Genomic DNA, 117,698 nt, shown 5'->3' on the forward strand with positions numbered 1-117,698 from the left:
AAAAGTGGTGTCAAACTTTCAGAAGCAAAGACCCTAGTGATGGGTCACTAATTAACTTACAGCTTGATCCAGCGGAGCTCCTTTATTTGGTCAGTGCTTGCTGAAAAGCTACTAAATATTTCTGTTTATTTTTGGCAATTACATTTACTTTTGGCACCATCCCCACAAATAGCAATGCTCCATTTCAAGGTTGCAGTATCTACTTTTAGATCTCTTAGTATTTCAAAAGGATGAGAATATTTAAAATAAACTATGTCCTTAGTGCAGTCAATCAAATATTTCCCCATCAACTAGGACAGTTTCTACTTTCTGATTCTTCTCTCAGGTTTAATTCTGTTTTGGATTCTGCTACTGAGTGGCTCTGTAGGTCTTGAAGAAGTCGGTGTGCAAGTGGGACAGCTTAACAAATGCAGAAATCTGAGAAGCAGGAACTTGCTTCCTTCACAAGTACAATATGCAACTGAATAGCAGCTATTGTCTTTATTTTACAGTGGGCAAAATCATGTTCTATTTCTTAAGGAATGGTGAAATCAGGACAGAAATGAATAATTATACAAATCTGGCATCAGTGTTTACAGAAAAAAGTGTCCAGTGGTTGTCCCCTGAAGTTTTTCTTTGACTTTGCAAGACTTCCATACAGCTGAAATTTTCACTCTTGGCATCACTAAGAGTGTCCGTCATTAGAAAATGTTGACAAAAATAGTTGTCATTACTGAGTGTCGGAGGAAGGAGACCAGGACACCAGTTGGTTCATCATGGCCCTCAGGTCCGGTCTGGTCCCGGTCCCTCAGGTCCTTCAGGCCCAGTTTATTAAAGAAAGTATCAAACACTTATACAGCAAATAATAAGCTTATGAATATTCTGTAAGCCAAGCAATCTATTGGTTAAACTATACCATGAACTCTTCCTCATTCCTGAGGGGTTACATCTCTCTTTTCGCATGTCTCTTTCACTGTTTGTTATCACACTACAGCTAGGCCCAAGGACACGCTACCTTACAGGTGCAGGACTTGGAATTAGCCACGGTTTTGTACTTTTCCAGTCCTTAGCCAGCCAAACTCCCAACAAATGAGAACAAAAAAAGACATAAAATACACCTTCTTTATGGAGGAGTTCGATCACTGTTGAGAACATGACCAGGTGAGAAACATGCTGTTTCCTAGGCTGACAGGACTACAACTGGTCCCTTGGGAAGCTCTTTGGTAACTTTGAATTTGATGAAGAATTTCCCACTTGGAAAGGTGAGGGTTGCATGATATAAGAAAGTCCTCAAATTCCAAGGGCACAACAAATATGGGTTGGAAGTGCTGAGGGGGCCTTGCTCCTCCAGTCTGTGAAGGTTTGTGAACCAAGCAGGGACTGACAGATGTGCCATCCCCACACAGTAAGGCTGCAGCTGCTCGGCTGGGCCAGCCTTATGCTCTTGTGAAGGCTCCAAGGCAGGGATCAGCACACGGAGCCAAAGGATCAGCACAAGACACACACTTATCACAAATGATGAAAAGCAAGTACAAGACAGTTCTGTGCCCAGTTCATCTTGGCTTCTTCTGGAGTTGGGAATAAGCAAGTTTCATTTAACAGCATATAATGTGTTGAAGGCAATGAGAACACAGATGTCTTAGCATCCTTTTGGCACAGACTCCCTGGGAGGGGCAGCCTGGCTCTGAGTGCAGTTCAAAGGACAGAGGACATGATATGAATCAAAAGCATCCTATCTTGCTGAGTTAAATGACATAAATCACAACATGAATAGTGTATTCAACCATGTATAGAACCATGGCCAGAGGCTTCCACATACCACAGCCAAGCCTTTCCTTTGAGACACCCCTCAGAAATGCCTTTGCTGCTCAGAAAGCAAACTGGGCATGGGAGGGGTGGTGTATTCATAGGAGGCCTGCATGTTCACCTTCCCAATTTTGTGAAACTATGAGGGTATTCACACACACCACCCAAGCAAAAATGGCCCTGCACTGAAAGAAAATTGCTATTGCAAAGTCAATATCTTTAATATCATGAAATGCCAGAATTAAGCTTGCCTTTAATGTGGCATCCAATTGTGTACATTGATGATAACACTTTCTAAATTAGACAACTGCATTGTACTTCTTTCAAGAGATTCCTACTTCATTCCATACACGGGAACAGATTAGATTTCTTAATGAGATTCTAGGCAGGATTTTTATTAGCACTGATCTTCTACACCCTCTTTTGTTTACTGAACTGATTCCCAGTACAGCTCTGAATAGGAAATTAAAAATGTAATATTTTTTGTAATTATTCTCAAAGTTCAAGTCAACTGCAGCTGAGTTCTATGACTCAGTAATCCAAGATGGTTAACTAAAAAATGCAGACTAAGCAAGCTGTGAAAACCTAGTTTTCATGTCTTGTGTTGTCAGGCTGTGTGAGATAGCAATGCCCAGCTGCATTTACTGTGGCAGTATTCTTACCCTCATTGAAAGTTCTCCACTCAACCCTAAAAGCTGACGTTTCAGAGAGCAGCATATTTCAGCTCAACTCCAGAAAATACACATTTTTTACTCTCACTGGGCACAGTTACACCAATGTCCTCAGGCTGACTGTCGAATGTGTTTGCACAGTACAGACTACAAAGAATACCTAAAGGTATCATAGGGAAATATGAAGTTGAAAGCTTGAAATTCCCTCTGATCTATGCCAGGACAGACCACTGTATCCAATACCTATATGCACAGACAAAGAAGACTTCCTTTCTTCAAAGGAAATCTGTCCACCTGAAGGGCATAATTTTCCTTGAGTTTTGATTAATCTGTCCACTTGAAGGTGGACCATTCCTCCATTTTTCCAGGAGACAAAACATGAGGGATACATTTGTGCAACCAGAAGCCCTGGGCTGAGAGCTGCCTGTAAGGCAACTGCAACATGGGAACCTTGACCTTCAGACTGCCAAAATGTCCAATATGCTATACAAAAGGGAAAAACCAGCTCAAATTGTCCATTTGTTAAAAAAGAAGTGGAAACCATAATCCATTTAAAGGTTTCAGAGGAGAATACATTAAAGAAAACCAGCAAGTACCTTCTCTGTGTGGGTTAGCTCTTTCACCCATGACTTCTTAACATACCAGCTCTAGGGTGTGTTTCTTTCAAGAAAGATGCAGGTTTTTACATGTAGATGCCCTCTTGAGTGCCTGGCATACTGCACCCAGCCTCCAGCCACACGGCAGAAGGCACAGAGGTCCAGTAAGTCCTGTTTTGTGTCTTCAGCTCTGCGTGGATGTCCTGGCCACCCTCTGCAGTTTATGTCCAGGCAACTGCCTTGCTCCCCAGCACACATGGCTGCCTGTGTCATGGCATGAACTGCCCTTGTGCACGAATTGCCCGCACCACTGATGCTCCCATGTTCCTGCCACTGCACCTGCCCAGCCAAAGCAGGGTGCCACAGGCAACAGTGACTCATTGCTACGCTCACCCCAAGACATGTTGCGTGAGGAAGACGGGTTCTTGCTGTGTTTTGTTTATAATAGGGCTGAAGCTGTACTTCCCACAGAGCTTAAAAAGTGAACAAGAAAGCCTCAGGTGACATTTCAAGGGAGGACAGCTTGGGAGGTGCCTTTTCTTTTAAACTAACCTCAGTAGAAGAATGAGGATATAATCAGGTAAGTGTCAAAATGAATGATGAATCCACACATCAGATAACTGACCCAGTTTGAAAAGAATATTGTACTTTATTATTTTAGATTGAAAAACAGGATGGTTCAAAACTTAAAGGATTAAAACTGCCCCAACTGTTGCCAATGGAAATATTGTCTTTCACTTCAACAAAACCAGAAAATGTCTTCAGTTAATCTGGAAAAAAGTTTGAAATGCTGGAGAGATTACTGTTAGTAATTAGTAATTAGTTGCTGCCAACCATTAACTTTCCTCCTTTTCCTCCAACTGAATTATGCCAAATCTTTCATGGCCAGTATGTTTCATTGCCATTTACTTATTTACTGTCTTGCTTTTCTACAGATTTTTGAGAGGAAGATGGAAAGCTGATCTGTTTCTAGAATTTATGATAGGGGAGAAAAACAGCTAAAAAATGATGGGGGAAAAAAAAAGGAGAAAGAAAGCCTACCTTCAGCCCATTGGGCTGGCAAGACATTATCACCTGGAGAGAGCTGAGGGGCAAGCTTAAAATGTGCCACTACTATTGACCACCCTCTCTCAGAGCAAAACCTTGTTGCTGGTGTTTCATTGATCGGCCACACTGCAGTCCCAGCTTTATCCACTGAGATTCACACTGTGAAAGGCAAAACCATAAGGACAAGGATAACATATATATGCAGGATGATGCTGGACTGTGCATTAACAGAATTTGGCCATCTGTTATTCAGGAGTAATGGCACTTCACCACAAAGAACATTAACCACATTTCCATTGCTGTAAAGCTCTTGCTTCATTTTTCTCCACTTCCCTTCCCTAGACCCAGATCCAGTCACATCCTTTGCATTATCTCTGTGCTCATCAGTACATTCATGCTTTGAGTCAACTCCATATGCTATCACAAATGATTCACCTTTTTTCCAGTTTAATATTCTTCCTAATTCCAGTAATTAGAATTGGCTTGGTGCAGGGTCAGAAAACACAAGCCAGTGCATGTAAGGGGACGTAGGCCAAGGCAAAAGGAGGACAGGGAGAAGGGCACAGAACCTCTTTAAGTGGAAATGAGCTGTCAGAAAAGCTCAAGCCCAAACGTGTAACTTTACCTGTGGAGCTTTGCTGCAGACACTTTAATTCTTTGTTATGTGTCCTGCAGGCTTCTCCTAATAGCCATCTGCAGCCTGACAGTAATTACATAGCCTGGCTCAAAGGATTGAGCAATAATGTGATAAGGTGAACAAAAAGCACTCCAAGAGAAAGCTACCTTTTAAGTATGTTTAGAGGCCTAAAATGTCCAGTAGTATCTACTGAGTTGTTTCCAAAGCACTTAGCCATCCCTTGAGAGCTGCACATGCCTGTTTAGTTGTAGCATCTTTGTCTCTGAGAATCTATCCTTTATGTCTCAACAACCTCCTGGGTCATTTAGGACTGAATCTTTCAGCAACAAAGGCTGAGAAACAAGTGTGGTGAGACCACCAAAGACCCTGCAGCCCATGATCTATAGCTACTTCCAACAGTGCTGTTTATGCACCATGTGGAAGCAGCAGGGAGACAGCAGCCAGGAGCTGTTCCCTCACATAACTCAGTTTCTCACTGGGAAAATGCAGACCTATTCAGCTGATATTCCACCCATTTCTCAGTACCTGAAGCTCTCTCCAGAAATACAAGCTGCCAAAGAAAGATAAAAATGGAATGTAAAATTATTCAAATACCTGAACTATTAAATGGAAGGCCAATGTTATCTTTCTTGATATAGCCAGTCTATTTGCAAATTGGCAGTTCAGTCCCACTAATATTTGCTGAGCTAGCTAACAGCATTTTTCACTGAAGATGCCTGGAACATGTTTAGGCTTATTAATAAATTCAATCTTCTGTTACATGTAGTAATACACAGGTTTCTACTTGGGATTTTGAACAACTCTTTCATGACATAGTTAAAGCCTTTTCCTTGGTGGAGTGCCACAGAATTACACAGCTCTGATGAAAAAGAAGATTAAAGCACACTGGAGTCATGAGAAATTTGAGAAGAACAAAGGTTTCTCAGGGGGTAATCCACATGACTAAAACCTGCACATGTGCATACACTAAAAGGGAGGTTATAACCAGCATTAGACTGAATTATTTTAAGCATGGAATTTTTTGGCTGTATCTGCTGTTCTTCCTTCTTGCTCTGCTGCTGTATGCCCCCACAGCCTGCACTTGAGAGAACCTTGCAGCCTCCTCTGCCTCTTTGTCCCAAGCATGGATCTGTGCAGGGCACAAACCCAACAATGCTGCCTTGGTGCTGCTACCCAAGAGCCATGGCTTTGAAAAGAATCAGCAGGCAGCAGGAATCCCACAGGCAAAACCTGGGAATCCTGCTGTCAGCACCACAGAGCGTGGGAGAGCTGCAGGTTTGGCAAGCAGATGATTGCTCTTTTACACAACTGTGCAAAGTACAGTTCTTGTGATAAAACATTACAGTTCATGACAGGTTATTTGGGGCAAGGGTTACATTTCCCTGAGTCTTATCTTGCTGCCTGATGCATTCTGTGGCAGGAACTGGAATTTGGACAAAGATTAAAGAAGTTACAGATGTGAACAACTGGGTAACTACATGGAAGCTGTACTGCTGTTACTGGCAGAATTAGGAGAGGTTAGAAATGTGAGGCCTATAATCATTTACAGGCATGGAGAGAAACCAGGCAGTTATTTTCTATAACCCTCAAATACTAGAACAATGGAACCTTGGGAAATTTGGTAATGGGAAGCATGGTTTGGGTTCCAACTCTTACCTGGCAGTGCAGCTCACTGGCTCTGCTTTTATTTCCCAGCCTGTAAAAAAACTGGAGACTGAAAACTGATATTTAAAAAGATATAAAAACTAGTACTAACGCATCTTACTTAGGAATTCTACTATTTTTTCCACTAAGGATCAGGACTTTATTCTTAGCTGCTAAACTTTACATAAAAAATATGCTACAGCTTGAGTGTGGCAGGAAAGATGACACAGTTGCTAAAGAGAAAAATATTATTTATTTATTCTGCTTTTCAACTAACTTACTAACTTTTGAATGCTCCAATCCACATTTAACTAATATTTGTGGGTTTGTGCATTCTTTTCAGATGTTGATGATGGAATTAGGACTTTTAGGCGTGTTGTCCTTCAAGAGGATACATGTGTGCAAAAAAAGTGCAGACACCTACACTCCTGCCTGTGGTGGGAATTCAAGTAACCAAGGAGCTCAGTTGCTTTGTTAAGATGCACACTCACAATTCAGGCTTTTGTAAAGCTTAATTATCAACAGAGTCTTTGGAAGGACTTTGCACTCAGCCACTGTTTTTCTGATACTCACAGTGAATGAAGTGATGCATTAAAGACAACAACTCAACATGCAGAGAGGATGAGGAGGAAGTCATCAGCGTTGCCATCGAGCACCTGGCCTTCTTTTATTTTACACAGGTATCTACTAAGAAAAAAAAAACCCCAAAGGTCATCCTATGAAAAAGAATATAAAAATAATCCTATAATAAAGGGTCTTCATCTTAAAAGATGCTGGAAAGAAAATAAACTGGAAAGTAATTTGGAAGTTCTTGCTTTCTTTGAAATTCTTTCTATGTTGTGCATGTCATCAAAGAGCCTCTTTAGGACAGGTTTGGACACAGTGACAGCTGAATTGGTAGGAGAGTGCACTTCCAAGGGAACTGGTGGTGGCAGGACAAAAAGGTGAACAGGATGCAATGGGCATCAGTCACCATGCCAGAGCACTCTGAGAGGGAGCAGCTCAGCAATGTGCAGGGTAATTCACACACTACAACTGCTATTACTGCCAGCAGCATTCATGGCACGATTAGGTATGCCCAAGTCAGACAAGGCACCATAATTGTGTCCTGTCCACAGACACAGCAAAAGAGTATGTGGGCTACTCAGAAATGAGAAGTTCAAGTCCCTTGCAAAAGGAACATGCTAATAAAGACCAAAGTGGTGAAACAACGTGATTATATTCACTTTTTACATAAATGCATGAAACTTTATAGAATGAAATGCACAATTCATCCTTACTGAAGAAAAAAACTCCAACCCTCAAAACCAATGGTTATAAATAAAAATTCACAAAAAAATTCCTAGAAATAGGCCACTTAGACTCATGCTACTACAGTCATTTCTACATCAGGCAACAGCAAGAAAAAGAAATTTTAAAGCAATACTGACAAACCACACCCGTGTCTCTCATACACTACTTGAGAAGTTGGCTTGGAGAGGAATAAGTATTATTAGTTAGACCAGAATAAGTCCCCATTAGTCATATTCCTCAATGCATAGCAGCAAGACTTTAACTGGAAGACACATCAGATCCTTCACTTGAATATTTTCAGTGTCCTGACTTCCTTCACTCCCCAGAGAGATCATTTAATCCAAGTTGCTAGTCAGCAAGACTTTCTGCATCAAGAAATAATTGACTGAGCACAGGTCTCTCCAGTGCCTCAGGAAATGTCTGGAGGCCTCCTCACTCAAAAGGAAGCAGATACTGCATCTGCTGCTCACCTGAATCAATTATACTGGACACAAGTGCCTATCATAAATTATAGACCTGGAAGCATAAAAATATTTGGTAAAAAAAAAAATACAATTTCTACCAAACATACCATTTAAAAACTTTGGAAGATGACTGTTTCATTTGAAGTCTTTTCATTTTACTCAGAGAATAACCCAAATACAGCAATGCCAGCTCAAAAGTTACCTTGAACAAAGCTGCTTTAAAATTTTTTTGCAGATGATTCATGAAGTAAAACAAATCTTTCTTTCTTCCTTCTAATAACAGCCTCATCACAAGACGTCTCCTCTTTACTTATTACTTTTAATGACAGCCATCAAAAGAAAGGATTCTGTAGGAGTGGCCTCACCTATAAGTCTACATATCTTTCATCTCTCCCAGTGGGTATATTCTCAAAGAGCCAAGCTGCTCTATTTAGATTTAGTGGCAGCTGAATTGAATAGCTTTGCAGCTATACAAAACAAAAAGTGACTTATCCTCTGTGGAGAATGACAGGAACGTGTCAAACAGCTCCTTGCTGTGCAAGTTGCAAGTCAATCTCCTCCAATCAACCTACTAAATTACAGGTACACCAGCCTTTCCCCTCAACTATTTCCTCTGAACCATTCAGAAAAGGTAGTTAGCCTTGGGGCTGGGGATATGGGTACAGAGTAAAGCAGTAACATCATCCAAAGTACTGCCTGTATGTTCAGAGAAACTTTTTTTCTTCTTAAGTGTATTTGAAGTAATTATACATGATACTCAGTGTACTGGAAATAATTATACAACATTAAGCATGTGGGCAGATATTATACAATGGTGGTTTGTCTTGAAGTCATATTTTGGGTGATGTGCAAATGAACATTTCTGCATGTGATGCTGTCAACTTTAGAATAGCTTAGTCCTCCACTATGGATCACCCCACACTGTCAGAACACATACACTAGAACTGGAGGGAAAAGGTTTCAGCTGAAGGTAGTGAACATTCATAAACAGAGCTGACTTTGTCACGCTGTTATGCTAGAGATTGCAGTGTGAGAAAAGAGTTTACATCTTTATCAGTTTTAGATAAAGTTTTGGTGCAAAAGGAAAATACCTTGATTTCTGTTCCAAACAATGTATTAGCTCAATAGTTGATGAGACTAAGCACACAGGACTGGAAATAGAGCAGATATTGACACTAAAGGAACACAAAAATGAGCTGAGTTTAAATACTGAGAAAGACAGGACATTGAAAATGTGCTCTTGAATTGCAGGTCAAAGAGCAGCATTAGTGATCAGCTGAAGAGAACAGACTGTGCAATAGCAGCCTGCAATATAATAAAATTGATCTTATTTTCAAAATTTTTTGTATGTTGCTGGAAACATTTACAGTGCATTATACACCAGCACACTCAAAGCAGCTGGGATTATACCAAATACCCAATTCTTCCAGAAAAGTTTCTCAGTAACACAGGGCTCTTGCTGCCAGCCAAGTGAACTGAGAGCATGGACCCTAAACAATATGGACACCTTGGCTCAGATTTGTAAGATGACAACATTAACTTTGATTTGATACAACAAGGTTTGCTCCAGACCCAGGCTCACTGCCCCAAGAGCTAGAGGGGGCTGACACAGCTGTTGGCTATCAGGTGCTCCTTGTCACTAGCAGGACTCCTGAGGTGCTTCAGCTCTACCTCAAAGCTGTGGAAAAGCTGAGGCTGGATGGCAGCATGATGGCACAAATATGGTATCTTGATATTTTGGTGCAATTGCCCTCAAACATGCAAGGCTTTGTCCTCTTAGTTCTGAAATAAAGTGCAATTTGGCTTTCACATGAGGGATATGCCTCATCAGACTCTACCATTGACAAGTGTGAGACTTTTGGCCTCTTGATGTTTCAAAAACAAAAAAGGTTATGGGATTTTTTAGCTAGAAGAGAAGACTGTTTTCTTGTCCACCAAACTAAGTCAAACAGCCATCTCCAAATCTACTATAGTACCAACAACAGCACTGCTTTCAATCAGGCCAGCCTGTACAATTTCTGTCAAAACCATGAGGTTTTTTTTAAAAAAATCATGAGCTCCTAAAAAAAGGTCATTATAAATTGTTTTATTTTAACTATTACTGCTTGTTCTGTCAATGCTGCCTTTTGTGTAGAAACGTATGCCATTAAAACACTTTTGAGTCATTTTACTTTAGTAGTTGGTATCTTCCACTAATGTGTTTCAGTTTTGTTATTCTATTATCTTGGGAGCTTATTCTATCCTTTAGGCACCTCATATCCTGGAATAAGACAAACAGTTCTTGTAAGTATAGTCATTCAGTCAATGAAATATCTAATAATACAGTTCATCCATTAGTGGGCTATATCACAATTTAAATACCTTACTAATTCTCAAAGCATTGGATTATCACGTACCAGCCCTGCGGCCGACGATGAGCTTTGTGAATGTAACAATGAGGGTCCAGGAGTAATGAATTTCTGCTTCTCAGCAGTGAGAAACTTTCCCTTCATGTTAACGTTCAGCCTTTGGTCTGTTCATTTAGTAACAATTTAACACTAATAAGCCTTCCTTCTACTTTTTATGGACTGTAAAATACACGCTTTGACACGCCCCCGCATCCTCTTTTCTGACACAATGGTGTTGCAATTCCCTCCAGAACAACCCCCGGGTTACAAACTCATTTTCAGCATCTTCACGGGCTGGGCTTACTGCTCGGCACCACAGCACGAGGGTTCCGCAGCCGGAGAGAGGCAGAGCAGAATCCACGGGGGATGAGGGACGACCTCTGTGGACTGCACTCCACCCACTCCGAGCATCACTCCGAGTTTTCCCCGTGCTCTGATCTGTAAAATACACAGAAACGTTCGCACACTGTCCGCGCTTTGGGGCCTTTCAGTCAGAACCATTATTCTGGCACTCTCAGGCCCACAAGGGTCCCTTTGCCCCCGGAACACCAGCCCGGCCAGATGAGCTCCGTCCTGCCGGGGGACACCCTCCCGCCGCCATGTCGCCTGGTGCGGACAAGCGGCGCCTCCGCCCCTGTGTCCGGGGCGAGGGCCGGACGTTCGGAGCAGCGGCACTCAGGGTCGCTGCCGGTGACCGGGCCTGCCTCCCCGGAATCGCTCCCGCTGGTTGCCCGGCGGCTTCGCGCCGATAGCGCCCGGGGCCGCCAGGCCGCGCTCAGCCCCGCGCCCGGCACGGCGGGGGCGGCGCCTGCCGGCGGAAAGTGCTGAGTCACGGCCCTGACGCGCGGCCGCCGTCACGTGCGGCGCCGGGCTCGGTCCCGCCGCCGCGGCGCCGAGCGCACCCGCGGCACCGAGCGCACCGCGCACGGGCGCACCCGCTCCGCTCCGCTCGCGTCCTCGGCCTCTCTCCTTCCCTCCCTGCTAGCCGGCATGGGGCTGCTGTCGCAGGGCTCGCCGCTGAGCTGGGAGGAGACGCGGCGGTACGCGGAGCACGTGCGGCGGCACGGCATCCTCCAGTTCCTCCACATCTACCGCGCCCTGCGCGACCGCCACAAGGACGTGCTCAAGTGGGGCGACGAGGTGGGTGAGAGCCCTGCGAGCGCGGCCTCCGCCGCGGCCTCCGCCGCCCCCTGTGGCGGGCGCAGGTGCCGTTCCGGTGCGGCGCGGGTCGGGCCGTGCTGCCCGGAGCGGGCCCGGCCGCGGTGGCCCGGCGGGAGGGGACGTTGCGGCTGCCCGGTGGGGCTTTGTTTACCTCGCGCACACGCACCGCCCGCCGCAGTTCGTTGCGCAGCACGGCTGCCCCGCTGGTACCGCGGGTCTGAAACGCCAGAACAACTTTGAGCGTTTCCGCCTGGCACCGCTCGGTTGCCCGGGCAGCCCCTCGGGAGGCGTACTCCCGGGACGGCGATGCTCGGCAGCGCTCGCTCCTCCTCCGGAGTTTGTTTATGCTTTCTCGATGAGTCTGAGTAAAACATGTCTGTGCCTCCAGTCCAAGGCACTGCCTGCTCGGACTCAGACTCAGTTTTTGGGAGGAAAGTGAGGGAAGCAGGAGCGGGGGTGGGCGGGCGGCTCTGCAATGGCAGCACTGTCACCGCGTTCCTCCTGTATCCCTGCGAGAAAGGGACCTGCCAAGCCCTGCTTTATCCGAAGTTTCCTGGGCGCTTAGTACGAGTCCGCCTGCCTTCTGAACAAGGTTTAGGATGATCGCTCGGGTCATGACTTGAGCTTTGTTACAGGTGCTTTGTGCCCGAGGACCGTAACTTTAGTCACAGGTCTTGGGTGTGCTGCCTTGTAAACTTTCGCTCATCTGTGACACAGCCTGACAGCACTCTGCAAGGGGCAAAGGCTGCCTCCTCTGTTCATCAGTTCCCCAGGAGACAGAGAGCAGCTTCCCATGTGCTGTACTAGAAGCTGTCCTTGTCCGTGGTGTTGGTGAAGTCCAGCACTGGTCACTTGAAAGTGTTCTAGATGCAGCTGTAGGGAAGTTGGAAGAGCAGAGTAGGATTCAAGCAATGTGGGGACTTGGCCATTGACCTCTGTCTCATGTTTGCTTTTTGAACAGCAAAGGCATTTGTGAGAAAACTTCCTTCAGATAATAGCAGCTGTTCGTAGATGCTCTTTGCCAGAGGAGAATGCTGTTCACTCTTCTCAATGTGTGGGCTCTGAGAGAATTTCTGTCTTAAAGTCAGTTCTTCTTTAAGTGAACCCCTTTTATACTTCAGATAACAACAGGGCAAGCATCAGCGCCCAGAAGGTGCTTCCATGAGTGAGCAGGGGCTTGGCTTCTAAAATCTGTTTAATGAAAGTATGTGTAGTCTGAACCACAGAGTTCTGCACCTAGACTGGTGTGGACTCAGAAAGTTTAAATATACTTTTATCTGTCCTTGTCTGACGTTTGTGTTCCCGCATGTCTTGTATGGCTAAAGTTATGTTGACAAAAGAGCCTCACAGTCTTGAGTCCAGGAATATCGACAGTCTTCCTGTTGCTCTGAGACTTAGCTCAAGGGTTTCCTCATTAATCTTTAAGAGATGGTGCTCATTTTTCAATGGGTGTTAGATTTTAGTCGTCCTTGCTTTCTCAGGGTGAGATTTCACACGATAGTTAAGGCTGATCTACTAGCAAGCTGGTTCAGCTTCCTTCCCTGTATTCCAGGCTCCTATTTCTGCTGCCTGCCTTGTGTTGTTACTGGCCAGCTGAGTTCAAAACGTTTACCCCGGGGAAAACTCTTCTTCCATTCAGTTTTTGAGGGTGGTTGGTGTTCTCAGCAGAGCTTCAGCTCTCACAGTTTGGCCCAACAAGCTCTGCTTAATGTGAGGAAAGTACCAGGAGTGTGTGGAGGAAATGATCGAGTACAACCAGCCCCTTCAGCACCCACAGCTGATCACTTGGTAATCTCAGATATGTGGTGAGGCTGGACTGTGGGAGCCTCGTTCTTCCTTTGGCCTGGGGTCCCTACTGAACAAAGTGTTTATGGTCAATAAATAGTGGAGCATAATGTCAAAGGAGATTCACAGTTCTCTTCTGCCATGCCCAGTGTGGCAAGAGGCAGCATTTTAAGAGCAGTATCATTGCAGACATTATTTTAGTAAGGAGCTGAGAGCTGTATTAGAAATGTCTGTGGACATTCTGAGAAGGTCAGGTAATCTGGTTCACTGTCTACCTCTTCATTTTAGCAAATGCTAATAAACTCAGGTGTGGCAACTTTGTTCTGCTGTGTTATGGTTATATATTTTTATGTAACATAGCATTTAGGAGTGAATGGACCAGGTACTTGTAGCTAGTCTGCTCTTGTGCAAACACAAAACTGTACCTCCGTCTGTAGTTTCTTGAGCTGTGCTGTAGATAGGCTAGTGCAGAGGGCAGTGCAATTGTTTTCCATTTTTTCCCCTCAGGTACCTAGTTGTTAGAAAGTGGCGCCACATTTATATGCAGCTTAGATGAATCAACTGACTAATTGGACTGTTTTAATAAAAAGTCTTGTTTGCACTTTGACCTTCATGTATAAAGTTGTAGCCTAAGGGTGTTTAATTGTTTTAAAAACTTCTTGAAGATAGAAATCAAGAATAAAGATGACAGCCCTCATGTAGTGGTAGAGATAAAATCAGAATAAACAAAATTACTTTTGTGTTTCTGTGACCGTGTTTAGTGAAAACTGTATCTTGTAAATTTTTTTAAGGAATGTTTATGAGAAAAGATTCAACTGCTGTATCACATACTGAGTGCTTTCAGGGTGTATGTGTGAATACCTGAAAGGTTTTTCTCCATCTAGTGTGGAATGATGCCATTGTGAAAAGGACATACTGTGTTCGGTCACGAGTGTAGATACCAGCCTTTGCTTGGGTTTTGTTCTCATTAGGGCTCCCACTTCTCTGTATGTGTTGTAAGACTCATTACAGAGCTGTGGGAGTTCCTTGGCGTGCTTGTAACCTCCTAAGGACGCCATTCACTGGGGTGCCGAGGGAATTATCATGTACTGTTTCTTGGGTGTAAGACAGGAGTGTTAAGGCTAAGTGCTAGCAGAGCATGATGGTGGCATCTGTTTTGAAGGGAGCGAGACAGCATCAGAGCTTACACTGCAGGGTAGCATTCCCTGGCACTCCCATCCTCGCCTGAATAAAGAGCTGTAAAGGTCAAAACACTGGTTCTGCTACCTTTGGAAAAGTCAGCTCTTTTATTGCTTGTTGTGTTAATAGAACTAAGAGCTGTTGTCTGTTTTGGGGTAAGTTCTTTTTTACTCCATTTTCCACAACCATGAAGCCTTTGCAGTGGTAAAAAACAAAAGCCTAACAAATGTGTAACAGAGTAAGACTTGCTCTAAAAAAGCTTTCTAAAGGTCTCCTTAAATTTGCATTTGCAGGTAAGGTCTTCTGCCTCTTAATCATCCTTCTACCTCATTTTAAACTGACAGTTGACCTCCCTGTTTATGCTTGACTTCTCCTGATTGTGAAAATACAAAACAGTGAACTGTCTCATTATCCCTCATCAAACTCTGCCTTACTATCATTGCCTTAATGCTCAGAAAGTCTGGGCAACAATTACATCTGCTGGTGAGACCCTGTCATGCTAACAACAACTTCCATGTGTTCTCATCTTCCTCTTCCATCCAATAACGTGTGCTTGACCTCCGGGTTGCAGAGTTGTGATCATTGTTTATTTTTTTTATTTTTGTGCAGCAGAACCAAAAACCTTTTCAGTACTGTTTCAGAGCTCCAGTACAGTTAGCAGATACTATCTGAAACAATGAGTTTGTGCAGCTTGGCAGATGCTAGCCTATTCTGCTGCTTCCCAGCTTTTATCCCAAAAAGCTCCCTTCTGTGCCAGTGTATTATTAGTCTCTTGTGCTGTTCAGCACCTCTTGTCTGCTGATTGCATTCCTCTAACTGACGGATGTTGCTTAAATTTCCCTTTGGAGCTTAATGCGGACACTCGGATCAGGCGAGTGGAATGGCTGGCCCTTGGCAGGGCTCTCTGCTGCTGCTGCTGCTTTGTGCTGAGTGTGCACACAAGTGTAGAGTCACAGCATTGCACACCAACTACATATCCATGTGTACTCACGTGTGCATGTGGTACTTGGCTGCCACAGTCTGTAAAGACTGACGAGGAGCTGTTGAGCATAAGAAAATTCTGAGAAAGGTGTGCCAGAAGGAGATCTCAGAAGGAAGAGATTTAGAAAGCAAGCATGGGCAAAACGCGACAGTTTTATTTTAAAGTGCATGTGAATGAAGTAGGAATCTGACTTGCTCAGCCTTGTTTAGTGAAATTGGACATAATGACACTTTGTTCCCATCAATGTAGGGACCTAGACACAGTAAGCATCTTCAGCTTTTTAAAAGTTGTTTTCTTAACAGCAACTTGAAGTGAAAATTTGAGGCCTTTAAATAAAGACTTGATAATGCTGTGTATGAGGCAGCATGACAAATGTACCACTCCACTGCTTGCAAGTTGAAGTATTTCTGAATTAATTCTACTTTGGTTTTGGTTCTTTGTTTTCTTTCCTTCCTTCTACCTCTTTCTCAGTCCTCTTTAAGCTTCTTTTGATCTTTCTTCTGTACACTCAATTAATTCCTCTCCTTATCTTTTAGTTTTTGAATTATACCTTGTAAATATGTTAAATGAGAAATAAAATGAGCATGTGCTAATCAGCACTTCCTCATGCAAGAAGCAAAGCAGCCCTTCTCAGGAGCTAGGAGAGGCCAGAGGTTTCTTACCAGAATGCCCCAAAGGTGTTGCTTCTGATTAGAAGATGCATGACTCTCTTGAAAGCTTTCTCCTTTTTGTTAATGAAAGGCTAGGCTGTGAAAAGAGCTGTATTTCCTCTTGAGTGATTCTTTCCAGGGAAGTAGCTATGGCATTAGTGTCTTGTTACAGTTTCTAGCCTGTTACGATTTTGGGTGTTTCCAGGGCAGTAGCAGCCTGTAAATGGTATGATTTGAGATGTTACCTTACAGTCTGCAGAACTTCAGACTGGTAAAATTATTGCTGCATATTAAGGAAATGAATTTGGGTTCAGATGCACGTGGTTTGAGGCTCCAGTTTGTCTGTCAGCCTTTTAAAACCAGGAACAAAATCTAGGGCATTTTTTAGCAATGGTGAATCTAGCTCACCAGCTGCATAAAATAAGTACAGGTACTATCCCTAATGGACACAGAGGGAGTTTTCATCATCTCTTTGCTAAAAAGACAACTAGTGAGGCTTGGTGAGAGACAGATATACATGCCTAAAAATGTTCAAAAAGAGATAAGAAAGAACCAGAACTGATGAATATGATGAGAAAGTGTCATGGTGTACAGAAAGGTAGTGTTCTCATTTTACAAGAAACTTGGCTAACCTAATGGGCCAGAAGAGCAGATGGACTTTTAAGATAATTACTTATTTTACAAAGCCTAGATGCCTTGTGGAACAAGGTGCCACATGATAGCTTTGAAGCTGAGATAGACTTTGACTTACATGAACAACAAGAATAGACAGTTCACTACGCTTTCTTTAAACTTTACATGATGCAAGATGTTAGTCCATCTATCCAAACCATTTAGATAATTGTGTAGTCAGTTGTGAGGTTTCTTTAATGTTTATCTGAAACTTTCTAACTAACTTTTTGTTTTATATATTACAAATAAAACGGAATCACAGAAAATAACTGTTGCATTTTCCAGTATGTCAGTAATATATGGTCTTTTAAAAATATTCATCCAAGTCATTATACAGCTTCATCATCAGTACTATGATGATCTCACATTCTCACTTTGTACAAACTGCTGCAGTATACCAGTGTGCAGAAATTGCATTTTTAAAAGCTTTTCTTGGTAATCTTGTGCCTATATTAAAGCTAATGACAGCCTGAAGTCTTTTTTTGCATTCTTGTCATTTTAAGACAAATGCTTGTAGTCTCCCCATGCCCCAGTGAAATTCCTCAAACAGAATACATTTTTGATTTTTAATGCAGAATTTCCTTGTGATGGCCTCTGCCAAATGTGACATGTGCAGATGCATCTCAGTGGAGCTGTCTTAATCAATGTGCTCACCCACTGGCAGCTTGGGGGAAGCAGCACTCATGAGTGTTTTCGTTATTTGTCACATGTCTGCTTATTTACCCTTTCTCTCAGAGCTTTATTTGGCTAAATAAAGGGACACTGGAATTATTTATTTACAGATAAACTTAGTGCTTCCTTCATACATCTCTTGTATGGATACCTGCTGTTTCAAATAGTGGCGTTTTTTGGGGCTGGGTCTGAAGGTATGATGTTAGTGCATCAGCTTGTGCTGCCTGACAGCTGTGAGTTTGTGTGCATGCAACCTCTAAAAGGAGTTTACACCAATGCACAGAAATGTAACTCTTTAAATTTTGACTTGAGCAAGATAGGTGCCCTTGAAGAGTTTTCATGTTTATTCCTTCCCTGGATACTTCACCTGACTGCCATGAAAATACTTTTTCTGCTTGGTTTTAATCCTGGCATCAGGGAAAACCTAAACTAAACCCTCTAGCTCTCAAAACATGCACAGTGTGCTAACCCCATGATGGCTGATAATTTTGCTTCATCTCCTTCTGCTTAGCTTTTCCAGTGGCTGGGTGATGTGTGTGTATGATGTAAGGTTGTAGTACAGCACCCGTGAGCTGCCTGAGAGCTGTACTCCCAGATGCACTGTGTATGTGATAGAGCAAGACTCATTGCAGTTTATACTGACATGCTCTTTGAAAATTTAAATTTGTAATCAATGGAAACCAGTTTGGAAGTTTTGGGGCCTTGGTTGGTTGGTTGGGGATTTTTAGGGCTTTTTTTTAGGAGTTTTTTTTTGGTAGTGCTTTTCCCAAAGCAATCTGCAGTTGGTCATAAATTTTGACCTGCCCCCATAGTAAACATTGATTTCCTCCTTCCCAATCTCAGATTTTAATAAGAGAAGTTTAAATTACCTACTGTTTGTATATTTCTGATAAAAAATATTTTGTTCACAGTGTGTTTCCTGCTGTGGATATCAAGTGGATTGCTGTGATTTTATCATGGGACCTTTTTTATTTTAATTCCTATTTTCCCTCAGGACCTCTTCTTGCTGTGCAGTTGCCTTAATTTAGGTAATAGTATGAAAAAGGGTGAGTCAGAAGGATTAGTACAAGAAAGATTTTATTGTTGATGTTGCGTGTTCAGTTGTTCAGGTTTTTTATTTTTCTTTTGTATGCCAAAGGTGAATTATAAACTTGCAGCATTTTGTTTCACTGGTGAATAAATAATGTTGTCTTTGCTGCAGAAACCTAAAGTTAACATGATCCTAGTCTTTTTAATAATATTAGCCTGAGGTGTTACATAGTACAGAAGTCAAAGATGACACTTCTTTCTGAAATGCACATCTTATTTCTTTAAAATCATGCAAAAGGTCATAACTTCTCAGTTTTAATTTTCAATAACCCAGCTTCCTGGTTTGTGGTGTGTGCAGAAGGTCCTCTAGTCACGTTGTGTCATGCACAAAACAATCTGCAGCCCTGATGTTGTCACATGGAGGGGAAGAGGCAAGAGTGCTTAACTGTGGCTGGGGGTGTTGACTGAGATTGAGAGCTTCTGCATCCTCTTTGTTTTGTCTATGACAATGCATAATGTGGGATAGCAGTTCTTTTTCATTATTGTCAATGTAATGTAAAACATGAGTTGTGTTTTGTTTCTGGGACATGCTTTCTGTGAATTGGTTTTGTTTAGAGCTGGCCAAAAAAAAAAAAAAGTTGGTGCTTTTTAAATTGGATTGCCACTACCAATCTGCTTGATCAAAATTAAGCATTTTGGGAATTACATTTTAATCTTGGTTCTCCTCTTGCAGATTTTTGAAATTATTTCTGTGGCAGAGAACATCCATGGTAATCTCATGAGTGTGGAAATGCTTGCCTCATGCCACTGTGCAGTGTGGGGGCTTGATGGCTAGGAACAGGGTAATGAGCCTCTGTGGCACTTCCAAACTTGTTTTCCTCTGAAATTTGCTCCTGAGGGCATTAGATTTATTGTAACATAGAAAAGCTTTCATTAAGGGTACATTACCAGCTGTTTGTTTCTGTGGCTCCATGCTTTATCACATCAGTGATGAGAAGATGAGTGCATCAAAAAAAGCCCACCTTGGGTATTATGTTCTACATCCATCAGAAGTATTTGTACCTATGAAAAATAATCTGCTTTTTGCATCTAACACTGAAAACTTGTGCCAGAGGTTCTTTAATGAACAGTCAGATCATTAAAACTTTGTTCTTCTTTAGACTGTCATTTCATGATAATGGTATTTTAATGATGCGTTAACTGATGAATAAAGATATGGAAGAACTACTTTTTTTTTTTTCCATAAGTGAGCTTAATAACTAGTGAAAAGGGCATTTTCTATTGCATCTATAAGGAAATAGGCATAGGCATATATGAGGCAAACTGCACAAAAATACTTAAATGTTGGTAGTGGCTTTTGTTAACAGTAAACAATACCCGTGAGACCTCATTGGATGTTCAGGAAAAATTTTCAATTTCCCTTAAAGCTCCAGGCCTGAAAGAAGGTTCATATGAGAGGACTGCTAACAATTGTTCCAGTTATGTGTGGCGGTAGCTGCCCAGTGGAGGGAGAAAGAAGCTGACACTTAGATTGTCCTTGAGAAACAGAGTGGTCCGTGAGTCACCTATGATCAGGTTTATGTAGAATCACAGAGTGGTTTGCCTTGTAAGGGACCTTACAACGGTGATCATTGGTTGGAGATAATTTTATCAGACTCTATGCCCTGAGCAAGGACATCTTCCATTACACCAGGTTGCTCAAATCTCCACCCAAACTGGCCTTGGTCACTTCCGGGATGGGAAATCCACATCTGAGATGGATGGTCAGGAATGTGGCACAAGGCTAATGCATGTAGTTTTTTACACACAGAAAGCATGAAGCAATGCTTTTTTCATTGCTTTTCTTTTTTAAAAAAAGCTTCTCTTCAAATCATTCTTCTAGACTATTTTCTTCTATTATATAATCTTGGCACCTTGCTTCTGAGCTTACTAAGATCCAGACTCCGTGCTTACCAGTGTTTTCATAGGCAGAAGTTCCTCATGGCACATAGTTTGAAAGTTAAAAACTTTTGATTTTAACATTTAACACTACAGCAGAGACTTTGCTCCCATCTATTAGACAGGTTTTGTTCCCTGTGTGGTTAGCATGATGGTGTTAAATTGAGTGTGCAGGGGTGGGTTTTTATATTGGGAAGCAGACCACTGCCAAGGCAAGTGTTTGGACAATGATATGTTGCTGTCCCTGCCTTACAAAGATAGATTACTTGTCAGTAGAATTGCTGTGTTGAAATTTAGGGCTTGACGCGCTTCAGTGGTCTTAGGTCTAGGGAGAGAGGTTAGCAAAGCTTGGGGAGGTTGTGCTACTGATAGTGGGCACAAAGGACATAGAATTTACAGACCATAAGGACATTTGGCAAAACTCCCAAGATAAGTAATAAACTAACAAAGCCAACTCAGCAGCTGTGTGGAGATCAGTTCAAACTGGGTGGAAGGTAATTCCAACAGGAAGAGATTCTCACCTCTGGTCCGCTGACTTAAGAAACCTACCAACTCAGGAGAAGTACTGAGCATGCAGACTAATTAGCATGAGAAGCAAGAGAATAATTTTACCAACAGAAGGTAGAATTAATAAGTGTGTAACTTGTTGTCAGTGAACTGTGATTTCTTTGCTAAAATGTATAAATGAGATAAAGCTTTGATGATAGGAAAGCTAGTAAGCTTTTGTTGATTATCACCTAGCTCCTTGCTTTGCACAAGTTAGAACAAAGAAATATTCAGCCTTAAGTTGAAACATAGGTGTTTCAGATTAGACATTAGAAAAAAAATTTCACCATTAGGGTGGTCAGGCATTGGGATAGGTTACACAGGGAGGGGATAAAGTCACCATCCCTGGAGATATTAAAGAGACATCTAGGTCTTGTTTGGTAGCATGGTTTAGTGATGTAGGGCCTACAGTGGCAGTGTTGGGTTGACAGTTGGACTTGCTGATCCTTAAGGTCTCTTCTGATGTTGAAGATCCTGTGATTAAATAGAGGTACCTCATCTTGGTGTGTACATTGGCTGTGCACACAGGGCAACAAACCCACATTTAGGACAACACTGGCATAGGTGACGACTTCGATCCTCCTTGTGCCTTAGAATTACCCCCTAATGTGTTGGTTTTTGTACACCTTCACTTTTAAGAAACGTTGCTTATGCAGAAATAATATGTGTAATTATGGTCAAACAACTCAGGCATTCAAACAATTTCAGACATGCTTACCCATTTCCAGAGAGCTGTCATCTTTCATTTTGCCTCCAGACAAGTCCAGCACAATTGTTTGACTTAATGAATGGAGAGTGGTTGTGGTTCTCCGCAGTTGAAAGGCCTCAAGGTCTCACTGGTATTTACAGTGGGGATATCAAAGAATTTTCAAAAGCCTGAAATTTTCTTGGTAGCCAGTTGTGAGAAAAGGTCATAGTGAGTGAAGTAGCAGTATTCTGGGTGCTAGCAAGCTAATGGAGCGTAGTGTTTCTTGAGAGGATCCTGCAATGGAGGGGAGCAGAGCTGGCATGGAAGTACTCTGTAGATGCAGTTACATTGCAAGTAATTAAGAGGGAGGAAATCTCTAAAGAACAGTTTTTCCTTGTGTTGGCTCATAAGTAGTTCTGATACTCTCAAGTATTTGCTTTAGCTAGGATCGTATTTGCTTTTTTAATGCATGTAACTGTGAACAATAATTTGCTTTAAGCTTGCTCTGTGTCGGAACAGGGTGAGGGGCTGGACTTTTCAGCTTTTGCTTTGCAATCTTGCTGGCCATACTGTTGTTCCTTTGCCTGGTAAGGTACCACAGAACTTCTGTGAGCCTGGCAGAGCAGGGGTGGTCAGAGGGGTTCATCCACTGAGGTTGTGCAGAGCATTGTCTGTCTGCCTGCAGGGAGGAGCTGGGATGCCACATCTTGTCCTCAGCTGCCTTGCAGCATGTGCCAGCCAGAAGCCAGAGGTGTGTAGGGTTTGCTGCACAATGAGAGCACTGACTGGAAACTTGGGTCCAGAGTGGCCATGACAGGGTGCATTGTCCTCACTGGCTCTAAGCAAGGCTGCTGGTCAGCCATCTGCAGCAGTAGTTTGGTCTGATGTGTATTTTGATTCTTGCTAAGGAGCCTAGTTAAAATTATAGAGAAATTATAATTAAAATTAAAATTATAGAGTTAAAATTATAGAGAAAAGTGAACTCTAAAGAGCTCAGCAAAATGATGAATTATGGATGTTGGGTGAAGCCCCTCACATTTGGCCTTTGGTCTGAAATCTCTGCCAGGCATGCGGATTCTCTCAGCTTGGCTGCATTTCTCTGTACTTTGTTGTGGATAAAAAACATGTGAGAGTCTGTGAATGGTGACCTGAAGTTGAATGTAAGAATGTGTGAACTCTGAATTTGTTTCTTTCTTTGTAGCTGTAGGCTAAATCTTTTGATGAGCCTAAATTATATTCTTTAAGGATGCCCATTCAGTCAGTCCCTCTGTTGTCAAGATACTCTGTGGGTTACTTGGAACTGTTGGCAGCCATCTAAAGTTTTTTCTTTTCTTATTAAAATTAAGGGCAGATCATCTGTGTGTTAAGACAGCTTTGAAGATTTAGTCAGTGTTTCTGGAGGCAAAAGTAATAGTCATTTCTAAAACTAGATGCATAAATGCAATATACGCACTCCTGTACTTGAAATATGAAACACTTTGATTTTTGGAGGGTTTGTCTTCTTGACTTAGTGTTTCTTTACGCTTCTGTTTTTTTTTTTAAAAAAAACTTGCAATTTGGTTTATAGAGAAATACGGTGTTCTCCCCATCAGCTCATTACAGCTACATTTGGAGAGAGATTTCTAGAACAGGAGGCTAGTAACTGTAGCATACTCATGTATAGGTGGACAAATGTTCGACTTTGGGTGTCTCAACAGCAGCTGCAGTTCCTGTGCTCTCCCTTCTGCTACCCACTCCCACAAGCAATGTGGGGGAGGCCAGGGATGTGGCGAGCTCGATGCTCATTCGGTGTCCATCTGAATGACTCAGACCTGTGGACTCGCATTCCCCTCTAGATCAGGCCAGCTCCCAGTGAGAATGATAGTTTTACAAAGCAGGAGATGATGGTGAATGTGGTAGGAAACTGGAAGTCCCTATTTCTTTCCAATATTCAAGGTCAAGTGACACTGGAGAGACTGGTGTTGGGCAATAATTAAATCAGTGCTCAACTCTGTTCTGGTTGACTATAAACTGTAGTTATCTCAAGTAGATTATTGTGGCATAATACACACAATTGATAAAATATACCATGCAATAAAGTGCAATCTGCACAGAAGCCAGAAATAATTTTTTTTTTTTCTCTAGGAGATTAAGGTTTGATCTTACGAAACATACAGCAAATGTGTATGATTGATGGATGAGTCCCTTCAGATTTTGCCTCTGATCTGATTCTGTAGAATTACAAACACTCTTGGATAGTACTGCTTATGATTTAATCACAAATCCCAAACAAGGATTATATTTTTGTCACAGTAGTAAGCAATAACTCTTCCACGGACACTGAGGCAGCCAAAGAACAGGAAGACCACAAATCTACTTACAGTGTGCTGTAAAACATGGCACAAGTTTCCTGTCTTTTGGCAAGCTGCTCTCCTATTTCATCAGACTTCTGTACAAAATAGAAATTGCCATGAGTTGGTATGCTGCAACTTTAACATGAGCATCTTATGTGAGTCTGAGCTCCTGGGACTGGAGCAGTCACCTTTGTTAAATACAGAGGGATGTGGCTCTAGACAGTGTTGGAAAATGCAACTGAGGAGCACAGTGCACTTCTGACAATTCTAGCTGTGAAATTGCAATCTGAATTTCTAACTCTGACTTGATGTTTGAATTAGATGATTTTTGTAGATCTTGGAGGCAGTGGTTTGAGAGCCTCCAACAAAAGGCACTGCCTGTGACCACTGGTCCATCTGGGGTTTGAAAGCACTGAAAGCATTACCAGTACCCTGGTAATGCATTTCCGTATGTTAACTTCTGTTTTTACATGGTAGGCAACGCATCACAGCTGGGGGCTGGTTTGTCTTTTACCCTTCCAAAACATTGCCAAGGATCCTCTGACCTAGAGGTGCTAGCAAATGGAGTGTATCCATGGGTATTGAAGGGCTACAAGGTCCAAGCAGCTGTTGGGTTGCTGAGCTGGGTAGCATTCTAAAAGTCTTTATGGGAGCTTTGACAGCCAGGAGATCAGGAAGTTTGAGATGGGGGTGTTCCAGGTTTGGCTGCTTTCAGATGATGTCTATTAGAGGAGCATATTCTCTAGTGCTGGGATGCAGCAGTGCTGTCACAAGTGGCTTATTGCATCTCGTGTGGGTTGCAGCTTGGAGCAGGGACAACGTGCTCTGGAGGCAACGTGCACTGCTGGGCAGGAGGAGAAGAAAATGTGGCAGCAAAGCTGAATCAAGCAGGGGTGAAACCCACTGTGCTGTGCCAAGAGCCAGAGTGTCACAATGACAGGACTGATGCTGTCATCAACAGCTGTGAGCTTTCTGTGCTAGTCTTTAATAGCTCCAAGAAGTGATGGGTGTAAATGGATGTCTTGTAGAATAACTTTGGGGTTTTTTGCTTGTTTGGGGTTTTTTTGTCAGCAGCAGAGACTGTAACTGATGGGATGACGGTGAAATGTTTGTGGGTTGCATATAGCTTGCATGGAGTTTTAATTCCTTCTAGAAATAATTATGAATATTCTGAAATAATTCTGAATAATTCTAGAATTTAATTCTGTCTAGAAATAGTGTGGAGGCAAGTACAAATTTAGAATGTTTTTAGTGAAGTGTCTCTAGTTAGAAATGGAGGGAAATAAATTTTAAGGAATTTCAAGTCTTTATTCAAGATGAAATAAGCCTGCAGCCAACTTTGCCAGTACTGCTTACTGCATTTGTAGTTAGTAATGTTTTTGAACCTTTGTAAAGTTCAGTGTGACATATCTTTTTATTTCACTTGATGCTTAAAATTGCATGCCAATTTGTTTGTGCCTGAAAAAAACCCTTACTTATAATTGTTTATTTTGTTCTTATTATTTACAAGGTGGAATATATGTTGGTAAAATTTGACCATGAAAATAAGAAAGTGCGTTTGTTGCTCCGTGGTGAAGAAGTTCTTCAAACACTGCAAGACAAGGGGGAGAAGGTAAACCCCAAGTGAGTAGCTGTTTCCAGTTTCTTGGTTTTTTTAATCCTCCTGTTATGATGCTGTGCAAAATTTTGTTAACCTGGCTTCACATTCAAGTCTGCTATTGGTAAAACTGTAAACCACAGATACTGATATTTTCAGATAAATCTAGGGGTCAGGAAGTGAAAGTTTTTGAGCACACTTGCAGGCAGTCCATGCACTTTTTGCTTTGAAATTTCTACAGTTTGAGATAAAGGAGAATGCAATGGTGAGCCCACAGAAGTTGCAGTTTGGGTGCTTGTTTTGTCTTGCTCTGATTTTTTGTCTCTGTGCATGCAGTAATCCATGTCCCATAAAGTGCATGTGTACTTGCTCCTGTATCTCTTGGCTAGAAGTGTAGATGTAAGAATGGCAGGGAAGTTTTCCCCTGTCCTCTCCTGTGGAAAGCAGCAGTGATCTGTGTTTTCTGGGTCTGGTTAAAACCCCAAGAAACAAAGCTTGAGATAGATGCTAAGGGTGACTGCAATTTGGTGTAGGCAAATCCTGCTTACTGTACTACACAGCAGCACTGTTACTGCCAAAGTGCACTTTGCTTTCTTTTCACCACTTCCTGATGGTGAGGTGCATTGGAAGGTACATTGTGTTCTTCTGTCAAATATTTGGAGACTTTTCTTGCAAGTGGTATTAATTTCTGAAATTCTCACTAATAATTCATCGGTGGCTCTTCTTTCATTACAGTCACCCAACACTCTGGAGACCAGAATATGGAAGTTACATGATTGAAGGAACACCTGGACAGCCATATGGGGGAACCATGTCTGAATTCAACACTGTGCAAGACAACATGAGGAAAAGACGGCAAGAGGCTGCTTCTGTACTTAAAGAAAATGAGGCTGTTTGCACGGTGACATCATTTCCAAGGTGACATGGTCGTTGAAGTGTAATGCCATGTTTCCTGTTCTCCTTATACACTTTTTCTCCTTATTGCATACAGCTAAACTGTTCAATAAATAGGGGAAAATATTATTTGATTAAAGTACTTTGGCTTTTATGTTCCAGTCATGTTTGCTAAAATTTTTATTGCAATGAGACAAGGAAATAAGCATCTTTTAAATTTTTAGGTTGCTTCTAACCTGTGATGATTTTGTATTAGGAGAGAATGCTGAATATTTGTAACATAAAGTGTTAACTCTTAAGTAAAGAGTAGTCTACCACCTTAAGTTGATACAGAAAATGATATAGAAAAGGTTTCTCTTTACCTATTTTGCAAACTGTGTTCTTTATGAGTAGCAGTTTTGCAAAACATGGCCAACATGATCTTTTTTTAATACTTTTTCACTAAAGTACATGGAAGCTTCTGGCAGTTTAGGGCACCTGGACTTAGTACTTCTATTACACAATACTCTACTTACTGAATCTAGAAAGGAGAGCATCTCTCCTGGGTTAATAATACCCTTACAGAGGATAGATTTCATCCTTTTTATTGTTGTAAAGGAGTTCTTGAAGAAATTAAATTTAGCATGAACTTCATTATCTAGGAGAAATTGTATTTTGTGACATTCCTTTGAAATACAATTCTAGGCAGAGATTTATTACATTTGTTCTTAACTAGCCTGCTCAGTGAAGTGAATGAAGATAGTCATGCTTATGATGGTATAAAAGGTGCTCTGCAGTAGGACAGAAGCAGCTGGCCTTACTGACTAGTTTCATGTGTAATACAGAATGCAATAGCCCAAAATTCTTGCTGAGAGGAGGAACAATACAAAATATGCCTTTGCAGCAGTGGTGCCAAAATATCTGCATAATGCCCCACAAATGCTGTTTTAAGAATACTCTTTGACAAAATTTACTTTCCCTTTATTAGAGTTATACTAGATGTAATAAGAGTTTATTTAAAGTCCAGTGGTTAAGTAGTTATCAGTAGTTGCAGGTTCCCCTGCAACCTTACAGGTACATTATGTCATTTAATAAGTTTTTCACAGAAATGTTTTGGACCCAGTCATGCAGGGAATACAGGGAGAGGAGTTGTTAATCCCTTTGTAGATACAGATAAATACTTTCTACATCACTGTAGGAGCAGTACTTTGGACTTCAGTGAAAGCCAGTAAGTAATGAAATGTAGTTTGTTTATGTCTTATGGGTCATTCCAAACATACTTTCATCCCTCAGAGATTGCTCTCCCTAGGCTAGCCTAATTTAGTTTATTATTTCTGCCTTTTGCTGTCTTCCCATTCAAGTTCTTGTTGGTTTGACTGGAGTCTTGCTAACACGTATTTCTGAGGTTTCATAGGGTGGAAGGTTTTTGCCACATTGTGTGTACAATAGCATGTATGTATGCCTGTGTGCATCTGGGCATGTACACATGTATATTAAAATCTGTGAATTTGAAAAGACAAAAAAAACTTATTAGAGTGCTGACAGAAGAAAGGTAAAGAAGGAAGCTTATTCAAATCAAAATAATTGAGTTAAAAGTGAACTATTTGAAAATGCTTAAATATTAAAAAATTATAGCTTAGATACTAAATAGGTGTCCCTAGTTCCTAAATTTGTGAGCCGCTGCTGCTGGCCCAGAAAGTTGTTTTCTTTCTTGAGGACTGGAAGGATGCAGTTTACAGTGTAGCACTTAGGTAGGTGATGAAGCTGGCTTTACAAGTTGTAGGACACCTTACTGAAACCAGGAAGAAGAAACAATATTGAACATAAATAATATTCTCAGAAGTGTGTTTTGTGATATTTTGAGTAGTTTGTAATTTTATCAGCTAACTTTTTTTAACTATCCAAATACTAGAGCCTTTCAACATGATCTTTGCCCTTTTTACTGTTCAACATGGAGAAACTAATCTGCTACTTTACCTCAGCCTTGTCAAATGTTCCTTTGTCCCAGCTGTAGTGAGAGCTTATTCTTGTTTCAGGCGACTCTGAAACTTAAAATTGAGTTTCCCAAAGGGGAGGGGTGTATTGTGATTAGCTTGTGTATCTATCAGCATTTTACCCTTAATAGCTACAATTGTTCTTTGCTTATGACTTTCATTTCCTAGAAGTTTTCAGCATTCTAGAAGTGTTGTAAGACTTAGGACATGTGTACCACTTGAAACTACCTCTAATTCTTACAGAGTTGGTTTAGCATATCTTTTAGAAGGGGTAGATGGTTAAGAGTAAGGCTGGATAACTTTTTTTGGCAGTCAGCCTGTATCCTCAAGATAAACTTTGAAGCACAGAATGCAGCTGCATGTCAATATTAATAACAAGCATTAACACACTAAAATATACGTGTACCCCACATAGTACTGAAGTTTCCTGCTTCAGCCACTGGACACGTCCTTGTTTGCTGTCTAGTGATAGACTAGCGGGGTTTCTTTTAAACAAAAGGCTGTGTTAACTGCTGTGGAAGGTGGTTGTTGGCTGGCCCTCCACTAGAATCCTAATCTCTGATCATCTGACCGTTCTAAAATCACAGTCTGTTTTCATTACAGCTTGGATCTCATTGTTGTGTTACATAGGTTAGGCTGTCCTGGGTTTACACTGCCGGATTGTATGCCAACACCAGTAGAAGGAGGAGCTTCAAAATCGCTCTTTTTTCCAGATGAAGCCATCAATAAACATCCTAGATTTAGGTAAGAATATTTGGAAAATTTGAGAAATCAAATATTTTGTCTCTACCTAAATATCATAGACATATCTGCAAATTCTTTACATTACTGGAATAGAGAGCACTGTGGCTGGTTGCTGCAGATATCAGAAGGACTTGGACAGAAGTGGTTGTGATGACATGTATTTTCTTTTCAAAGTGTGTTAAGAAAATTAATTGTTAAGTTAAAGGAACTTTGTATAACAGTTCACACTGTTATGGGGCAAAAAGTGTTGATTTTGCTCCTGCAAAAGTGTTTCCAGTTTGAAGTCCTGTGCCTAAATACTTCCATCACGGTTAATCCAGCTCTCCCTAAGGTATGTCACACTGACATCTCTGAACCCAGTAGCTTGCCTTAGTTACTCTGAAATGTACTTCTCACTGTAAAGTGAGACTTCAGCCAATGAAAATCATTGTGTTTTAAAACTGACCATACCTTTTAACTTGGCCTTCAGGTCTGTAGCCTTTTACTGTTTGTTAGAATAGTACTGTGAAGTCCATCAAAATATGACTGACTTTACTGAAGAAAAATTCAGTGTTGTATCTTTTACAGTCTATCTTAAAACTAGGAGAAGAAGCATCCTGAAGGAGAGTGCTCAAAACAGAAATTTGACATTCCGAAACCCTAAAACTTGTTTAGAAAGTAGGTGCAAAAATATTTACATAAAGAGAAAATTTCATATCATTCAAAAAACTTTTTCTTTTGTTGTAGTACACTGACCAGAAACATTCGACACCGAAGGGGAGAGAAGGTTGTGATAAATGTACCAAGTGAGTAAATTGAGTCTTATCTTTGTTCTTTTTCAAAGTGATTGTTTAGTCTCATGCTCTGGGTTACTGAGTGCCTGTATTTTCCACACAGTATTTAAAGATAAGAACACACCGTCACCTTTCATTGAAACATTTCCTTATGATGATGGAGAAGCAGCAAAGGCAGCTAAGCCAGACTACATATATATGGATGCCATGGGTTTTGGAATGGGAAACTGCTGCCTCCAGGTAAAGTGCATTTGCTTTCAAGATGTTACTGCACATTGTCTTCTCTCAACACTTCCCTTTTTAAGATTTGTCTTATGTCTACTTTCACTTTCTTCAACTGATGCATTGTACATCAGTGTGGCAAAAAGGGAGATAAAAGAGCAAGTGGTATATCTAGTATTCTAGTCTTAAAATCCAAATATATTGGGGTTTTGTAGCCAGATTTTGCTAGCAGAGGGGCTGCAGGGGTGGCTACTCTGAGAAGATGCTTCTCCCATGAGAAGGAAGCTTCTCCCATGTCCAACAGAGCCAATGCCAGCTGGTCCAAGACTGGTCCACCATTGGCCAAGGCTGTGCCCACCAGTGACAGTGGTAGCACCTCTGAGGTATGTACAGCAAGAAGGAGGGGAAAAACTGTGCAATGACACTGCAGGTGAAGATAGGAATGACAGTATGTAAGAGGAACAACTCTGCAGGCACCAAGGTCAGTGAAGAAGCAGGGGGAGGAGGTGTTCAAGGTGACAGAGCTGAGATTCCCCTGGAGCCTGCAGTGAAGATCATGGTAATGCAGGAGGTTGGTGTTGGAGCAGAGATCCACCTGCAGCCCCTGGAGGACCCCACACCAAAACAGGTGGATGCATGAAGGAGGCAGGACCTGTCACCCCATGGAGTACCTGTGCTGGAGCACTCAGTTCCTGAAAGACTGGACCCTGTGGAAGGGACCCATGCTGGAGCAGTTAATTAAGTGTAGCCCATGAGAGAGGCTGCTGTGCTTTAACCCCAGACAGCAAATAAGTACCATGCCATTGCTCCCTCCATACACACATATACCCCCTTGGCCCTGGTGGGATGAGGGGCAAATCAGAACAAGACTTGTGGGTCGAGATAAAACCAGCATAATAATTGAAATAAAATAAAAAATAATGACAGTGGTAATGAAGAGGAGAGGGAATAAAACTTGAGAAGAAAGTGATGCTCAGCAGAACAGTTGCTCACAGCCTGCAGACAAATGCTCAGCCTGTCCCCAAATAGCAATTGGCCCCTCTCAGCCAACTCCCCAGTTTATGTATTGAGCATGATGCCATATGGTATGGGATGGGCTATCCCTTTGGCCAGTTCAGGTCCCAGCTGTGCTCCTTGGCTTCTTGTGCAGCTGCTCACTGGCAGAGCATGGGAAACTGAGAAGTCCTGAAGTTAGAATAAGCCCTACTCAGCAAGAACTAAAACATCAGAGTGTTATCAGCATTATTTCCATACTGAATCTAGAACACAGAACTGTACCCAGCCACTAGGAACAAAAGTAATTATCCCAGCTGATGCCAGGACAAAGACTCATGTTGGAGCAGTGAACATGTTCATTGGAGGACTGTCCCAGGGAAAGAACCCCACACTGAAGCAAGAGTGTGAGGGGAAAGGAGCAGGAGAGACAATGTGTGGCAAACTGACCACAGCCCTCATTCCTTGTTCTCTGCACTCCTGGGAGGGGAAGAAGTAGAGAATATGGGAGTGAAGTGAATTTTAAGATTTAGTTTATATTTCTGATTGCTCTACTCTGATTTGACTTGTTCTGAATTCAGTTAATTTCCCCAAGTTAAGCTGTTTTACTTGTGACAGTAACTGGTCAATGAGCTCCACCACACCAAGTTGTGTCAGTGTTGATCTGCTGGAGGGTAGGAAGACTCTGCAGAGGGACCTGGACAGACTGGATCAATGGGACGAGGCCAGTTGTAGGTGGTTCAGTAAGAGGAAGTGCTGGGTCCTGCACTTTGGCCACCACAAGTCCAGAGCTGCAAGCTGGGGACAGAGTGGCTGGAAGACTGCCTCATGGAAGAGGACCTGGGGGTGCTGGTTGACATCCAGCTGATCATGAGCCAGTGTGTGCCCAGGTGCCCAGGAAGGGCAGTGCCATCCTGGCCTGTTCCAGCAATAGTGTGGGCAGCAGGAGCAGGGCAGGGATTGTCCCCCTGTGCTCAGCACTGCTGGGGCCACACCTCCAGTGCTGGGTCCAGCTCTGGGCCCCTCACTGTGAGAAAGACACTGAGGGGCTGGAGTGAGTCCAGGGAAGGGCAGTGGGGCTGGGGCAGGGTCTGGAGCACAAGGGCTGTGAGGAGCAGCTGAGGGAGCTGGGGCTGTTTAGCCTGGAGAGGAGGAGGCTCAGGGGAGACCTTACCACTGTCTACAAGTGCCTGAAAGGAGGCTGTAGCAAGGTTGGGATCACCCTCTTCTCTCAGGCAACCAGTGCCAGAACAAGAGGAAATGGCTTCAGGCTGCACCTAACGAGGTTCAGGCTGGATATCAGGAAGAAATTCTTCACAGAAGGGGTGATTAGATATTGGAATGGGCTGCCCAGGGAGGTGGTGGAGTCACTGTACCTGGAGGTGTTTAAGGAAATACTGGATGTGCACTCAGTGCCATGGTCTAGTTGGCCAGGTGATGTTCAGTCATAGGCTGGACTCGGTGATCTCGGGGATCTTGGCCAATCCAACTGATTCTGTCTTCTCTCCCTGGCATTACCTTGATCCTTAAGCCTTCTGTTACTCTTTCTCTTCCCTGTCCAGCAAAAGAGGGGAGTGATTAAATGGCTTTAGTGGATATCTGGCATCCAGCCAGGGCCAGTCCAATACACCAGGTTTATTCACTTGCTCTATGGGGTTTTTTTCTGTTAATATTCAAACATAACTGGATGACTTGCTGAGAGAGTTTCTTGAACTGGTCAAGCCTCATTTGATCAAGCACCTGCTCCTGAAACTCCAGCACTTTGAGTGTGAAAGGTCATCCTCTACTCTGCTCATCTTTTAGGCATGACCAAAGGACACTGTGACGATGGAAACTGAGCTGTCTTGTACAAATGGGAGAGGTTCTTCAGTTACTCATTTGGGTGTTTTCCTTCTTCTGCACCCTTAGAACAGCAAAAGCAGGGAGTGGCAAGAGGTTGTAAGAATATTTTTAAAAATAAGTAGCTTTCTGCTTTTGTATAATTTTATTTCATTTACAAACATCATGCTATATAAAATTTCTCATTCTTAAATATTTTTAGCTATCTGCTAAGGAGTTGTCTTCTTACTGCTTGTACCACAAATCTACCAAATCCTGTTCTCTGACTGTGTACTGGAAGATGTTCTTGATTCTGTTTTCTCTCACTTGAACATGCCCACTTTCTATGTTTTTTAGTAATATGCCTGAGATATTCCTGGATTACAGTATCTTCCCTTTAAATCCAGGTGCTGAATATTAAGAGTGCTTTAATCCTTTTCCTTTTCTGTTTGCTTTAAATGTTTCTCTGATGCTGGGCACTACCACCTTAGGTAATCATGGTGTATTTGACTCTTGATAAAATGTGCCTGTTGCCAACACAGTCTTGGAGCAGAGCTAGGAAGAGGCTGGTGTTAATTCTCTACAGGATTAAAGGAAATCATCTAAGCTCTTCTTGTTTCATGGGAAGGACAGAAAACCTCATAAAAATCACTCCCTTTGAGAAACTACAAAAGCTGTACAAATAAAAGTTCTTGACAGGTGCTGCATATGGTTTCTTGCCACTAGGGCAAATTAGGGTGAGTCTGATGAGATAGTAAAGTGTACATAATACTGTGTGGTTTTGCAAGGTGTTAGTTTGCCATGGTTTGTTTCATACTATCTCTCTTATTTAAGACTAAGAAAAGAAATCCTTATTCAGTCATTGTATGAATTTTTAAAACATTATTAAAGGAGCACTATTTTACTGTTGCATACTGCTGCATTTTATTATTACTTTCTGGTAATAAGTGGCCAAATTCAAATTTGGTAGTCCTGCTATCATCAAAGGGAGAATGAAAAGGCTGGCAGCTGCTTCTCTATCATCTGATAATTCCTGATAACTGACTAGAAGAAAACCTGTATTGCCCACCTATTTTTGCAAGGTAGTTTGTAGTTTCCTTTCCTGTTTGGGGGGTGGTCTTGTTGGTTTGGTTTTTGTTCTATTCTTTTTGTACTGCACACCAAGCTGCAACTTGGTTTGATGCATTTCCAGAGGTAAAAATAATGTCCTGATGAGCTTGGGCTGGGATGGCCTGCACTGGCAGAGCATGAGCCCTTCTGGAGAAGACAGCCATGCCCTTTTCCTCCCTAGTGGGACATTTGCCTAGAAACCATGTTGAATCTCAGATTTCATGTGGTTTGGAATAAACATAAAAAGAAAAGGGAGGCAAGTATCATTGTCTGGGGAAGAGTGTAGGTGTCCTGTGCACCCACCCCCACTCCAAGGCTGGCTCCCTAGTGCTGAGTGTCCAAAATTAATGGTGAGAAATCATACTTAGCTGCTTTTCTGCAAGATAATACTTAATCTTGTCTTTTAACCACCTGGGTTTTTGTTTGTTTGCTTGGGTTTTTTTTCTGAAAAAACAAAACAAGCCACTTGGAGGATAGACACAGAAGGAATATTTTCTCCACAACACAGCTGTTTTCTAATTTGGGATATTTTAATGAATATTGGATGAAGATTTTAAAAGACAAACACAAACAAATCCCATATTTTCCCTATAGCACCATCATCAACACCCCCCAAAAAATCCATCCAGTGAACTCAGGGGTTTTGGAGGGATTTGTTGGTTGGGTTATTTTTTAGTCTTACTTGAGGTGCAGTTTGGTTTAGTGGCAAGCTGAGAAGAAAATTTGTGTTTTGTCATTCTAATTACTATACTTGGAAGAGGAAAGCCTGTGTGCAGCTGGAATTCTTCAGGACAGCAAGCAGAGCTGTTGGTTTAGAGCTGAAACCTCTTGTATAATGTTTTGATAGCACAGGTGTACATTCCCATCTGTTTTCTTCTGATGTGTGAATACATAAACTGCTAAGACAAAGGGAGTTTTGAGACTGATCACTCTGTGCATTTTTTAAATTCATAAAGTGTTGGTTTACAAAGTCTAGAGGGCAAGGTCTACTACTAGAACTGTCTTTTGTTTGATGTGCTCTGAGTAAATTTCACCAGAATATTACAAAGGAGTTACCTATTCCAGTGACCTATTTGTGGTGGGGCTTCCAAAGCATTAATGCCTTCTGCAAATAATATTTCTTTTCTATTTTTTTGCTGGGTTCTAGCCTGTAATACAGAAAAGGCTGGAGTTTTTTTTAAATTAAAGTTACAGTAGACACACAGATACTCTTTTTTTCTCCACAGTTTTTCAGGATCAAATGCATCTTGAAGTGTTCTTTAAAACAGGATTAGCGTCACATAAAACAAATGTTAAATCTACAATAGAGTCTGACTGTTGTTCTAAGTAGGTTCCTGGCTTACTTCCTGAAGGTGCATTACTCACCCGTGTGTATTCTAGATGTTAACTCAATTTTCTTTGATTCTGGCAAGTGTTTGTATATTCAGCCTCACCATAGAAGCATTATGGTCTGAATGAACATGGAAATGACATGGAAAGAAGCTTGTAATATAAACACTACTGATAGGTGGGGCAGAAATGTGTCCAAGACTTAGGGGGAAAACCCACACAAAACCAAACAAAAAAACCCTAAAAATTTTAGTATATTAATAATTTTATTATATAGTTGATTTTAAATCTAGGAAGACTGTGCTTGTTGTATGATGATAGAAATTTGATAGCAACTGTACATCTTCCAACAGGTAACATTTCAGGCTTGCAGCATTTCTGAAGCAAGGTATCTCTATGATCAGCTGGCTACGATTTGTCCCATTGTGGTGAGTAATGGACATCTTTCAGATGAACTCTTCCTTAATAGCAGAAATCACTATATATTTAAAAAATAATACCCAAATTGCAAGCTCACAAATTGACTATTCAGGGAGAAGACTAGGTTGCCTCGTGAGTCGTGTTAACTATTTAATGTGCAAATGACACCACAAAACAGATCATATCTGTTCCTTCTTGGCCCTTGTGTCTATTTCTTCCCCTCTGCTCTCACTCCCACTTGTGTGAGACTCTTGTTAAATAGTTTTAGAAATAGATTTGGGCAGATTTAATGAAAGCAAGGCAAGCTTGGTCTTAAAACAATTTTTAATTTTCCAACTGGTGTTGAAAACCCTCTGGTGCTACAGAGGATTTCAGCCTAAGTAATTTAAATTTGTCCCTTTTATAAGCATGTATTTGCTTATAAAGTATTTGTCTGGTCTGAATGATGAGAAGATCCTACTCTGAGTGAGGTATGTTCCAGCTGTGTTACTAAGGTGCCTGGCCAAACAAAAATAAACAAAATAAAATAATTGCCAGGTGAACTTCGGAAGTGAGCAAGCAGAATACTTGCTGATTTGTCTCAAAAGTGCTTCTGCCAGTGTCATTTTTGCATTCCTTAAATGCTGATCTGTAAGAGGTGAAACATTTGGAGAGCATCAGAAGCCACTTCAGGAATGCTAACCCTTGACCCAGGTGTTTTTCGGGGGCAGCAGTTGAGATATTTCTGGTTATTCGGGCTTTGGCTGGATGTCAAACTGAAATATATATACTGCAGCTCCTTCTGGATCCCTTTCCAGTGGGGTTGTGCTTTGCTTCTGGTTCTTTGGCCTGTCCTTTGTTTTGATGTCAGCTGTTCCATTTTAGATGGCGCTGAGTGCTGCGTCTCCGTTCTACAGAGGCTACGTGTCTGACATCGACTGTCGCTGGGGCGTGATCTCTGCCTCTGTGGATGACCGAACGCGCGAGGAGCGGGGGCTGGAGGTAAGCCGTGCTCCTCCTAGCAATCTGGGGCTTTTGGGGCAAAACAGTTAAATCTTTAGCAGAGTCTGCTTGTGCTCATCAGAATCCCTAGTGAGGAAGTGTGTTGGTGTTTGTGGTAAATACAGGAGAGATGGTGTAAACACTCGCCTTGGTTGGTCAGGTTGTGTTAACAAATACATACTTTTAATTAGGTATGGAATCCCAGTCTTCCACAGCTAGCTGAAAAGGGCCCCAGTGAGGAAACTTGCTAATTTATGCTTGAGCCCAAAAGGCAAAAGTTGCATTAGATTAAATAGTGGGTGCTGTTGAGTAGTATAAACTAGAACTAAATCAATAGAGCCAGGTATAAGAACTTGTAGAATTTCTCGAAGCAGGAATTTCCGTTCAATGCACATACACAATAACATAAAATTAATAATTTTTTAAATTTACTTGATATATTTAATTTAATTTAATTTTCTTGAACTACCTATTTTAAGGGCATCTCTAACAGTGTGCACATAGTGAAACTGTTGGTATTTGTTTAATGCTTTCCAGGTGCTTGGGGTAATGTCATATTACATCAGGAAAACATTTCTACATCTAGAGAATTCTAGTAAATGTGTGATTATTGATTTTTTGCTCAGATATATATGTCTGCAAACAAAATAGTCATAATTCCAGAATCACTTTATATTGAGCCTATTTAAGACCCGTGCTTTTAATAAGTTTAATTGAGGTTGTAGGGTTTTTTAAATAGGATAGTAATTCTCAACTTAAGTGTCATTAGTGAGCAAAACTTAGGTAACATTGTTAACAAGCTGTTAAAATATTGTATTCTTAAATTATATAGCCACTGAAGAACAACCATTATAGAATCAGTAAATCCAGATATGATTCCATAGACAGTTATCTATCTGAATGTGGTGAGAAATACAATGACATTGATTTGACAATAGACAAAGATATCTACGAGCACCTAATAAAGGAAGGTAAGTGTTTGCTTCATTATGAGCAGGTTAAGAATTATGTTTGCAGTATGTGGGGATATATTGTGGTTTTTGTTGTTGTTTGTTACAAACATTGTGCGGCCCTCAGAGTGACTTCCTACTCAGGAAGTATCTGTGCAGAGTGGTCTTGAGAGTTTTTTAAAAAGATTCATTTGTAACAGAAACTGTCCCTAATGCATCAAACTGAGTTTCTCAAGCTGGAATTAATGGTTTATTTTTATGGAGAAAGCCAAACTGCTTTAGGAAACATGGCACAGAATGCATCAGAAAACAGGAAGAATATCAGCCACACCAATACTCAGCTGCCATTTCCAAACAAGAATCTGTTTGGTTCGGGGGTTTTGCTGTTTTTAATCATTTCCTTCCTTCCTGAAGTCATCACTTAAACAGGATGTGGTGGGCTGAGGTAGCACTTCAGTGTTAGATGCTTTCAGTCTTGTTAAAAAAATTGTTAAAAAAATATTTCTAGAGCCTGTTTTGATGTGTATGAATTGTTTGTTTGAATTTTCATTTTGTAGGTATTGACCACCTTTTGGCACAGCATATTGCACACTTGTTCATTCGAGACCCATTGACTTTGTTTGAGGAGAAAATACATCTAGATGATGCAAATGAATCCGACCATTTTGAGGTTATGTCTAATTTAGAGGAATTTACTAAATATATATCTATATAATTGCTTATCTTCATAATAGTGAATTGGAGGATGGCTGTATTAGCTAAGAATTTTTTCAATAATTTTTCACTTCAGGTAGTTTTTTAGTATATGACTTTGCAGTTATAAGCACATTCATTTATTCATTTTATCTTTTATTTAGAAGGTGATGGCTTATACTTTAAACTAAATAAAATATGAAGGGCCTAAATTATAGCTATGTATATAAATGTAAAGGGGAACTGTCAATTTTTAAGGCTTCCTGAAACCTAGTTTGTTTTTTATTTATGTAGAAATCTCTCTTTTACAGCTTTATGAGGTAATAGCTGTGGTAATATTAGGCCTTTCTTGTTCAGGATGTGTCAGCCCCTCATGAAAAAATAAAGTCAGCTGCATGCCAGTCCCTTAGTATCTTGTGCATAATACTCAACCAAAACAGCATGAGAAAGTACAACATATCTGCTCCTACGTTGGGTAGTTGTACTGTGGGCTTTAGGAAATTACAGCACTTACTTTGGAACCATTTCTCCAAACTGCTACACTGTTCCACAGAAAACACTAGGACTCTAGTTATCTGCTTATTTTTCTTCAATTATATTATAGAATGATGTGCATCTTGATTGTGACAGATTATTTCATGTGCTTTGCAGAATATTCAGTCTACAAACTGGCAGACAATGAGGTTTAAGCCACCACCTCCAAATTCAGATATTGGATGGAGAGTGGAATTCAGACCTATGGAGGTAAGGAAGACATTAGTATGTGCAAAAGCACATTTCCTTTTAAGTGGAAAAGTACCAGGCATTCTGCCATCCAGTATCAAACTCCTATTACTTGTGCTGTGTTTTCTCCCCTTTGATTTGCTGGATGCAAGTGAAGTGGACAGCAGTATTTAATCAGACATGGACTGTGGGAATGTAACTGACAGGAGAATCCACTGCAGTACATCAACGCATGCTAATGGATTTGGGGTGATGGGGAAAGGAATTAGGCTTGTATTAAAGCAGCAGCAAACAAAGCCCCATTTAGCTTTTAGAGACTGTATTTCTCTAGTACATTTCCTGGTACTGAACAATTTCACTGTCACAGTTTTGTTTTTTTTTCACAAAGTCCTTTTATTCTATAGTAGTCTGTTTCTAAGCTCTCTGAATTTAATCCTTTTAGAGTGGAAATTTAAATGCTACTATACTTCTGTAATTAGAGAGCCTGAAGGTGCAGGTTATTAGTCTTTTGAAACACAAGTGTGCTTTGCAGGGTTGAGTTTGTTGCAGCCTGTGTGTGCTTTGTGCGCTGGAAGTCAGTGCTGGTGGTTGTGTGTGGGGGTCAGCCCTCGGCGAGGGCAGCGTGTGTGAGCTCGAGTGCCAGCATGAGCTTCTGAGTCAAACTGTGCTCACTGGCCTTGCATGGGTGTGTTCCCCCCAAAGTAATTGAATCTCTGCTCCTCTCATGTCTAGGTCCAGTTAACAGACTTTGAAAACTCTGCTTATGTTGTGTTTGTGGTATTGCTAACCAGAGTGATTCTGTCATATAAACTGGATTTTCTCATTCCTTTGTCCAAGGTAGGTGTGAAAGATCAGATCTGTTAGAGCTAAATGTAAGGCATCAAGTCTGATTTTTATCCCCTGCAAGCTAGGAAATAATACTTGTCCACTTACAGAACAGTCATTTTTGTCTTCCAGTAGTTTTCATCTGTACAAGTACTTTGGATTAATTTAAACTCTACGCTATTAAACAAATATTTTACTGCTGTCTCATGGAATTAAACATAAACAAACTCTGTAGGAATTTCTGTGATGCCTAGCACTGAACTGCTGCAGAAATGTTGAGAAATAGCATTGTCACAAGGGGGAAAGGGTATGTTTCCTCCATTTTACATGCTGGGGAGAAATATGTGGAACTCAAAAACTTTAGACTTACTAAACATTAATGTTGTCTGTGTCTCATGCTCTTATTCTGTGTTTTGTTTATACGTAGTGGGGAGGGAAAGGGGGAGTTCAGCATTCTTAGTGTTACACAGTACTTGAGTGGAAACAAACACTGCTGATTCTGGTCACAGCTGTGGCTTGCCTTTAGACAGACAAGCCATGCAAAATGTACTTTTTTCTTTAATCTTGCTCTCACAATTGCTGAACTGTTTTGTGTGAAACTGTCCTTGCATGTCCTTTTTCTGAGACACTTGACCAAAAAATGTCTTTTTAGATGGATATTCCTGTGATGTTATGGGTAGCTTTAAAAAAGGTCTTATAGGGCAGAAGGCTTTTGACACTATACTGGAAAATCCTGCATAGCCACAGTATCCTGTGGCTTTTCATAGAATTTTTTTAATTAAAATGGAGAAAAATATTGAAGTCATAAATTTACAGTAATCATACCATTCATACATGGTATGATTTGGTATGACTTCTAAAAGGAGATGTCAGGGAGTTCAGACTCCATGAATAATGCAGCAATTTAGCAGTTAGATTACATAATTACATTGTTATTTGAGTGTCTCAAAAGCACAAAAATTTTAACTACCAGTTAAGAGTGAATAAGAGATCAGGTGCTGAAAGAACCTGAACAGAATTGCAGGGCTGGGGGGCTTAAAATTGCTTAAGCTTGCCAAGCAATTTGGCAGGTAATGCAACACAGAATTGCACAACCATTGGTAAGCCTGCCTCTTTCACATAAAATAATAGGGGGTTATGGGGCTAATCTCACACTAATCTTGGCTGTCTGATTGAATGTGGTTGAACACTCATCAGCTGGGACTGGAGTTCTTTCAAACTTTCAAAATAACCTGTTGTGTAAATAGGTTTCATAATATAAAGTGAATTGAAAACAAAGGTGTGGAAGGTAAGGAGTAAGTGAAGCTTTTGCATAGCCTTTAGTTAAATATCAGACAAAGAATTCAGAGAAATATCCCTTTTTCTGAAGACAATATGGTAAAGCTAATGTCCAAAAGCTGTATGATGTTAATTACCAAAGAACTTGGGCAAAATTTTCCATCCAGAAAGACAGAGCAATGCTTATGTCAGAGCAAACGTAGTTTTGGGGACTTTTGAGAAGCCTGAAATTTAGAACTTTTTTTGCTGGCAATCTAAGTTTAAATACCTAACATGTCTGGAATGGAATAGATACAGTTCTCGTGCAAACTTACTTGAATGCTGTTTCTGAACATTTGTTTAATACAGTGATAATTCTTCTAAAGACAGTGGTGATTTTGTTAATAAAAGCAGGAAATTATGGCTAGGGAAATTGAAATTTTCTTCTTCCGTACTTATTTAAATTGCATCTAAATATGCAAAGAAGTCTGCCAGAAGGGATATAACCTGTTAATTGTAACTGTTCCTATGTTTTCATCCAAACTGAAATTAGCATAACATGTTCTAACACAATACCCTTACCTATTCTGCTGGAGACCCAGTTTAATAAAATGTCATCTATTGGTGGGTTTGTTCTGGACACTGAAGAATGAAATAAAACTTAGCTTCACAGCTTGACCTTGTGTGATGAAGTAGTAAGAAATATAGTAGATATTTCAACTTACGAAACACAAATGTGACGTTTTGGTAGAATCCTACTTTTCTAAAGTATCACAGCACAGATGTCTGAAATATTTTTTTTTTTGCCAGGTGGATGAAAACATGAAGGTGGCCCAGAAAAGAGATGCTGTACGACAGGGAATGTTTTACTTCAGAAAAGATATCTGCAAAGGTATCACATCAAGTAATCTGACTAACATTGTTGTGGATGTTTAGCACATGTCTTGCCTTTTTTACCATTTTTTTCCTTTCCCTTTGTCACACGTGAAGGTGGAAATGTTGTTTTGGATGGATGTGGCTCTGCACAGAATGGGACAAGCACTGATGCAGAAGAGTACACCTTAATGAGCATTGACACAATTATCAATGGGAAGGTAATAGCCTCTTCTACCTGGAACACTTCCTATTCTACCCTTCCAGAAACAGACTGAGTGTGTTTTATGCTGATTCTGTTCTCTTACACAGGAAGGAGTCTTTCCAGGTTTGATCCCAATTTTGAATTCTTATCTTGAAAACATGGAAGTGGATGTGGATACAAGATGCAGCATCCTAAACTACCTGAAGCTAATAAAAAAGAGAGCCTCTGGTATGTTTCATATTTTTGGACATTGACTTTCTTGGCATTTTTCTACTTTTAATTGGATAAGACTGATGGGACCTGTGGATGTCTTGTTAGCTGTTAAATCATTAGAGCAAAGGACTCAAGTGTGTTCTCTACCTTAAATCTTGTCCTGTCTATTTTTGATCTGTAGTGTTTAGTGATCCATTTTAGAACTTAAATTCAGAGTAACTGATAGAGTAACAATCATGGTTTAGAGGATAGTACATACCCAGTCCTCGATTTTGCTTTTCAACACCATTTACTGCTGTTTTGCCACTGTATCGTCTGTCCACTTTGTAGGAGTTTAAACATACACCAGTCCACTTTCCTTGTCACTTGAGTGTTGTAAGAGTATTTGAGGCTGGGTCTGTAGCTTGCCTGATACTACTGGTGTGACTCCAAAGCATTCATAAGTGTAAACTCAGGTCTGCTAGACCATGGGACCTAGACTTTAGCTCACTGATAAGAAGGTCCTTCTGTTAGCAGCAGAACTCCTTCAAGGGGGAGCAGAGCAGGCTCTTCCACAGTCATTCCCACGTTGCAATGTTTTTCAAGACAGGTGTATAATGACTGTTTATGTATCTTCATAAAATGCAGCAGTATAATAAGTAAAAGATGCAGGCTAAACTTAATTCAGAACTGTGTGCTTAGCTCAGTCTGTGTCAACTTTTTAACTTTTTTTGTGTAAATCACTTGTATAACTGCATTGATGAAAATTTAACTAGATGGTTTATTTTAGCCTCCTAAGTCAAGAATGATTTTCTCTTAGGCCTCCCCCCCGCCCCAAGTTTTAAACTAAAGTGCTGCATTCCTCTTTAATTCCTGAAAATTGCTGTAGAAGCTTCTAGGTAAAGACCTTTCCAAAGCTGAGGTGGAAATCAGGATTTTGTCTTATCTGGTAATTCACTACATTAACAGTTCTTCAGAACAGTAACATGTTTTTAAACGTTCCCTTTGTTTGGGGTTTTTTCCTTCAGAAAAATGGTCTCGAGAAAATAAGGAATCCATAACTGTAGCAGGCTTTTTCCCTAAGGCCTAGTGACCAGCTGCAGGTGTTCCCCACCAAAGAAAAGCTTTGCTGCCTGGTGCAAAGTTGCAGTCATTGCAAAAGTCAGCTCCTGTATTTACAGACCTAAAAGCTGTGAGCGTGAGGTAGATAAGAGTGTAGGGTTTATAGTTCAGGTCTTAGAAACTGAAATTACTTTTAAATGAAGCTTCTTAAGAACTAGAATTCACAGAATCAAAAAGCATTAGGTATTGTATTACTGTGCCACAGTGTTTCTCAGGTGTGAGCTTTGGATTATTCCAGTTTACTCTTGATCTTAAATGTTCCTTATCCACAGCCTGTTTAGTATGAGTCACATCCACAAAGAGTGGCCATTTTTCAGATTTCTCAAATGGTGAGAAAGCACACAGCACTCATGAATTAAGATCGCTGACACCTTAGCTGCTGTGGCTGTAACCTTGCCCTGGCATAATTCATTTGAGCCTCAGTCACCTCCTCTCCTGCAGCACAGCAGGGCTTACCCTCCTGGCCTCGTATCGCTGGTGTGTGACTGCCACCACTCAGTGAGACTGCAGATTGCTAGGCAGGCAGCAGCTCTGACCACCACCAGTTATTAATGCAAGCAGTACTGAGGTAGCAGCATCGAGTGGTCCTTGTCCTGGTGTGCTCTCCTGGCTGCCTGCAGTGCAGTAATCACAGAGCTTGATGAGCCTTCACAGATGTGCTTTCCATGATCTTTGCCTTACCTTTCTTGAAGCAGTTACACTTTTGCTCCCCCTAAAGTCATATAATAAGAAATTACACGGTTCTGTGGTATGCTTTTTGAAAAAATTAATTCTCTAGTTTTTCTCATTTAAATGCTCTTCACAGTTATTCCATGATACACCTTCTAGTTCCTGTGTTGTAGGATCATGTTTATCGACTCACTTGTCATCAGCATTCATAATTGTGTGGACCTCTCCAGTATATTGTTGCTCCTGAACGTACAACTCCCTTTGCCCCTCCTTGCTGGAACGTGTCTCACACCTTTTGGCAGTCAGTGGTGCCATACTGTACTGGCACAGTGTGGCACTCCTGAGAGCTGCAGGCTGTGCTCCCAGTGCGGGTGTGCAGGGCACGGCAGGGCCGGGATGGGGAGTGCCGGGCTGCCTGGCCACTAGGGGTCCGTGTTGCTGTGCTGGAGCCTGCTCCTGCAGCGCTGCGCCTGCACGGCTTGCACTGCAAACCTGCCTGTTCCTGAGCTGCACTGCAAGCCTGTCTGTTCCTGAGCTGCACTCTGCCTTGCACTGCAAACCTGTCTGTTCCTGAGCTGCACCGCAAACCTGTCTGTTCCTGAGCTGCACTCCTGCTTGCACTGCAAACCTGTCTGTTCCTGAGCTTCACTCTACTCAGCTCCTGCCTCCACTGACTTTCTTGCAGGCTCCCTGCTTCTCTTTGGTGTCAGAAAGTTTGCATGTTGAGTTTTAGTGCCTTCAATAAATAAAGCCTCTTGAGCAATTTTTTTCCTGCCCTCTTATGTAGAAGTGTAAATCTTGCCTCATTCCTTGAAAACATTACCTCTGGTTTTTGGAAGCACATTTTGATTTCTAGTAACCTTTTTCATTCTGCTTTTCTTTCCGATACTTTCTGCAGTTTTTCTGATTTGTCTTCATGTACATCTGTTCAAAACCACTGCTAGGATATTTTTAGTGTTGGATTCTTTTTACTTTTTACTTGTGTGTTCCTTCATGCTTTCTCTAACTTGATTCCTCTTGCTTTATTATAATATTCTTAAACCGAAGACTTCTGTAGTGGAAGCCATTGACTCTTCCCAGTCTCACAGTGAAGGTGATGCTCTGGTAGCTAGCCATGAAAGTTTTTCTAGGCTCTTTGAGCATCCCATCAGCCCATCTTAATGTCTTAAAACAGTCAGAATTACCTTAAACTTGTATTAGTTAAGGTTTGCTTGCATGTGCTGCATTCAGGAGCAAGAGTCAGCAGCCTGGACTCCGGTGTCCAGCCAGCCCCCAGCTGCAGCTTTATGGGGCTGCCAGTCTCCTGCAAGTGGTGTGTGTCGTTCAGTGACCTTTTACAGAGGTGCTGGGGACCCTTAGGTACCTGCTGACCGACCCAAGAACTGTGGAGTGAAGCAGAGGCACTGTGTACAAACCAGAAGTTGGTATAATTGGGAACCAGCCTGTTTTTTGCTAGAGTAGCTGCCAGAGGAAGAGTAATAAGCCAGGGTTGACTGACCAAAACTAGCAGGTCAGTTGGATGGATCAACTACAAACTTATTCTATATAAATGTAGTAGTGCAGAGGGGTCTGTTGATTCATCTCAGCCAGATTCTCTGTTAAATTAAATGTTTAAGACCTTTTGCTGTACAGTCTGTTGGTAGCACCTGTTCTAGTTCAGGTTCTACTTCTCTCTGCATTGTGTCATTGGAACATCTGAAAGTTGGAAAACTGTACCAGATAAGTGTCTTTTAGACCATCAGGGAAAAGTCAAGCTTAATTGTGCCTGCCATTTAGCCATATTTGAAAACCAAAAATTATAGGAATGTGTTTCTCATGAAAGCATGGGCTACTCAGTAATTGTGTATATAGTGCACAGAACTCTAGGTGTTCTACTGCTAAATTAGATGTATAAAGTGTGAAATTTAATTGCTCTTGCCCGCAGGAGAGTTAATGACAGTGGCTCGATGGATGAGGGAATTCATCGCGCAGCATCCAGACTACAAGCAAGACAGTGTGATAACTGATGAAATTAATTACAGCCTTATGTGGAAATGCAACCAAATTGCTCAAGGCCAGGCAGAGTGTCCTGAACTACTGGGGGTAGGATTTAATAAGAAACAAAGTGGAAATAAAACTGACTCTTTGTAATGAATGAATTAATGCTTCTTAAATAATAAAGATATTAAGCCTTTTAGCAAAGCACTAGCAAAGATACTGTGAATCTGGTACAGTTTCATGGTGTGAAGACCAAAACAGGGATACTGCACTATAAAATGGGCCAATCTGCCTAAATATTCATTTAAGGCATCCTAAAATAGGCATATTCTTATTGTTAAGGTTTATACAATATACATGTAAATAGTAAAATATTTTTATGATTAACATCAATGTATTTTAATAACATTGTAACTAAGGTTATTGTGAATTAGCTTGTAACTTTTTTATGCTTAATATAGAAAGAAAAATTGTCATGAACAGCTTTGTAAATGTAATGGTACTTGTATATTATATGCATTCCAGTTACTGAATGTTTACTGTAATTTTTTTAACCTGGAATGTGCTAAGTAATTTACCTTATTGTGTAAGAAAAAAAATCCTTCTGGATCTACCTGAATCGCAGATACTTCTTCCTTCCATTGGGTTTTGAAAGTATGTAAGAACAGACAAATATACGTGCATCCGAGCTGTTAATCTTACAGTAGTTTCTCAGTTGCCACAAGACCTTCATCCATTTGTAAACTGTAAAACTCAGAGGAGCAGATCTGTCTTTATTCAGATAATGCAAGTCAGCCTGCCTGCAGATGCAGTTATTTTCTTCCCCTCTGAAATAAGCTGCATGCTGTCTCAGTTCAGAAAATCTGCCCGATGATTTCACAAAAAAGTAATAACGGGAGATGTGTGGAAAGGGAGGAGGAAATGAAAGCTGGACATACAGCCCTCCTCACAGAGGAACCAGAGAGACCTGCTCTGGGCTCCAGCCTGCTTAACTGCTCTTCTCCCACACTGCTGCTGCTGCTCCCATAGTCAGCAATGAGTGCAGCACAAAACCAAACTTCTGTCCATTCTTCCTGAAGGTTGAGTTTCTCATTTTGTCATTTTCTTAATTATAAATATTTTTGTCAGCACGTTTATTTTCTCTAAGGTAATTCATGTAGGTGGCTGGGATTACCTACATAGCTGTAGTTATGGACAATTTAATCCCCTCTAGAAAACAGTTGAAAGAGAAATTTTGGAATGCACTAATCCTTTGAATTGGAAGCTGGTGCTGGGAGTGACTGTAATCTATTTCAATTCAGCCATTGCATCTGTAAATAAAGCAAAGTTATGGGGCCTTTTTGATTTAGCTTCTTAACTGATTTCTAAAAGTGAATTGCATTAGGGGTAGAAGATGCAAAGCTTATGGAAGCATATTAAAATCTCTAAGATCTAATGATTTTTTTAAAAGAACTAATGGAGAAACTGCAGTGAGAGGTACACCAATAAGCTTTTATGTACTGAATTACACTTCATTCTGTGTTCACAGGTGTGCTTTAGAGAATAAAAAGAATACTTTTTCTCTGCAGTGGTGAATTTGTTTTAATTAAGATGTAGGCATATGCTAATTTAGTTTCTGTAACAAGGAAATAAAAATAAAATTTGCAGTATTTGTTGGTCACTTGCATGACTTGAACCCACATTTTTAGATTCAAAAAGGAAGAGTTGCATACCTGGCAGGTACAAACCAGACTTACTTGGTTCACAGTGGAGCTGCTCAGGACTCAGACAAATGGTCTGACACTCCTACAGCAAAGAAGTCCTTGCTGTTGTTAAAACTGTAGCATCTGTCTGATTACACAGCATGAGCCACTATGCTTGGAAAACCCTTAAAAATAGTTGGAATGCTTTTCTGCTGGTACTGCTTCAATACATGTCCTTATTCCCTTTCAGTTGACATTGAAGCATCCCTCTGGCCACCTATGTGTCCTGTAAGATAGAGAACATTTTGTCACGATGCCTAAAAAGTTGTGGCTGGAAATTTGCCTCCTGATTTCTTGTGTGCATGTTTCCAGAAGGGATGGGTGAGATCAAACACAGAGCTGCTTCTCTTTTTTGAGACATGCATGTTTGCAGTCAGAGTTACCCTAAACTTGTAGAAGTTAAGGTTTGCTTGCATGTCTAAGCATTGTACACTCACTAGATGAAGAGTTCAGGTTTGTGATCCAGCCTGTTCTTTATAGTGTGCTGAAGGCTGTCAGCACAAACCAGAGTTGCTGCTGCAGGGTCAGGGGCAAGCTTTGCCACTGTCTTTGAATACAACTTAGGGGTGGCTCTGTTCTATCTGTGCCCACTCTGAGATGGAGAAGCAAACCCTAGTCCAAGCCTCAAGCCCTGGCTGGCCTTTTGCAGAGAGCATGAGAAACTCCTTTGGGCTATGCATACAGGACTTTTGGTACTGCAGTCATGAAACGCTATAGTGGAAATAATGACCTTTCCATCAGTCATGTGAGCAAAGGGAGGGGAAGAAGTATCAGCACTTGAGGTGAATTGTGATTGATTCCTTGCCCAAAGACTGACTATGCATCAGTCATGGCACTTTCAGTGATCGTTGTGTTGGTCTCAGTTCAACCCCTGTAGGCTTCATGCCTTCCACTCCATTTTCAGCTAGGAGCTTCCATTGTGATCTTCAGAGGTCTGGATGCCATAAAATCTGATTCCAGTTTTCTCTTGCATCAGACTATTTATGTTCAAGTGTCTTTGTTTCTGGGTTATTACAGCCATCCTTTTATCATGGCCTGGCGTCCTTTAAATGTCTCCTTTTGTGTGTGCACAGAGCTCTGCAAGCAGCTTGCCTTTCTCACAGTGGTGCAAGCCTGCTTCAGCATGGGTTCCTCCCTCCACCGGGCCACAGGTCCTGCCAGGAGTCCGTGCCATTGTGGATTTCCCACAGGATCACAGCCTCCTTTGGGCATCCATCTGTTTTGCTGGGGGTTCTGGGAGCTGCAGGTGGATCTCTGCATCACCACAGGCCTTCATGGGCTACAGGGTATCTCTGCTCTGTCACCTGGAGAGCCAACCACCTTCCCCTCTTCCTTCTCTGACCTTGGTGTCTGCAGAGTTGTTTCTCACACATATTCTCACTCCCCTTCTCGGGATCTCTCTCTGGTCAGAGTAACTCAGAGAAAAGTTAGAAAGTCTCTTTTCCCAGCCTGGCGCTCAAAGAAGGAGTCAGAGCTCTGCAGTTCTCGGTCTCAAGGTTGTTTATTGTTCCTTATCTATAAAATATTTTCTCCTGTCCAGCTGAGGTCTATTCAGCAAGACAGTCAGAGGCATTCTTCCTGCCCCCAGGGCGGTGTTATGTCTTTATACTAAAAACTACGTATACAATTACTTTCCAATACCTTTTACCTATGTTAGACAGTGAGCTTCTACTCTAAACCACTAAAAAGTGCCAACATCACAGCAGAAGATGGAGGCCAAGAAGAAGAAGGAGAAAGGCTGGACACACCCAGATTCCTCTATCTTGCCCTTTGAACCCCCATTCTAAAAACCTCAAAATCTCCTTTATTACCCCGTGATAAATTCACTATCATTCAACTTAAACTGTCGTGGCTTGCAGATCTTCATCTAAGGTTGGTAACTTGCTCCACAGGTCATAATCAAAACCACAGGCATCTTGGGCTCTGTGCCAGGGTCTCTGAGCCCCCTGGCAGGGGTCTTGGCTGCTCAGGACAGCCAGAGGGATGTCCTGGGTTCCAGCATCCCCTCTTCCAGCTGAGTGCTGATACGCAGTTTTTTCCCTGTTTCTTAAAAATAACTATTCCAGAAGCACCACCACTGTTGATGGGCTCAGGCTGGGCCAGCAGCAGGTCCATCTTGGAGCCATCTGTCATTGACTCTGTTGCACATGGGGGAAGCTTCCAGCAGCTTCTCGCACAAGCCACCCCTATAGCCTACCCAATACCAAAATAGGGCCATGCAAACCAAATACAGTGTTCCCTGGAATAAGATTCCCTTAGAAATGGGAATCTCCTGGTAAGGTTCTCGTAGACAGCTAAAGTCAGGAAGGCTTTGCATGCTACAACACTTTCTGCCCATTCCCTCTCAAGCATGAGGATTCACTCTACAGCAGTGGGAGCAGTAAATGCAGGTTTCTGCAGCTTGTGTGGTAGCATTGTCTCCCTCTGAACAAAGCAATGTATATTCTGAAGAAAAGTGTAACTGTAAATGCTGCCTTAAGAATTGAACAACTAGGCAAGATACTATGGCTTATGTTAAGCAAGAAATGGCTGTAAACTCTTCTCTCAGTCTTCGAAAACGATGTTAATTTAGCCGTTGAATTTAGTTATGTATCAAAAATTTACCCCAAAGTTACATCCCTGTGACATGACACAAAGGGAAAACTAAAGTCATGCTGACAGTGAGAAAGTAAAAAGTAAATTTTCCTTCACTTCCCAGTGAAGGAAAGTTAAAATAATACCCAGAGCCACATTGTGCCCAAAAAAAAAAAATATTGGTACATGATGGCTCCTCATCATTGACTTCTAAGAGTTTGTGTTCTGGCCAGAAAAAATGCTAGTTTATAAAATATTTAAGCAACAACAATTGTTCCTACTCTGGAAAAAGTCCAAGCTCATATTAAATGCAATTAGATCAAAAGTAAGCAGATTTTTATCTGATGGTACAGGGTGATGGTACAGATTTTGATGAAAGATCTTAAGGAGTGCCTTGACTACAGCCAGTCTGTGTGGCAGTGAGGAGTTGCTTGCTATGTGTTGCTCTGGCAGGTCATGTTCAGAAGAGGGGAGTTGGGACAGGGAAGAGGAAAGAATGAAAGAAAGAAGCCTATTGCCATCCTGAGGGGTTCCATTTTTCCCTCTACCCTTTGATTTGTGCTGGGGAAGCATCTGTGCCAAGACGACCTCAAGTTCCCCAGCATTCTTCAGTTAGGTTTCTTCTTTCCCTTCAGCCATTTTCTAGCTTGGATTGTATTCCTTCCCGTCTGTTCCCATCTGTGCATGCACAGGCAGAGCTGGACATCCAATCCTTGCCAGCTTACTCACCACATGGGCATTCAGAGGCCAAGAACTTGGAGTGTTTTTCTTGGCACCACAAGGGACTGGGACTCCTTGCCCAGAGACCGTCACACAGCTGCCTAATGAAAAACAGGAAAGCCTTCCAGCAAAAAAAATACCTCTGCTGAGGGGAAGCAAGACTTGGCATCACCCACATTTCCTACCTTTCATCCCACTCTGCAGCATTTCTGTGTGTTATTCATCCCACTGGCATCAGCTACAGGCATCTGATTCTAAAGAGCAGTAGGACAGAGGATGGCATGGGATGTTAGTGGACGCGGGCCAAGCTGGCAGCCAGCTCTCCAGACCTCCCAGACTGGAGAGCAGGAGATGGGGCTGTTGTACTCTGTCTCAGACACAAACTGGACCACTGAGCACAAACCACTTCTGCCTTAACTTCTCACCCTGGCAGGGTGAACCAGAGCAATGCAATCTCTGATGGGATCCCTGGGCTTTGGCAGCGTGGCCATTGCCAGCAAAACGAAATAACCTGGGCACAGAGAGCAGAAACGAGGCAGAGTCCTCACTGGGGTGTGCTCAAGGCACGGGGATGAGGCTGAACAGAGCTCATTGCTAAGGCCAGAGCCAGCCCTAGGTGTCCTCCTAAGGTAAGAGGCACTGCAGTGAGCAGGGAAGAAAACAGCTGTTCTCAGCCAAATAAAGGGGAAAGGGAGCCAGAGCCGGAGTGGAGTTCCAGGTCCAAATCCTCTGTGGATTTGTGCCCCAGGTGCTACTCACGGGTTAACCCATGCACTCTGCCCAGTGGGGTCGCACAGCAGAGCAGTGGTTATTCCTCTCCATCCCTGCTGCCTTCCCTCTGGGAAGGGGCAAATGACAGGTGAAGCCAGTGGTGGGGCTGCCTGGGGACAGCCCAGCTGGGAGCCCCCCAGGCAGCTGTGCTTTCTAGATGCCCTATAAGCAGGGCAGACCTCTGTGTGTGTTTAAAGAGCAATCCAGACCAACGTGTCCCTTTCCAACATTTACCCACACAATTGCTGGCAGCAAAACTGCCATGGTCCAAATTAAGACATGTAACATTCCAGTGCTTCCGGACATGACACATCCTGAACAACCGTGTGAGGTGAAGAGGTGAATGCCCTTTTTAAATACAGTTTGCTCTTGCTCTTAAAATAATCATTTCTAGACAACAAACTTCATTCAGTCTTTAAAAAAACCTGCTTGGGACTCTTTAGAGAATGGCATAAAACAACATATTTCAGATTTTTGTCTTTTTCCCTTTACTTCCAGTGCAGCCCAATTGGCACACATCCTACAGCTTCTTGTGGGGGAGGGATGCAGCCATTTTTAGAGATGCATATGAAAAGCAGAGCTCCAGAAGGGAGTGCCCACATATCCCTGGAAATTCATTCTGGCTTTCCACTTCCCACTCATCACAGCACATGTGGTGTCATCAGTATCTGGCCATTCCCACCCAGGCCACAGGGACTCAGAGAGGCGGCACAGTTAGGAAGGGAGAAGGCATCCCACTTAAGTCCCTCCAGCTGTGACTCATGGCATGTTTGGCCTTGCTTCTAATTGATAAAGTGTGATGCTTGCTTTGCCCTGAACCCCAGCACAGTGCTAAGACAAAACATTTCTCATCCTGCCTCAGAAAATCAAAATCCACAGAACAGAAAAGAAACTTAGAGGATTACAACTGTACAACAAGAGTATCCAGGGAAAATCCCAGCAGGCTGCTGTGTTTCTCACTGTGCCTTCTGTACTCATATGTTTGTACAAAGCTCTGTGTTAGTTTTCAAGATATACCACAGCAAGCTGCTCTCCGGGAAAAGGAACACTTCCTCCAGGACCACACTGGCCAGAGGGGATCATGTGTTAGGCACACCTGTTGTCAGGACATCACCAAATGGTTAACTGTTTCCAGCTCTGCTTTCATCCTGAAAGGGAGGGGTTTATCTCCTTCTGTCCTGATGCAGCCAACAGAGTTTTGCAGTGTGTCAAAACTTTGGTGGCAAGCACACTTACTGTTACAAAGCCACGCTGCAGCACCTCACAGCTGGCATATGGCAACCAAAGGCACAGTGTGGGTCTAGAAGTGCCCACTGGATGATGTGAGGTGGTGAGTCTGATGCTGTAATTGCAATTAATGTGTAAAGCATTATGATAAATTTTATCATCAAACTGCATTGTGTTTACAACTCTTCCTTGGCTGTGCCTAGAGTTTGAGAGAGATGACATAGTGACAGCCTTGCCCACGCATTTTCTATCTTTTATCATCAACAAATGCAGAGCATGTATAAACTTGGTTTGTCTTAGCTACTTCCTTGTAAACAACTTTTACTGGTGGAGCCCACAGGCTCAAAATCAGCCAGATTGGAGATTCTCCAATACCTGTCATGAAAAAACACCTCTGGGCTGTGTCCTGGGACACTGCAGGTGGCATGTGCCTCCAAGAGGGCGTTATGGACACTTCAGAAATCACTGAACACTAGTGCTGTGTCTTCATGGCACACCTCCAGTTGGAGATGAGCAGCTACAACAGGCTCTACAAAGGAACTGGTGATCTAACAGCTACTTTCAAAAACTCTTTCAGCAGAGCAGGAAGCACTGACGTAACACCAAGTTCCCAGTTTTGAAACTTGCCTGATGTTTTCTGTGGAGATAGGAAAGGGAAAAAAACATCTGAATCACAAGTACCCAGCGTATCCCAGCTTCTCTGTCCAAGTGTTCCCAGGAGCTCTGCCTGCTCCAAGAAACAAACCTAGTCAAGAGAAACTGCAAAAGATGTTTTCCAGGGGAAAAGGCTGGCTTCATCATTACTTCCCTCTCTGCCAGCCCTACCTTCTCCTTCAGGACCACCCCCTTCCTGCCCTCTCCTCTCCCCAGATAGCACATCTCCCTGGTTGAGTCTCTTGTCTGACTGACTGCTTCTTTTGCTCCTGAGTAAGTTCTGCCTCCTGATTTTAGCCTGCCTGCCTGCCCCTCTGCAGCTCCATGTCAGCAGCCCCACACCCATGGGATGCAAAATGGGAGGCTGTGCCTGCTTCCACTACCCAGGTGGTGGAAGAGACATAAAAAACCTGGGAAGCCAGACATGGGCATGAGCCACACGAGAGTCCTCTTAAAATGCCTCATTACTTAACACCGTGAAGGAAGACTGCAGGACTTATGCAGCCTAGACTTGAGGACAGAGTGCACAAGTTACAAGCTTGCGTCTGGCTTTTTTTGTCTCTGGTTAACGGGGGAAAAAAAGGAAGAGAGAAAAGAGGGAGGTGTTAAGAAGCTCCAGTTTGTCCAAGTTCAGTTTATCTGGCAGCTCAGATTTCAGTGTGGGCAGAAGAAGACAGGTCTGGTGTAGACAGCGAGTTGTAAATTGTCTGCAAGGAGACAGGCAAAGGAAATTCTGCATTTATTCAGAGACAGGAGAATAGACAGCTGAAATGGAGACCAGCAGGACATACAGGGGTGGTGTGAAGCTGAGAAGACCCCACCAAAGGGTTAACACGCCTAATAAAGTGAGGTGGTAGTCAAGAGGCAACCTAAGAGTGGGCATAACAGGAAAAAGTCAGAGAAGATTTAAGATTTATATAGCAGGGGGAGTTTAGTAGTGTCTGTGAAACCTGATGGTCCAGGCAAGATAAATCTGGCATTTAATTTAGGATGGAAGACTTTTCGTGTTTTAGAATTTTGTCTTAAAAAAAAAAAATAAAAAAAACTTCTCTAATTTTGAGCCTCTCCTTCCATAAAGTGATTGCCAAGGAATGCTTTAATATTCTTACCTCATTAGCTATGGCACACAGCAAGGCAGGCAGGAACTGCTCTGTGTCTGGCTCCCATGGAACCAGTTTTGGACACACAGCTGGCAGTACTTTGCTAGGCTAAGAAAGCCGACCAATTCCTTTTCCCCAAGAAAAGCTGGGGGTCTTGTCCTCCTGCTTCTTTCTGTGCAGCAGATAGAAACCAAAAAAGACTGAAGCATCACTGAGGTAAAACAGTCAAAACGTCAGGACTTGGTGCTGAAGAGAGGGTGAGGCTGGAAAGCAGCTGGGTCCCACATGACAAATGCTCACTGTGCTGATGGCTGTCAGCCGTGGGACAGCAGGTGAAGCCTTTGGCAAGTGGCACATTGCTTGTGCCACTGATCCTAACATGAACTGAGGCTTCTGCAGACTTACAGCAATGTTTTGTGTAGATCGGGAGTGATAAAAGTCCATTTATGGTGACATTTTTTTCCAAGATGGGTTGAGGCTTCAGACCTTTGCTCATTTATTGTCTTCTACAAGGGTCTGACCTCCAGACTCCTCCCACTTTTGACCTCCCAAGTTTCCCAGGCATCTCAGCACACACCTCTGCAAAGAGAGGGGACCACCGAGAGACCTGTGGAGGTCCAGTCACTGACCAAACCAGCGATGCTCAAGTCCCATTCCAGACTGAGGGACTCGGTCTGGAATGAAAGCAACAGGCATTTCACCAAGTGCACTTTCTGTTTTTCAAGAGGGGCTTAGCTTCAAAGCTATTATGAGACCCTTGTGGTTAGGGCATTCTCAGAAAGTGGAAGTTATATGGTGGTGCTTCTTGGGCATGAGCCGCTTTCTCAGGCAATGCTCCAAAATGTCTGGCTTCTGGCCAGTCCTAAGCTCTTCTAGGATTCCTGGGAAATGGGGTTTGTTGTGTAATCAATGCTACCCACTTACTCCATGTAGCACTGGTTATGTGAGGTGTTGAGGGGATGTTTCCATTAAACATCCAGTGTAGGATGGCAATCATGGTGCCAAGAGGTGACAAGCTTCTGTCCCAACAACTTCTGAGGCAGCTCAAACCCCTCTATAGGGTCCCACTAACATTGCTCTTTCAGCTGGAGTACAGCGGGCCTCTGACCCTCCATAACTCCAGCTCCAAATCCCTAACGGATGGCCTCGGGTTTCTCCTGAGGTCCTTTGCCACAGGCTCCAGGTGAAGCCCCTTGGTGGAGGGAAGGAATGTTACAGGGACAGTGCTGCTCAGCAGTAGCCAAAACACTGCTGGGTTATCAACACCATTCCAGCGACCGATGCCCAGCACAGCACAGTGAGGGACAAGGGAACTGTCTCAGTCAGACCCAACAGAGATATGCTGCTGCCTCTGAGGGTTTGCATACACACAATCTCCACTCAGAGTACCTAAACCAATTCCTTAACATAGTTTTCAAAGAGTCTCTGGTGGAGAGAGAGGAAAGGATGGAAATTCTCCAGCCTTTTTACTGGACTTTGCTACCACAGAGAACAAAAGAGTGCATATTTGTAAACCTCTGTGTAATACACGTTGTGTGGTGTGAGTGCTCTCTCTGCCTTATCCCAAAATACATAAACAGAGCAAGAGATGGCCAAGGCCAAAGGGGAATTTTCAGAAAAATAGAAGGTTTATCATAATGATGCAGACAAAATAATTTAGAAAATTTTCTCCTGAAAATAGGCGTCTGGGGGATAAACATGATTGAATTACTTAAGTAAATTGTGGAACTGATCACTGCAAGAGGTGAAAATATGGAAGGGTTTTCCAGGTGATCAGCAAGATGAATGGAAAGATGTGGCTAGTACTTAGATAATGGCATCATCATCACTGTCATTGCTATTACTGTTATTATCTGGCTTAATACTCAGTGTTATGGTTACCATTGCCAAGGTAACCAAACCAAACTCAAGGTAACCAAACCAAATCCAAACTCATGGGATGTTGGAATGGGGTAAATAAGCCAGGGAAAGATAATTTTGTACCAGCTGCTCCTTGTGCTCTTTCCCTAAGCATCCACATCTACCAGGGAGAGAACATTGGCTTTCTGGTCTGATTCAATTATGTTCTTACAAAATTCAATGTTAATTGAGAAGCAGGCATAGTAGAAAGGACAGACTTCAGCCTATCAGGCAGGCATTGGAAGCTGGATGGAATTCAAGCAGTCACTAGTAGAGTAGGGCGGAGAAGAGAATCGACAGCTGAGAAGAGGGCCCCTAGCAGGTAAACTCCCAGTCTCCCAGTCACCAGCATACACATTCCCTACTCCAGGGGGAGCCTTGTCATGCCCGGGGGCTCCTCCTTGGCGACGGCTGAGCTCAGTTAGCGGCTGAGCATGCCACTGAATTAAAGTCCCCAGCTCTCTGGGTGAGCCCTCCAAACACAGGAGCATCGCACAGGAGACAGCCAGACCAGCTGCAGCCCTGTTAGTGTGTTCCTTGACAGCAGGGTGGAGCCTGCCCAGCCCTCTCAGCAGTCACACAGAGCAGGCAGGTGCCTCTCCTGAGATGACTGAGGCCTCTCACAGGGCTACCAGCCCTGTCTAGCAGGTACCTTGACTATGCAGAATGTAAAGAAAGCCTGCTGTTCCCCACTGACTTTGCCATGCAGCAGCATTTTCAGCTGTTCTGCTCCATGCTCCTGTTCTAGGTGAACAGGAGTGATTCACATCATCTCCCTAGCTACTTAAGTAATGTATTAATCTACCTCCAGTTGCTCTTGCTCATGCCCTGACTACTTTCCCAATGTTTTATAACCTGAATAATGGGTACAGGGCGCATCTTGGGCAACACTGTTCTAACAGCCTGTTAATATTAACTGGACACTTTGATGGCATTACTTGTTACTTGGAATCATGGAATGGATACCCAGCCCTACCCATCAGGCAGAAAATATTTGGGGCTCAGATACAGTCTAAGGAATGCATAAATGACCTGTCTGGTCAAATATGCATACAAAGATATATATGGTTAGTTTATTGCCTGCATGGTGCTAGCTCAAGCTCCCCTGCATCTGTGGGCACAGCCCACGAGTCACCCAGGCAGGATGCAACCACACTGTTCAGAGGCAGGTAGAATTTAGCTCTATGGTGTTGTGGTCTAACCCCAAGCCAGCAGCCAAGCCCCACACAGCTGCTCACTCACTCCCCCACCAGTGGGATCAAGGAGAGAATCAGAAAAGTAGAAGCTAGAAAATCTGTGGGTTGAGATAAAGACAGTTTAATGGAAAAAGCAAAAGCCACACATGCAAGCAAAACAAAACAAGGAATTAATTCACTGCTACCCATGGCAGATGTTCAGCCATCTTCAGGCGAGCAGGGCCCCATCACATGTGACAGTGACTTGGGAAAACAGATGCCATCACTCCAAATTCCCCCCCATCCTTTTTCTTCCCTCCAGTTTATATACTGAGCATGATGCCATATGGTCTGGAATACCCCTTTGGTCACTTTGGGTCACCTGTGCCACCTCCCACCTTCCCATGCACCTCCAGCCTCCTCACCAGCGTGACAGTGCAAACAGCAGGAAAGGCCTTGGCTCTGTGTAAGCCCTGCTCAGCAGTAACAAAAACATCTCTGTATTATCAAACCTGTGTTCAGCACAAATCCAATACACAGGCCCATACCAGCCACAGTAAAGAAAATTACCCTAGCCAAAGTCAGCACATGGACACAAGTAAAGCTGGCAGGTGAATCAGCCCCTCTGACTACTTCATTTACTAATACAGATGTAGCTTATGTGCCTCCCATCAACTTTGATTGGCAAAACCAGGTTATATCTATAAATTTCACACAATGACATCTTAAATTTCATGTACCCAAATATTTTCTTTGTTTTGTCACCTGACTCTCTACAGAACCAGAGGAACGTTATGCCTTTGGGGTTACATCCAGCACTACTTGATGACATATCATGTACTACACAGGATCAAAGGAGCCCTTCACAGATGAGGAGGCTGGTCAAGCACCATAGCTCCAGGCAATAGCAAAGCCTCAGAAATTTATGATTCAACCTTGTGTAAATCAAGCAGCATTTGAGTCTCATATAGCAAATGTTTTTTTATATACATTGTCTTTACATCCAACTTTTTCTAAAACATCTAAAAGCTACATCCTCACTTTGTGTCTGAAATAGGAAAGAGAAGTTCTCATGCATGGAGGGGGTCTAATATCTGTAATGAGGGAGCCTGTTACCTGCAATGTGGACAGGATCCTTTCCTGATAAAGCAAAGTGCAGTTCAAGTGCATAGCAATTTGGAAATTAGGGAACAGAAGCACATAACAGTTGAGGTTGGAAGGGAGCTCTAGAGATCATTTTGTCTACTCCCTACCACCCTTTTTAAGGCAGGGTCAGCTAGAACACTTCACCCCACACCATGTCTTCATGACTTTTGAATATCTCCACAGAGATTCTCCTGGAGAATCCACAGCCTCTCTGGGGAACCTGTGCCAGTGTTTGGCCAGCCTCATAATAAAAAAGTGTTTTCTTATTTCAGATAGAATTTCCTGTGCTAGAGTATGTGCCCATTGCCTCTCATCCTGTTGATATCTGAGAAGAGGCTCTGCTTTCTTCATATTGTCCCATCAGGTATTTATAGCCAATAAAAAGATTCCCCCTGAGCTTTATCTTCTCCAGTCCAAACATTCCCAGCTTTCTCTGACTTTCCTCATGCGACAGTTGCTCCTGTCCCTTAACCAACTCCCAGATACTTCATGGGACCCAATCCATTGAGGTCACACCTTTCTACCTTCCAGGAGAGCCCAGCACTGGCACAGCAGGCCAGGGCTGACATGCCAGTGTCATTTTCCTCAACATGCTGGCAACACTTTGCCTGATGCAGCCCAGGGTACTATTAGCCTTTTTTTGCCATGAGGGAGAATTGCTGGCTTATGGTCAGCTTGTGCACCAGGATACTCAGGGCCTTTTTATCCCATGCTGTTTTCCAGCTGGTTGGCCCCTAGTTTGTACAGGAGCACGGAGCTATTCCTCCCCAGGTGGAGGACTTGTATTTTTCTTTACTGAGCTCAATGAGATTCCTCTCTGCCCCTTTCTCCAGGCTGTCCAAGTCCCTCTGAATGGAATCAGCTACTCATCACAATTTTGAACCATCAACAAATTTGCTGAGCTTGTCCCATCTCCCATCACCAAAGTTATTAATGATGATGTTAAGTAATAGCAGTCTCAGTATCCACCTTTGGGTACACTCCTAGTGACAGGACTCCAGATGGACTTTGTGCCACTGATCACAACCCTTTATGCCTGTCAAGTCACACAGTTATCAGTCCACCTCACTGTCCACTTATCATGCACACACTTCTCTGCTTGTCTATGAGGATGTTGCAGGTGACAGTTTTTTGGCTAATGCCAAGAAAGAGAACATCCAGTCACCACCAAGCCACTCTTCTCATCGTAGAAGGTCATGAGTTTGGATAAGCACAATTTCCCTTTCATAAATCTATGCTGACTATTCCAAATCACTTTGATCAAACAAGGCTCCTTCCACTTGCCTGAAAAAGACCTCAGCTATTACTTATTTCCAATCCAGTAATCTGTACAAGACACACACAACTACATAACCCAAGTTGGTGTGTTCACTAGTACAAAATGAATAACCATTCAGGTGCAGGCAGGTTTCTAATGTGGTCCAATGGACAATGATTGAGTTGTGGCAGAGACACACACAAACACAGGAAAAGATCAGAAAATGTATAATGGTTGGTCCAGAGTGTGATGTTGCTTTTTGAGATTAAGCAGTCAGAACGCTGCTGTGTGTGATGGAGCATCATAGGTCTGCTGTGAATATCTCAGACTAAGAGAGTTGAACACTAAAAGCAGAAAGGGATCTTCTCCAAGAAAAAGTTTTTTGGGCCCTAAATACTGCATCAGGAAGTTTGGGCAGGATGTAAGGAGCATGTCCTGATTTCCTGAAGGCAGACACCACCAGGAAGGATTCCCTGCTACTCCCCAATCCATTCCCACATTTTGGGGCATACCCAGGATCCATGGAAAAACACAGCACCAAAGGAGTTTTAATGGGTGTTATGCTTCCTCAAATTTGTACCACAAAGCCTGATTGTATCCATAAATGTTTTATGAGGTCATTACCTGTGTCAGGTAACAGATGAGACAGGAAGTCACATCAAGAACTTGGTTTTAGCTGACAGCATGTGCATCTCCTCATATCTCCAATCTGTGATGAATGATGTCCTCATATCCTTACCTCTGCTGATGCTTGCCTTCATCTTCTAGCTTGGTGCCCTTTTCATAGACCATTGGAGAAACTTTCCTGATCTTCTAAGCACAAATTCACATACCATTCTTCACAGATTACCAGTGCAAGACCAATATTCCATATTTCCAGTGTTACTGACCTCATATTTCACTCGTCAACTTCAACCCCATATGGCATTTGTTTAAGAGATATCACACCTCAGAGGAGAGATGTGTTACTTACGAAGACTATGCAGAGCCATGCAAACCCCTGCCTGGCAGAAGGGCATGTCCAGAGCATTTAAAATCAACACGAGATAGGCTGCTAGATGGGGTTCCCTCCCCTGTGTTGCTGTGGATGCAGAATTACAGCACTGATGTTCCCTCAGTTACAGCACTGAGGTTCCCTTGGCATTGCATGGACAGTAAGTGACAGCAGAGAGCCATCCAGCAGGAGGGTTTTGCAATTGGAATGGGCAAACAGATTATCTTTAACTTTTCTTGTCTGCTTATCCACTCACTGGTGATGTTGTATAGCCCAGCCCACATCTGCACCCAGGGTTTGTTTAAATGTATGAAGGCAATACCCTTAGAGTCCTTTGCTAATAAGTTGAACATATTTTGGGTAAAGTTTTGTTCAACATTTTTAAAAGAGGAAGACAGATCAAGAGTACAGCATGCCCGCTGTCCTGTCCTGTCCACTACAGCAGTTATTAGTATCCAATGGGTAGAGAGAGAAAGCTTTTTCTGAGGAGCATTTACCCCTTTTGAATGTTGCATTTGAACTGTGCAATTACAAGAACAAGGAAAGCAACACAAAAATCACAAAAAAGGTGATTTTGATAAAAGGTTCATCCTTTACAAAATCTAGAAGAGACAGTAGGTGACTGCTGCATTCAGGCCTTGTCCTTAATGGTCTGTTTTGCAGGAGGTGTAAAAAATGGCATAAAATTTCAAATTACTGCAAGAGAGGAAAGTGGTTATTGCTCTGCTGACACATGTACTTAACACACATCTTTCTGGCAAGATAAAATAGCCTGCAGTGTATCCACATTTTAAAGCCTCTTCCTACTACCAAAGGACACAAAAGTGTTGCAAAGTGCTTTAAGTGGTTTCTCAAATTATTCTCATCTTCGGTAGCTAGGATTACCACACAATTTAAGATTTTATGTAAAAACTATTATTTTGTCCTGTTTTCATAGCAAAACCAAAATCTCCTCTTGCTGCAAGCTAAATTTCTTGTGGATCCTGGAAGAGAGAGTAGGAAATCAAGAACAGGATTGTGCAGACATTAGAGCTCATTCTTGTGCTTTCAGTAAGGCCCTCTGTGGATGACAAAAATACATCTGTACCTATCATCATATGTTTGGCTTCTTCAGTTGCTGCCTGGAAATAAATATTGCACTAGCAGATGTGGTAGTATTGCAAAAAAAAAATCACAAAAGCAGCTCAGGAATATTTCAAAGTTAATAATACCTTGAGCTTGTCTAACAGGCTTACTCAGTGACCTCAGAGCAGGCACTGAACTCTACAGCTGGGAGGGAAAAGGGGAAAACATGGCTTTCAGGAGGAGTTCAAGTGTGCCCCAGCCATGGCTGGCTGTTTGCCACAGCTGGGGAATAGTTCACTGACAAAGATGAGAAGTGCCAATGCCATTTTCTCCAGCAAAGCATTAAAACTGTTTCCCCCTGCTACCAATGGCACTGCTTTTGACCATGCATTGAAAACAAAGGGCATCTGTTCTTATGGATTTAAAAACATAGTTTGCTTTATATACAGAAAGAATAAATTGTGTAGTTTTTCTTCATTGTCAGACATGACTCTCTTTGGGCTTATGGCCATGCATGTTCAAACTCCAATTGTTTTCCCTTGTGTTTCCCAAGTGTTATTTTTATAAAGCAGTTGTTCCTCTCTAACTGGATCGCAGCAGAAGTAATTCAGCTTCCACATGTTGAGAAAAAAAAGAACAATGAAACATTCAGCCAAGCTTGACTCAACAGATTACTCTATTTTTTTTTTAATACTTTCAAGGCAATTTGAAAGGAAAACTACCCAAGAGCTCAGAGGATTTGGGAGGAGGTACTCTGAGCAGCAACTGTGACTCTCCTGGGAGATTAGGGGCCATATCCTCCCCTCACTTAAGCTCCTGAGAATTGTGCAACTGCCCAAACTGAGCTGGGAGAATAATTTGATCTGTTTTCTTCAGTGGTATGCTGAGGGTAAATTACTATGATTAAAGATTTATGTTTGTCAGTTGAAGTGCAGTAATTTGGCATATATATGACAGCAGCTCCAAATTTCTCAGCAGAATAAGCAAAATTCAAGCGTGAAGAGACTCTGCTTATGGTTCTGGGGAGAGGTGAAAGAGCAAAGTGGGATCAGAGCCACCAGGTGCCAGGATTTTGGGAGTAAGTGCAGCCAAGGTAGGCAGCCCACAGCTCCCCTGTCTTGCTGCCACAGGCAGCTGCCCAGCCTTGCTTGTAACATTGATGAGTTCTGCTCTGCCTCTCTCAGCCTGGGGCAGTTGTGAAAGAAGACTTGCTATTTTCATCCCTGCAGCCAACAGGTTTTACATGATCATCCTGTGGGCTGACAGCAAACAGGCAGTGGAGGCCAGCTGTCACCTGGGAAGCTGACAGGGCACTTCTGTTCAATTGCCTGGACATACACTTCCTTAAGTAGTAGATGGCACTTATATGCAGGGTCTCTCCTGTCTGGAAGCACACAGCTGTTAATAAGGCTAGGGCCATATTTCAGACCTTGAAAGAAATTTCCAGTTGTGTGATCTGAAACCCAGCAAAATTATTAAGCACCTTGCTCTAAGACATGAAAAAGTGGCAGAGATGGAGAGAGGAGGGCATCACCTCCATGCCTTCAGTCAGGAGCTGCAGTAAGGACATGGTGCAAACACATCTCCCCAGCACTCCTAGGACATGCAGAGAGATTCCAAACCTAGCTCAAACTGTTGAAGATAACTTCAACAGGCAGAAGGCAGAAAAGAGCCAAGATGATGATTAGCACTGGACAGAAAAAGGCACCAGGGATCAGTAATGATGAGGGCTATCTGATGAGCTGCTGCTGGCCTGGGAGCACAGGGTGCTGCGTTTCCCACCGTGCTGAGCAGTTCTCCTGCCATTTGCCCTTTGCACAATGACCAGCTGGAGAGCTGAGCACAAGTGCTGGCAGCCCCTGGCATCCTTCCCTTCTGGTATTCTGCCTTTCTTTAGCAGGAGGAAGGTTCAGGTACTTGGCAAAGCCAGAGACATGGTTTACCTTCAGTTGGCTGGGCTGCTGGTGCTAGCAAATATTTCCAAGAAAGTGAAGTTTACAGCTGCTTTGCCATTTTAAAATAAGATATGGTTCTGGGTTTTGCCACTGGTATTTCAAAAAAGAGAATGTTACAATAGATTTTATATGAATGGATGTATTCTTTATAGTTCTACAGTTTATTTAAGCTGCTCAAATTGCCATCTTTTTTCCAGGCAGCATTTCCTCATTACCATCTCTTCAGACTTCATATGATTTCTCTCTGCTCCTCAGCTCTGCCCTTAGGATAACTTCCTTTTGTTTTCTCACCAGTGTTCTACTAGCTTTCAGTTTTACTTTATTACCTTCTCTTTTGATTCTTTTTCTCAGCTAACTAAACTGAATAACCAACACCATAAATATTTGTGACTTTGGTGATGCTATATCATGTAAAAAGGAGTGAGGTACAGGAAGGAAGTATATATTTTTAGAAGAAAAGGAGGATGTTCTGAAAAGTACCTGAAGACAGATGCCAGCAATGCTGGTATTGAAAAAAAATAGCATATGCAATGGGTGAATGTTTTTCTGATCTGAATTTATCTGAGGGATGAAACATAGTCTGATGGAGGAACTTTGGTCCTAACCACAGAATTTAAGATGACAACGTGACCATGCAAATATAGTGTGAAGAAAGAGACGTCTGTTTTCCTCTGGTGAACAAGGCCCAAACATCCCCACGCTGGGCTGTAAGGGGGCACTCAATATTCAGGGTTAGAAGAGCACAGACTGACAGACTGGAAGGGAAATCAGCCAGTGGACAGTCAGTGGGGGGAGAAAATGCCAAGCAGAGGTTCGTGTTACTAACACAAAACTGACCTGCAAATGGGCAAGACCAACAGATAAAGGTACTGGATGAGGCTGGAAGCAATTTGGGTCCCAAACTTCTGTTCAGCTCATGTCCATTCAGCCCCAGCCACTACCCTTCCTGCCAGGTAAGCACAAGTCTCCATAGTTGGTACAAGCTGAGATGCTGCGGTTGGTATCATGACAGCCACATCTCTCACTGCTTGCTAGAATTTAAATAATTAAATTCAAATTTTAACAAAAATCTGAACCATCTAAACATAAAAAGATACTTGTAGGTGTCTCACCAAGCAAAGCTACTGTACAAATACCATGCCCAGAAAGAGGGCTCCAAATACTCCCAACTGATTTTCTCCCTTAAGGTCCAGCAGATCTGCTGAAGAAGTCTCCTAAGACACAAGACACCTCCTCTACAGTCCTTATTTTCCTTTTCAAGGCCATGCTCAGGACTTCACCCCTCCTGTCGGTTCTGGGAGCCCTGTGCTCCTTTCCCGCCACATGCACACCAGAGATGCTTTGCTGCAGCCTAGGCCCCTTGCCCCTGGCCAGGGCAGGGCACATTTGCACTTCAGCTAAGGCTAAAGCAATGTGAAGAGGGCATGGCATAAATAATTAGTCCCTACACATCTTCTGGTATGTTATCAGCACCTCAAGCTGGCCCTCAGGCACCTCCCCAGGCACTCCCAGGAGAGGAGCGAGCATGAATCAAGCCCAGCACAACCTGTTCATGCCTTTAGCCAAATCTCCTTGGCCTTGCCAGAAACAAAAAACCCCACGCCTTGAAGTACCTCAGGGAGTGGCCCGCAGCAGCACATCCTGAGGCAGAACTGACTGTGGAAAATAAAACACGAGCTTCCCGGCAAGGGCTGGGCCACAGCCGGCACCTGAGTCACTGCGGCTGCCCTGGGGTGCCGCCATGGGAGCGCTGCTCCCCTCAGCACGAGGAGCCACAGATCCGGGGGCACCCTGCTCCCAGCCATGGGAGCGCTGCTCCCCACAGAGCCGGGGGGGACTCTGCTCCCTGCCATGGGCACCCTGCTCCCCGCCATGGGAGCGCTGCTCCCCACAGAGCCAGGACACCCTGCTCCTCAGCATGGGCACTCTGCTCCCAGCCGTGAGAGCTCTGCTCCCCACAGAACCGGGGCACCCTGCTCCCCGCCATGAGAGCGCTGCTCCCCACAGAGCCGGCGTACCCTGCTCCCCGCCATGGGCACCCTGCTCCCCACAGAGCCAGGGCACTCTGCTCCCCGCCGTGGGAACTCTGCTCCCCACAGGGCCGGGGGCACCCTGCTCCCCACAGAGCCAGGGCACCCTGCTCCCAGCCACGGTAGCGCTGCTCTCCACAGAGCCCGGCACCCTGCTCCCAGCCCTCCCCCCTAGAATCTGCAAGTGCACTCCTCCGCTTACAGTTTTTACAGAATGCAGAATGTTGTCTGTTAGATAAAACTGAACTGAGTACAGAATTTGGGGTTTTTCCCCTTCACAAGACATGGGGATTTTTTTTTCAGATAAAACAGCATTTAAAAGGAAATATGATAACTATGGGGGTTTAAAATAGCTTTTACCCAAAGTGATGTAATTAGTCATGATCCAAGAACAGTTTTCCACACAAAATCCAATTTTTAGTTGTTGTCTAAAATCAATATAAGGCTCATTCTTTCTACTGTTAGAATCAATGACAATTTGAGTTTAAGAAGAAGATGGATCCTGCTTCTGTAAAAATGTAAACGAGATCTTTCTCTCTTTGCCATGATCTTTTTAAAAAAAGAAACCCATCACACCTTAGCTATGTTAGTTAACTGCATTCTACCCAGGCAGGTTGCTGACACAGTTCTACATGTGGGCAATTGTGCTGCAAGCACCAACGAGGGATGAGTATTTTATAAAGCCAGCATTGCACATCATTCATTTGGGATTTGCAAGCTTCCCCTGCTGATTCGTGTCAAATCAATTCTACATACTGTAGAGTACAATGGTGCAGTAAGAAACACTGATAACTGTATTAAACAGAGGCACTAGTCTATGGTGCCAATACACAGAGTGGAGTTCAAAGCCCCTCAGTGCCTGTGTGGCCCATCCTGCCACCCCTGGGGACAGTCATCCTTTAAAGCTGCAGCGCTGGGAACGCTAAGCTTCCTTGTCAGAGCAATGTTCCAGAACAAATCAGATGACTGCAGCTTTTAAAGTCAGTCTGGCAGAGGCTGGGGTTGAGGAAAGGGCAAGGGAACAGCAAGCACCTTGAAATAAAACACAGGATCCAAGTATAACAAAGTTATGTGCTGGAAGCAGGAGGGGTGGTAAGTAGTATTGCCCACAGGTCACATCCCATGGAGCTCCTTGTGGATGGGGCAGGACCTCTCTAAAGCAGGCACAATACAAACACAGTTGAGGAAGAGATCTGCTGCCTCAACCCACCCTGGTATCCAGGCACTCATGGGGCAAACATACAGTGCTGCTTCAGTGTCAGAAATCCGCCAGCTTTATGAGCTGAAACACACTTATCTGCCTTCCTTTATAAAAGACAACTCTCCACTATTAAAAGGCAAAGCTGGACTCAGTTATTCTGCCATTCTGATTTTAATGGGCTTCACGCTGTTGGCATTATTAGACAAGTCTTTACAGTGTGGGTTGAAGTAGAAAGTCTGCCAAGAGCTCCAAAACTATGTGAAGAATGGGGGTTTCTGGTAAGAGCCTCTGATGATGAATCTCCTGCTACTGCATTTGTGAGAACAGGGCAGAAGTCTGAGCTCTGCACTACCTTTTCTCTGCTGACAGTGCTCTCACTGCAGGGCTGGAACAAAACTGCAATGATTATAAAAAGTGACATGATCAATGATCCATACAAGGGATATAACAAGGCAACTACCTTGTCAAAATGATATGAGGAGCGGCTATAGCAAAAAAGCAAATGGACTCAGCGATGCTTTTTTTTTCCTCATAAAAGTAGGTTGAAAAAACCAGGATACATCAAAGCTGACAGTTCATTGAATTTGGCAGCAATTCAAAGGTAGAATGTCTTGTCCATACTGTGCAGGGCTCACACCCACTATCTGCAAGAGGTAAGAAACAAGAAGCATGGACACCTCACACAGAATAAAGGAGTGAACTGGTTATTTTTCCAAGTTTCAGAGGATGTTTTATGCAGCCCCCTACACCAAAAATGCACATAGTTAATGAGAAACTACTGTAATAAAATAACAACTCCCTGGCTGGCAGGTGGCATAAAGGAATTATGTAAAAAAATACACTCCATTGAGCCTCTAATGCTTTACTGGTATACAATAAAAAGACAAGAAGAGCTGTTTATAAAGACTATCCATGTGTGTTAAGTCTGTGCAAAAAGCTTCATTCAAGTGAAAGGTGAGAAGGGTGTCAGCTATCTGGGGCTAAAGCTTCAAAGCAGTTTTTCTCTGTGATAACTGCATCTGGAGTTGAGTGCATTTCAGCTCAGACAATTTTTAACTTGTCTAATTTTAACATGGTGGTAGTGATACTGTAATTATGAGAACAGAGGCACTCTCATATACATGCCTAGAAGAGTTGCTGGTGCTGAGCAAAGCTGGTAGCAGTAGTGTCCTCAGCATACACTGCGCTACTTTAGCTCTTGTTAAAATATACCTGAGGGCTCAGGTGCCTGCAGCTGACCAAGTGCCTGTGCAAAAGCAGGAACTAAAAGCTCTCAGTTCCCAGCAAAAGCATAGCATGGTACCTTTGATCTGCAAAGGTTTAGACTCATGCACTTCTCATTTCCAACAGAAAGTAAGAGCACAAACAGTTCTGTGGCTTGATGTGGTAATTCATTAAAGACCATTAATTTGGCATTTCTGAGTTCCAGCTGTTTGGTCCTGACACAGAGAAGCCATCCTGGAGATGAAAGGGTCCAGGGACATCCCACAACAGCCATTCTCATGCAGAGGCTGGAGGCAGCAGTGAACAAGCCGCAGCAACTTTCAATTTTAGAATAATTTAGTGAATAAAATTACTCCAACAATAAAATAAAAGCAGCCTTTAGTCCAACTATACTAAAGCACTTCCTTTTAAATGAGAAAAACACAATACAAGAACACAGAATGCCTCTAAATTTGATTAGATACAAATTTGGTATTTAAAGGTATCAAATCATAAGAGTAGAGCAATTAGACAGTGATACAGCCAAAGCAGAAAATGAGATCAAGTTCAGAAACAAAATACTTTGTCACAGAAATCATGGAAAAGATAAACCTTAAATGAAAGAGACAAAACTGTGGTAGGACTCAAAAAGCAAGACTTGCCTCATTTAAAATGGAGTTATGTGGGAGAAATAAGGACAGACAACAAACAAGGACTGGTTCTCATAATTCCAATACTTTCATAAAGGTGGCTGCTTAGCGGTGTGGATGCATTAACCTTCTACTCAGGGAAGCAGTCAACATGACCTATCCATCACATCAGTGCCATGAAGCTAAGTAGGATGGATATGGATGTGAAAGGTCACTATGTAGATTCTGACAATAGTGTAATCATGCCATCCTCCTTTTAAAACAGACCAACAAACAAAAGAAACCCTAATAATTGTTTGTCAGATATTGCTGCTCAAGTACTGAAATGAAAATTTGTGTCAAAGGATTGGAAACAAAAATTACAGCAGACAAATAAACACGTTTTAGCAGACTGCAGCTTGAAAATGCTAAAAATGCAATAAATTATGAAGGCAGGAAGTTGTAAAGAAGACTACAGACTAAGTTATGTATCAGAGGCACAGAAAAAAATGTTAGGTGTCAGCAGAATAGGTGTAAGGCCTAATGAAAAGAAGCATAAAACTAAAAGACAGGACTGTAAGCTCAAATGTATTTATACATTTAGTCTGGAGAAATATCACATCAGCAGCATTAAAAAAAGCTTTGGAAGCAAACCCAAGTATTTTAAATACTATTTTCATGCTGAAGTAAGTAGACACTGTATTTAAAAAGAGTTGTGAGGAAGGCAAGACACAAGAAACTAATGAGACTGACCAGAGCATTGTTTTAAATATAATTTATTTTCAAAAGTGTCAATCAGGCTTGCTTCTTTGAAGACCAGTCCCCAGAGACTGCAGCCTCTGCTCAAAGCAAGAACTCTTCTTTCCCAGGACCCCATCATGACCTTCTGTGGTCTCTAACATGGCTTTAGTTGGCAGGCACAGTCCAAACTTACACACTTGGGATCTGTGAGGATCTGTGGGGCTGGGATGTTCTTTTTGGCTGCTGACCTTGCACAGCAGGAACAGTTCAGTATCTTTGGATATGCAGAGGAAAATCTCAGTCTGCCTAAGGGTGAGGGAATGGATTCAGCCATCTCTAAGACTTTTGTTTACTTACAACCTCATGATGAGCCCATGAGGCTGCTCTGGATAGTGACCAGTCTTTCCCTAGAGCTCCTTGGGTCATTACCAAAATTGCCCCAGGGGATGTGACATTTCTATACCCTTCTCCTATGTAAGTATTTGAAGTGAACTATGAATGCACATAGTGGGAAAGAGTCCCTGCCCTGAGTTTACAGTGGGAGTGGTCAAAACAAGATAAGAGTGAGGGAGGAAGAGAGGAATATCCACCATTTTTTATCTACCCATATCTTGTATTGTTCACAGCTGGGAAAAAAACCTGCATTCCTAGGAGAATAAAAACCAAACCACCCATCCTTCCCAGGGAAAGCCAAAATACTTTTCATCTGACAAGAAGCAAGGTTATGTTAAAATACCTCCCACATGGAACCTGACCAGGATTGGTTGCTGTATCACTCACCAGAGATTACTCCCAATAGCTGGCAGGTTGCTGCTGGTAGCTTTCAGCTGAGGAGCCCCCCAGGGCCCCATCACAGTTCTCCTGAGGTCAACAGCAGTCACTGCTTTGAGTGACTCAATCTTCAGCTGCACATCTCCAGAGGGCTCTCTGAAGATGGTCAGTGAGAATGGGAAAAATTCCCAAACACCAGTTATTTTATATGTTTAATTTTTAACTTGACTTTTTTTTCCCCAACTGCCTGTAAAATACATTCTCAACCTCCCTTTTTCCCAGGCCTTGTGAGTGGAGGTCCCAAGAAGGCTGCAAAGACCACAGAGCAAAGGCAGGTTCTGCCTTCCCTCTGAGAGCTGGAATAATCCTTAAAAGTGGGAAAGGATATCTGAACACTTTAGCTGAGCAAGCAGCAGAGACAGCACATTGGATTTGCAGGTTCTGCTGGGAAGATGGGCAGGGGAGGGCTCAGAGCTGGGTACTGAGGCTTTGGTATCCTGCAGCCGGGAAGGCAGGCTGCAGGCTGCTCTGCAGAGATAGTGATACTTCAATAAAACACACTATTGAAACTGTATACAATAGTTTTAACTCATGACAAATGTCTAGGTATAATGGTTTTCTCAAAATGCACAATAGACTTTCTATGCACACTTAAAGCTGAAAGAGGAAAGGACTTATATCAGGATCAGAGTGCTCTGTAGGGAAACAGTCTCCTCAAAAACACGATGACAGTGATCACTTAATAACTGTCCTGACTATCAGGAGTTGGCACCGTGAGGTCCACCAACAAAGCAGTTTGAATAAATTTTAATACTTTAAAAATTCCAACATGTAATGACAACCATTCAGATTCATTACATGTTTTCAGACAAACCAGAGCATTTACAAAAATACTTTCCCTCATCTCTTTTTTAAAAACATGCTTCACTGTTTGCTCTAAACAGTAAGACAGTGTTTTTTTCTCAACAACAGGATTATCTCAAACAGTTTACACTGGTTGTGATTAAAGAGAAAGGGATAGGCAGCATGGAGCATGAAGAGGGATTGTAAATGCTGCCCTTAACTGATTCTCTAAATCAGAACACCTAAGACTCTTCATGGAAATACAGTGTTGCTCTCTTATCAGCTCTCTTATACTGAGTTATATGATAGGTCCAAATCTCAGTCCCAGTTCGGAGATTAGGAAGAAAATTGTTGTCAGGCTGCAATGGACAATGATGGATTTATGATTTTTTGGAAAACCACACATTGTTTTGAAGGATTAGATGTTGTAATCCGTTCAGCAAGTCAACAGAAATACACCATAGCAGGAAGAGGCAAGGAGCAAGGCATCCAATTACTAATGCAAAACAATGCAGTTTATACTTTGTTTACCCTACTGTGATTAACATTAGCTCATATAAAATCACTCTCCTCCAGCAGAAGCTGCTTGCTATATGAAGTGAAAATAAACTTTCCCCCCTGAAGAGCTTCTACTCTTCCCTTCAGATGTGCCCAGATTTTGAGGGGCATACCCAAAGCAGGCAGGGAAGGAGAGAGCTGGGCCGGGCTCACGGGGCTCTGGGGTCGGAGCAGGGCGGTGGGACGGGGGCACACCGGGGTGACTGTCCCTGCTGCCGCTCCCCGGCACACTGCAGCCACCAGCCAGCCCCTGGGTGGGCCAAGGTGGCCATGCCCCGCCACAGCCTGGCTCTGCCCCAGAGACAGAGGTGTGGGTTGAGTTATATAAACCACTCAAAAACATGTAGGCAGGGTTATAAACAAGCCAGTACCAACTTCCACCTCTCCTGCAGCCGCTGAAAGAGGCGGCAGGCTGCGGACAGACGGCACTGGCCACGTTAGCTGTGTTAATCGCTGCGGAACTCTGCCTTAAGTGACCTCTTTCTTCCTGCCCATGTTGGAAGTACTTGTCATTCTTTCTGTGTCTCCTATTAGCAGCCCCAGAAGTGTCATAGGAGCAAACTAGCTGCTGTATAGTGGCAAGATTCTTGGGACTCATTATTTTCTGAACTTGGGGTAGTTAAAGCTGTATCAGCATTGACAAGGGTGGACTTCAATCACATTTTCTCCCTCTGAAATGATGAACATGAGAAAGAAGAACATACTAACACCAGTGACAGAGAAAATTCCATAATTATTTGACCTATTTTACAATAAACAAAATATTTGGGTCTTGTGGGACACTCTTTGGGGTAAATCTGGCTCTTAAAATACACTGTAAATTTGGTGAGTTGGTGCAGGTCTTCAATCCTATTCAATCATTTGCCTACAGTACCACACACTGCAGGGAGACATAAGAGGAAGAGGAAATGCAGAATAGTTAACTACTGTTAATGTAAAATGCACGAAAATGGATTCAAACACAGGACCAAGAATTTTTTTCCACTCTAGCCCATACGGATTTTGCAAAAAGCTAAGAGCAGTTTGTAACGTGATCATGCCTCAGAACAGAAAGTGAACGGGTTCACCCCAGTTCTGTGTTAGAGTCTCAAAGCAACAGCTTCATCCAGTCACTTGCTATGAGTCCTGAAAATACAAAATTGTGAAGAAAGACTTGCTTGGAAGCTTTTTCTACAACAGTCAAGTACTTACAAGTTGGACAGAGCTGTACACACAGCATGAGGCATTTGTCATCTGCACAACAGAAGAAAACACCATATTCAGGAGAAATAGATGTTGCAGTTTAAGCCTGATTCTTTAGTCCAGTGTTTGATCTAGGAACAGTAATCACATCCCATTTACTGAGCTGATAAAGAACATGGAGCTGCCACAGTCAGTTTGGATGGATGCCAAGGCAAACTCAGACAGAACTGAAAAATCCCGTTAAGATGACTGAGTGGCAGATGATAGTTATTTATTCTAATCAATTTGTTAATTTACTTCTGGAAAATCTAGATTAATTTGTTTCTAATCAAAACAAGGACCTATTCATTACAGTGTGTATGATGACCCACTACTACATAGGCATAGCTAGGATTTCTAACAATCTTTTTTTTGAAAGAAGACAGATTTGGTAACTCACCCCCCAAAAGCAGACCATGTGGGCTTGTTTCCCTGGAGCACACATTTCTAACCCTATATCCAGGCTAATTTCAAACACCATGCTGGTGGGCCTTCCATTCCAAGCTCTTTTGTCCTCTCAGTGCTGCAGTTCTCACTGACTTTTCACTCTACTTCCAAATGTTCCAGCTGTTTTCTTCCTACCCATACTCTCAAACTATTTAACCTCATCCCTTTGTGTACCATTAAGTGAGGATAGCCCTATCTGCTGAGGCCTCTTTGTCACCTCTGCTGCTGCCACTGCCTAGGCTGGCTCACCTAGGACATGCCTTTCCACAGTGCTCAGATTCTGCCTATTCTCTCTCAAAAAGCAGGAGTACAACACAATGAGATACAGGTTAAAATGATATGCAAGATATAATTTATTTTACATAAGCCCTAGCAATCCTTCTGTCTAAATCCTGAATAGTGTTTCATTTGCCCTTCTTTGAGCCCTGAAGCCCTTCCTGAGCAAACATAGCAGCAGCAATTTCATCAGCGCTCAGTGGAGGGGTCAATGGTAATGTCTTCACTCCTGACAAACCTGCAGATTCTGCAAGAAGACGAGGATGATGCTGGGCCTCAGTACATCTGCAGCTCAGAATGACACTGGCCAGCTCCTACCCTTATTAAATGCCAAACATTAGTCCCAAAACATTTGGCATTGTTTGCTTCGTTCTCCCAAATGGGTCATTCTGGAATGACATTTCCCATGCTTGAACGTTGCTCTTGTTCTCTGACTGGTAACAGCATGAGCACTTTGGAGAGACCTGGATAGGGATGAACCAGCAGACCAGCTGGCAGTCTGGGAGTCTCACACTGGAGCTGGGCTGGCAAACCCGAAATCTCACTCCCCAGCCTCATCGTTTCCTCCATCAGCTGTTGTGTGGTCCCTCTCCAGTGCCACTTACTTGGCACCCTGGGCATGCAGAGTCTCATTAAAACCCCACCACCAAACATGAAAGGCAAGTTCCACAGTGAAGGGAGGCACAGCAGGAACGTGCCAGCCTCTGGTGGGCCTGGGGCACTCTTCCCTGCCTGTGGGATGCAGAGTGGGGACCAGGAATCAGCACACCTCCTTCCAGCACAGGTTGCTGCTCACTGCCCAGCTACACTCTCTGTGCCCCACTCCATCCCCTCCTGCATCTCAAGTTCTTATTTTTATTTTTAAACAGCCAGATTGAGTCTTAATTATTTAAGCACCTTCCAGATTTAGAAAGCTGTTTTGGCTGTGAAAGTAACACTCACTGCAATCATCTCTCATCAATAAACCATGGAAACAAATGTGTATGCCTGTTGGGAAGGAATTTTATTTAAAGCACATTGAAAAGGGCTTTAAATAAAGTGGGGAAGATGTGAAAAGACCTAATGCTGGTCATGTTTCAGTGAGCTCAGCACATTTTAGCTCCAGTGAGAAAAAATGGGATCTGTGCCTTTTACAATTAAGATGGCTTGACTTCTCACAAATAGGAAAGGATGCCTCAGAAACATCCAAAACTTGGATGAAGGGCCTTCAGAAAGGCACACTCACCTGACAGTTGTGCTGGTTTTTGTAGGGTTTGGGTTTTTTTTCCAAAGTGTTAAAACACATAGGCAAGGGTTTGGTCCTTCAGGGAAATAATGATTTGAGCTTTAAAACAAAGAAGAGGAAAAAATACCTGCAACATCAATCAAAGAGCATTCCTAACATCTTACTCTAATAAAAGAAGTAAGATTAAAGAACAGTGGTGAAATAAATAGGGCAGGAGATCTTTCTCCTTTTTAATGCTTTTATTAAAAATCAGCTCGGGCGGGGAGAACCGACAGGTCGTGCACACACCACCGCTGCTCCCAGGAGTGTCATGGAGGAGGAGGAAGAGTGCAGTTGTGTCTACTGGTCTGCAGGCAGAGCTGGGGCTTCTGTCCTCATGAGACCACCAGGAGATTCTGGCTTTTTCAGTTTGACATTCGAGGTCTGCTTTCTAGCCAACATCGTTTAGGTTAGGGTGAAAGGTGAAAAGGATCTCAGCAGACACTGAATTCAGTTCCTCACCTCTAGACATCCCTTAGATCTCTTAATTCCATGGTGGCTCGTTGTTTTAGGGTTTTTTCCTGCTAGATTTGGTGAGGTGTTTCTACATTTGTATACCAGCCCCGATGTCAGCTCCCCCTCACAGTCCTGGGTGCCATTTTCCAGGAAGCAGCAGGGTGATACTTGATGAAGAGGGATTTCTTACCATCAACAACAGGTAATTAAAGAAAAACTATTAACAATGGGTGATTATGACATCAAATTATTAACAACAAATAGTTAAAACTCCAATTTAGCAGCAATTGGTTTAACCTGTTAGCTCTGCAACCTTTAAAAAAAATGGACAACTTTTCTACTCAGAACAAGTGGCATAGCCTCAATGCTTACTTTAGTGAGAGATTTTGTCTTATCCCCAAAGAGCTTAAGGAACATAATTTCTGATCCCACTGGGAAACACTCTGCATTATTGTACTCATAGGATCATAGTATATCCTGGGTCAGAGGGACTCCCCAGGATCATTGAGTCCAACACCAGAGCCTGCACAGGGCATCCCAAGAGTCACACCCTGTGCCCAAGGGCATTGTCCAAACACTTCCTGAACTCTGTCAGGCTGTGCTGTGACCACTGCCCTGGGGAGCTGTTCCAGTGCTCAACCACCCTCTAGGTGAAGAACATTTTTCTAATATCCAACCTACACCTCCTCTGACTTGGCTCCATGACATTTCCTCAAGTCCTGCCTCTGATCACAAAAGTAAAGAGATGAGTGCCTGCTCCTCCACTATCCCTCATGAGGATGTTGAAAAGAGCAGTGAGGTCTCCCCTCAGTCTCCTCCAGGCTGAAGAGACCAAGTGACCTCAGCCACTCCTCATATGGCTTTCCCTCAAGGCCCTTCACATCCTCGTGGCCCTCCTTTTGATACTCTCAAATAGCTTGATGTCCTTTTTATATTGTGGTGACCAAATGTGGTAATTGCTAACTGCTTCCCATAGAGTGGAGATACTTGATCTTGAATTAACCCCATGCAAATTGCTGCTTGACTCCTCTACTTTGCAAAGCAAAGCTGCTCTTTATTTACGTAGCATTTTCATTTAATTAACAAAGAGATGGAACAAACTCTTACGGAGGGGAAAAAATTAAAAGGTCATCTTCCATCACGAGGGAATACATGAGAGAGGGAAAGAAACAAACTGGTTTCTTCCTGTTGGCCATAGGAACATCGAGCACCCTCACCATGCTCATGGAGAGCATGGACAGAACTTTTCTTCCTCTGCTGAGCATCCCTGCCACTGGAAAGGAGCCAAAGAGGGTGCTTTGAGATTCCTTCCTCAGACATCTGACACTGTGGGGACCAGCTCAGCGTATGCATGTAAATTACACAGCAAAACCAGCGGGTTTATTATATGATTGAGTTAAAAATACTATCTACTTAATTGCAGCCAGAGCTTACATTCAAAAATGCTATCACGTTGCGAAGCCCGTTACTTCAAAACACAGGAAACACCAACTATCATCTGCCCGGGACCGTTAATGTAGGCCTGCGGCTCACCTCATTATGAGAGTCTTTAATTACATGGTCCGATATTGTTTTTCACAGGGCCCCCCGCTGCCAAGGCCGGGCCGAGAGCCCTCAGGGCCCCGCTCTCGGCTCCCCGTCCCGCCCGGGACCTGTTGGACGCGCGGGCCCCGAGTCCCGGGCGGCACGAGCCGCTCCCGAGCCGCCCCCGCCGCCCGATTGGCTCTCTGCCGCCGTGACGTCATAGCGCCCCTCCGCCGCCGCCCGTGAGCCCCCCGCGCCACTCTGACGTCACCGTCAGCCCACGGCCGGCGGGGGGGGCGGGGCCCGCCGCCCCGCGCCCGCCCCCCGGCCCCGCCCCGCGGCTCGCAGCGGGACAGACCGGCCGGTGCCGCCCGCCGCCCCGAGCGCCGCCGCCGCCGCCGCCGCCAGGTAGGGCCGCGTCCCTGCCCGGGAGGGAGCGCAGCGCCGGGGCTCCCCGCCCGGAGACGGGATGCGGCGCGGCCGCCCGGGCCCGGAGGGGGATGCGGAGGACGAGGGGAGCGGGGGGCACGGCGGGCGGGGGGCGCCGCTCCGCGGGGCGCGCAACAAGTGTGGCGGCAGCTGGCTGTGCGCGGAGCGGAGGGGAGGGCTTGGTGCCCGGCGGGGCTGCAGCCGGGGACGGAGCCGGCCGTGGCGGGCAGGCCGGCCGGCCGGGGAGGGGAGGGGACGGGGCGGCGGAAGGGACGGGGCTCTTGCCGGGAGCGTCTTTTCGCCGGTTTTGTCAAAAGCATGATGCAATCCCGCATTGCCATGGATACTGCATCCCGGGCGGCGGCGGCAGCCCTTTCCGCCGTGCGGGGCACGGGGTGGGGTGAAATAACAGAGGCAGGAAGGGAGGAGACCCCGCACCTCAGCCCCGTCCTCGACCGTAGCTGCCTTCCCGGGGAGCTCGCGGAGGGCTGGGCGGTGCCACGGCTCCGGACAGAACCCCTGATCCGTCCTGTTCCGCCGTGCCGGGTGTGCGGGGAGTGTGGGGAGTGCATCCCGCCGGCCCGGCCCGCTGAGGCGGCCGCTGGCGGCCGGGGAGCAGCCCGGTGGAGAGGCACGGTGTCAGCGGAAGGGCTCGTCGGCGTCGGAAGGGAAGGCTGTTACTTCTTCCCTGAGCTCTTGCCCAGCGCCCCTAACCGCCTTGCTGGGTTAGAACTGGAGCCGCTGGAACGGTAGTTTGCGGGTCTGAGTGTGGGACAGGGCACACGCCGCGTTAAACCAGCAAAGAGCTCGGCCCTGGAGATGTGCAGTGCTTCTGAAAGGGGCCGGCCCGTTTAGAAACCTATGTGTTTAAAGAGTACATGCCTTAGGAAGTGAGCAGTAAAGGAAGGGCAGCCGACAGAAATGTGTCAGTGTGTCAGATGCTTGTGCAGGGACTTTCTTAAAAACTTTATGACTTTGCTTTTATCTCTTCATCTCCTGGAAGCCCTCCGGCACCAGCAGCATTAGAAGCAGTGCCTGGGGTTATGTGAGGAATTCTCTTGGGCAGTGTGTTTTCTCCTTCTCTGCCCCGTTTGTTGCTTTTCTGCCCTCATTTCTTTCCCCTGATTCCCAGGGATGCAGCATCTGAGGATCCCGCTCCAGAGAGCTTTCCGCTATCGATCTGTGCTGTGAGTCTGCAGACGAAGGGTCAGTTCTGCAGACCTGGGCAGGAGCGGTAGCACCTCGGCTTGCTCAGCACGGGGGCTCCTGGCACACGAGAGGCGTTTCTCCCTCCTTCCCTCCCTCCGTCCCTCCTTTCGGCAGCCGGGTGCGCTGCCCGCTCCGTGCCCCAGCCGCCGCTGAACGGCAGTGCCCCGCTCGGCTCATTTGTATGCTCAGTGCTTCTGGTGCTCTCTGAGGCCGTGGGATTCTGTGCCATGGCCGAGTTCTCGCGGCTGTGACAGAAAACTCCAGCAAAGAGCTCAGCCGGCTCCTAGCCGTGGCGAGGGAAAACAAGGCAGGGGCATGGCTGCGCTTGGGATGCTTCCCATCAGGAAGTCTCTAAAACCGCTCTGTGCAGGGAAACACGCCCTGCAGCTGAAACTAGAGCAGGATGAGCGTGCAGGCGTCTCCCGTGGCGGCACAGCCTTTCGCCGGAGTTTTGGGCCAGGTTGCTTCCAGGGTGAGGTTATCTCTGCCAGAGCAGCTCCTGCCAGGACTGGCAGCCACGGCTGGAGCCATCGCCGCCGGCCGCGGCTGGGTGGAGGGCTGGCGGCTGCCAAGGTTTGGTAGATGAGGGCTAGTGGTGCTGCTGCATCAGTATTAAGCTGCTAGCATAGAGGGAGGGGATTTATTTGGTTTAAGTAAGAACTTGTGAATAACGCTGGGGAGTTTTGCGATGTATTTCACTCTATTCCTTCTCGCTCCTTTGGTGCAGTCACAGCCCGAGATTTTCCTCTGCTGTTGAAATACTCCATAGCTAGAGATAAGTCCTGGTGCAGGCTCACCGCTGCTAACAGCAGCTGAAGCTGTGTTGGGGAGAGTCAGCCTGTGGCACACGTGACCGTCTGATGCTCTGTAGCAATAAAAGCTGGAATTTTTAATATGAGTATTCATGTATTTGTCGTGCACTAGAATAGTCTGCTTTCAGAGCAGCAAGTAGCCAGCGCATGTACTCTGGCTGGAGGCAGCTGTTCTTGCTCAGAGGGAGGATTTTACCTGAAACTTGTACCTGGAGATAGCTGGGGTCAGCTGGGTGGAGATCCCTTCCTACCTTTATGGGAACTTAGGAGCAAATGAAAAGGACCACTGTGCTGAGTTTGCTGAAATTAGGCTTGGATTTGCTCTCAGGGATGCTTGTGCCAGCTGATATTGGTCAAGAGCGCTAGAAGAGATGCCAGAATTTTGCTTGACTTTACTGAATTTTGTACAAAGCACACATTGCATATGTAATACATGCTGGAAGCTCTTTGTGTTTTTTGTTCATAAGTAGCTAAATGAATGTGTCATGTGTTCTGACTTAAGTCTCCTGTATTTTAGCATTCAAATGCAACTAGGGAGAACAGCAGTGAAATGAATATGCAATGTGGCTTTGTCTTGCAAGCTGGCAAAGGTCTGCCTGATGGTCTCTGTGCCTCATGCTGCTTTTTAAAAAGCACATGCACTATGTGAGTTAAGTTAGCCTTTACCTAGCAGCAGCTGATCAGATGGACTATTTTTGATTAAAACTCATGCATATTTGGTACTTAAATAGCATCATTAATGATACTTAGTTTATGTGCTGTCTGACCAGTCTCTGGGTTTACTTATTGCAGTATTTTTAGTAAGTTGATCTTGTTCTTAAATTTCTCAGCATGAATTCTTGTTACATTCTTTGTCTTTAGTACAGCCGGAATTGAAATAAAATATTTTGAATTCTTTAGTGTAATCTCTTCTTTCCCTGCTGACTTTCATTTTGTATTGTTTATAAGAGGAATTAACTGAAAGATAACAGAACAAAAAAAAAGAAAATTTGAAATAGTACTGTAGATCCATCAGGCCTCTGGACAGTTCCTTTATTTGCATTTTTTTTTTTTTGCAACTTGCTAGGAGCAGATTTTTGAAAATATGTTTGAAGATTCAGATTTTTTGGAGTGATGGTGAAATTGATAATATTTTAGGATTTCAAATTGATCTGGTGCACAAGTCCAGCAGCCACAGATGGAGATCCCAGCCTAAGTGATCCAGAGCTGCCCCTTTGCAGGCATATTCCTTCTAAGGGACATTCAGTTGCTAATTGGTTAAATGCTCTCAAGTACTGAGCTGACCTCATTCCTTTACCTTCCTCATTTTTGGGGCAGTAAACATTGCAACATCAAAAGCTTCTGTTTCTGCTGAGCTCGGTGGAAAAAAAAAGACACCCAGCCAAAGCACAAGGTTAAAATACTTGTCTTCTGCCTTCTTCTGGTGGTCTCAGCAACCCTTGCTCGGTGGCAGACAAAACAAATCTCCCAGTTAATGCTGTCTGCATCCCACCTGAGAAAAATTTTGGGAGAGAAAGAGCAGTTGCCTAGAGTGCCCTGTTAAAACAGTGTCGTGCCTCTGTGCTGTTGTCCCCTGTGGCCCTCTTGGACCTGGGGCTGAAAGGATGTCACCAGTGAGCGCTCAGTCGTGCTGCTGCCTGAGTGTGCTGGTGAGGAGCAGTGGCTGGATGGCAGGGGGGGCTCAGAGCCATCTCACGTGTCACCCTGCTGCCCCCATGGCAGGGGACTTGGCTCTCTGGGTCTGGGTTCCCCCACAGGGGCAGGAAGCCAGAGTGCCTGTGCTGTGCTCCCTGTGACAGCTCATGCCAGGAAGGCTCTTCAGCACTGAGAGGGTCCTTTGGAGTGAATGGGCTCTTGGTGGAGTGTTTTTGGTTTTTTGGGTTTGTTTTGGTTTTTTTTGTTCAGGCCATGGAAATTTTGTTTTCTGGCTTTGAACTAGGAGAGGCAGGGGTGCTCTTTCCTTGCTGAAGAGAAGAGTCACAAATACCTCTGCCTATTCCTTCTTGGCATGTTGTTTTACTCCTGCTGTCTTAAAGTGGATCACAAGCAAAATGTTGGCTCTTCACAGCTACAAAAGCTCCACTTAGATTTGGCAGCTCTTCCTTTAGGGTGAGAAGGCATGTATAGGTAATTATGCTGTTTACTGTAACCTCCCCTGCATAACAACTCATTCATTTTGTCTTCTTAATGTCAATCCTCTTTTGTTACCTTCTGTCATTACCATGTCCTGAATTGGTTGTGTGGGGATGAGATCTATAAAACTGTTTAGACAGGAATACCATGGTGGCTGTTGGCCTCAGCTCTTGCAGTTTTTGTTTTTCTGTTTTTACAGTCTACAAAATGACATTCTTCCAGGCTGCAGAATAAGCTTTTCAAAGCTGTTTTGCTATATAATAGACTGAAGAAATTGATGCTTTCTGCATGATAGTCAGAGCACACTTCTCCTTGTGCATCCAGACACTTCAAAAAACTGACAATAATCTTTGTAATATAGTTGCTGATTTGTTTTGTGATTCTTAAATGTGCTAAAAATGTAGAGATTCCTGCAGTTTATGCACACTAGCATTGAAAATGCTTTTTCCCTTAAATGGAAGAACACACAAGGACAAATGAAAAGGATAATCAATGAATTACACAGAAGCTGGTCTGTTTAAAAACTTTTTTCCAGGTCAGATTGCTCTGCTATGACCTTTCCTAAGGCTGTTTAAATTTGGTATTGCAGCAGTACAGTTAAGAGAGCATTGCTTGGGCTGACATCCCTGAGTACTGATTGGTAAAAGTGATTTATAGCTGGGTTTCTGAGGGCACCCAAGCCTGTTCCCATCATCCAACAGAACAGCAGTTAGGTCTTTGTTTGATGAGGGTAATGCAAACAGTGACATGAATTGATTTTTTGATTGACAAATCAAATAAATGCTGCCTTCAGTCTTATTATGGAAATAACTTGTAAAGTTGCTGTTGACTGTGTATGCATTGGGTCTCCTTATATCTATTTAATGAAATTAATATCCTGAAATTTATTGCCTTGGTTTCTCTGTTTGTGTTTTGGCATTTAGAACATATTATCTTACAGGGCAAATAAGAGCACAAGAGCAAACTTGTCTGAAGTATGTGGTTGGTAAATACTTTCCTGCTGTATTGGATGCATTGGAGAATTATTTTCTTGGTGAAATAGTAGACTTGTGTGAAACAGGAATAAACCTTCTTACCAGGTGTAGAGATTTTACAAAAGATGTGTGCTGCTAAGTGCAATTGTCACTTCTCCATGAAGAAATGAATCATCCTACTTATGCTGAGCTCAGTGCTGTGAGTTGAGCTGGCCTTGACATCCCATTGCAACTGGGTATTTTTCATGCCCTTATTAAAACTTTATGAACTGTAGAGTTTGTGCTTCATTAATGATAGCTTTGTTAATGACCAATAGCATACTGGGCAGGTAGAAGTATACAGACATTTCATGAGCTTGTATTTAAGCTAAAGTTGTCTGTGTTTAATTGACCTCTATGTCAAAACTTTGTATCAAACATATGCCTGCCAACTGATACGCTGTGGGCAGTGGCTAAATATGCTGACTTGCCCTAGAATTTCAGGAGATAAAATTTGCTTGTGCAATACAGCAAATGTGGAATAAACCTTTCTTCCTGCGTTTTCAAATTGTGCCCTGCACTTTGATCCCTGCATAAGCCTCCTCTTTGAGACTCTGGGTCAGTGATTTGAGCAAAGTGACTACTCTTCTGTTATCGCTTGGAAGCGCTCCTCTCCCTCTTGACCTTGAGAAAACTGTTTTTCCTCTTGCCAGCTGTCTTTGCAGTGACTGGAGGGTAATTCTTTCTTCCTGTGCGCATGTTCAGGCTCTCTGCTTTAAAACATCTACTTGATTTCGAAAAGGAGGTAGTCTTGATTTCAGGTAACACCCCAGCTTTTCTGTATGCCAGTGGGAGTTTTTGTTTGTGTCACCTTAAGGATGTTATCAGGGTTAGACAATAACTAACAAGTATTATTTTGCAGAATAATGTAGTTTAGTTTATTAAACCAAATACACCTCATATGTTTAGCTAGTTAATTCATAAGCAAGCAAGTTTACCAAGCAAGTTTATTTTTTTTTCTTTTCCTCCCTCACTTTTTGTTGTTAAAAGTTTGCTGGGAAGCATTTTGGGTTAAAGCAGTATTTCTGCTGTGCCTGTGTTGCCTACAGAGCCCTTGGCAAGTGCTAGTTGTGGGAAAACACCTTCTTCCCTTAGATGCCATATGGTTAAGGTTTGGAGCAGACCACAACTTTGTGGAGGAGCAGCTCCTCTGCTGAGTTAAAATCAGCTCTTAGAAATTAATAGAAGAAATTTGCATTTGCCACTGCTGTATCACTGTCCCCATCTGAAAGTAAAGGTCTAGTCCTTGAGCTGATCCTGTGTCCTCAGGTTTGGGCTCACTTGAGACATTGAAGATTTGGGAAACTATAAGCTTTTATACCTTAATCTATGTAGGCTTCCCTTTAGATATGCTACTTCTATGCACATAATTGAATCAGAAACATTCAGTTAACCTTTTCCTGAAGGAATATTTCTTGCTCTTGGGTTACTTTTAAAAATACTACTGTTTCAAATCATCATTTTGAGAATCATCTCCTTGCCAAACAGTAGGGAGAACCTTTGACTTAAAAAACAATAATTAAACGTTTAACTGGTTAGGAGGATGACATTCTTCAATGTTTAACATCATCCTGCCCTTTAGAAAAAGAAACTTGAGAAAACTTTCTGCATGCTGAAGTTCAAATGTCATGTTACTTCAGGGGCATGGCCTGTGTGCTTGCTGGAAATGCTCTGTGGGGCCAGTTCATTCACATGGCTGCTCACATGCTGGTGAGGAAGGGCCACTGTTGGGAAAGGCACACCAATCTGGATTTGGCTTTGCAGGACACAGTGAAAGTTGTGCTTGCATTTTATGTACGTGCTTCTGTGGGTTGCAGAGCAGCAGAAGCTTATGGTGAATGTCTGATTGTGGTTTGGTGGTTCATTTTTGTTTTGCAGTATTGATGTGGAGAGTTTGCGCTTAGCTGATCACAGACCCTGTGAACTGGTGCAAACTCGTCTGGTTGTCCTAAATTAGGGTCATGCATTTATCCCTTGCATCTTACATTTATCCCTTGATTCACTTGGTGTACAGTGGCATTTTGGCATGTTGTTAAGGTTTGCATTAATCTTGTGAGCATGACTTTGTGCATGCATAAAGCCTCATTAATGGGGAAAATACCTGTGTTTGTACAGCATGGTGCAGAATGTTCTTTTTTAATCAACATATGTGATATAGTGACAGAAAGTAAGCTGCCAGTCCAGTAGGCCTGGTTACTTATGGATTTTTTTCTCTGTGTCTGTAGCACACCTAAGCAGAAAAGCCTCTTTCAAAAGATTTGAGCAGGTTTTTTAATATTTTTTTGAATTCTGACTTGTTTGCCACCCAGAAGGTGCAGCTTAGACCATGGCTGCCTCTGCAGCCTCTTGTTTGCTCTGGCTGTAGGAGGGGTGGGAGGGTTTGCCAGGCCTCAGCCACTGGAGTCAGCCATGGGCTGGCAAGGTTTATGTGAGTGTCTCCATCACCATCTGCAAGAGCTTAAAACACAGTGTGAGGACTAGAGGAGAACACAAGTACGAGGGAACACCAGCAGTACAGGGTGGCAGGTCCTTACACAGAGATTGAGAGAGATGGCACTGAGCAAGTCAGCAAGGAGTACTGCATTTGTTTGTTCAGCTGAAAAGGAGGAGTAAAATAATAGTAATACAGGAAATCACAGAAAGGCCACTGTGTTTCAGTGGAGATCATTGCCCTGCTAATGCATGAATTGTTGCTGCAATTTTCATTTTCTGCTTTCTTATAAGTAAAAATTGTGCATGGCTGTAAGTAATTTTTAGAGTTGACGGTGTCAGACCACTTGTCATGTGAGTTTAAATAGTAAGAGCTGCGTGTCCTAGTTTCATCTGGAATAATTTTCTTCTTAGTAGCTGGTACAGTGCTGTGTTTTGGGTTCAGTATGAGAATAATGTTGATGACACACTGATGTTTCAATTGTTGCTGAGCAGAGTGTACTCTAAATCAAGGACTTATCACTGTTCCGTGATCTACCAGTGAGCAGGTGCATAAAGAAACCAAGAGGAAGCACAATTAGGAACAGCTGACCCAAACTGGCCAAAGGGATATTCCACACTGCAGAATGCCATGGTCAGAGTGTAAACTGAGGGAGTTGGCTGGGAGGCTCCAATTGCTGTTCAGGGATGGGCTGGGCATCAGTCAATGAGTCGTGAGCAGCTGTAATGTGCATCACTTGTCTTTCTTAGGTTTTATTCCTCCCTCTCTCTCTTCATCTCCTTTTTCATTATTATTATTGTTGTTGTTACTGTAATTGTTAATTTTAGTTTATTTATTAAACTGTTCTTAACACACAGGCTTTACCTTTTTCTGATTGTCTCCCCCATTCCATCAGGTCTGCAGAGGGGTGAGCAAGCAGCTGTGGGGTGTAATTTACCAGGTACAGTCAAGCCATGACACGCTGTCCTCTGGTTTTGCAGCCTTCATTAGGTTCCCAGTAATTTTTTCTAGAGGCCATACCCAATTCTCCACTTTTACTTGACAGGTTCCCAGAACCTCTCACTTCTTTATTCTTTTTTTAGCCCTTTCAAAACCGTCATCATCTCCCTTTGAAGCACACAAAAGCAGGCTGCAAGTCTGGTCATGCCTTGCAGAATAAAAATAATATCCTTTGGTACTTCTTCGTATTGATTTCTTGTTCCATCACCACTGCTAAGTGGCTGCATTATGGTGCAGGAAGGGACTGCTAATGTTGTTTTCAAATGCTTCTCTTTTTTTTTAAAGTCTGTCTTAATTGGCTCATATTTTCTAAATTCAGTGCTGCACTTCTTTAGATCAGAGACTCAAATCTAAACTCTCATTGAACAATTGCAGAGCTATGATGAATTTCCAGTTGTGCAGACTGAATGCTTCTTGGTTTCACAAAACACGTCAGGCTCAAACGATGCATCAGCTCAGGTATCGGTTGCATATAGCACAGTTCACTTTTCTAAGCATCTGTGGGATTAACTTTGGGTCTTAAAATATACATTTAGGAAGCTGTTAAAGTACAGTTTTGCATCCTGAAGGGTGAGAAATGGAGATGTTTCTCTGTGAGAACACAGTCATGTTGCCAGATTGTAACTACACTTTACAGTGTATGAAAAACAGACCTCTTGGAGTGTTTTATTTACATCCTTTAGTGTTGTGTTGCCATTGAAGGAGAGATGCATGCCATCTTTGAACCTGCAGTGACTAAGTGGCCAACTGCACGTGTGAAGAAGCTTAGCAGAGAAGTGATGTGGTTTTGCACCCCTCTCTTGACTTAATCTTTTGTTGCTGCACCTTTTCACACTTTTGTATGTCTGTCTGTATCTCTTTTTCAGTCTTTGGTTTTAAACTCTGACTCACCCAACACCCTGAAGGGTTGATTTGCAGAACGGAGGAGCAAGGCTGGGTTTTGCACTGAAGCTCTAATCAGCCATTGGTGGTTCTCGCACATCCTCACTTTACAGCATCACTGCTCTTCTAAGATTCTTACCAAATTAATGTCAGTCATTAACATGAGAGTAGAATATTAACAAAGGTTTTTTGGTAGTACCCTACCCTTATTCCTCCACCACATACCAGTTCCAGTGTGGGGATATGAACTTGAGCATTTAAAACTCCCTGGTCAAGAATAACAGGTCTGTTTAATTGAAGGGTCCTTTTGCTGCTGTTTAGTTTAGAGATGACACATCTGTGTGGAGGGTTTGTATTACACAGAGATAAGAACATTGTGGAAAAATTACCTGCAACTATAGGAATGGTGTTTTGGCACTTGAAAATTGCTTAATGAAAGAGGGTTTTGCACAAAAACATGTTTTCCTTTTAGCACACAGTAAAAATAGAGATGTGGTTGTGGTGAGATTCCAGAGGGGAAGACTTTGAGAGAGCTGCTGACATGAGTAAGCAATTTAATTGCCTGAAACATTATTCTGTATCCTACACAGTCTGTACAAAACATGTATGAAATAGGTACACTCAGAATAGAACTCAGAGTGTATTCAGGGTTTACTTGCTGAGCAACTTCTAATATGTTGACATTTTTATAATTAATGTGTAGAGTCTTAATATAGAGGCTAAAAAGCACGTCTTTTGCCCAGAGTTTTTAAAGAGTTGCTTTACAAGTGTTGGTGATGAAACACTACTTGATTCTGTCCTTTCACTCCTGGCAGAACATGAGCACTTACACACTGTAAGTTAGGTTTTCACTTTGCTGCAGTCAGCGTTGTTTCCTATGTGTAAATCACCAGTTGCACAGCAATGTGTTTTTGTCATCTAACAAATTTAATAATAAGCTTTGGGCATCAAGTGAAAAACACTTGGTATTATCAGAAAGTCAAACTTCCAACTGAAATTTAGTCTTGGGTTCCTGTGTTCAAGATGTGTCTCAAATCACTGGTAGGGTTGTTGTTTGTTGTCTCTTACAGCACAACATGTTTCTTACAGTATGACATATAAAGCTGTGAAATAAGGGAGATTCTTCCCCTCTGTCCTCAAGCCCCTCAGGCCAGGGTGTTTTCGTCATATCCACTGTCTGCTTAGCTTTTTATTTCAGTCTTTTTCTGTGTATTTATTTTCATTAGCACCATTTCTGTTGGAATACTTTAGCTGTGATTGAATAAAACATTCAAGTTGGTTCTTCATGTGTTTGCTCTCTTGATGGTTACCTTGTTCCCCCTTCCCTTGCCTCACCTGCCTTGAGACCATCCTTAGCCCTGCAGTTATCAAGACAGAAACAGGCTAACACATCCTAAAATCTGTCTCTTTCATAGTTTGAACATATCAAGGTTGGGATTTTTTTTGGTGTTTGCTTTTTACAGTGCAATAATCTGTCAGTTCATGCTGCTACAATTATAATTAAGAAATCTTCTAAGCTAGCTCTGCCTGACATATCATGTATGACCTTTTGTTACTTTGTGCTTTCTTTTCTCTGCAAATTTTGTACTTTTCGCTAGAACTATTCCTCTGTGTAAAATGTTGGTTGTGCAATGCATTTTATTTTGGCCTCCTCTTAATAGCATTTTAGAGTTCTGCATCTTGCATTGTCTGTTTAATTTGTCTTTCTTTCTGCTGTGGTTCCTTGCTGGGTGCAGTGTGTTGGCTGTGCTCATCTTCAGCCATGTAAGATCTCTTCATCACCCACATGTTCTCACCATGCTGCTGCTTCTCCTGCAGTAAATCTGCAGTGGGATGGACCCAGCTGGGAGCTGATCTTCTTGCTTGGTTGGTTTCTTTGGGGCTACTTCAGTTTTTCAGGTTCCTTCCACCAAGGCATGGTAGAGAGTAGGGAAGGAATGAAAGCAGCCTTGCAGCTGTGTCACATCTGTTCTTGTGTGTTCCTTGTTCCTGCACACGCCCTGGGCATGGCAGTGTAGATGGTTATGTGGTTATGGTTGGTTATAGATGGACCAGGCTGAATGGAGAAGCCAGAGCAAGGATCAGGTGATGAGATGACTCTGAGCCTGAGGGCTGCTGATGGGCATGAGCTGGCATCACAAGGGGATGGATGGAGATGCTTCTCTTTAGGAGAGTGAGTTGCTGAAGATGGTGTTTAAGAGGCTTTGCACACACTGTGAGGCAGGGGAGGCATGTCTGGTGCCCCCTTTTCCAGGGGATTGCTGCCCTGCAAAGAATGGGATAGCTGCTGGGTTGGGAAGGAAACCTGTCACCTGCTGTTTGGCTGGATATTGCTTTGTCCCTGTATTTAAAGCAGATACATTACATCAAGTTACAGTGCTGACCCTGCTGTTGTTCCAGTGCTTGTGAAAGTAGGAAGCAAATTAAGCAAAACTTTCTGCATCTTGGTGCTGGAGCTGTGGGCTCAGTTTAGCTGTGTTCTTCCTTGGAACAGACTTTAATGGCAGCAGGGTTTCACTGCACCAAGAATTTGATACCTCTTATTGAAAGAAAAGAGTGGCTAAACTTTGGAGGAAAGGTACCTTTTCCTAGAATTCAGTGCCTGACTTCTGCAAGTAACTGAAGCCTTTATATTATGAGTTTGCAGAAAACATCTTGGAAGTTGCCAGATATGTGGAGTTTTTTTTCTCCAATGGTCTTATTTAAAGTTCATAGAAAGAGCAAGTGATAGGATCACACACAGCTGTACCATTACAGAATTTCCTTTTAATTGGTTGGCTGGTCTTTCTACCCTTATAACAAATAATAAAATACAAGAAACCGCAGTACTTGCCTCCTGGACCAGGGTCTTTTGATGAGGTAACATTTCAGAAAGTGCTGCCAAAATCAAACAAAGGAAATGTGCAGGTACCAATGGTTTATTTTCTAACTACTCCAGGAGTCAGTTTTATGTGGCCCTTTGTTACAGCAATGATTTGGTACCCCAAAAATTCTCAGCAGAACGTGGTTTGACATGGGTCTGGTACAGGCAAGGATGTTCAGCGCCTCAAGACTCACCAGGCTTTGCAGTCCTGAGCTTCTATAACAGAAATGCCATCAGCTGGCTGCATGGCTTGGCAATAATAGCAATTTACAGATGTGTGAAGTGTTGTACCAGAAGGGAAAGGTATGGGGGAATGATCTGACAAATGCACCTGCAAGAAATCTCCTGACTCTTTTTTTTCTGTCCCTATGCTGGGACATGTCATCTTCACTTTCAGTACTCCTTCTGCAACCTGGGCAGGAACAAGGTCAAAAACTTGCTTTCTATAGTGTTAGCACCTTTTTCCTTTAGAAAGGCAGTTGGATCTTAAGTAATTTTTTTCTTTTTTTTACTTCTCAGAATGGTGGGTAAAGGAGGATTTTTTTTTGTTTGTTTTAAAGTTAGCTGCCATTATTTAAAGTTAGCTGTCATTCATACCTGCCTGACCTCTGTTAGTACTGTTTACTTATGTATGATGATGCAGTCTGGCATGATGTTTAGCATCTTAAAACGAAGGCAGCAAGTATTGGTACAGCTGCAGCCACACAGGGTCTCACAGGTGTACAGCCAGAACATAGGAAAGTTTTAAGATTGACTTCTCATAGCATGGGTGACTGTATAAAGAAAGTGGGTGTATTTATAGTGCCAGTATGCATACTTTCTTATTTTAGGTAAAATTACAGAAATTAATTTGAGGAGTGAAACTACTTTAGTGTATTGCATGCAATTTTGTGTGCTGGGGCTCTTCAGAGAATTTCACTTCTCCCACAGCACTCCAGGTACGACCCCACAAGCATTGGAAATAGAGTAAGCACATAAATAAATACTTAACATAGTGTAGCTTGCCTAAGGGTGACTTGTTTGTGTGCTTTTTCAGTGTGATCTGGTTTCCAAAACACAAGTGGTCCTCTGAAAGGTGTCAGTTACCCACCTGAACACAGGGGTTGTAGTTTCACATCTTAGCAGGGCATCTTAATTCAGGTTTTATGTGCACTCTTATCCCTGTACAAGTCAGATTTGCATGGTGTAGCATTACCTTTGTGACTGTCATGCTCAGCTTTCATGGTCTTCTAATTCCTCCACTTTTCATTGGATTGCTGTATCTAGTCAGCATGTGAACCTGAGATAACCTTTTTATAGCTAAGCTTTGTTTACAGAATAAGTGCACACAGCCATTTTTTCTTCGTACAGTGTTTCACATGTGCAGGAGAATTTTAAGTACTTTTATAAATTAGATGGCAAACTTTCATGTGTCAAGATACTAAATGAGGTAACCAAGAGTTACATATCTCCATGCTTTGAGTTTTATTCTTGAGATGTCCCCTGGGTTCAGACCTCAATGCAGGATTTTGGGAGGAGCAAGTGGGCAGGTGGATGACAAATGTTCTTGGTGTTCAGATTTGGAGGTGCAGCTGCAGGTGTTGGAGGAAATGAGGGACATGTGCATGGAAAGTCCCACTTGTCACTCTTTTTTCCTACTTATTTTTAAATTTTATTATGCAATTATGAGGCATGGGCATTTAAAGAAAAGTTGAAGCTTACTGTCTTGAGTACACAGTGCTCTTGAATACAATGGTCCTGCAAGGCTGGGCTTCTCCATTTTTGGTCTTACTGACTGTAGTCTCATTGGTTCTGTTGTTAGAAAATGCATTGTTTTGACCAGGAAGGCTCATTAAAATAGGTTTTGGGGAATGTAACTTTTTCTCCTCTGTAATCACAGAGATTACAGGAATCCCATTATTAAAGGATAGAAAAAAATGTTCAGGCTTTCTTGCAGGTGGCTTTTGAATGAAAGATATGAAGCCAGAAATGAAAGGTAAAATCCTTATGGCAGGCTGGACTTAGCTTTTTTCCCTTCATCTTCTCAGCTCTCTTTAGCTTCCCAGGCCTCCTGAGGCTAATTTTCAGTTGTGAGCTGCAGTTATCACAGAATAAGCTGAGGTGAAACTGACCCAAGGATCATGAAGTCCAACTCCTGTCCCTGCACAGCACCATCCCCAGGAGTCACACCCAGTGCCAGAGAGCATTGTCCAGACACTTCTCAAACTCTGTCAGGCTGTGCTGTGACCACTGCCCTGGGGAGCTGTTCCAGTGCCCAACCACCCTCTGGGTGAGGAACCTTTTTCTAATATCCAACCTACACCTCCCCTGGCACAGCTTCAGGCCATTCCCTCAGTTCCTGTCACTGTCACCACAGAGCAGAGATCAGTGTCTGCTCCTCCTCCTCCCCTCACAAGGAGCTGTAACTGAGAGAGGTCTCCCCTCAGTCTCCTCCAGGCTGAACAGACCCAGTGACCTCAGCTGCTCCTCATACAGCTTCCCCTCAAGGCCCTTCACCATCTTGGTTGCCCTCCTTTGGAAGCTCTCAAATAGTTAGAATATCTTTTATATAGTGTGGCACTCAAAACTGCCCCCAGGGCTCAGGGTGAGGCCCCAGTGCAGAGCAGAGCAGGACAATCCCGTCCCTTGCCTGGCTGGTGATGCTGTCCCTCAGGACAGGATTGGCCCTCCTGGCTGCCAGGGTACTGCTCACTCAGACTCAACTGGTCATCAGCCAGGACCCCTGTTCTCAATTACAATACAAGCACAGCTTTTGTAAAAAGATGGAGCTTCAGGTTCAAAAAGTAGCTGCTAATAAACACTGCCCATAGTGCTTTGAGAGGGGAGCTTTGAGCTAAGCTATCTAGCAAATGCTGTGCTTTGGCTTTTCTTACAAAAAGTCAACCTTGCTGCTCTTGTGCCATGTACATATTCCCCCTATTTCATCTAACCTAGTTTGTTACAGACACTCTCTTCTGTTTCACTCTTCTGTTTTCGCTTTCTTTTTTTTTTTTTTAAATAAAAAGGAAGCAGTTCTTAAACCCTAGGCAGAAGTTCTCTGCAGTGTCATTGCTGTATATTACAATTACAGCAGTTGAAATAAACCTGCATGCTTTGCCTTTTCTTCCTCCACATTTTGTTTCTGTAGATGCTCCTTCAGTCCTGGCTGTGTTGCTGTCAGAGCACAGGCTGTAAGCTGGCAGCAGTGAGGAGGTTTCCAGGATCCCAGTGCTGGGGTATGGGCACAGTGTGCAGGGGCAGGATTTACCCCCTGGACACTTCATTGCAGGAAAATGCACGCTCTTGTGAAAACCATAGTGCTGAGTGATGCCAGATCTGCTGCTGCTCAGGGGGCTCTGCAGCACAAAATGTCCTTGTTTGTAGAAGGATGCTGGATACATCCTTCTGGCACGTAGAGGCACTCATGAACCATTTTTCTCTGATTCTTAATACTTCCATGAGTGTGTGTGTTTGTGTGCTTGTTTCTAACTTGCTCTTCCTGCTTGGCCATCACCCTTGGTGTTTTCCCTCTGTCTGAAGTCATCCCATGCCTCATCAAGAGCTGTTGAGTGCAAGGGGATGAATTTCATGTGTTCTAATCCTAGGACAGTCAAATTCTAATTTGAGCTATTTTAGATCTGCTGAAATTGTAAATAAAATTGCAAGAACCTATAATTTCTATTAACTTGCCTATCTGAGGATCATTAGATTCTGATTTCATCAGGTATTGTGTACTGAGTGCAATTAGTTATTCTGTTTTGCAGTATTCTTTCTTGTATTTCTTTCTGTTCTGTAAAATACTTTCTTACCACATCTCTCTTTATGTAATAAGGTAACTATTACTGAAGGATTTGAGGGAATGGAATGACAGAAGTAGTAATGTCATGAAATCACATATATATATATACACATATATAATATATATGTAATATATATATATATGTAATTTCATGACATAATTTCTCCTATATATTACCCCCTATATACACCCTTCCCAAAGTCTTTCTTTAAACTATGCATTTTCAAATGGTTTGAAATCCCACTGAGGTTAAACTGTTTGAAACTAACTTCTCTCATTTGTCCCACATTTGTTACACTTCTCTGAATTGTATACAAATTAATGATTTCTAAACTTTCTTATGCTCGTGCTGCTGGTGAGTGTGAAAGCTCAGCGCTGTGGGTCCTGGAGGGTTTGCTGCTGATGCCAGGGGGCCAAAAATCTGAATCACATTGCTAAAGACAGAGATTCAAAATAAAATTTAACAATATCTTCTTGTATTTTAACAAAACTTAAATGTTGTTAATAAAATCTGCAGCACCCATGCTTCACCTGGTTTCTCATAAAATACCTCCACTTTCAGATCAATATGGACTATAGCTTATTCTGAAGTCCTTTCTATTGCTAACATTAGGCATGGTTGGGCCCTACAAGGGTGTTCAGAAAGGGAAGAAAAGGGTAATCTGGAGCTGGCAAGAAGCTGAAAGGCAAAGGGAACACATTCAGGGGGTGGTTTGGGCTTGGGGAATTGAAAGGAGAAACTGGGCAGCTTTGGCAATGGACAGAAAACGGTGACAGCTTTGATTAGCAGTGTTGTCGTCCAGTTCTCAAGCAGCTGAACGTTTTCAATTCCAGTACATCTACAATAGCAAACAGCAGTGTGATCACTGGGTTTTTGGAGGAGGGATAGTTTGTACTTTTGGAGGAACAAGAGGAGTCACCTCTGAAGTGGCAGGGGCTGGGAAACATTACTTTAAAGAGAAAACACAAATCAAGATTTCCAAAAGCAAAAGCAAGTGCCTAAATTTAGGCTTCGCAGTCCTAATTTAAGAACAGAAAGTGGCTGTTTTCCAAAAAGGCTGAGCAGCCAGGCCTGACAGCACATTTCTCTCAGAAGCCAGAACAATTATTTAGATGCCTATTTTGGGGATTTTATTAGAACTCAAGTTCAGGCACTTAGCTGTGAAAACTGGGATCTGTTTCAGGGAGTTCTTGAGCAGCCGGGTGAGAGCTGGAGGATGCTTCTGAAAGGGAGCAGTGCTTTGAGCTTTCAGCTTAAATTTTTTTTTGTTTTTGTTTTTGCTGCTGTTTGATTTGCTTAAAAAGGGTGCCATGAGATAGAAAGCAAACCTTTATACTTTTATGCATCATCTTTACACCTGGAAAATTACTCCAAGAAGAAACTCAAGAAACACCATCAAAATGTGATGAAGAATTCTTAAATTACTTCATAGCATAAACCCTCTAGAATGCATTTTTGTGGAAAGCATGGGGGAGAATTTCCTCCGAAGGGCAGAAGCTGGTTGAAATCCTCCAGTATGTAGTAGCCATTTCCTCAGAGAGTAGTTTACATGCATTAGAAGAGCAGGCTGTCATTGCTGGTAGCCTGTATGAAACACTTTCTATAAATACATTTTTGAAATGTATTCTACGAGAAAAGCATGTTTCTGTGTAGGCTTTAAACTGTATTTTTGATTGTTACACCAAGAAGCACCAGGGCTATCAATGCCTGGACTGAGCAGCAGGGCAGAGCTTCACATCTTCTGCCAAATATTTGTGTGGTTGCTGGAGCATGGTGGCTGTCTCAGCTCATAGTGCCAGAAATGAACCCAGGATAACAAAAGATCCAAAAAAAACCGTCTGTCAAAATCTAGAGGATTATTGAAAATGTAGTATTATAACGATGTTGCTTAATTTGTTGGGGCAAGGTGCAAGTTTACCCTTTGTTATGTTTGTGTTGCAGAATTAAAGTCCAGTAACTTTGTTTGTTTAAAGCATCAGATAGGGTTTTTTTCTGGATTAGATACTTGGACTTGAAGGAGTGAAATGTCTTCCAGACTCTGATCCAATTTGCCCCAGTCAAGTGCCTTATTGCACTGGTAGAAATTGGTGGCAGAGAGGATGATTTATTTTTCCATCGTAGAAAGGCAGGTTAGGAAAAAATAACTGATGTATATAGAGGTACATGTTTTAAAAAGCATTGTGTGGCCCAATTGGGTGTTTTTTCCCTGACTGTAGGTACTGAATTGGGCTATGGATGTAATCAGTCATTTTCTACAAGGCCTTTGACACAGTGCCCCACAACATCCTTCTCTCTGAATTGGAGACATATGGATTTGATGGGTGGATTGTTCACTGGAAAAGCAATTGGTTGGATGACCACCTCCAGAGAGGAGTGGTAGCGACTCTGATGGCCACAGTGGTGTCCCTCAGGGGTCCATGGAGGGACCAGTACTGTTCAGTGTCCCCATCAGCAACATGGACAGTGGGATTGAGTGCACCCTCAGCAAGTTTGGCAACACCAAGGTGAGGGGTGTGGTTGACATGCCTGAGGTGCCATCCAGAGGGACCTGGACAGGCTCAAGAAGTGAGTCTTGGGAGCCACATGAGGTTCAGCAAGGCCAAGTGTGAGGTCCTGTTCCTGGGCTGGGGAAGTCCACAGCCATCAGCGTGGTTTGGGGGATGGAGGGATTGAGAGCAGCCCTGCTGAGAAGGTCTTGGGGGAATTGGTAGAGGAGAGCTGGCAACCTGTGCTTGCAGCCCAGAAAGCCAGCTGTGTCCTGGGCTGCATCCAAAGCAGCGTGGCCAGTAGGATGAGGGAGGAGATTGTGCCCTTCTGCTCTGGTGAGACCCTACCTGCAGTGCTGCATCCAGCTCTGGGGTCCTCAGTGCAGGTAAGACATGGACATGTTAAAGTAGATCAGAGGAGGTTACAGAGCTGGAGCATCTCTCCCTGTGGAGACAAGCTGAGCAAGGTGAAGCTGCTCAGCCTGGAAAAGAGAAGGCTCCAGGGAGATCTTATTGTGGCCTTCCAGTACCTAAGGGGCCTACGAGGAAAATGGGTACAAACTTTTTAATAGGGACTGTAGGGTTAGGACAAGGGACAATGGTTTTGAACTAGAAGGCAGATTTAGACTAGATGTAAGGAAGAAGTTTTTTCAGTGAGGACATTGGAGCACTGGAACAAGTTGGTCATAGAGGTGGTAGATGCCCCATGCACAAAACTTCTGCGATTGGATGGGGCTCTGAGCACCTTGAGTGGAAGATGGTGAGGTGGTTGGACTAGATAAGCTTCAGAGGTCTCTTCCAAACCAAACCATTCCATGATTCTGTGAATAGCGTGCCTTGTTGTGGGATGACTTGTAGGTAAAGGAGCTGCTGATGTTCTCATGTGTGCGGTCAGCTGCAGAATTTGCTTACCTTACTTTCAGTATTAGGAAATAGGCCAATCACAGTGTTTCAAATGGCCACTGGTTTAATTTTTCTGGGAGTCGATGTTTCTCTGAATTGGGAAACTATTCTAATTTAAAAAGAACCCTTGTAGTTGCTGCTGTTGAAGCAGTGTTTAATGTTGTGTGGCTGTTGGCAGGAGACTTGATGCATTTTCACATGACCCCCTCTCGAACAAAAGCAGATTGTTTCCTTCTGTTTTTCTGTTACACAAATGAGTTCCTTTTGAAACAATTTCTTTTTCTGCAAATTCTGGAAATCGACACCAGGAGTAGTTTTTCCTTTGCTGTGTCTTTTACAATCTGCTGTCAGATAATGCTGGCACAAAAAGCTGCTTTGGGGTACCAGCCCAAAAAAGCTGAGACCTCTGCAGGGAGCCTCCTCCTCTTGGGCAATGAGTTTTTCTTTCAGTTTTATGGAGGACTTCAATGTGGACTTTCATTTCTTGCTGTCTTTACTATAGCTAGGCAGAGTTTGTTTCTGGTTTCTAACTTGTTTGATTTACATATATGCATTTTTAGTGTACATAAATGTAGCAATGTATGTAGCAAGTCACTTCTGGCATGAGCTTTTTTGTATATTTTAGTATAACAAACCTTTGGGTTTGTACCAGTCTCGGCCATCTAAAGCCTTTGCCTGTGAGAAGCAAGGTTAAAGTCAGATGCAGATTATTGGCTGATGCAGTGCTGCCAATAATAACTAGGCCAATTAGTACTGGATCAAAAGAGCAACAAATTGTTTAAGTGGGGATCTCAAACAACAAAATGAATCATCCAGCAGGGAGTGGGTTCGTGGCAATATTTAATAGCTGACAAATGAAAAAAAATGATGGGATGATAAAAAAAGGTGCTTTCTCTAAATATCTTTTGTTCTCCCTTGTAATTATATACTCATTTCTCACAGTCTTCCTGATGTTTGTGCTTCTGGTGACACAAGTTATGTTTCCTTATTCGTGGGACACCAGTGTGCCAGTGCTGTGGCCATTCACACAAGTGCTCATAGTACCATAGCTGGTGAGGTGACATAATCCCAAAAATGCTCTTTATTCTGAAGTGTTTGCTTTCTTGGGCTGGGCTTGCTAAGTCAGAAAATAAAACCAGTACGAATTAGGGCTGCAAAACACTTTTAACACTTCTGGTTATTTCAATCAAGCCCTTTTGTTTGTGCCTGCTGATCGGATTCCGGTGATGTTCCTGTGGCTTTCTGTAGTCCCAGCACTGTGACGTGGAAGTGAAAGTCTCTTCAGCGTGTCCCTGCGAGCCCTGCAGGGCACGGTGGGTGGAGGTGCAGCAGGAGCGCCCAGGGAGCTCAGGGGGTGTTGGCCTCCTGCCCGGGGCCCTCAGGGGAGGGGGAGAAGACCACGGAGTGGAAATGCATGACCTAAGCCCCTTGCATTGGCTTGGTCCCATGGGAAATCAAAGCCCCTGCAGGCCTTCCAGCACTGGCTCCCAGTCCCATTTGGGACTGGGGAGAAAGCATAATTTGGATCCTGCTTGGCTTTTCTTGTTGGACTGGGATGAAATTGAGGTTTCAGCTCCAGCTGACTAAAACCAGAGGATATATGATTCATTTAACTTGCATAAATCAGAAATCCCCTAGAGACGGGATTTGCACAGGTGGAAGGGAGATATTTCTTTTGGTGGAACTAAAAAAAAAGAATATACCAACTTTTTTTTTCTTAACAAGTACATATAACTTTGTGTAATTGTTTTGGTTGGTGTTGTGGTATACTGACAGCTTTTGTTGCCGATGTTATTTTCTCATAGCTAAAAATTGTTCTTAATATTAGTATTAGTATAGAAACACCACAAAGCTAATACCATTCTATTAGAAGTAGATAAAATTTTATTAGTGAAAGTACAGTACAGTTCTGGATAGAAAAGAAGAAATTGGGAGAATTGGGGGTTTGGTTTTTTGGTTTGGTGTTTTGGTGGTTATTTTTTGTTTGTTTTTTCTTAATCAAGAAGAAAATTACTTCTTCTTGAGAACAGCTTTGTGCACAGTTGTCCCTGGTTGTGGCCAGTGTTGCTGCTTCTCTCCTGCTTTAGCCATAGTGAGGTTCCACATGCGGGTGCCTCCATGTCCAGAGCAGGTGCTGCCCACAAACAGTGGCTGTGTGAGGGCCTGACAGGTGACATTTGAACCACTCTACTGACGATGGATGAATTGTGCCTGGTAATGTCTTAGCAGCAAACAGTTTCTGGAACTGGAGATGCTCATGCCAGGAGATGCTGTATTTTCTGGACTCTGCAGCCCTCTCTCACTGGGTGACTGTTGATCTCTTGGTTTTACGGGCTGTTAATCAGAGCTGTAATCAGTCACCTATCTGCAGGTGATAGCAGAGCCACTGTTTACTTTTTTCCTCCTTCTCTCCTCTTCCCTAGCTAGCCTTGCTAGTTATTTGAGACTCTTTGTTAAAATAGCTTCATAGTCTTTATCTGAAAATTTCAGTGTTGCTGGCTTTCTCAAAGTCCAGTCCTCCTCCTCATTGAGGGATCTTTCAAGATACTTGTTTTTCTTTACATGTACAAAATACAGAACTAGAAAGAACTTCAGGTTAATCTGAGCTCATTATTTTAAGCTTCTGTGATTAATTACTTCAGTGTGAAATGTAACTCGTACACCAATGACTCTCTGGGACTAGAATAAGCTCCATGTACTTAATATATGCTGAGAAAGTCCATTGTGTTTGCTAGAATTTTTGCATGCTAGTATTTTTTTTGTTAACCCTAACAGAATGTGTTCAGATGCTGAACAGTAAACTATTTTCCTGAGCAGAAAAACTAACTTTCTCCTTTTCTTTCCATTTCAGTAGGTTGTATAATGGAACTTGTGGATAAAACAATCAATAGTTACTTTGATGTTTGGCTTGGACCCAGAGGTAAGATTTCTCAAAAGCTAATAAAAAAATGCATAAATAAAAATAATATAATAACTGCATAAATTAAACTGATCTTATTAGAACATAAGCAACATTTTTCCTCTAACTTGACATTGACAGGTAACTGCTTTCTTTAGGATCTGCAAAGCATCAAAATGTGACAGTGTAATAAATAAGAGTCTATTCAATGCTCCTGATCTTTTGACCTGAAGAGGTCATTCTTATTGTCAGTTAAGCTCATGTTGTTTGTCTTAGTGGGTGAATTACCTCACTCAGATCTTTGCTGCTCTTTTTTTTTCTTTTTAATTTAATAGCTTTTATTCTAAAAAAGCCACTTTAATTTGCATTTAATGAAATAAAAAATACTCTTGCCTTCATAACTTGATCTTCTCTGGAATTTTTCACTAAAAATATCTATAGTTTTTGGGAAACACTGCTTCTTTGAAACCATTCTTTTTTGAAGAAGCAAAAGGTTTGGTAGGTTTTACCCAGGGAAAAACTCTGCAGGTGGAGAAGTGCAGTCCTGGTCCGTGTGAGGAAGCCAGAGGCTGTGGAATGGGGACAAACAGTGGCCTCATGCTGCAGGCTTGGGTAGGAGGGTCCAGTTCCACCTGGTTCTGGCCAGGGGGATTAAATGGCTGCATCCTGCACAGAGTGTGCAGAGCAGTGCTGCTCAGGGGCGTGTGCTTTCTTCTTCTAACTGCTGCAGTAATGCCTTTTCTCTGTCCCACTCAAGATCCAGTGATGGTGCCCCTTCTTCTCAGGAGAAAGTCCACAGGAGATGGAACAAGCCTCTGATTCTTCTAAGTGTGTTTTCTGTTTCCTTTTTTAGTATCTTGGTGCCCTTGTTGCCTCTCTCTTCATACTAGGCCTGTTTACATCAGAACATCCAGGCTAATTTCACATATTGCATGTGCTGGCATATGGTCTCTCTTTGCTGTATGAGAAAAATCATGAACCATGAAGGTGGCAAATCCAAACAATTCCCTGCCTTGCCTACCTACTTTCCAACCTACAGCTTTAAGGCTTCCTTTCATACATTCAGGATCCATGTATGACTCCTTTAAAATTAAGTCAAGACTGTGAATGACAGCAATACTTGAATTGTTCATTCATAGTTTGGTTAACTTGGTTTCAGTACTTCGGGCTGACTTTAGTGAGAGGAGTGAGGTACTGTGCTGTTGCTGGGTGTGGACAACACAGATGTGGTTCAAAAGGATCGCACTCATGTTCCAAGTAGTTCCCTAAAATTCTCTGATTGAGGGTTGTTTATTTGCTTTCCCTGAGAAGCTGCTGCATTGCCAGCCAGACTGGTTACTCAGGCAGGACTGGCTGCTCTGTGTTCCATTGCTCATACAAGGACCCCAAAATTTAATTCTTTCTAATAGCACATACATAAGTCTAATTGTGTTAGGATTGACTGGAAAATAATTATCAGGATCATCCACCTATAACTGCAGAGGTGTCTGCTTCACTCCTAGGTTTGCTGACTAGGAAATAAGATGTGTACCATCAGGAAGGGTTGGTTTGAGAAAATAAGGGAGAGAGATTTGTTGAAACTTTTCTTTATAATTATCTGTGGTATTCAAGTGCGTGACAGTTCTGAATGGTAATGAGTATTTAAAAATAATAGTGGTAATAACTTAAGAATAGTTTTGCCTTAGGAAAATAATTATTTCTGCTTTCTTAAATGTGTAAATAAAATGTTGTTTGTAATTAGCAACGTGGCCTTTAGTAAAAGGGCTTGCTGCACTTCCTTTGTCTTTCTTTGGTGTTCCAGCACTGGAATAATTTTGGGTACAACTATTTTTAGTTGAATTGAATTCTCTCCTTACAAAATCTAAGTGTTTGTATGTTTTTGTTTGTTTGTTTCAGACCCCAGAGTAAAAGGATGGCTGCTTCTGGAGAACTATACACCAACCTTTATCTTCTCAGCCTTGTACTTACTAATTGTATGGCTAGGACCAAAGTACATGCGGAATAAGCAGCCGTTCTCATGCAGGGGTATTCTAGTGATCTACAACCTTGGACTCACACTGCTTTCTCTGTATATGTTTTATGAGGTAAGAGAGAGAGGGTTGCTCAGGCTTATTTTGCAGTATCTGTTTTAATTATGTTGGCTCATGTTGAAAGTAGAGCAGTGCCTCTGAATTCAGGAAGCATCTGCAGAAATGGTGCAACCATGTTCAATGTCACTTGTCTGGGGAGAAACCCTAATAGTAATGTTACCTCTAAGGATGTGTGAAACAAACCTTGCCTTAAATATCTCTGCTGACCTTGGGTAGCAATGCTTCAAATGCACTTTGCTCAGTCAGTGGAAGTGAAGTCTTGATCTTTCAGCATGAACTTGGCTACTCCTTCAGTAACGTCTCCTTGTTCCATGTGATTGTGCTGGTGGACTGTACAAAGTACTTTGTAGCAAAACTGTGGCATTATCTGCAGGGCAAAATGTTTTATTTACTCGTGTTTAATCATGCACACATTCTTTGCATCTGTGTCTGTAAGCTTGCAATAGGTTCTTTTGCATCCTCTTAGTTTTGCTGGGAAAAAAATGTTGCTGAAACAATGCCATTGTGATTCATCTGTTTCTTTGAGCTCAAAAATCTAAACATACAAATAGATTTCAGACTGAATTGACCTTTCTGTGGACTTATTTCCTTTCATAAAAACCCAAATGTTTAGGCAGTGTTAAGTCTCCACTTTCCCAAAGAGCTCTTTAGCTGCTTTTACTCAGACCTGCCTGTTTTTGTTCAAGTGAAAATGAAGAACTATGGTAGTGTAAATAATGATGTGGTCAGAAAATTACTCTTTTGCTTTAATGTACAGAATATTCTGGCACACTTTTAAGCAAAGTATTTTTTTCTTTCTCTAAGGAGATATTTAATTTTCAACATCCTCTTTTCAATTCTTTCACTACAGCCTTTTCAAATGCAGCCTAGGACTAAAACTACCAATTTTTTTTTTTTTTTTTTTTTGCATGAGCTTAGAAGTGTATATAAGCTGCAATTCTCCTTTAAGTTTGTAGTTAATTCTATAGTGTTTTACAAGGTGAGTGTTTAGAGATGAAGTGATTTAAATTCAACGTTATTTCTCTTTTGTAGTGAATTGTCTACTCAAAATTTATTTGGTTGGTTTATTAAGAAATTTGATACTTAATTGTTCAGTATGGAGCAGTTTTGAATTCAGTAGGTACTTGGAACTGCTTGTGTTCTTGATGTGCTTACATTTCTAAACTCCTTGTCAGGGTGTTCTAATCCAGAAAATATGGGTGTTGATCAGTTTCATTTGTCTAAATGTAGTGTTGATGTTGACTTCAATGTCCATCTGCATTATTTGATGCAGGTATTATTTATACAGTTATATAATGATCTGTTGTTTTAACCTCTAGTAATGTTATTGAGAGTTTAGAAGTGCAGACTTTTCTTCAGTTGTACCAAGTGTGAATACTTGGACTCATAGTTTCTAAATTACTGTAACATTCTGCTCTGTTACAAAACCTGCTGGTAAATTTAAACAAGAGAAAATACCCAAACTGTTGATCTTATAAATGTCTTTTTCTTGCTAACAATAAACTGGTTACCAAGGGAGGACTGTTCATTATATGCTGAAGAAGTCCTCATACTTGTAACCAGATAAATATTATTTTATATTGTGGAGCAATGACAGAACTAAAATGCAGTGAATAATGACCCCTCCTTCCTATATACTGAAATACTTCATGTGAAAATGAGTGTTGCTCTTAATCTAGTATTATCCATATGGAACTGTTCATTAGTGTTGTAAATATGCCTTCTCCTTGTAAATGGGCATACACAAAGCCTAGAGCATTATGAAGATGATTAAACACATTATAGTGGCAATAAAATGTGATTGGCAGCACTTAGAAGCTGAATTTGAGGGCAAGTGATGCCCTGCAACAAGGGACTGATCCCATAAAAATGCTGCCAAGCAGAGAGCCATGCTGACATAGCACCACACTGCTTGATGTTTGCAGGGAGAGAACCAAAGGACCTAGGGAAAAATGGGTTCTTGCACCTCTAGGTATGTTCTCTATCTGAAGTACCTGCACAGCATGTGATACCCTTGCTCATATCTCATCAGTCTTGGAAATTTTCCTTTGAAGGATTAGCCATATATCAGTACTTTATAGTGCACTTACTTTTTTTTAAAGACAGAATGATGAGGAACAGCATTCAGAAAACTTGAGTAACTCCCTGTTCTCCTCCTTGTTGTAAGGAACTCTCAAGACTCCATTTTGAATTTCAGTTGGATTAAGATTTTTCAATCCTACTGTGAGGAAAAATCATAAAATGTCACCATTTATGAACTTGTTTAGTAGCGTGTCTGAAAAGAAGTTGCTTTAATAGCTTGTGTACAGTACACCTGAAACCCTACTTTGAAGTTTTTCCTGAGTTACAGCTATGGTGATTCAGGTCATGATTCATAGCATCACAGCTCAGTTTGCATATTATGTGACCAAAACAAGATGTTAAAGTGAGGTATCCTCCCAACTGGGATGAAAAGGATGACCTGCTTGGTTTTCTGACCTTTATGTCTGAATGATTGTAAGTAGTAACATGGGGAAATTCGGCATCATAGGATTTGTGTAACTCTAGGTGTTGTGTACTTTGGTCTAAAATCACTAGAAATTTTAGACCTGTTATGTGGAATTCCTAATAGTTTCTGTCTGTGCTTGCTATACCTTTTTTATTAGGATATTTAATGACTTGACTGGGTTTTGGTACTTGCAGAGAAGAGGACTGCTGTTGTCCCAGACAATATAACAGACAAGGCAGATCTAGGGGAGCTGGAGAGGTTTTTCCAGGCTAATTTGTCACATACTTCAGGAGGACAGGATGTTCTTTAGGGACAAACAATGCTTTATTCTGTAAAAATCTACAGTGCTTGGACTTTAAGGAGAAATAACACGCTTATATCTCAGGCAGGGGCATGAAGGAATGGCTTCCTGCGTGGTGAAGGTGTCTGGCAGGGGCTGGCAGGGGTTACAGGGTGTGGGCTGGCATGGCAGTGTCTGGGGGAGCTGCAGCAGCAGAGGCAGCGCTGCTTGCCCCGTGCTGCTGCTCTGGGCTGGCATCACAGGGCTGTGACCCCTGCCCCTGCAAGGGCCCGTGCCTCTGTGCTTGAGTCTCAGCTAGGGGGGGAGTGCCACGTACCCAGTTACACTGCACACAGACCTGTGGTATTGTGGGGGTTTGGTAGCAAAACTGGCCAAGTGATCTGGAGCACCTGGGCTCACATTAGAGAAAACGGGTCAGTGGTGAAGGCTCACTTTTTAAAGTGACTCTTTACTGTCTCTTTTCTTCATCTGAAAAATTCCCTACTGAATCTGCCTGAGAAAAGTCTTAGATTTTCCTGATGAGTGAGGTGTTGCATAGGCTGTAGGAAAAGTGTAGGAAGCAGGGGACTCTGTGCAGAGGTGCTGTGTCACACGAGCCATGGGTGGCAGCTAGGCTGCTCTTTCCTCTCCTCTTTCTTTCTCCACCCTCCTGAAGCTCTTATCTCTGCCCTGGGGTAACTGCATTCATGTAAAGATAAAATTCTGTATCTGTGCAGGCATTTGCTTGCTTTGATCAACCTCAATTTCTGTTTCTCTTCATTCTAATCTAGCTGTGTTTTGAGCCTTTAAAACCCATCAGCCTTGACAGTGTGATGCAGTGCTAGGTCCCTTATCTGCCCCTCTCCTGCTAGTCTCAGACTTCAGTTTTATCATGAGAAAAAAACAAAGTCCTCCACAGTAACACCTCTCCTCCACCCAGTCAGACTGGCATAAGTGTCCTGGCCTATTTTGGTAGCAGAGGTGATAAAAAAGCATGTGCCTCAGCATTTCAAAGAATTCAGCAACAGAATTACAAAATGAAAGCAATAGGAAAAAAGAAGACTTCATTGCAGGGGAAGAAAGTGTGGGTTGTTTCAGCACAAATGGATTCTTGAGCTGCAGGTTTTCCCCTGAGCTGAGGGGCTTAACATTGAGTTTGAGTACCATTTAAATTGGCTTATGGACTGTCTTTTTGTGCTGCTTAGAAACCATGTGAAGTGGTTTGCTTGAGTGCAAATGGCTATAATTGGCCTTTTCTGGACGTGTTAATTTCTCAAGAACAGATTTTCCTGTGGTTGTCCATCAGCAGTGCCATCAGCACCCTGGACTCCTGCCAGCCTGAAGATGAAGGACTTCTGGAGAGAGCAGGCAAGGAAGGAAAGGCAGTCCAAGGCTGTGTGGGCAGAGGAGCCACTGCTCTCTTTCTGGGCAGGTTTCACACCTCCTGTGCAGTGGTGTAAGGAGATCTTGGAAATGCTGGCATCCAGGGAGCAGCCCACAAGTGTGAGCAAGGGCTTAAATGCACTGCTGGAAATTTCCCACCTCTCCTTATTGCTTTTGGGGTGGCTGGGAAGCAGCTTCCTGGGATTCTACACCCATGCATAATGGAGCCATTTGTGGTCATGTTCCAGAGTGATCTCTTGGTTTTGTTTTCTGAAGCCTTCCAGCATGGCATGAAAGCATTGTGGGTGCAAGAAATAATGATGCCAGGCAAAGGAGCAGCTGGCTAAATGAGGAAGATTATTTACATGTTGTATGTTGCAGTGAGTAAGGTTTGTGGGCAGCAACAGCAGTTTGTGGGCAGCTGTAGCAGCTTTTAACCAATTAGTTCCTTCTGGAAAGTGGGGAAGGAAATTATTTTTGTAGCTATACTAGCTATTTATATGATAAAACATGCTGACATTTCCTACAAATGTTGCTTTTCTTATGTCATTTGTGGCTATGAGAGTATTACAGTTGCTAGCCTACAATAATACATTCTTTTGTAAAGAAGGGAGCACTCAGGTTGAGGTGAAGGCTCTGCTCATAGCCACACTGATGCCATTGTCCCTTAGAGAGGTGGGATCCACGGAGACACCTTTGGTTGCATTACACTTTAGATGGTGAACCTGTACTGCTTGCAGGAAAAGAGCTGTGGATTCACTATGCCAGCTTTTACTGGGAAGAGCTTTATGGAGTGCAGCATTAATGATGGATGTTGTTTGGATTAATTACAATGTAAACAATGTGATTATCCTTCTATTTCTTACACTGCTGTGAACTATGAGAAGTGTATGAGAACATCTGTAAGCTCTTAACATGACCACAGCACAGTGTGGTGTTCTGTCTGGGACACTGGTGGGCGCTTGAAGGCGTGCAGGCTTTCCCTCGGTGGCCTGGTGGTGCCTTGGTGCAGAGCTTGCTCTGGGGCACAGCTGGGCCTGGAGCAAGGTTCCACTTCTAAGTGGTGTCCTCTGCAGAGCCCTGCAGCCAGGAGAGGAGCCCTTGCATGGCTGCCTTCCCTCTGTTGCTTGGGCAGGGAAGTGCCTGGCTCTGCTGCTGATGTGCATGCTGCCCTTGCTGTGGCAGGCTGCTCTTGATTTATCTCTAATACAAGAGATACTTTCAGGTCTGTATATTATTATATAACTAGATGTACGTTTTTTCCCCTAAATCACAGCAATAATACTATCTCAGAAGGTCAAAAATAATGACCTAGGCTGGCTGAGTATTTTAAAAGCTAATTTAGGAGGAAAATGAGGCATGAAGGAAATAACATTGGGGAAAGGTGGATCATTTAAGTTATAATCTTTATTGAACCTTTTAAAATTAGCTTCCTGTTCACAGTTCTGAGCAGCATTTAGTCATACCTGTTATTGGAGTCCTTTAATCAAGTGATCTTTTAAAATTACTTTTAGTATAAGGAATTTCTACTGTGGCTTTGCAAAGCTATTTCTTATCCTGCAGGTAGATAAGGCAAAAAACATACAACTTGCTTCTGCCTTTCAGATGTTTTATGAGATACCAAACAATTTTTTTTACACTTGGGAGTTGCCTCAAGTTGTTACTCCTCTCATGCTATTCCCAAGAAGAAGAACATCTTTATAAACAATGTTCAATGATCCCTTCTGTTGAGATACTAAAGGGGATCTTGTTCATGTCTTTGTACACGCTCCCTTCTCCCATTCAAGTCAACCTGTCCTACCATCTCCTACCACCTGTGAAAGAGTGAGAACATCCAACATGGACCTTGTTTCTCTAGAGATTAGAGCCAGCCCCTCCTCAACAGACACCCTGTCATCTGTCATGGCTAATAGCTGCTCATTACTCTTTGTTGTGACTCCGTTATGTTTGAGCTGTTACCTGTTATGTCAGGAAGGCAGTGCATATCCTGCAGAGGAAGTCACTTATGGTGGGAAGGTGGTAATGTGCTTAGCATGAGTGAATTGCTTAAAAAGATCTTGAAGAATGGCAATGCAATGAAGCATGTGTTGTTGGCTATTAAGGAGAGCAAAGCTGAAAATATGCTTTGTCACATGGCTGAAAAAATTGTAGGCACATTTCTTGAGTACAAAATTTTTTAAAGATGTAGCTCTTTCCAAAAGTAATCAGAAGAAAAATGTATTTACTGAACTTTGGTTATGTACTTTCTTTAACAATGAGATCATCAGCAAAGAAGGAGACTTCACTCTGCAAATGCTCACACTGTGGGATAAGTGGGGATGAAATGTTTTCTCCTATTTTTATTCTGGTATACCCCAGTTGGGAGAATTTATTAATTCACCCTTCACTATGATTCAGTCACTGCTTGAAACTTGAATTCAACCTAATTCCAGCCTTAGATGCCCAGGATGTTCTTGACACCAGATGTCTGGGCAGAGCCACTGTGGAGGTTTGCAGGTGCCATGGAGCTCAGCCTTCTCCCCAAATAACACTTTATTTTTTTTATTTGCTCAGCTGGTGACAGGAGTATTGGAAGGAGGATACAATTTCTTCTGTCAGGATACACACAGTGGAGGAGAGGCCGATATGAAGGTACTGTAATGGAGACTTAGAGCTGGAAATGTTTCAAATTGTGCACTTGAGTGTAAGTGGAGAACAGAACAGTATTGATTGTGCACATTTTGGTTAAACTATAAGCTTTTTTCCTTCTTTTGCAGTACAATAGACAATGCACTGTCAGACATAATAGTTCATCTATGATATATTCATGGTTGGTATTTTTTTTAGTAATTATGTGCAAATTTTCAAGAGTCCCCAGATCAAAAAATAAGGACCTGGTGTTCAGACTGTATCCAACCACTCTGTGTTGAGACTACCCTTCTCTTTCTGAGATGTGGTGATGATTTCTTCTGGTCACACTTCTGACCTCTCCTTTACAGAGAGCACTGCAGCACCAGCTCTGGTTAAATATTTTGTTATTTCTCCAAGGGCAACCCAGGTGCACAGCAGTAGCCTCCTGAAGCAGTCTTTGTCATCCTGTTTTCAGCTGTAGCTGTAGATTTGTACCTCGATCTCCTATGAAGAAACCTGAGGCAGAAGTATTTCCAAAGATCCCAGCAGTGTCTTCAGTCCTAGTAGTGCAGGACAGAATCTGGATTTTAATCACTTAAATAACATAAGAGTTGAAAACCCCCACAATGTGCAATGCTTCTAAAACTTGTTTCCTCCTTCCAGATCATACGTGTCCTCTGGTGGTACTATTTCTCCAAACTCATTGAGTTCATGGATACCTTCTTCTTCATTTTGAGGAAAAATAATCATCAGATCACTGTTCTGCATGTCTACCACCATGCAACAATGCTGAACATCTGGTGGTTTGTTATGAACTGGGTGCCTTGTGGTCACTGTAAGTACTGGGTTATGGTGGGGGAACATCTGCATCAGGGGCCTTGTTCTGGTGGTCTTTTGATCAAACCAAACATCTCTGGCACCTTCAGCTGCAGGATTTGTTCTGTACCACGTTAAGCTGCTTTGCCGAATTGCAACTGTTGTAGATGGTTGCAGGAATTAAGCTGGCAGCACAGCCTCTAGGAAAGGAATGTCTGTGTAGATTGAAGATTTTGTGGCAGTGTGACATTTATCAGGTGCATTAGCCCATGTCAGATACCCACCAACCTTGCTTTTCTCTATTTTTGCTGTAGTTACAGACCCTTTGATGAAACAATGCCCTCTTTCCAGGTCAAGCCAGAAGCTTGTTTCAGCTGTAAAACAGCTAAAACTGACTCTAAGTCCTTGTATCTGTAAAATTCACTTGAGATATGACTTTCTTAATTTAATCTCATTATACCACTGGCCATAACAAATGATTTCAATTAAAATCTTGTCCCCTGACCACTAATGAACATGAGCAAATGAATCTTAAGTGGAAAATCTCCATGTCTCTCTTGTCTAAATCCTGCTAACCTTTGGCAATCTGACTTCAGTTCTTCTACTGCATTTAGCTGGCATCTAGTTTCTTAACTGCATTATCATGGCTTAGCTGTGGTTTAAGATGTGCAGCTTATAGATACTGGCTTTGCTGAACACTCCATTCAAGAGAAACCTTTTCAAACCTCATGGATGTGAGCTACTGGCAATGCAGGCTGCATTCCTCAGGAGTCTGGTCTCTGAGCCAAAGAGCATAGAAACTTGTATTTGTTTTGTGTTGTCAGCACAACAGTGAGTAATACTGAACTTATAAAAAGTCTGCATCTGGAAACACGTTCTCCTCCAAGGAAGTCAGTCCTTGTTCATAGAGCAATCAAAACTGCGTGTACATGGAATCTATCTTGTGCTCATGTAGTTTGAAAACACTTTTGTGCTATTTCTAGTTGTGTTTTTCTTCTTCCAAGCTTTATGTTCTGGTACGTAATCACAGCTCGATGCAGTTTGGTGTTAAGCCAGAAGTTTCTTTAATGACTAAAGGTGCTGTAAACAAGGACAAATAAAATAGCTAACTTGCAGTTTCTGAAGGTATCTGAAGCTTTTTGGTTGTAAATGGCAAAATTGGCTCCTGCCTGGAAGGAAGTGAAATCAGCCTAAAAGTAGATGGGTGAAGCTATTGATTGTTTGGTGTGTGAGCATTCCTCCTTTTTATCAGTTTCCTCAGTTCCCTTGAGAAACCATAATGTAGATGTAAAAAAGAGTAATTTGAGGAAACAAAACCAGAAGGCTGGTGTAAAGCACAAAGCTGCAAAGCAGCTCAGCTGCTCTATTGGGTAGGCAGAATAAAAAACGGCGTAAAAAAAGAACCCTCTTGCTTTTCTTCTAAGAGAAATAATATTTTAAATAGTAACATTTTGAACTTGTTATTTTTGTAGGTTCCATGAAACAGCATGTTCCTTCCTGGTAATGCAGTGTACTTGCTTTTTCCCTTGCCCTTTTTTTAGCTTACTTTGGTGCCACACTGAACAGCTTTATCCATGTCCTCATGTACTCCTACTACGGACTGTCTGCTGTTCCAGCAATGCGTCCTTATCTGTGGTGGAAGAAGTACATCACTCAGGGGCAGCTGGTGAGTGACTTGCTCTTCAATGCTTCAGCAGGCTCTTTATTCGTGATGAGGTCCTCTTGTCTTTACCAAATCAGGAAATTTTGGCAGGGGATGGAAGAAAAGAGAATGAGAGCTGGTACCTTTGACACCTTGTAGTGCCTACATCACCTTAGAAATCCAGCTTCTGCACGTGTGTTTGCTCTGTGCCCAGGACCATGGGGACTGGGGATGTACATGAATCAATGCTGAGGTCTGTGGGATCTTTCTCCCCCACCCCATGTTGTGTGGCTAGATGCATTTGGGAATTGCAGTGCTGGGATTTCTGGGACTCAGTAGCCAGGGAGGAGGCTTTTCTTACAAGCCCTCTTGAGCTAGCCTGCTCTTCCCTGTGCTTGGTTGGTCAGGCTGGGACAGACCAGAAAGCCAGTGCAATGCCATCCACAGCTAACAAGGGCCATTCTAGTCCTGAGGGACAATGCCTTTTCTGTCCTACTTTTGCATGCAGTTGCAAATGGTTTATTAAAAACTATTCAATATTTCTGCTCTCTTTCTGCACTTTAAATGGGCAGATTTTTCTCTTGTAATTCTGTGTTGGACTCCTTGTATCAGTTTGTATTGTTTCTGGTGTGTCTGGTGCTGAAGCCTGACCACTGTATGCTGGAGGTGGTAAGAGCAGTGAAATTCAGTAATACAACACATGCTGTAGTGATACTGCACAAGAACCAGGTTTCAATGTGTACAGAACACCACAAGGAAATGTGCATGAGTGTTCTCTCTTCCCCATTTTGTGGCGGGGGAAACTGAAACCTAAAGTTACTTTGTTATATTCTTCCCTTCTTCCCCCCTGTCCCACTCCACCCCACCCCTTCTCAAAACTGTGAATAGTTTTAATAACATTTGCTGGTGATGATTAATAACATTTACTGCCAGCAATTCACAGTGTTGATTCTCAACATGGTTTTTTTTAGCACTGTTCTTCCTGAAGGATGGCTAAGTATTGTAGTTAAGGGCTCATTATTTTCATGGGAGGCATGGGGTTGCTTTGGTTTGAGGTTTGTTTCTGTTTTTCTTTCCAGATTTAGGCTCTGTTCTTCATCCTGGTTGTTCAAGTGCTACAGAGTGCAGTGTCTTGGTGCTCTCCTGGCTATTGTCATAGCTGCTTTCACTTCCTTGCCTGTTCTGCATGCATAGCTGTTAGGGCAGCAAAATAGCAAAGCAGAACAAACAGTCTTTCCCTTTTAAAATAAACATTCCCTAATCTGGTAGCCTTTATGTGAGGATGAATTTTGCCTAAGGCCCTCTCCATCGCATAAGCCCAAACTCTGTTTTTCCAAAAGAGATAATTAAAGATAATTGAACCCTTCTCCTCCTCCCTGGCTCCCCAGCTTCCCTGCAGCCTCTACCCCAAACATTCTTCCACTGGAGCCGTATGTCAGACAGTTCCTGTCTGTGGGAAGGGATTGCAGGGGTCTGTGTGTAGACCAAGTGACCCCAGGTCTTTTGCAGCTGAAGCAGTGAGATGCAGATCTACTCCATTAGGAGGGTAAAGTCAAATCCCACTGAACTCCTCACTAGGAAGAAGGTGGTCTTTCTTCCTTGGGACACTTAGATATCAGTTCTGCCTAAGTTACTCTGATGTTCTAAAATGGAAAAATAGAAATAAACACACTTAACAGGATACCACAATCTGAACATCTGCTAACTCAGGTTTACAGAGAAAACACTTGCCAAACACACAATATTACATACTATTTACTTGTTTTGGAAATAACTGTTGAGGTTTTGGTCACTCATGGTTTTTTTCCTCCTTCCATTAATGTGGTCCATTTCTCTTATTTTGTTTTCTCTCCCCAGATTCAGTTTGTCTTGACAATCTTCCAGACCAGCTGTGGTGTTGTTTGGCCATGTGCATTTCCTCAGGGCTGGCTGTATTTTCAGATTTCTTACATGATTTCTTTGATTATCCTCTTCACAAATTTCTATATTCAGGTAAAAGTAACATTCATCAACTCTTTCTAGCATTCTGCTGGCTGTATCTCACTGGAAAGCTGTGACAGAAAGATATGCTGGAAATGTCCTTTTGCTGTCCTTCACTAACATGCATATGTTCTTGAAGTACTGCACTTGTTGACCCACCCTCTACTTTCAAATCTTCTGATGAGTTGTACCCATCATTCAGAATGCTTGGTAACTTCAGTAAGCCAGTAATACAAAAAAAATGGCTCATTGCAATTTTAACTGCAGGTAAGGGGGAGGAGCTTTATGTAAGACAAAGCTTTCCAGTCTGAAATAAACCAGCAGCATGTGAACCTGTGAAGCACCTGAAGGAATTGTTCATTTCTGCTTTTACAAGGGGAGATGCTTGGTTTTTATCCAGGGAAACTTCCTAAACTCACAACATGCAGAAATATGGATTTTGTTCACTTCTACAGGCACTTTTTTTGTATTTTCATACAGAAAATAAGTGGGTTTAGTTGTGTTTCTACAAATCTGATTTCATGTTTGAACAGATCCAGACTTGGTATGTGTTATTCTGAGCAGTTCATAACTGGGCTCTGTACAAAGATGTACAACTACTGTCTACAGAAAATCAAACCAACAGCCTGCTGCCCCCAAACAAGCAAACCCTGTTATATGTTTCAAATGTCATTTTGGTTCCTGTGAGAATGATTCATGGGGGGAAACACAGCAGGCTTCCCTGTCTGTTCTTCTGGTATTTCTTAAAATCAGTCCCATGATTTCTATCACTTGCTGCATATGAACATGCTAAGTAAACATTATAGTATATTCCAGATATTACTTGATTTTCTTTGTCAATTTTGCTCATATTTTAACTTTTAATTGTTTAAATTTCTTTCACACATAAAGTTGGGGAAATCTGCTTTTGTCAGGCAGCTGACCCCCTTTGAAAAAAATGATGTATATTTTACTGTCTATTATTTTTTAAACAGTCTCCCCAATCCTGTTAGTTTTTGATTCTTGTCTTAGCCCAATGGAAATTCCCATCACATTTCTGTCTCTGAACTTCCCTTACTTTTATTGTTTACCTATCTCATGTTCTGGCTTTGTTCAAGGTACTGTCACCTGCAGTGCCTCAAACCTCCTTCCTCACATGTCATTTTGAGTATATTCTTATTCCATAGTCTGCTCATAAAATTGCTTCTCTTGTTTCTGATTTACTATTAGTATAACACTGCCATCATACTGCCAAGCCTTTTTCTTTTCAAGTGAACTACTCCTCTCACTGTGATGAATGAAAGGCGTAGTGTAGTCTCATACACAAAAAGTGGTTGAGCTTGTTAGACTCTTTCCACCGGCACAAGGTCTTTAGAAATGATGAATGCAAGTTTACTTTTGTGTTTCTAGAATTACTGTGAAAAAGTGGTTATTTATGTCTAATTAAACAAAACCATGTGTCTTTCCATCTATTTTAGACTTACAACAAGAAGGCATCCTCGAGGAGGAAAGAGTATCAGAATGGCTCCACGGCCATTGCAAACGGGTACACAAACAGCTTTTCTTCCCTTGAGAACAATGTGAAACAAAGGAAACAAAGGAAGGATTGAAGACCAAACTGAAAAACCATTTTGATAACCCCAACAACAAAATCATCTGATTGTAAGCACAATGAGAGTTGTGCACTAATACTCTAATGGCTACTGTAACTATTCCTGCCTAGAATAGTGTGATTTATGTAGGACTTAACCAGTGCAAACACCCTAGAAACTGTATACAGAACATTAAAGTAGGTTAAAGTTTAAAAATAATTCTGGGCTGTCACTGACCCTGCTATAGACTATGGAAGGGAGTATTATCATATTATCCAACACTGCTGTTGCCTTACTAGTCAATATGATAGGTGCTGAATTATGATTCACAATTTGAAAACACTGTAATCTAAACCTCCATTTTTTTAACTATAGATCATGCATGTGATTGTAGAGGTAATTTGTATGATGCTGGTTTCAGTAGATAAACACACATGCCTTAAATTAAAAAGCAGGGCCCAAAGCTTATTACTGGTTTAAAAATTAGGGTATGTTTCAACTTTTCAGTTGATTGACTTTTTATCAAAAAGTCACTTAGAAGAATCCATTGATCATTTTACTGTTCTGTGTGTGATACACGATGCTACGTATCTCTTACTCGATGCAGTGAAATTGGAAATGGCGCGTTTAGTTTTGTATATTTGGCTTTAATTGACTCAACAGTCACAAAACAGATGGAAAAGTTATTTTACCTTTTTAATAGATCTTATTTTTTTATTTGAAGTGCATCACTAACATAAAAGTAATTGGCGCTTACACAGTCGAGTAAGATTTAAATATTGTCTCTAAAGTTTAGAGCATATACAGGGTGGACCCATCTATTCTTTTTACTTTTTTTCTTTTTTTTTTTCTTTCTTATTTCTGAGAATTCTTAAATGCTAAATGAAGAGTGGTTTTTAATATGAAACTGGCAGTTTCAAGTGTTATTACCATAGCCATATCCATATTTTAGGAGCTGCTGTTTAAGTCTGTGACATATCCAAAAGTATATTTAAAAGTGGAGCTAGAAGGATGCTTTTCTGATGGAATTGTCTGTGTGTAAGTTGGTATCTGAACTGTTCTTCATGTAGCATTCACTTTGAAAATGTGCCTAACACAAAGATTTTTTTTTCCCAAATAAGCAAGTTTAAACAGTTAAAGTCATAGCTAATGTTTTTTAAATGTTACTGAAATGTGCTGGAAATGTATGTTTCTGTAATGTGAGTTGTGTATATCACTGGTAATGTTTTGGCTTGTTATCTAAGGGTTTGGTTTGAGTGCTGGTTAAAGTGACTCCTTCTTGTAAAATCCTGTCTTGCACATATGAGGAGTCAGTTGCAGGGCCAATATCTGTTGCTGGTTCTGGTATCTTCCATGATGGAGTCCATTAAGCTCTGAAAAATTGAATTGTGCAAGACATTCTGCTGGTCATTGCTCAAGTTTAACTATTTGGTTTTTTGATATTTATATAAATGCCAGTTTTAACACATTTAATTGTTTTTAAATCTTTTTTAAAATTTTTGCACATCTCTTAAGGAATTAATAAGTTCTCTTACTAGGCTTGTGGGTTTTCATTCCTCGTTTTGAAGGAGACAGTGTCTGTTATGTTTACATTATCAAAGCTTGTGCGTGTGTCTTCATTTCTAGGTACTGGTTTGCAGAGTCTTTACATAGCTCAGTACAGCAGCTATACTGTTCAAAATAGGCTGTCTAAATGTGCTAGAAATAAACTCTTGGCTCATCTGAATATACTTCATTGTTAATGTTTGACATGGTTTAATCATTAAAACACTTTTGATGATCTCTGCCTGAATTCTGTGGGTCTGTAGAGATTCAATGCATTGCCCCATCCTGTGCCAGGCCAAGGAGGAGCCACCATGGTGGAAGAACAGCTGCAGATATTCAGGGACATATAGTGTACCAGAGATTTGGCAACACAATCTTTACAGAAACCTTTGGCAGTTACAGGGAACACAATTCCCTCGCCTGGCTTTAGAAATACTGGTCTGTGTGGTGGATTTCACTCCTGCTGGGATTACTGACTCACTGAATGCAGAGCAGCCCCAGTAGCCTGAGGT

General features: G+C 42.6%; 2 protein-coding genes and 1 long non-coding RNA gene across 5 annotated transcripts; 2 read left to right on the forward strand and 1 right to left on the reverse strand.

The window, feature by feature from the left end:
• Positions 1-3,739: 3,739 nt before the first annotated feature.
• LOC135446349 (uncharacterized) lies at positions 3,740-11,129 on the reverse strand. Of its 2 annotated transcripts, none has more exons than XR_010439748.1 (3): positions 10,534-11,129; positions 6,954-7,064; positions 3,740-4,258 (listed from the first exon to the last, which is right to left on the reverse strand). It is a non-coding gene; the product is annotated as an uncharacterized LOC135446349 (long non-coding RNA). The 2 variants fall into 2 exon arrangements; XR_010439747.1 differs by having other exon boundaries at positions 6,954-7,067.
• A 262-nt stretch (positions 11,130-11,391) lies between these two features.
• Positions 11,392-48,148, forward strand: GCLC (glutamate-cysteine ligase catalytic subunit). The gene is made up of 16 exons (XM_064707569.1): positions 11,392-11,664; positions 25,670-25,782; positions 26,492-26,674; positions 29,254-29,367; positions 30,094-30,152; positions 30,244-30,380; positions 35,966-36,040; positions 36,897-37,013; positions 37,846-37,984; positions 38,521-38,633; positions 39,308-39,400; positions 40,112-40,216; positions 42,272-42,353; positions 42,452-42,555; positions 42,647-42,767; positions 46,447-48,148. Exons 1-16 carry the CDS (start codon positions 11,515-11,517, stop codon positions 46,650-46,652), a joined length of 1,911 nt encoding a protein of 636 aa, XP_064563639.1. The 5' UTR covers positions 11,392-11,514; the 3' UTR covers positions 46,653-48,148.
• Positions 48,149-78,274: 30,126 nt separating this feature from the next.
• On the forward strand, positions 78,275-117,421 carry ELOVL5 (ELOVL fatty acid elongase 5). Of its 2 annotated transcripts, none has more exons than XM_064707571.1 (8): positions 78,275-78,351; positions 100,734-100,802; positions 102,678-102,865; positions 109,576-109,653; positions 110,296-110,467; positions 111,990-112,114; positions 113,948-114,082; positions 115,528-117,421. In XM_064707571.1, exons 2-8 carry the CDS (start codon positions 100,745-100,747, stop codon positions 115,657-115,659), a joined length of 888 nt encoding a protein of 295 aa, XP_064563641.1. In that variant the 5' UTR covers positions 78,275-78,351; positions 100,734-100,744; the 3' UTR covers positions 115,660-117,421. The 2 variants fall into 2 exon arrangements, with proteins under 2 accessions (XP_064563641.1, XP_064563640.1); XM_064707570.1 differs by having other exon boundaries at positions 78,292-78,351; positions 100,737-100,802.
• Positions 117,422-117,698: the final 277 nt, after the last annotated feature.

This window comes from Zonotrichia leucophrys, chromosome 3 (assembly GCF_028769735.1).
Source record: "Zonotrichia leucophrys gambelii isolate GWCS_2022_RI chromosome 3, RI_Zleu_2.0, whole genome shotgun sequence".
NCBI classification, from domain to species: domain Eukaryota; kingdom Metazoa; phylum Chordata; class Aves; order Passeriformes; family Passerellidae; genus Zonotrichia; species Zonotrichia leucophrys.

What these genes read in the sequence shown, in the direction of transcription:
- GCLC (XM_064707569.1), top strand. Translation starts at nt 11,515, where the DNA reads ATGGGGCTGCTGTCGCAGGGCTCGCCGCTGAGCTGGGAGGAGACGCGG. An exon ending in ATGAATCCGACCATTTTGAG is followed by an intron (nt 38,634 to 39,307) that starts GTTATGTCTAAT and finishes TGTGCTTTGCAG; the next exon opens with AATATTCAGTCTACAAACTG. An exon ending in CAGAAAAGATATCTGCAAAG is followed by an intron (nt 42,354 to 42,451) that starts GTATCACATCAA and finishes TCACACGTGAAG; the next exon opens with GTGGAAATGTTGTTTTGGAT.
- ELOVL5 (XM_064707571.1), top strand. Translation starts at nt 100,745, where the DNA reads ATGGAACTTGTGGATAAAACAATCAATAGTTACTTTGATGTTTGGCTT. An exon ending in CTGGGTGCCTTGTGGTCACT is followed by an intron (nt 110,468 to 111,989) that starts GTAAGTACTGGG and finishes CCCTTTTTTTAG; the next exon opens with CTTACTTTGGTGCCACACTG. An exon ending in ACATCACTCAGGGGCAGCTG is followed by an intron (nt 112,115 to 113,947) that starts GTGAGTGACTTG and finishes TTCTCTCCCCAG; the next exon opens with ATTCAGTTTGTCTTGACAAT.